The 108,601-nt window shown below is 44.7% G+C and overlaps 2 protein-coding genes across 3 annotated transcripts; one reads left to right on the top strand and one right to left on the bottom strand.

Moving 5' to 3' along the window:
* Nucleotides 1–5,163: 5,163 nt before the first annotated feature.
* On the bottom strand, nt 5,164–9,876 carry ankrd66 (ankyrin repeat domain 66). The gene is made up of 3 exons (XM_078213742.1): nt 9,723–9,876; nt 6,321–6,549; nt 5,164–6,009 (listed from the first exon to the last, which is right to left on the bottom strand). The coding sequence occupies exons 1-3, from the start codon at nt 9,859–9,861 to the stop codon at nt 5,751–5,753; spliced, it is 627 nt and encodes a 208-aa protein (XP_078069868.1). The 5' UTR covers nt 9,862–9,876; the 3' UTR covers nt 5,164–5,750.
* Nucleotides 9,877–25,375: 15,499 nt separating this feature from the next.
* On the top strand, nt 25,376–101,672 carry pla2g7 (phospholipase A2, group VII (platelet-activating factor acetylhydrolase, plasma)). 2 transcript variants are annotated; one of them, XM_078213745.1, is made up of 11 exons: nt 25,376–25,539; nt 40,195–40,309; nt 43,802–43,952; nt 46,478–46,571; nt 64,158–64,226; nt 81,601–81,778; nt 82,963–83,076; nt 84,718–84,809; nt 89,307–89,477; nt 100,750–100,898; nt 101,463–101,672. In XM_078213745.1, exons 2-11 carry the CDS (start codon nt 40,214–40,216, stop codon nt 101,573–101,575), a joined length of 1,227 nt encoding a protein of 408 aa, XP_078069871.1. In that variant the 5' UTR covers nt 25,376–25,539; nt 40,195–40,213; the 3' UTR covers nt 101,576–101,672. The 2 variants fall into 2 exon arrangements, with proteins under 2 accessions (XP_078069871.1, XP_078069870.1); XM_078213744.1 differs by having other exon boundaries at nt 25,489–25,679.
* Nucleotides 101,673–108,601: the final 6,929 nt, after the last annotated feature.

Below are 108,601 nucleotides of genomic sequence, written 5' to 3'. Positions count from 1 at the left end.
GACCCTAGTACCAGGGGGATTAGCAGTGTAAATATGAGGGGTTACATGAGGGTTTACAGGAATATGGCCTGGGTGGGATTGTGGTCGGTGCAAACTCGATGGGCTGAACGGTCTCCTTCTGCACTGCAGGGATTCTATGATTCTTTGATAAGAGCCGTACTACAGATAACAGTATTCATTGAAGACTTGGTTCAAAAACTGATCACGTCAAAGATGGATGGAAATTCTGTATATTGTGTAACTGAATAAGAAAAGCTGATAAAATGCAGACCTTTAGTCTGTTTTCCATTTTGCATGGTTTGTAATGCCGGATGATACAGCTTGAGGTCAGTGACTGCACAATTATAGGTTCACTCTGCAGGTTTACTGAGCAGGCTGCAACTTCTTTGCATTTCAAAGTCACTAGCTGATTGATGAGGCTGTAAACTGGCTTATCAAGGAAAATGCATAACTTGCATATTTCAAATTAATGTAAATTAGGAGCGAGTGTAATTTAAATTGCATAAATCGGAATAAAATTAACTATTTGCGATGAAATTTTCATTTCAGAAACTTCTGTTATTTTTGGTGGCCTTTTAACATTTGAAGCATTTGATGTTGGTACTTCTGTTTTGATTTTAAGTATTGCCAAAGAAAAACAACATAAAATTCCTAATCATGTGGGAAGTTAGAAATGTCCATTTAAAATCTATTCAAGCTGGGATGTTGATTTCCAAAAGATATAGTTCACTCACCTATAAAAGGCCACTAGGTGAAAGCAATTAATGCATGAGTTAATGTGTGAACAAGTAGTGGAAAGATTGAATCATGCACAGTTCGGCAAATAGTTAGGGAAAAGGTGACAAGGTAGGGCACAATGTAGGGTGAAACAATTTGCACGGATAGCACCCTTTAAGGTAGAACAACAGAATATTTTGAGGACATATGAAAGATATTTTATACTGCAAATTCTTTAGCTTTTTATTGTACACTAAATATATACATTTTCAAATTTCAAGTTTTATTGATAGAAGTGCTGTTAGATTCTAAGACCACTCTGAACCTACAACCTATTCAATTGCACAGTAAATTGCTCATATTAGAGTAGTCCCATCCTCTTGTACTCAGCTATGTCCTGGCCCTATTCCTTGCTTTTTGGATTATTTTGTATTCCCATTCCTATTCTCGGCCTATTTTCAACCACTCACACCTCTCCCTAACCTATTTGTTCCTGGATCATACAGTAAATTGCTGGTCACAACATATGTGCAACCAAAAAAAGTTTCATAGATCATAGAAACCCTACAGTACAGAAAGAGGCCATTTGGCCCATCGAGTCTGCACCGACCACAATCCCACCCAGGCCCTACCCCCATATCCCTAAATCTTTTACCCGCTAATCCCTCTAATCTACGCATCCCAGGACACTAAGGGGCAATTTTAGCATGGCCAAGCAACCTAACCCACACATCTTTGGACTGTGAGAGGAAACCGGAGCACCCAGAGGAAACCCACACAGACACGAGGAGAATGTGCAAACTCCACACAGACAGTGACCCAAGCCAGGAATCGAACCCAGGTCCCTGGAGCTATGAAGCAGCAGTGCTAACCACTGTGCTACCATGCCACCCAGTGGTACCTGAAACCCTGAAGGTTTCTTTTGAAACAGCTGCATAGTGGATGTTGGTACCAGCCTTAGTGCACAAAGTGTGAGGCTGAAACCTTAGCAGAGTGAGGGCAGATGGTGGGGCGGGGGGATGGGGGGAATTGTGGAGAATCCAACGGGAGTCCCGAAATGGCTTTATGTCAGTAAAACTTTCTGTTAACATTGTCCCCTGCTCTGCCATGAAAGTCATGATGTGGAGATGCCGGCGTTGGACTGGGGTAAACACAGTAAAAAGTTTAAAAACACCAGGTTAAAGTCCAACAGGTTTATTTGGTAGCAAAAGCCACACAAGCTTTCGGAGCTCCAAGCCCCTTCTTCAGGTGAGTTCACCTGAAGTTCACCTGAAGAAGGGGCTTGGAGCACCGAAAGCTTGTGTGGCTTTTGCTACCAAATAAACCTGTTGGACTTTAACCTGGTGTTGTTAAACTTCTTACTGCCATGAAAGATCAGGAACCCCATTACCATATACTTAAATATCATTAGCAGTCTTCCCTACTATATTATCTCCCCACATTACGATTTCACCATCCCCAACAACGGAAATCTCCATTGACCTCAGGAGGGAATTCACGGTCTCGCCCAAGTGAGGCCATAAAATCCCATGTTTTCAAATGTACACAAATGTGACTTTTTTGCAGCTAATGCAAATTTGCAGAAGGTATAAAATAGTGAAGGCAGAGACAGTAAACTGCTGTAGGATATCTTCCACAAGTTTGCTATACATTTGGCCAATTGTAGTCAGACAACAAAATCATGAACTTATAATTGTTCATTAACTTTACAGCCATTAACCATTAAGCATGTAAATAATTGGTAGATTGTGTTGATTGATGAAATAGGTAACAGAAGTTAAAAATGTAATTCTGTTATACTACAGTGACATTCAAGTTAAAGTTGAGGTAGGTATTTCCGATTGATACAAATTGGTGAGGTTATTTTAGATCCCTTAGATATTGAACAAGTTAATAGAATAAATTAACCTGTCTACTGATACAGATTAAATATACTTTCATAGCTAGCATCGTTTCTAGAAGTTACATGGCCTTGTGAATTGTTATAGATTAATTGGTTGCTTTGTTTTCCTCTGATGTGGAGATGCTGGCGTTGGACTGGGGTAAACACAGTAAGAAGTCTCACAACACCAGGTTAAAGTCCAACAGATTTATTTGGTAGCACAAGCCACTAGCTTTCAGAGCACTGCCCCTTCATCAGGTGAGTGGCAGTTCTGTTCACAAACAAGGCATATAAAGACACAAATTCAATTTACAAAATAATGATTGGAATGCGAATCTTTACAGGTAATCAAGGCTTCAAGGTACAGACAATGTGAGTGGAGAGAGGGTTAAGAACAGGTTAAAGAGATGTGTATTGTCTCCAGCTAGGACAGTTAGTGAGATTTTGCAAGCACAGGCAAGTCGTGGGGTTTACAGATAGTGTGACACTAGCCACCAGGTCCTATCCACAAATAACATCTGAGCACGGAAACCACTATCAAAACACAGGAAGAGATATTTTTTCAGTTCTGGCTGCAAATATTAAAATTGAGTTTGTAATAAAAAATTGAAATTCTCATCACTAAATTCTTTGAATCCATAATTGCTTTGAGTTTTAATCTTTCAATTATTCCACTAGTAAGGATGCACAGCAGGGCTGAACAGTCATATATATATATTTCATTCAGAGTTATTTCGCATATTTACATGCAACGGTTAAAATTTAAGTTGCATCAGGGGCATGATGACATAACAGAGTACAGAAAATATCGAATGCAGAAGTACCAACCAACATTGCGACAATGAGAGCAAGTATATCTGAGGTTCCATGCTACTAAGTCGTCAATATAAGTTCAGAAAATGCTAACTGGGAGAATTTGTATTCCTCTTTTGTGGACTTTCATAGAATCCCTTAAGTACAGGAGGAGGCCATTCAGCCCATCGAGCTTGCACTGACAACAATCCCACCCAGGCCCTAGCCCCGTAACCCCATGTATTTACCCTGCTAATCCCCTGACACTAATGGACAATTTAGCATAGCCAATCAACCTAATGCGCGCATCTTTGGACTGAGAGGGGAAATCATTGCACCCAGAAGAAACCCACGCAAAGGGAGAATGCGCAGACTCCACACAGTTACCTGAGGCTGGAATTGAATCTGGGTCCCTAGCACTGTGAGGCAACGGTGCTAAACACTGTGCCACCATGCCGCCACTTTGTTCTGTTAAAGATGGAAATTAGTATCCATAGGGTGTGAAAGACAATATGATGGTGTGCAGCAATAGCTTGCAGGTTGTATTGTTTGATGGTTGGCTAAAAATCAACAAGACTTGCAAAATGAAGGGAAGTTCATGTGAACCTCAATTAAATCTGGGTTTGGACTTTCAGAGCTGGATTTTGTGAGGCCGATGAGGGTCTCACCCACCAGGGGGAGAACTGATGGCTGGTGTGTGGAGTGACATCAGCTACTGATAACCTCCCCTCTGTGAGTGACCCAGTGGCAGAAGGCCCACCTACGGAGAACTGCCAGCTAATCAGAGCCAATGGGAGCAGTGGCCGCTAGTGTCACTCCACACACAGAGACCCAGAAAGGTTGGCGGATTTCCCCAACCTTTGAGGGTGGGATTGGGTCGCAGGATATAGTTACAGCCACAGAGGAGACTGGAGAACGATCCGAGGCAAGGGTCGGGGGGGAAGGGGTTTCAGCAGTCGTCCCTTTCCCGATGCCAGATCCCAAGTGAGGACCCCTGTTTCCCCACCCCACCACCACCACCACCTCCTCTGGAAGGCCGCTGGTAAACCCAACATGATTTGCTGTGTGTCTTTACAAGGGCTCAGGGAAACCATGACTCCATCAAATCTCTGCGGCATGACTAAATTACAATGACCTCATGGACAGTGGATGTCAAGTGGCTTATTAATGAGGCTAATAGACATCCACCACCAACGGCCGGGAATCCTGCATCAGCCCCTTCCGCTTAATTGGGACTGGCACAAATAATCAAAGAGAGAAGTTTATTTATTAGTGTCACAAGTAGGCTCACATTAACACTGCAATGAAGTTACTGTGAAAATCCCCTAGTCGCCACACTCCGGCACTTGTTCAGGTACACTGAGGGAGAATTTAGCATGGCCAATGCACCTAACCAGCACATCTTTCGGACTGTGGGAGGAAACCGGAGCACCCGGAGGAAACCCATGCAGACATGGGGAGAGCATGTAGACTCCGCACAGAGAGTGACCCAAGCCGGGAATCGAACTCGGGTCCCTGGTGCTGTGAGGCAGCTGTGCTAACCATTGTGCCACCGTGCCACCCAGAATCAATGAAGTACTGAAGTTTCAATGTAAATCCATTACATGTGAATTTTCTCAAAAATACCAGGACAACATTGTTCTTCCCACAGTTACACAGATACTGCCAAGAGATGCCAAGCAATTAAAAGCTGACTTATAAGACAGCCATGATGTGGAGATGCCGGCGTTGGACTGGGGTAAATACAGTAAGAAGTCTAACAACACCAGGTTAAAGTCCAACAGGTTTATTTGGTAGCAAAAGCCACTAGCTTTCGGAGCGCTGCTCCTTCGTAGCAAAATCCACTAGCTTTCGGAGCGCTGCTCCTTCCGCACACATGAGGACGGCCTCAACCGGGATCCTGGGTTCATATCACACTATCTGTAACCCCCACGACTTGCCTGGGCTTGCAAAATCTCACTAACTGTCCTGGCTGGGGACAATACACATCTCTTTAACCTGTGCTTAACCCTCTCTCCACTCACATTGTCTGTACCTTTAAGACTTGATTACCTGTAAAGACTCGCATTCCAACCATTATTTTGTAAATTGAGTTTGTGTCTTTATATGCCATGTTTGTGAACTGAAATCCCACTCACCTGACGAAGGAGCAGCGTTATAAGACAGCAACAGATACACAGTTATAGTATTGATAGTGCATAACAATATAGTGTTTTACCGGTGTATAAAATTACTCTGATGAATTTGTTTGCTGGTTGTTCTTGATTCACACTAGATGAAACTATCAGCTTAAGCCACTTCAGGTAGTGTAGTTACATAGTAAACTAGATTCTGGCTGTATTTGACCTGGAGCTGGATTTCATCTTTCCTTTTTTTTACAAGCCTTCTTAGTATTTGATAATTTTCCTTTCTGAGTCGCTGTCTTAGGTCTCTCTGTGCGCGGATAGATCTTGTGGCTTTGATGAACACTACGAGCATTGTTAGTCTCGGTCTTGGCAGTTGCCCTCCTTTCAGCCATTTCCTCCTCCTTCTGGTTTTCCCACTCTTCATCTGTGTCATCCAATAAATTCCCTTTCATTTCAGCGACCCTCCTGTAATTGGAACACTCTTGCTCAGCTCTGAAAATTAAAGCAAAATAATTTCATTATATGTATGAGAATAATTTGTGCTGAATGCTCTCATCCTTTTAAGAATTCTACAATTTATTTTTAAAAAGAATTATTCTAAAACATCATTATATTTACCATATAAATTCAGTTGTTTGGTCAATTTACTCTGCCATATGTAATTTATTAAAACTGCACAACTAATACTAGATTTTTGTCAAATTCGAGACCCTCCCCTTCACTTCCAACATATAAATTCATATGTCCACACTATCACAAATATAGCAAGATCTGTTTATAAATATTTATATCCCACCACTTACATTTCAAGAAATTTAACACAGTCTTTCTGCCCATATATTTCTGCAATTCTTTTGGGGGTGTCCCCATAAAGGTCTGCTTTGTCAATAGGAGCATGTAGCGAATGCAGCATTCGAAGGACGGATAATTTTCCAGATTCTGCAGCAAAATGTGCTGGAGTCCACCCAGTCTCCGTTCTCAAGCAAGATCGAGCACCATTTAAGATGAGGAGTTTAATCATGTCTGCTTTTCCTGTCAGTAAAACAAAATAAGGTAATGAAATTAAAGGTTAATTTTAAATTAAGCACTTTGATCTGCATAAAACCTGGTTTAAATTCTCCAGATATTCATACTCATAGACCTGTTCAAAATTTTACAATTGAAAATTAATTCAGCATAATTTAATTGGGTCTGGCAACGAAAAGTTTTTAATATCCTTACAAGTTCCTGGCAAAATAATTTTTGGAATAAAACCGTATATAGAAAAGGTAACCCTCAGTTTAAGAAGTGTTTTGTCTTATTTTTCATTAACAGGGACATTGTGGGTTGTGGTGTTTTATTACATTGAAGCTGCTATACAAATAAACGTTGAAGTTGTTGGCGAGAAGAATCAAAAGACCATATTTTGGTGTGACTCTAAAAAAACATTTACAGTGAAGCACTGCACTATATGAACAATCACATGTGCAAAGACAGTGGACGGCGTTATCTGGCTGCACTCGCCCCAAGACCGGAAAATCCTGCCCGAGATCAACGGACCTTTGCATGGTCTGCCCCCCTGCCCACTGTGATTTCCATGGCGGACGGCACGGGAAAATTCTGCCCTGTGAGTCTTACACTGTATGCAAATTAGTTTGTGTGCAAAAGAGAAAGAGGATTAAAACCAGAACTACAGAAACAAGAAAGCCAGTTTAAAAAAGTTGGATCATATCCTAAAACCTCCAAAGCAACTAGAAAAGGACATGAAAAAGGGGCACCCTAGTTTTTCACATTCCTGCTACATCATGTGGATTATTCTTGAATTCCCCACATGATGAATTTGTAACTTTAGCTGAAAGCCAGATAAAGACTTCAGCAAGGCACCTGACTCCAAAAAGAATTGAAGTGTTCCATGCCATCACATTGAAACTTTGTTCCAGCTGTACCTTTATTAATAGCCCAGATTTTGGCCTATATAGCAAGGGGGATAGAATATAAAAGTAGGGAAGTAGTCTTACTACAACTGTAAACAGCATTAGTGAGATCACACCTAGAGTACTATGTACTGTTTTGGTCTCCTTACGTAAGGAGGGATATACTTGCATTGGAAGCAGTTCAGAGAGGGTTCACTGGGATGAAGGGGTTGTCCTATGAGGAACGGATGAGCAGATTGGGCCTATACTCACTCGAGTTTAGAAGGATGAGAGCTGACCTTACAGAAACATGTAAGTATCTAAGGGGACTTGACAGGGTAAATGCTGAAAAGATGTTTCCCCTTTGTGGTGGAATCTGGAACTACGGGAAACAGTTTAAACATAAGGAGTCTCCTACTTAAGATGGAGATGAAGATTGATAGTCTTTGGGGTTCTCTTCCACAGTGAGAAATGGAGGATGGCTCATTAAATATGTTCAAAGTTTAGAGATGTTTATCTACAGGGGAGTCAAGGGTTATGGGGGGAACAGCAGGAAAGTGTAGTTAAGACCACAATCAGATCAGACATGAGATTATTGGATAGCAGAACAGGCTTGAGGGGTCAAATGATTTGCTCCTATTTCTTATGATCTTATAAACTGTCAGTATTTTCCATCATTTCCCCGCTGAAACGGACTGCAACTTCAGGGTATTGGGCATGCACAAATTAGCATGGAAATCCTGATATTGTGGTCCATCACAGAGTGAGCTGTGGACCCATCCCCATTGGCAGTAATCACAAAATCAGCAAGAACATCAATTTTCTCACTCCCATATCACTGTCAGAATCCCAACAAAAAAGACACCTTGTTCAATCAAGTGTCTTGGGTTTTTAACAACAATGTGATTAATAGGTTTGATGAATCGACCTTGCCCTTAAAGAATAATTTTATATTTGTGGAGCATCTTTAAGTGATTACCTCGTAATAGGCTACATTTTAACTTTTAATAACATTTTTCATAATACTTTGCCTTCACCTCATGTCTGTGTCCCAATCTTTAATTTGTTTGATCTAAAAAAGTAGTTTTTAGTACTTTGAATTTCCTACGTGCCTGTGAAAATCTTTTAATGCAGTTGGTTGCTTGGATAACTTGATGACCAATGTCAAGCTCCCTACTGGGAATGCCCAGTAAAATATCCCAGGGTAAATACATGGGATTACTGGAATAGGGCCTGGGTGGGATTGTGGTTGGTGCAGACTCGATGGGCCAATGGCCTCCTTCTGCACTGTAGGGGATTCTATGATAAGGTCTATGAATTTGATTAAATCTAAGCTTCATTCTGACAGTGATATGGGACACGGTGGGTAGCATCCCTTCCATGATGCTTCCGTGATGGGGGGTCGGTTTAGGACAGAGTTGAGGAGGAACTTCATCTCTCAGAGGGTGGTGAATCTCTGGAATTCTCTGCCCACTGAAGTGGTGGAGGCTACCTCGTTGAATATGTTTAAATCATGGATAGATGGATTCCTGATCGGTAAGGGAATTAAGGGTTATAGGGATCAGGCGGGTAAGTGGAACTGATCCACTTCAGATCAGCCATGATCTTATTGAATGGCGGGGCAGGCTCGAGGGGCTAGATGGCCTACTCCTGCTCCTATTTCTTATGTTCTTATCCCTTATCTTGGAGCCAGGAGCTCCAGGTGCCGGTCCCATCCTAGGACTTGAAGGGTCAAGGAGGCTGATTATTAAACTGCAAATCTTTCCAACACACTCCAATGCCAGGGGATGAAAGTGGGAGGGGGGACGGGGTGAATTTCTGGTCAGCCATCTGATGGAAAATACAGAAATGCAAAATACTGGAAATCTGAAACAAAATCAGAAAATGAGGGGGGGGGGGACTCAGGAGGTCTGGCAGCATCTGTGCAGAGAGAAACAGAGTTAACATTTCGAGTCAACATGACTAGTCTTCGGAGTGTGATGGAAAAGAAAGTTGGAGCTTGGACTATTAGTATCCACAGCTCCAGACTGCACCATGCATACAAAAGAGCGTCCGTTACCACAGCAACTAGGACTCTCTGCGTGATCAGTAAACACACCATCGAGATCAACTCAGTTGATCAACTAAAGGGAGAGAAAGCAATAGACTGGATGGTGGTGAGGGGGAGAGAGAGAGAGAGCTGGGAGGGAGGAAGGGGGTTTTGGGGGGAGAGGGTTTGGATAGTCTGTAAGGGAGGAATGCCTGTAACGGTACAGAGAGGGACTGCAAGGCAAGGCTAGGGGAGGGGAGTGCCTGCGCCCCGCTGCCCCTGACCTTGCACCGCCGCCCAGTGCAGCGCTGTGCGCAGACTCCAGTGGGGGTCCTTGGCGTTGGGGTCGCACGAGCCGCTGCGCAAAATCTCCTCCACCAGCTCCGTGTCACCGGCCGCCGCCGCCCCGTGCAGCTCCGTCATCCCCGGCGCTACCGCGGCAACCCGGCCAGCCCGGGCCTGGCCCCGCCCCTCGACGTGGCCCCGCCCCTCGATCCCGAGCCCTCCTGCTGTACTCGCACCGCGTATAGAAAAAGGTGACGCAAAAAATGCAGAGTTGGGAGGGCTTTGGGGCAGCTTTTGGATGATTTAGGAAGGATTTGTGGATCTGTAAAACTGCTGGTGTGACTTAAATCTAAGTTGTCCCTGGGGAAGGTGCAAGGGGTGTGAATTGCGCAGGAAGGAAAACTGAACTCTGCAAGCCTTTTGAAGTAAGGGTGAGTTCAAACAGACCCATTTGAGCTGCGTAAAGGATCTTAACCTACAGGAAATCACAAATTGATGGAATGTCTAATACAGATAGGAAATATACAGTAAATGGCAGAACCCTTAAGAGTATCGATAGGCAGAGGGATCTGGGTGTACAGGTACACAGGTCACTGAAAGTGGCAATGCCGGTGGAGAAGGTAGTCAAGAAGGCATGTGGCATGCTTTCCTTCATCGGCCAGGGGTGTTGAGTTTATAAGTTTGCATGTCATGTTGCAGCTGTATAGAACCATAGTTAGGGTGCACTTGGAATATAGTGTTCTGTTATGGTTGCCACACTACCAGAAGGATGTGGAGGCTTTGGAGAGGGTACAGAAAAGATTTACCAGGATGTTGCCTGGTATGGAGGGCATTAGCTATGAGAGGTTAGAGAAACTTGGTTTGTTCTCACTGGAGCGACGGAGGTTGAGGGGAGACCTGATAGAAGTCTACAAGATTATGAGAGGCACGGACAGAGTGGATAGTCAGAAGCTTTTTCCCAGGGAGGAAGAGTCAATTACTAGGGGGCATAGGTTTAAGGTGTGAGGGGGCAAGGTTTAAAGGAGATATACGAGGCAGATTTTTTACACAGAGAGTAGTGGGTGCCTGGAACTTGTTGCCAGGGGAGGTAGTGGAAGCAGATACGGTAGTGACTTTTAAGGGGCATCTTGACAAATACATGAATAGGAAGGGAATAGAGGGATATGGTCCCCGGAAGGGCAGGGGATTTTAGTTAAGTCCGGCAGCATGGTCGGTGCAGGCTTGGAGGGCCGAAGGGCCTGTTCCTGTGCTATAGTTTTCTTTGTTCTTTGTTCTCTTTAAACAATTTTGAAGGGTAGATAAGGTCTGTATAACTGTCATGATCTGAGGTTTTTAAAAGCCCTGTTCTTTAAATTTTAAAAACATTGAGGTTGCTGCTGTTGGTGAGAGTTAAAAATAACTCTCAGCTGAACTTTGATTGATAGGCTTAGGAAAAAAATCACATCTGGTTGTGCAGTTCCAATAGAACTCTGTTAACATTTCCCCAAGGACTACGATTATGTCATTATAAATTCTTGGCTGAATTGCAAAATGTGGTTATTTCAGCAAGGGAGTTGTGTGTTCACAGTTTGATTGACAGCTTAAAGAGGCTAATAAAGGATTAGCTTTCCTTGATGGGGTGTCTAAATAGAAGTTTTATAAGAAATTAACCATTTGAGATTTAAAGCTTTGAATGGAATTTTATGATAGGGAGTTTTTTACTATCAAGTATGTTGGGGTGAGAGCCGTATTAGATTGTTATTCCTTCTCCACACAACTCCTGAGGTCTGTGCATGGTGGCTACTGCATAGAGGGCATGAGGGAACATGGATTGTGAGTGAGGAGCATGAGTTGACATTGAGTTAGTATGGAGGGTATGAAGGGCCATGAAGGTTGGTGGGGACTGAGGGAGTGTGAAGGTTGAGGGACAGAGGGCCTAACAACTTCTGAAACAACTGGAATAAAGTCCCAGAGAACCGAGATGTGAAGCAACCTGCACCACACATGCCCACTTCTCTCCTCCTTACCGCCATCCCTTGGACGCTTATGTCTTGCTTCCAGGGTCAGCAGGCATGACTTTATCCTGCGCCCACCACCATCTGCACCCCTCCCTTGACCTCAAATGAAAGTCACATGTTTCAGGATACTTTTTCACCAAGGCAGGAATTAGGAAATTTCCCACCTAGAGTTACTACCTCTGTAGCCAAAGGTTCATTGTTTCAGAATTTCAAAAGGCAAATTTAAGACAGGCTATCAATGAAGTGAGATAACTGAATTGATTTAATATTTGTTGATAGTAAAACATTAAGTAACCTTTAGAGTAGACAGCATTGCTAGCCCTTTCTGAGCATGATGGGATATTACTGTTGGAACCTAGAAGAGAATGCAAGTCATAAAATGTAACAGCCTCACAGCCAGTGCCAAGTAGAGAAAAAAAACACAGAAGTTTAACAACACCAGGTTAAAGTCCAACAGGTTTATTTGGTAGCAAAAGCCACACAAGCTTTTGGAGTCCCAAGCCCCTTGGTGAGGTGCTCCACAGCATGAGCTGCCTCATGGCGGAAATGTCCTCCGTGCCTTTTTCTACCGCGCGGAGGCGTTTCCTGTGCGGGCTGCTGCTGCACACCTTCCACTACTGCGTCCTCGCCCGTCGCCCGGATACACCTTGGCGGGCCTTGTTGCCGCCGGGCGGCGGGGGTCCCCGGTGGAGGTCCCTCTACGGAGGGATCTCCCCCAGTTATATCGGGGACCTGGGGTGGAGGGTGATGCATGCAGCAGTTCGGCACAACCGTAGGATTCACTGGTTCACGGGCTCCAAAGAGTGCCTCTTCTGTGGCCTTGTGGAGACTGTGGACCATGTCTATGTTTTGTGCCTTAGGCTGCACTCCCTTTTTGTTTTCCTAAAGAACTTTTTACTGATGTTCTGTTTGCACTTCAGTCCCACGCTCCTGATCTACGGACACCTGGTGCGGACAGGGGAGGGTCGGGATGGCGACCTCCTCGTGAACCTGCTCCTGGGCCTGGCGAAATGCGCCATTTACAGGTCCAGGCAGCGGGCGATTGAGGGGGCCGTCCATCCTGACTGTCTGCCCCTCTACCGCGGCTATGTTCGTGGCCAGGTGTCCCTGGAGAGAGAGCATGCGGTGTCCACGGGCGCGGTTGACGCCTTCCGTGCCCGTTGGGCACCGCAGGGGTTGGGGTGCGTTATCGACCCTGATAATCACATTTTAAGTTGATGTTTTCAAGTTTCCTTTGTACTTTGATTTCTGTTCGGGCTGTTCCCCCTCCTTTTGGGGAGCTGCCCCTTTTACTTTGTCCTGACTTAATTTGAGTTTGTTTATTTGGTTTGATCTAAAAAGAGGTCAGGTGAGTGGGAATTCTGTTCACAAACCGGGCATATAAAGACACAGACTCAATTTACATGAATAATGGTTGGAATGCGAATACTTACAACTAATCGAGTCTTTAAGATACAAACAATGTGAGTGGAGAGAGCATCAAGACAGGCTAAAGAGATGTGTATTGTCTCCAGACAGGACAGCCAGTGAAACTCCGCAGGTCCAGGCAGGCTGTGGGGATTACAAATAGTGTGACATGAACCCAATATCCTGGTTGAGGCCGTCCTCATGTGTGCGGAACTTGGCTATCAGTTTCTGCTCAGCGACTCTGCGCCGTCATGTGTCGTGAAGGCCGCCTTGGAGAATGCTTACCCGAATATCAGAGGCCGAATGCCCGTGTCCGCTGAAGTGTTCCCCAACAGGAAGAGAACAGTCTTGCCTGGTGATTGTTGAACGGTGTTCATTCATCCGTTGTCGCAGCGTCTGCATGGTTTCCCCAATGTACCATGCCTCGAGACATCCTTTCCTGCAGCGTACCAGGTAGACAACATTGGCCGAGTTGCAAGAGTATGTACCGTGTACCTGGTGGATGGTGTTCTCACGTGAGATGATGGCATCTGTGTCGATGATCCAGCACGTCTTGCAGCGGTTGCTGTGGCAGAGTTGTGTGGTGTCGTGGTCACTGTTCTCCTGAAGGCTGGGTAATTTGCTGCGGACAATAGCCTGTTTGAGGTTTCCTCAGAAGACAAACACGGGACACGGTGGACAGAGTACCCTTCGTCGTCCAGTACGTCCCCGGAGCGGAGAAGCTACGGCATCTCCTCCGGAGCCTTCAACATGTCATTGATGAAGTCGAACATCTCGCCAAGGCCATCCCCACACCCCCACTTCTTGCCTTCAAACAACCACGCAACCTCAAACAGACCATTGTCTGCAGCAAACTACCCAGCCTTCAGGAGAACAGTGACCACGACACCACACAACCCTGCCACAGCAACCTCTGCAAGACATGCCGGATCATCGACACAGATGCCATCATCTCATGTGAGAACACCAGCCACCAGGTACACAGTACATACTCTTGCAACTCGGCCAACGTTGTCTACCTGATACGCTGCAGGAAAGGATGTCCCGAGGCATGGTACATTGGGGAAACCATGCAGACGCTGCGACAACGGGTGAATGAACACCGCTCGACAATCACCAGGCAAGACTGTTCTCTTCCTGTTGGGGAGCACTTCAGCGGTCACGGGCATTTGGCCTCTGATATTCGGGTAAGCGTTCTCCAAGGCGGCCTTCACAACACACGACAGCGCAGAGTCGCTGAGCAGAAACTGATAGCTAAGTTCCGCACACATGAGGACGGCCTCAACCAGGATATTGGGTTCATGTCACACTATCTGTAATCCCCACAGCCTGCCTGGACCTGCAGAGTTTCACTGGCTGTCCTGTCTGGAGACAATACACATCTCTTTAGCCTGTCTTGATGCTCTCTCCACTCACATTGTTTGTATCTTAAAGACTTGATTAGCTGTAAGTATTCACATTCCAACCATTATTCATGTAAATTGAGTTTGTGTCTTTATATGCCCTGTTTGTGAACAGAATTCCCACTCACCTGAAGAGGGGCTTGGGGCTCCGAAAGCCTATGTGGCTTTTGCTACCAAATAAACCTGTTGGACTTTAACCTGGTGTTGTTAAACTTCTTCCTGTGTTTACCCCAGTCCAACGCCGGCATCTCCACATCGAGAAAAAAACAGACAGGGGACTATTGGACACGATTCGCTAACAGATATCCTGAGGCCAAAAGGGTGAGATAACAGAGAACAACTGTAAAATTACAATTGTCATGCTCATTAATTAGGTTTTGTGATGTAAATGTTAAATGATTAAAGGTCGTACCAAGCTGTGAAATGTGATAACTAAAAGCTATAAATTTGTTTCACAGACTCTGTACCAAGAGAGCAAGAGACACTGGAAGTCAATCAGGATGCATCTCTCCCAGCATATGCTTGAATTAAAATCTTCACTTTTTTAAAGCGCATAGACTTATTGTTTTGTTTATTGTTTTTACCACAACAATTGCATTGCCGGCAAGATCCTCGCAATACCAGTCACTAGCACCAGATTGAACATTAGAGGACAGGTGGGTACATTCCTTTTACCACCAATTAGAAAGGAAGGTCGGCGTTCAAAATCCCACTGGCATTAAATTCAGTCTATAGTATTATTGCGAAGGGAGTTCCAAGGTTTTGACCCAGCAATACTGAAGGAATATTTGATGTACTTCCAAGTTAGCATAGTGTCTGGCATGGAGGAGAACTTGCAGGTGGTGGTTTTCCCATGCATCTGCTCTTATCCTTCAAGGTTGTCAAGATGGTGGGTTTGAAAGATGCTGTCAAAGAAGCCTTGACATATTGGACAGTACAGAAATAGATAAAGGAGTTGTTAAATAGATGAACATCATTCAAAGTTAACAAGTTACCAGATGGGTGCATTCTTTGCTGCAGAGGGGAAACTAGGGCTTGGATTTTCTGGCTGTTCAGTCCGACGGGATCTTCTTGTACCTCTGACGGTAAAGCTCCGCCATGGGTTTCCCAGCGGCATGGGATGCAGTCAGTGGGGAATCCCATTGGCAGTGGCTGGACCAAAAGATCCCGCTGCCTGCAAATGGCTCTCCGCTTCCTGTCATAAGAAACACAATGTGGAGATGCCGGTGTTGGACTGGGGTAAGTCTCACAACATAGGGTTAAAGTCCAACAGGTGTATTTGGTAGCACAAGCCACAAGCTTTCGCAGCACTGCCCCTTCATCAGGTGAGTGGGAGTTGTGTTCACAAACAGGGCATATATAGACACAAACTTTATAGACAAATATATAAACACAAACACAAAGTTTGTGACTATATATGCCCTGCTTGTGAACACAACTCCCGCTCACCTGATGAAGGGGCAATGCTCTGAAAGCTTGTGGCTTGTGCTACCAAATAAACCTGTTGGACTTTAACCTGGTGTTGTGAGACTCCTTACCATAAGAAACACAATGCAGGGAGGCCAGAGAATCCACTCCCCCTCACCCCCCCTGCCTCCCCCATTAGGATGGAGATAGCAGAAACTCTGAGTTCAATTTTGTAATCCTTTTCGGAAATGGGAGTGAACATAGGAACAGAAGTAGATCAGTCCATCGAGCCTGTTCTGCCATTCAATGAGATCATGGCTGATCTGTGGTCTAACTCCAGACACCTGCTTTTTCAGACATGGGGGTGGGGAGGAATTAGAGGTTAGGGCTGTGGGGGAGTGGTTGGTCGGACATTGGTACGGGGGTGGGGGAGTCAGACATTAGTGGGGGATATTTGACATTGGGGGATGAGTGGATCAGACATCGTGGGTATGGTCGGGAGTGGATATAGGGAGATGGAGTTATTGGACATCGGGGTAAAATCGGACATCAGGGGGTTAGGTGGATTGGACACTGGGGGGGTATGGTGGGGATTGGATGTCTGGGAGTGAAATTGAACATCAGGAGGATGGGAGGGTTGGACATTGAGAGGGGGTGGGGGGTTTGAACATCATGGGGGGTCATGGGTGAGCCTGGAAGTTATGGTCCATAATGGAGGAGAAAATGATACTGGAGTATTGAAGGATTGCAATATTTTAACCTCTGTGAAAGTGGAGAGCAATAAATCTGGAAATTGCAGGCCAATTTGACTAATTTGAATGATGGGGAAATTACTCATGACCATTATCAAAGAAGCAATGAAAAAGAAGGACTTGTATTTATCCAACATTTTATCCAACATCATTTTATTTTATTGAACATCAACTGCAGTGCAGTGAAGTTGATGTAGTCTACATGGACTTTAGCAAGGCCTTTGACAAGGTACCGCATGGTAGGTTGTTGCATAAGGTTAAATCTCACGGGATCCAGGGTGAGGTATCTAAATGGATACAAAATTGGCTTCTTGGCAGAATGTGGAGATGCCGGCATTGGACTGGGGTGAACACAGTAAGAAGTCTCACAACACCAGGTTAAAGTCCAACAGATTTATTTGGTAGCAAATACCATAAGCTTTCGGAGCGCTGCTCCTTCGTCAGATGGAGTGGAAATGTGACAGAAGCCAGAGGGTGGTTGTAGAGAGTTGTTTTTCAAACTGGAGGCCTGTGACCAGCAGTGTGCTTCAGGGATCAGTGCTGGGTCCAGTGTTATTTGTCATTTATATTAATGATTTGGATGAGAATATAGGAGGCATAGTTAGTAAGTTTGCAGATGACACTAAGATTGGTGTCATAGTGGACAGTGAAGAAAGTTATCTCCAATTGCAACAGGATCTTGATCAATTCGGCCAGTGGGCTGACAAATGGCAGATGGAGTTTAATTTAGACAAATGTGAGGTGATGCATTTTGGTAGATTGAACCAGGGCAGGACTTACTCAGTTAATGGTAGGGTGTTGGGGAGAGTTACAGAACAAAGAGATCTAGGGGTACATGTTCATAGCTCCTTGAAAGGGGAGTCACAGGTGGACAGAGTGGTGAAGAAGGCATTTGGCATGCTTGGTTTTATCGGTCAGAACATTGAATACAGGAGTTGGAATATCTTGTTGAAGTTGGACAAGACATTGGTAAGGCCACACTTGGAATACTGTGTGCAATTCTGGTCACCCTATTATAGAAAGGATATTATTAAACTAGAAAAAGTGCAGAAAAGATTTACTAGGATGCTACCGGGACTTGACGGATTGAGTTATAAGGAGAGACTGGATAGACTGGGACTTTTTTCTCTGGAGCGTAGGAGGCTAAGGGGTGATCTTATAGAGGTCTATAAAATAATGAGGGGCATAGACAAGGTGGATAGTCAATATATTTTCCCAAAGGTAGGGGAGTCTAAAACTAGAGGGCATAGGTTTGAGGTGAGAGGGGAGAGATACAAAAGTGTCCAGCGGGACAATGTTTTCACACAGAGGGTGGTGAGTGTCTGGAACAAGCTGCCAGAGGTAGTAGTAGAGGCGGGTACAATTTTGTCTTTTAAAAAGCATTTAGAAAGTTACATGGGTACGATGGGTTTAGAGGGATATGGGCCAAATGTGGGCAATTGGGATTAGCTGAGGGGTTTTAAAAAAAAGGGCGGCATGGAAAAGTTGGGCTGAAGGGCCTGTTTCCATGCTGTAAACCTCTATGACTCTATTTTGCATGGCCTTGGCATTTCCCAAAGCGCTCTACAACCAATTAATACTTTTGAAGTATAGTGAAAGTTGTAACATAGGAAATGTGGCAAACAACCTTTTGTGTACAGCAAATTCCCATAAATGGCAGCATGCTAACAACCAGATAATGTTACTAAAGGGAAAAATATTGGCCAGGATACCAGATAGAGCAACCCTACACTTCTTCACAATAGTGTCTTGGGATCTTTTGTGTCTGCCAGAGGATCAGTCAGGCTTTGGCACCTCCAACAGTGCAGCACATTTTCAGTACATCACTGGAGTGTCAACCTTGACTCTTACACACAAATTTCTGGAACAGACTTTGAATCCACAATCTTTTGAACCAGAGATAAGAGTCACTCCTGACATGGGTATAGGTAAATAAGAGAGAGCCAGCACACATTTGTTAACCATAAATCAAGTTTGCCTAACCTGACTGAATCCAATGGGGAGGATTGATGAAAGTGCAGATGTTGTACGATTGTACCTTTGTAAAGCAATTGATAAAGTACCATATAATAGACTTGAAAAATAGAAGTACTTTGTTTCGAGAGGATGGTGATAATTTGATGTACTTGGATAAGGAGAGTAGTGGTGAACTGATGCTTTTCTAGTTGGAGAAAGTATGCAGTGGAGTTCTCGGGGATTGATACCAAGGCCATTGTTTTCTTGCCATACATAACTTGAGTAGAGGGAGCACAATTTTAAAATTCATAACGCTTGCAACATAGTAAATAACGAGCAAGTTAGTAACAGAATTCAGGAGGTTAAACAGACTGGTGAAATGGGCAGACGCATGACAGATGATATACTTTGGAATGAACAATATAAATGAGTAGTCTAATATAAATGGTACTTTTTTGGGGTGTGGGGGGAGTTACAAGAGGATAAGAACCTGGCATATTCATCAATCTTTGCTGGACAAGTTGATAAGGTGATTAAGGAAGCATACAGGATCTTTGGCTTTGGGGCATTGAATACGAAAACAAGGAGTCAAACTTTATTTTTGCTAGGGCTCAGCTGAAGTATTGTGCAGAATTCTGCCCAGCACACTTTTAGAAAAGGTGTGAAGAGTGTACAAAGGAGGCCTGCCAAAATGATACTGGGTTGAGACATTTATATGGAGGGATTGGAGAAATTGGGATTCCCCTTGGATTAGTGAAAGGAGACCTTCTAGACGTATTAAAAATTCATATGGGGTTTTGGGAGAGCAAATAGGAAGAAACTGTTTTCTCAGGCAAGGGCTGGGAACTAGAGGTCATAGATTTAAAATAATAGGCAAAAGAACTGGAGGGGAAATTATAAGAAATTGTTGAACATGTGGCTATTAAGATCTGGGATACACAACCTGAAAGAATGGTGCAAGCAGATTACATGGTATCCTTCAAAATGCAATTGCCATGGGCTGGGAGAAGACCAATCTGCAGGGTTATGAGGAAGGTGGGATGGGGGCGGGGGGGGGGGGGGGGGGGAGGGGGGGGGGGGGGTGGTGGGAGAGGGGAGGGAGTGTTGGGGGGCTTGGATGTGAGATGAAATCAAACAGCGCTTTTAAAGATCTGCATCAGGTTGTGATTCTATGATTATATCATTTGACATGCATTAAATTAAAAGCAAATACTTATTTTATTCCTAAATGATTAATAATTAATAATATACCATTTTGGAGTGGCCTGAATTCATGTATCACAAACAGTAATGTAACTGACAGAAATGTTTAATATCCAACAAGTGGAATCCCTCTCCCAGACACCTGGTCTCCTTTTGTGCCATTATGGTTTTTTCACTACTTGGAAAGGAGACCATTCAGGCCATCGAGTCTATGCTGGCTCTCAATAGAAAAATCCAGTCAGTCCCATTCCTCCACTCTATCCGCATATCCCTGTAAATATCTATCCAATGATTTCCAGTGAAACCATTGATTCACTAACCACGTAGTCAGTGAATTCTGGGTCATTGCTACTTGGTCATGTAAAAACGTTCTTCCTCATATCCCTGAATCTCTTGCCCAAATACTTAAATCTGTGTCCCCTATTCCTTTTATGATCAGCTAATGGGAACAATTTTTATTGTATATTTTATCTAAACTTGTCAAAACCTTGTGCACTACGATCAAATTTTCCTCAACCTCCTTTGCTTCAAGAAGAACAAGCCCAGCTTCTCTAACTAATCACGAAATGTTCTTGGCAGACAGGATTAAGGAGAATCCCAAGGCATTTTATTCATACGTTAGGAACAAAAGGGTTGTTAGGGAAAAAATCGGACCTCTCAGGGACAATAGTGGGGACTTATGCTTGGAGCCCAAAGAAGTAGGGGAGATCCTAAATGAATACTTTGCGTCGGTATTCACAAAGGAGAGGGATGTGTTGACTGGGAGTGTCTCTGAGGGGAGTGTTGAACCGTTGGAAAAAATCTCCATTACAAAGGAGGAAGTGTTAGGTTTGTTAGAGAATATAAAGACTGACAAATCCCCAGGGCCTGATGGAATCTATCCAAGGCTGCTCAGGGAGACGAGAGGTGAAATTGTTGGGCCTCTGACGCAAATCTTTGTCTCGTCACTGGACGCAGGTGAGGTCCCAGAGGATTGGAGGATAGCCAATGTGGTCCCGTTATTTAAGAAGGGTAGGAAGGATAACCCGGGTAATTATAGGTCGGTGAGCTTGACGTCCGTGGTGGGGAAGTTGTTGGAGAAGATTCTTAGAGATAGGATGTATGCGCATTTAGAAAGGAATAAACTCATTAACGATAGTCAGCATGGTTTTGTGAGAGGGAGGTCATGCCTCACTAACCTGGTGGTGTTTTTTGAAGAAGTGACCAAAATGGTTGACGAAGGAAGGGCCGTGGATGTTGTCTATATGGACTTTAGTAAAGCGTTTGACAAAGTCCCTCATGGTAGGCTAGTGAAAAAGGTTGGATCTCATGGGATAAAGGGGGAGGTGGCTAGATGGGTGGAGAACTGGCTTGGTCATAGAAGACAGAGGGTGGTAGTGGAAGGGTCTTTTTCCGGCTGGAGGCCTGTGACTAGTGGTGTACCGCAGGGCTCTGTATTGGGACCTCTGCTTTTTGTGATTTATATAAATGATCTGGAAGAAGGAGTAACTGGGGTGATCAGTAAGTTTGCGGACGACACAAAACTGGCAGGACTTGCAGATAGTGAGGAACATTGTCAGAGGCTACAGAAGGATATAGATAGGCTGGAAATTTGGGCAAAGAAATGGCAGATGGAGTTCAATCCTGATAAATGCGAAGTGATGCATTTTGGTGGGAATAATGTAGGGAGGAGCTACACGATAAATGGAAGAACCATAAAGGGTGTAGAGACGCAGAGGGACCTGGGTGTGCAAGTCCACAGATCTTTGAAGGTGACGTCACAGGTGGAGAAGGTGGTGAAGAAGGCATATGGCATGCTTGCCTTTATAGGACGGGGCATAGAGTATAAAAGTTGGGGTCTGATGTTGCAGATGTATAGAACGTTGGTTCGGCCGCATTTGGAATACTGCGTCCAGTTCAGGTCGCCACACTACCAGAAGGACGTGGAGGCTTTGGAGAGAGTACAGAGGAGGTTTACCAGGATGTTGCCTGGTATGGAGGGGCTTGGTTATGAGGAGAGATTGGGGAAACTGGGGTTGTTCTCCTTGGAAAGACGGAGGATGAGGGGAGACTTAATAGAGGTATATAAAATTATGAAAGGCATAGATAGGGTGAACGTTGGGAAGCTTTTCCCCGGGTCGGTGGTGACGTTCACGAGGGGTCATAGGTTCAAGGTGAAGGGGGGGAGGTTTAACACAGATATCAGAAGGACATATTTTACACAGAGGTCATGGGGGCCTGGAATGGGTTGCCGGGCAAGGTGGTGGAGGCGGACACACTGGGAACGTTTAAGACTTATCTAGACAGCTATATGAACGGAGTGGGAATGGAGGGATACAAAAGAGTGGTCTAGTTTGGACCAGGGAGCGGCGCGGGCTAATTGTTCTTTGTTTCTCGTTTCAAGGCTTCATTCTATGATCATCTTGCTGGTGCCAGTACAGAGCGAGACTGCGGATAGTTGGGAACCTGTCTCGGGGGCAGGGAATTCATATGGTGTTCGTGGAAGTGGAAATGAATAGGGTTGGGAAGCATTTTCCGATCAGGGCCAGTGTGATCTCCTGGACTCGTTTCGATCGCCTCAGGGGGTCGGAGAGGAATTTCCCAGATTTTTTTTCCCCATATTGGCCCTGGGGTTTTTCACTCTGGGTTTTCGCCTCTCCCTGGAGATCACATGGTCTGGAATGGGGGGGTAGGGGTGAGTTAATAGGTTGTGATTAACAAAGCATCATAGCTGTGAGGGACAGCTCGGTGGATAGGATATTAGGATGTAGATAGGCTGGAAAATTGGGCGGGGATCCTGGATTCAGGATTCAATCCTGGACCGGGGAGCGGCGCGGGCTTGGAGGGCCGAAGGGCCTGTTCCTGTGCTGTATTGTTCTTTGTTCTTTGTTGTTCTAATCTTATAGCTAAAATGCATCACCCCTGGATCCATGATAAATCCCCCTGCACCCTCTCAAGGACTTTATTTACACCAACTATTGACTCATATTGCCCGAGTTCTGGTGAATCCAGTTCTCTTGGGGCCTAATCCTTTGCTTAGATGCTTAGATTTTTTGCATCTTTCTCCAATGACATCAAAGGCCCAATGTATTAAGCTTATGTGTTATATATAACATTTGTCCAAATAGTTCTCCTTCAAGATTGAACTCCTCGGTATCCAAGTACCATGGATCTTTTACACCCATGTGAGAAGACAGATGGGCAATGGGTTTAATATTGCATCTAAAAAGTGGCATCTCTGACAATTCAGCACTCTCTCAGCACTGCAATTGCAGACTAGATTATTGTACTCAAGTCTCTGGAGTGGGACTTGAAAACCACAACTTCTGACTCTGAGGTGAGAGTATTACTTAGTGAGCTACAACTGGACATAGAGAGCAATGATACAAGAAGGCAGTTGAACGCTACCTTCTCAAAGGCGTTCAGAGACTGACAACAAATGCTACCGTTGCCAGTGATGCCCACATTCTGAGAATTATTTTTGTAGGTGATTAAAGTAATAGATCTGATGGATCTTTCAATTAGGTAGTACAAGTTACGAGACTTGTAATACCTTGTATTTGTAAACAAAAACTACATAAATATAGATTTTAAAAATACAAGTTGGAAAAACAATTTGTTAAAGTAATACTTCAACTTGATTGTTGCCGGGGGACCCAAGTACCATGTCCATATCAAAAAATGAAGTTTTGGGAGCATTAATATGGATGGTAATATCGGAGTTGTTGAAGAGAATAGTCAGTACCTAGACTCTGAATTCACCTTAAGATAATTCTCCAATGTGATTGACAGCACCATGAATGTGCTACCTGTGTGCTGGGACTTGATTTTCATGGCAAGAAGCAAGGGAGAATTACATTTTTTTTTACAAAGATCAGGAGAATCAATTTTACCAATCCACTTATCTGGGAAAATGTGCAAATTTATCATGGAAATTAGTGAAAACGATTTTAATGATCTTTAAGCTTTTGGTCACCAAGTTAAGTCTGCAATCCAACAGCAATCACTTCCTCCTAAACCTTATGCAATGTTTATGAAATTCTGCTTTTCATAACTTTGAACTGAACTAGTGTTTGTGACATGTCCATATAACTGTATCATTGTCCACATCATTACACACATACCTTTGTTCCAAAATCTAAATGTGACAAAGGAGAATGGCTCTTTAACAATCACAATGCTTACAACGAACATTGTATAATACAGAGCTGTTCTGCACACAAACCAATGACCTGAATGTGAAATAAGTAATGTGTATACGTGCATGTGGAAGATAGCACATTGGTCCCACAGGGGATTAGCTGCTTTTTGTATTTGCCACTGGGAAAGATCACTCGTTCAAATCCCAATTACATAGAGAATTACATAGAATGTAGAACACAGGCACAGGTTACTCTGCCCAATAGTTCTGTGTCCACAGCTTGTCAAATGTGGGAGCAAGTTCCAGATTCTAACCACACTCTAGGTAAAGGAGGTTCTCACAAATTTCTTCTTATATTTATCAGTGATTATTTTATCATAATGACTCTACTTTGGACTTCTGACCACCATGGCGCAAACCATCATCTTATTGGACAGGAAGCTTCCACAGGGTTCTGGACCACCCTTCAAATGAAAACACTTTCTCAACATGTATCCTATCAAAACCCTTGCATAACCTTAAAAGAATGCTTTATAAGTTCAAATACCAATGGCCTATGTAAAAAACTACATAAGGTTGTGGACAAAGCCCCGTCCATCACACAAACCAGCCTCCCATCCACTGACTCTGTCTACACTTCCCACTGTGTTGGAAAAACAGCCAGCATAATCAAAGACCCCACGCACCCCAGACATTCTCTCTTCCACCTTCTTCTGTCAGGAAAAGGGTACAAAAGTTTGAGGTCATGTACCAACCGGCTCAAGAACAGTTTCTTCTTTGCTGCCATCAGACTTTTGTACCTTGTAATAAGCTGATCTTTCTCTACACCCTAGCTATGGTTGTAACACTAATAGGATGGGAATAGAGGGATATGATCCCCGGAAAGGGTTTTAGTTCACACGTGGCAGGATGGTTGGTGCAGGCTTGGAGGGCCGAAGGGCCTATTCCTGTACTGTAATTTTCTTTGTTCTTTGTACTACATTCTGCACCCTCTCCTTTCCTTCTCCCCTATGTACTCTATGAACAGCATGCTTTGTCTGGATAGCATAACAATACTTTTCACTGTAGACCAAAACATGTGACAATAAATCAAATCCAATCAAATAAGAATTGGAGTGTGCACTGTTCAGGAACAATTGTTATAAGGCGTTGTAAGTCTTCATTCGAAGGGGTTAGTTCTTTCTGAGTCGTGCCCCTTTAAGAGAAAGGCACTTTGGTTCGACTTTTTGTTCGAGGGCAAACAAGCGTCTGAGTTTTGGATTCATTGTTAAAGGGCGCGCGGTTTTTAGTTTCAGCCGTAAGGCATTAAAGTCAAAAAGTGTGCAAGTCACAGCACTGCGCCTTGGCACTGGGCAGGGAGGCACCCTGAGTGGGAAGGGCAGGGTGTGCCCCCACCCCACCCCCACTGAGTTGCCAGCAGTGTGTGTAATTTAAAGGTCCACACAGATTGACTGAGCCCGAGAGAAGGCAGAGAGCCAGACAGAGAGGGAGGGAGCTTTTCTGTCTGAGCATTGGACTTCACTGGGAAGCTGTTCACGCCAGCTGTGGAGCGGAGCGCCCTGCTTAAAGCGGTAAGAGCTGTTACTCACTCACCCTATCACCAACATAGGGGGGGGACGGAAGACCACAAGAAAACGCCGGCAACGTTAAAGATTTTTCGGTTCTCCAAAGCAATGTGAAGCGAAGGGATGGTGTTCGCGCAGTGTTTAAGGTGATTACGGATTACAATAGTTCTGGGCTGCGGGACAGTCAGGCTAAAGGTGGGGAATTACCTCCAACAAAGCCTGCAAACACAGCCGGCTTCAGGGGCAGAATGTTGCTCTCCCCGCCGGCGCTGGGTTTTCCGGCGGCGGCGGCGGCGGCGGGGGGGGGAGGAGTGAATCAAACTGAAGGGACGGGATTCCCGACCACGCAGCGATTTTAAACCTGGGACGGGCAAGGCCTCGGACGGGAAGCCCGCCCTTAAATGGGCAATTAACTGGCCAACATTGGCCACTTTAGGGCAATTTTCTGCCCAGCCTCGGTTTTTAGCATTGAACTTGGTGTGGGGAAAGCCCGAAAAATCAACAGAGTTCAATTGGTTGGGGGGAGTGGGCATATCTAACCCCCCTATATCAGAAGCCCCCTCTTAAGGCTGCCACTCTGTTGCCCTTTGCCCCTCCTCCTCCCCCCATTCTCTGACACCCCAACAAGCCCCTTCATACCCCCCTCGTACCTACACCCCCAACCACCCTCCCACCCAGCCTTTCCTATCCCCCCAGCCTTTCCTATCCTCCCCCCCCCCACCTCCCAAGCCTTTCCTACCCCCTCCCCCCGCAGCCTTTCCTACCCCCTCCCCCCGCAGCCTTTCCTACCCCCTCCCCCCCAGCCTTTCCTACCCCCTCCCCCCCCAAGCCTTTCCTACCCCCTCCCCCCCCCAAGCCTTTCCTACCCCCTCCCCCCCCAAGCCTTTCCTACCCCCTCCCCCCCCAAGCCTTTCCTACCCCCTCCCCCCCCCAAGCCTTTCCTACCCCCTCCCCCCCCCAAGCCTTTCCTACCCCCTCCCCCCCCCCCCAAGCCTTTCCTACCCCCTCCCCCCCCCAAGCCTTTCCTACCCCCTCCCAAGCCTTTCCTACCCCCTCCCCCCCCCAAGCCTTTCCTACCCCCTCCCCCCCCCAAGCCTTTCCTACCCCCTCCCCCCCCCAAGCCTTTCCTACCCCCTCCCCCCCCCCCCAAGCCTTTCCTACCCCCTCCCCCCCCCAAGCCTTTCCTACCCCCTCCCCCCCCCCCCAAGCCTTTCCTATCCCCTCCCCCCCCCCCAAGCCTTTCCTATCCCCTCCCCCCCCCCCCAAGCCTTTCCTATCCCCTCCCCCCCCCCCCCCCCAAGCCTTTCCTATCCCCTCCCCCCCCCAAGCCTTTCCTATCCCCTCCCCCCCCCAAGCCTTTCCTATCCCCTCCCCCCCCAAGCCTTTCCTACCCCCTCCCCCCCCCCAAGCCTTTCCTACCCCCTCCCCCCCCAAGCCTTTCCTACCCCCTCCCCCCCAAGCCTTTCCTACCCCCTCCCCCCCAAGCCTTTCCTACCCCCTCCCCCCCAAGCCTTTCCTACCCCCTCCCCCCCCCAAGCCTTTCCTACCCCCTCCCCCCCCAAGCCTTTCCTACCCCCTCCCCCCCCAAGCCTTTCCTACCCCCTCCCCCCCCAAGCCTTTCCTACCCCCTCCCCCCCCAAGCCTTTCCTACCCCCTCCCCTCCCAAGCCTTTCCTACCCCCTCCCCTCCCAAGCCTTTCCTACCCCCTCCCCTCCCAAGCCTTTCCTACCCCCTCCCCTCCCAAGCCTTTCCTACCCCCTCCCCTCCCAAGCCTTTCCTACCCCCTCCCCTCCCAAGCCTTTCCTACCCCCTCCCCTCCCAAGCCTTTCCTACCCCCTCCCCTCCCAAGCCTTTCCTACCCCCTCCCCTCCCAAGCCTTTCCTACCCCCTCCCCTCCCAAGCCTTTCCTACCCCCTCCCCTCCCAAGCCTTTCCTACCCCCTCCCCTCCCAAGCCTTTCCTACCCCCCCCCCCCCCCCCCAAGCCTTTCCTACCCTCCCTGCCCTGGGACCCCATGAACTGTCCTGGGCCTCCAGTGCCAGGACCCATGCTGTCCTCCTGCATTTCTTCTTCTGCTCGCTGCAGGGACTGGAGAGTTGCCACCCAATCAGGCTGGCTGGCAGCTCACTAAGGCAGGGCTCTCTCCTGGGTAAGGGGCAGAAGTCCCGTAAGCAACCACTTGATGTTCATTTGAGTGTGAAATGGCTGCAGGGCAATCAGAGCTGGTGGGTATGTGTTCCCTGCCAACTCTTCGGGTAAGCACAGTAAGAAGTCTCACAACACCAGGTTAAAGTCCAATGGGTTTATTTGGTAGTCATGATGTGGAGATGCCGGTGTTGTACTGGGGTGAACACAGTAAGAGTTCTAACAACACCAGGTTAAAGTCCAACAGGTTTATTTGGTAGCCAATACCATTAGCTTTCGGAGCGTTGCTCCTTCGTCAGATGGAGTGGAAATGTGCTCTCAAACAGGGCACAGAGACACAAAATCAAGTTACAGAATACTGATTAGAATGTGAATCCCTACAGCCAACCAGATCTTAAAGATACAGACAATGTGGGTGGAGGGAGCATTAAACACAGGTTAAAGAGATGTGTATTGTCTCCAGACAGAATAGCCAGCAAGTCCAGGAGGCAAGCTGTGGAGGTTACTGGGATGTTGGATTTATGTCACATTATCAGTAACCCCCACAGCTTGCCTCCTGGACTTGTTGGCTATCCTGTCTGGAGACAATACACATCTCTTTAACCTGTGCTTAATGCTCCCTCCACCCACATTGTCTGTATCTTTAAGATCTGGTTGGTTGTAGGGATTCGCATTCTAATCAGTATTCTGTAACTTGATTTTGTGTCTCTGTGCCTTGTTTGAGAGCAGATATCCACTCCATCTGACGAAGGAGCAGCGCTCCGAAAGCTAATGGTATTTGCTACCAAATAAACCTGTTGGACTTTAACCTGGTGTTGTTAAAACTCTTACTTTATTTGGTAGCACAAGCTTTCGGAGCGTTGCTCCTTCTTCAGGTGAGTGACACTCTTCGGGTGTCAGGAAGCGAGACCCCCACCATCCAAAAAATTCAGGTTCTGGATTTTGTGTGGTGGTCTATTGTGGCTGGCTGGAGAGCAGCTTCTGATGTGGAGATGCCGGCGTTGGACTGGGGTAAACACAGTAAGAAGTTTAACAACACCAGGTTAAAGTCCAACAGGTTTATTTGGTAGCAAAAGCCACACAAGCTTTCGGAGCTCTAAGCCCCTTCTCCAGGTGAGTGGGAATTCTGTTCACAAACAGAGCTTATAAAGTCACAGACTCAATTTACATGAATAATGGTTGGAATGCGAATACTTACAACTAATCAAGTCTTTAAGAAACTAAACAATGTGAGTGGAGAGAGCATCAAGACAGGCTAAAAAGATGTGTATTGTCTCCAGACAAGACAGCCAGTGAAACTCTGCAGGTCCACGCAACTGTGGGAGTTACAAATAGTGTGACATGAACCCAATATCCCGGTTGAGGCCGTCCTCGTGTGTGCGGAACTTGGCTATCAGTTTTTGCTGTGCAGGGAAATGCATTTGGCAGCAGAGTGCTTCAAACTGAAATGTGTAAATATTCCCCTCCAGTTGGGAATGCCTAGTGACACAAGGGCAGTGTTGGATTAGAAAAGGAAAATGCTTAAGAGAATTGAAGATTAAAAGCCGAGGAAATGGATAACTATCTGTGCTGAAGGATAGGTAGATAGTTGATACTTATTGCCAAAGAGTGGTAGCAAGGATTTAAAGGGAATGAGTTTTCTGGAAGGAACTGAGGGGTGGGCTCCCTGTGTCTGGGTTTAATTTTTTTTGCGCTTTAACAACCTGGTTTTAAATGTTCAATGGAAATTTGTCCAGTTTGTGTACATTCCAAAGTAGGCAAGAGAGGAGGAGGAGGCAGTTGAACCTTCAGCCTTTACAAAAGGAACTAGATAAAATTGGTATGGACAGACTGATGTTCAACTGAATTCAATATAGATTTGTATAATCAACAGTAAATGGGAAAACATGATGGATGCTTTGAATGTTGTTAAAATATGAGAAGGGGAAGTTGAAATAAATCTAGAGATGTTAGTAAACTCAACATTTAACATTGTTCAAACAGGGCAATAGTCAGCAAAACACAACACAAAAACAGAACATGCTGGAAAATCTTAGCAGATCTGACAGCATATGTGGGGAAAGAACTGAGTTCTGCTCTGTCTCCACAGATGCTGTAAGAAGTCTCACAACACCAGGTTAAAGTCCAACAGGTTTATTTGGTAGCAAAAGCCACTAGCTTTTGGAGTGCTGCCCCTTCGTCAGGTAAGTGGGAGTTCTGTTCACAAACAGGGCATATAAAGACACAAATTCAATTTACAAAATAATGGTTGGAATGCGAGTCTTTACAGGTAATCTGTAATCTTTACAGGTTTACCTGTAAAGACTCGCATTCCAACCATTATTTTGTAAATTGAGTTTGTCTTTATATGCCCTGTTTATGAAGAGAACGCCCATTTACCTGACGAAGGGGCAGCGCTCCGAAAACTAGTGGCTTTTGCTACCAAATAAATCTGTTGGACTTTAACCTGGTGTTGTGAGACTTCTTACTGTGTTTACCCCAGTCCAATGCCGACATCTCCACATGTCCACAGATGCTGCCAGACACACTGAGGTTTTCCAGCATTTTCTGTTTTTGTCTCGGATTCAAGTACTTTTTTATTCATTCATAGGACATGGACATGGATATAGGCCAGCATTTATTGCCCATCCCTAGTTGCCCTTGAACTGAGTGGCTTGCTAGTCCATTTCAGAGGGCATTTAAGTGTCAACCACATTATCCCCAGTGATTTTCTTTTGTTAATAAAACCCACTTGGCTATCACGCCAAATCAGTGTACAGTGCAAGACTTGCACTATTGTAGCCTTATTTGATTGCACCTCCAAGTTTCACTGAAGTTTTGAGTTGTACATTAGGGACCACTTAATTTTCTGATGTTAGCCATGAGAAAAGATGAGGGATTTTCAGCCTTGAAAGAAGGTAACAAAAAGGCAACTTAGAACATGTAGAAGTGAGTAAAGAGAATAGAAAGGATGAATCTGAAACTGTAAAATTTAAACATGACATTAAAACCATTGGAACAACTGGTGTCAGGAAATTGACAGTCTTGGCTCAGTTGCTAATACTCGCAGTGCTGAGTCAAAGAATTGTGGGTTCAAGTCACACGCTGAACACCAACCATCTAGCTGGCACTTCAGTGCAATACTAAGGGAGTATGACAGAAGTACTGTCTTTTGGAAGGGGCATTAAACCAGAGCTCCATCTGCCCTGTCAGGTGGATGCAAAAAATTCCATGGCAGCTTTTTTTTTGTAGAAGAGCAGGTGAGTTGTCCCTGGTTCCTAGCCAAAATTTATTCAAAAAAACAAATCGGGTTATTATCCCAACATAGGAACTGTTCCTTTTTCTATTTAGATTCTGTGGGTGTAACTCAAATATCAATAATTGTTACTAATAATATCTACTCTAGATAACAATCAACTCTGTAAATATTGTCCAATGCTGAGAAGGAAACTAATGTTATACGTTTTGATTTGATGTGTTTTTAAAAATTGTGTGCAGCAATGAAAAGGACAGACAATAGTTCCTGCAGTGACTAAATGAAGCTCTCTGAAGCCTCCGATGAAGTTTTTCAGGGGACAGTCTTCACTGATGTGAAACATTGATTGGGGTGCACCACAACGGCAGTCTGGGTTTGCTACAAGGCCCCACCTGTGCTGATTTGCTGCACAAAGGCCTTGGCCAGTGTGGAAATAGTTGAGGAGTGCCCAATGTTGGCATGGCAAGCTGTGATGAGGAAGTGGTTTTTAATGCTGGCGTGTTGGTTCCATTCTTGCTATCATATTGCCTTTGCTGTTGTTCCTTGGCATGGTGGCCTTAGTCATACAGGCTGGCAAGATGGGAGGCAAGCAGCAGATGGATTAGTAAGGTCCTTGTGTAGCATCAGGCTCGGGTTGATAATCTTCTCCAAGAACTGTCTTGCTATAATCTCCCTCCTTATAGAGGGGGCAGTATGTTGCTCAGGACTGGGACCAGAAGAGTTGAGTTGACCGGAGGGCACCAAAGATGATATACATTGTTGTGTTGAGCTGGGTATCTACAAGACTGGCATATGATGAGCTGTAGATGAGGGCAAAAGCTGAGGTCCTTGAGATTTGAGCATCTACTGCTTCCCCATCCCCATGAAGAGCCAGCACGTTTGCTGAAGGAGATTGTTCAATTATTTAAGCAAACACCTCGAATACAGTTGCTTCAACTATTTTTTTAATATTCATTAGTGGGACATGGCTGTTTCTGGCTGGCTAGCATTTATTGCCAATCCCTACTTGTCCTTGGCCAGGCTATTCAAGAGGGCGGTTGAAAGTCGACCACATTGCTGTGGCTCTGGAGTCACATGTAGGTCAGACCAGGTAAGGATGGCAGAGTTCCTTCCCTAAAAGACATTAGTGAACCAGATCAGTAATTTCTTAACTCTGGATATTTTTTATTGAATTCAAATTCCACCATCTGCTGTGGCAGGTTTCGAACTCGGGTCCCCAGGACATTAGCTGAGTTTCTGGCTTAATAGTCTAACGATAATACCACTAGGCCACCACCTCCCCAGATATTGATGTGGATAAATTTTTCATTGACTATGATAGAATTCTCCCCATTCATTTGCAACCTGATCAAATTTCCTGAGCAATGCATCATACAGCATACGATAACAGTATCCACATTTTGCCTATTGTCTTTGGTTGACTGGATGATTAGAAAGATGGATGGAGTTGGAATCAACTGGAGGAGTATCCTTATCCTTAATTTAAAGTCTTTGAAATAAAACTTATTCATTTGAAGAATGAGGGTGCATTAGATTTACAATTAAATTATATATGGCTCATTTTAATGCTGCTTCTTCCTACCTCATTAATATAATCAATGGGATTGATTAAATAAAATAAAACAGCAGGTCTGGCAGTATCTCTGGAGAGAGAAACAGAGTTAATGTTTCAAGTCCATATAACTCCTCTTCTGGGTGGCACACTGGTTAGCACTGCTGCCTCTCAGCGTCAGGGTCTCAGCTTCAATTCCAATTTTGGGTGACTGTCTTTGTGGAGTTTGCATGTTCTCCCCGGGTCTGTGTGGGTTTCCTCCAGGTGCTCTGGTTTCCTCCCACAGTCCAAAGATGTGCAGGTTAGGTTAACTGGCCATGCTAAATTGCCCCTTAGTGTCAGGGGGATTGGCAGGATAAATACATGGGGTTATGGGGATAGGGCCTGGGTGGGATTGTTGTTGGCGCATACTTGATGGGCTGAACGGCCTCCGTCTGCACTGCAGGGATGCTATGATAAGAGCTGCCATATGGACTGGAAACATTAACTCTGTTTCTCTCCGATGCTCATGATGTGGAGATGCCGGCGTTGGACTGGGGTGAACACAGTAAGAAGTCTCACAACACCAGGTTAAAGTCCAACAGGTTTATTTGGTAGCAAATACCATAAGCTTTCGGAGCACTGCTCCTTCGTCAGACTCCATCTGACGAAAGAGCAGTGCTCCGAAAGCTTATGGTATTTGCTACCAAATAAACCTGTTGGACTTTAACCTGGTGTTGTGAGACTTCTCTCCGATGCTCCCAGACCTGCTGAGTGTTTCCAGCATTTTTATTTCTGATTTCCAACATCTGCAGTATTTTGCTTTTATTTTAGGATTGGTTACAATGTGTTTATTTTTTTCAAAGCTCTTTTCGGGGATAAATCTTCACTTGTTACTTGATAACTGTGCTGAGTATTTATGTGCTGAGTATTATATCATAGAATCCTTACAGTGCAGAAGGAGGCCATTCAGCCCATCGAGTCTGCACCGACCACAATCCCACCCAGGCCCTATCCCCATAACCCCATGTATTTTCCCTAGCTAGTCCCCCTGATACTAAGGGGCAATTTAGTATGGCCGATGCACCTAACCCGCACATCTTTGGACTGTGGGAGGAAACCGGAGCACCCAGAGGAAACCCACCCAGACACGGGGAGAATGTGCAAACTCCACACAGACAGTGACTCAACCCGGGTTCCTGGCACTGTGAGGCAGCAGTGCTAACCACTGCCCGCCGTGCCGTGCTTTGTATCAATTCATTGATCTACAATGTTCACTAACTGAGGAAATGTTGAACAGGAAGCGGTTTTGCAAGCATAGCATAGTTGCAGTTAAGAGGTTAATACTGTATTTAAATTCTGTGGCTAGAATGGTACTTTGTTACGTTGTATTGACACTTAAGAATATAATTGTGCTGTGTTGCATTGCATATTGGAATGATTATTGCAACAGAGATATAGTGATTTCTCAATAGGTGATGTACATACCAAACATTTGGCACACTTAAGATATTTTTAGGGAGTGCAGGTAAAAATGGGAGTGGTTGTGCCAGGATGTGCTGCGGATTCCAAATTATTCCGGGTTTGTTCCTTGGAGTGGTGAGGGGAGTTCACTGATGTATGGAAAAATCTGGTTTCAAATGTGATTTATCAAACTGGAACCATGGTAATTGAACACAATGGACCCGGAACATACCTCTGCAGATACTCTGAAATTTACACAATATCTGCGCTTATCTGGCTAACAGGAGCTTATGCCAAAATTTCATGTGGAGTTCATTTGCCTCCACTGAAACATAGTATAGTTGTCATCGAAACAAGACCAATGGAGTTTTCCACTAGGGGTAGTAGCAAAAGGGCTGCTATTTTGTGACATGTCTTACTCCGAGCCGCTTGCCTCTGCTGGTTTTCATAGAAATCATAGAAACCCCTACAGTACAGAGAGAGGCCATTCGGCCCATCGAGTCTGCACCGACAACAATCCCACCCAGGCCCTACCCCCATATCCCTACATATTTAACCCGCTAATCCCTCTAATCTACGCATCCCAGGACACTAAGGGACAATTTTAGCATGGCCAATCAACCTAACCCGCACATCTTTGGACTGTGGGAGGAAACCGGAGCACCTGGAGGAAACCCACGCAGACACGAGGAGAATGTGCAAACTCCACACAGACAGTGACCCAAGCCGAAAATCGAACCCAGGTCCCTGGAGCTGTGAAGCAGCAGTGCTAACCACTGTGCTACCGTGCCGCCCAATGAATTTTCATTCATCTTAATTATACTATGGAACCGAGGAGGCAATAGAGGTATTGCCATTGGGAAGGCTATGTATGCCTAGGTGTTGCCAGTCTAAAAAAAACTTCAGATACAGTGAGATTGAAAGCAATTTGGTTAAGGTTAGTGTGGGCCTTGGTAGGAATTTAAGAGAAAATTGCTATTAACCTCAAATCTCACTTGTACAGTTTGCAGTTATCAGTTGCACATATTTTAAGTGTCAATCTACGTCTGTTCAATTATTCCAGTAAATCTAGGAAACTTGTGCAAGCTTATTGTTTGCACGTGGAAGGTCCAGATATGTAAATAAGCAGCAAAGGGTTTTGGTAGATGTGTCGTAGAAACAGTCAGACAAAGAATGGTAGGAACAGTAGTTAGCCAATGAGCTACTCAAGACTGACATTAAATTAAATCATGTTGAATCTGTACCTGAACTCCACTGACTTCCCTTACCACTGCCTAACAAAATTCTATCAACCTCTCTCCTGAACATTTCAATTGGCCCAGTATCCCACAGACCTTATGGTGGGTGAGTTCCAAATTTCCACTTTTCTTTGTATGAAAAAGAGCTATGAAGTCAATATCCTGATTTCACTCCCATATGACCATTCTACTGCATTAATCCCCAAGATCTAGACCGAGGACGAATCCTCTTGAATAAAAGGGGACAGGAACTTGATCAGAGATCATGATACTGTCTGTGGAGCAGGAGACCACTGAATGTAATATTGTTTATGGCATGAAAAAAGAATCAATTCTAGTATTACATTGTTGGGGAGAAGAGAAAGTGAACTCTTTGGGGTGAATTTTCCTGACCCGCCTGCCAGGGAAATCGTAGAGGGCAGGGACGGACCATGCAAAGGTCTGTTGACTCGGGTGGGATTTTCTAGTTTGAGGACCAGCACAGCTGAACTGACGTTCAGAGACTATTTCCTCGGGTGGATGTAGCTGTTACTAGGGGGCATAACTATAAGGTTCATGATGGAAGATATAGGAGGGATGTACGAGGTAGGTTCTTTACTCAGAGAGTGGTTGGGGTGTGGAATGGACTGCCTGCTGCGATTAGTGGAGTCGGACGCTTTAGGAAATTTCAAGCGGTTATTGGATAGGCACATGGAGCACACTAGAATGATAGGGAGTGGGATAGCTTGATCTTGGTTTGGAAAAGGTTCGGCACAACATTGTGGGCCGAAGAGCCTGTACTGTGCTGTACTGTTCTATGAAAATCCCGCACTTTATCTTTAGGATAAACAACAATCCAAGTACCCCACCCACTTCCTTGCATACTGATGCTAATGCTTTTGCCTGTTGAGTGAGATGAATCCTAGTTATGGAAGTTTATCCATCAAAGGATTAAGGTAACAGTCGAAGTCCCCACCTATGAAGTTACCTGTTGTTAATTTTGCAAGTTCCTTGAAATTTTTAGTAACAAATCAGGTGAATAATGTGGGGTGGAGGGCGGTCGTAGACATTGATTATCAAAATGCTTTTCCCTCGCAGCCCCTTAACAATCACGTACCTCCACCCCCCTATTGTGTATATGGTGTCTGTCTCTTTAAGACAGAACAGCAATGGAAGGTCACCTGACTTGAGGGATTACGGGAAACTGAGAGTGAGTGTTCACACCAGAGCAGAAACTCCTGGAAGCATGTAGTAAGCATGTAGAACTGAGGCTCAGCCCCAGGACAGCCTTTGTGCTGCATAAACCTCGTGTAGCTAAGTTTCTCTTATCAATAAATACCTTTTGTCCTAACAAAATCTGAAATCTCTTGACGGTGCCATAACAGTCACAATGTAACAACTCCCCCCAACCTCTCCCCCTCCCCTTATCCATCACACAGTTTTCCAGTCTAGAAAGCACATTCTTATTAACTAAAACCGCAACCCTTCAGCTACTGGTCAGTAATGAGGCAAGAATTACTAGCCCTTTCCAGTTCACTTCAATTTCAAGAGCTCCTTGTCACCTGGATGAGTTTTTTTTAATATACTTTTCCAATTCAATCAAATCAAGTCCAATTCAGAGTCTCAACAAGTTGAGACATTTCCGATCCAGGCTGACAAGACAGGGCATGCAATCCTCAACCCTGTCTTGGGCCTGATCTGCATGAGCCAAGCTGATTGGAGTAGGCGGAGAATTCCTCCTCCAAGGCTTGATCTCACCCGCATCCCAGCCAAAAGGCCGAGACACCGCTTTTAAAAATTGCTACATATGAAGCCCAAATGCAACCCAATGACCTCAACCAAGTGCAGCATCCGCATAACTACACTTGATCTTAGCCAAAAGGCCGAGAAGCAATTTCCTATGTCAACTTTCTCCTCTGTAAGGAAAGACAGAATTTTTTTCTTTTAATAATAGGATGCATCTCCCCCCTCCCCACCCCGTGCACTCCAGGAGAAAGTTTCAAAATAGCCTCTGCCATTTTTATTCAGCCAAAGAGAGTAACCAATATTGATGCAAAGATAATATTTACACGCCAAAGATTTTTTCACCCCACTTGGGCATCCACCAAAACATATTTCTCCTGCCCCACCCGCCCCCATCTCCAGCTTTACTGGAAGCATCAGTGACACATTATACAGTCTTTTTCTAAAACGTGAGACTTGTCTGAACCCTTGCAGGAACCAATTAATGATTCTTTAACCCCAGAATAAAAATAAAAAGCACAACACCATTAGCTCTAAGGGGGTTATCATCAACAAATGTGAGGCCCTGTAAGACTATACCTACAAATCTTCCATAATTACACCATCAAAAAAGAGGTTTGCCCCAAAAATGCCCTTTTTGCATTCTAACCCCTCCTATTGAGACTTAAACCACTCGTCCATCTCTCAGCAATGGCACTACTAATGTCTATCATGATCAGAGGAAGGGAGACCATAAAACATATACCACCACTATAAGGGTACAGATGAAAAGAAAGGCAGAAGGATATTTTTACATGTCCCTAGTGCTGAACAATCTGCACACTGTACAGATTGATTAGAAGCACACTGTGGAATGTTTTCCATTAAGGACAAATGGAAGTCCCTGCCATCTTAAGGATAAAACCTACTGTATTGCTCAATTACTAGATTACCCCAATACAGAAAGATAAATACTAACATAAAATCAGGAAGGTGTTATAATGGATTTTAGTGATCTGCAGTCTGCTACTCCAAATTATTGCCTTGCACCGAGTTCACAAAAGCCATGGCTTTTTCCAAATTGTTTATTTATTTATTAGTGTCACAAGTAGACTTATATTAACACCGCAATGAAGTTACTGTGAAAATCCCCCAGTCGCCACACTCCAGCACCTGTTCGGGTGCACTGAGAATTTAGCATGGCCAACGCACCTAACCTGCATGTCTTTCGAACCGTGGGAGGAAACCGGAGCACTCGGAGGAAACCCATGCAGACACGGGGAGAACATGCAAACTCTACACAGATTGTGACCCAAGCCGGGAATCGACCCCTGGTTGCTGGAGCTGTCAGGTAGCAGTGCTAACCACTGTGCCACCATGTCTTTATTAGAGTTGACAATGTCACCCTCAGTGTAGCAGGATACAGTTGGGTAAATTGTATTCCAATGGCCTTTAGCCATCTTCTAACTTCATCGAAGCCCTTGCGCCTTTGTTATATCACTGCTGAGAAATCTTGGAAGAAAGAGACTTCCACAAAGTAAAGCCCCATTACGTCTAGCTGCCTCCAATATGCTTTGATCCTAGAAGTTATGAAAATAAATAATTTCAAGCTGAGGTCATTGATTGTCCCTAGGCCTCAGAGACAGGATGTGCCCTTTCTAACTTAATGCACCCAGCTTTCATTTCTAAATGTTCTCAAGGCATTTCACTGGGGAGCTCCTTCTGACAAACTGACAATCTGGACATTTTTCCACTGGCCTCAGTTCTTCAGATTGTCAAGTAATTCTGACATAGCATGCAGCTGCTTTTCCAAAGATTGTAAGTGGGCCTCAACCAAAGAAGTTATATTTTGGAATAGAATTCCTACAGTGCAGAAGAAGCCCATCAAGTCCAAACCGAGTCTCTGACAGAGCATCTTACCCAGGCTCTTTCCCCTGCCCTATCCCTGTAACGCCACATGTTTACCATTGTTACTCCATCGAACATAGACGTTTTTTAGACAGTAAGGGGCAATTTAACATGACTAATTCACCCAACCTGCACATCTTTGGATTGTGGGAGGAAACCGAAGCACCCCAGAAGAAACCCACGCAGACACGGGGAGAATGTGCAAATTCCACACAGACGGTGACCCGAGGCAGGAATCGAACCCGAGTCCCTGGACTCGTGAGGCAGCAGTGCTAACCACTGTGCCGCCCTGACAGTAACAATTCTCTCCTCCGCTTCATCATGCCTTTTACTAGTATTCTGTAGTTCTATAGTCGGAGAACTGATATTGTGTGTTAATAGACAGTTTCTCATCAATTACATTAATAATATTAGCGATCATCAGTTGTATTGCCTTTGAAAGTGCCAGATTGAGAGCCTATTCATTCAGTAAGTCGCCATGTTGAGGAGTCAGCTCCGCCCCAATTACTTCTGCCTGCTCTCTTTTGTTGACGATTTTCTGAATATTTCTTGGCATTTTATCACCAAAGTTCAATCAGAAATCTTCCAGGGACATAATATGAAGTTCTCATTCCCAGTTTAGGAAAGTATGAGCTATGTAAATTGATGCGCGATAAATCACACGGGAGGCAGGATGTACCCGGGAAATAAAGGCTTTTATTGCCAACAATAACGGAGCTACTATATACAATATACAATCCCAGACTAAAGGGTCACCAGGCAGAGCAGTGACCTTTATACCTCTCCCAGGAGGCGGAGCCAACTGGGGTGTACCATAGGACTATATTAACAGGTAGAACAGCCCAACCCTAACCCCAACAGTAACATATCTGCAGACTCATAGTACTGGCCAGACCATGGCTCAGTACTACCTGGTGGGAACCAACAATGGTTCACCACATAAATGTCATAATTTAAATGATTATGAGCTCATGAAGGGAATTTTTTAATCAAACATTTCCTGTGATCGTTGGGCTTTCGCAACTGTACAGTTATTGTTGAGCTTTCTTTCCCTGAGATTGTGATTGTTATCGTGTGCTGGGTATTCCAAGAATGTTTTGCTTTTGTTTGATTGCTGGCATGTCTCTTTTAACCTTTTTTTAAAAAAAACAAATTTCTCAAATCAACAGCAATTGTTTTAAACTTTTTAAATATGACATTGGAACCCTTAATATCATACGTAATTAGAGAATTGGCCTTCTAAGTGAGATATAAGCAACTGTGGGGAGAATTGCCTTTTAATAATTATGCTTAGTAATGATAAAATTGAATCTCAGCAAACTAATTCCAACATACAATTTTGCAGAAGTGGTAGGTCAGAACACATATTGCTTCACAATGTTGGCAGGGCATTGATGGAAAACAGTAGATTCAATTAAAAAAACTTTTTTTGTTTTACAGGTATATAGTCAAGCAGAATATGGGGAACAGTGGCAGTCATTGTCTTGGGATTCCTGGTGGAAAGGGACCAAATCTTGTTGGATGTATTGATTTGATGGATGATCACACAATTCAGGTGAGCAACATGCAAAACGTAAATCAGCTGGCAACAGTTGTGAGAATTATGATTACCGGCAGTCAGGAATGTGCCCATCCCTAATTGGATTGAGAAGATGTTGAGCCACACTTTTGAATAGCTGCAGTCCGCCTGGTGTAGTTACATCTGCTGTTAGGAAGGGGGTTCCAGTGACAGTGAAGGAATAGTTACCGTGCACGTTAAGGTGAGAATGAGTTAAAATCTCTACAGTGCAGAAGGAAGCCATTTGGCCCATTAAGTCTGCACTGACTCTCCGAAAGAACATTTTACTCAGGCTCTTAACCCTGCTCATTTACCATGGCTAATCCACCTAACCTACTTATCTTTGGACATTAAGGGACAATTTTAACATGGCTAATCCACTTAACCTGCACATCTTTGGACTGTGGAAGAAAACCGGAAGACTGGAAGAAACCCACGCAGACACAGGGAGAATGTGCAAACTCCACACAGACAGGCTGGAACCAAACCTGGGTCCCTGGCACTGAGGCAGCAGTGCTAACCACTGTGCCACCGTGCTGTCCCCCACTAGTTCACTAGTGAGGCATTAAACTTGAGCAAAGAGAGATGAGGAGAACATGGAGTTGAGGCTTTTGGTGCAGTTTGCCTGAAATTATACTTAAAAGATTAAAGCTCCCAAATGAAAATACTTTTGTATGGGGAGAGTAGCTAAATGCAGTGGTGTATGCTACCTGCATGATGTGGAAACTCCTAAATGTTTTGGAGTAAAGGAATACTTGCAGTCATCTTTTAGGTTAGGAAAAAGAGATGGAGACAGTACAGGGGCTGGATTTTCATGGGGTGGAATCTTACGAGAATTTAGCGAAGGGTCAGTTCCGGTGAGAAAGCTGGCGTGGAATTCTCCAGCTCCACTGGCCTGTTTTCTCTCCAACCTGGTAGTTTTGCTGGATCTTGAGCCCCCACCGATGATCCCGCACATGGAAAGCGTGGGCTCAAGATCCCTCCCATCGAGTCTGGCCTAGTCAGGAGGTTTTTAAAAACGGAGGCAGAACCTGATTCTGGGATTCTTGTCCGCATTCCTGTTTCTGGAAATTTTTGCCAGTGTGGGATAAGGGTAAAGGTGGCGATCCCATACACAAGATTCCTGTCTTTGCTGGCTCTAGTATGGGAGAGTGGGCATTTCAAACTCGCTGAAATTTTTGATGAAGTTGGGCTCGTTCTGTTAGCAAATGTAGTTCACAGTATCCCAGAGTTGTGAACCATGGGGGGAACCAAATATAAATGCCATTCAAGTTGACTCCCCTCATCTGAATTTAAACAAAAGCTTTTGGGGGGATAATTGTTCTTTGGTGCATTCTCCACAGCAACACTTGTCCCAATCAGAGTCAACCATTTATTGAGACTGAGCAATCAGTTGTATCTTAAAATCATGGTGGAGTGGTTAGCACTGCTGCCTCACAGCGCCAGGGACCTGGGTTTGATTCCCAGTTTGGGTCACCGTCTGTGCAGAGTCTGCATGTTCCCCCTGTGTCTGCGTGGGTTTCCTCCAGGTTCTCCGACTTCCTCCCACAGTCTGAAAGACATGCTAATTAGGTGCATTAGCCATTCTCCCTCAGTGTACCCGAACAGGCGCCAGGGTGTGGCGACTAGGGGATTTTCACAGTAACTTCCTTGCAGTGTGAATGTAAGCCTAATTGTGACAAAAGATTAAGTTAATTACTTCAGTCTACAATTGCTCAAAAGGCCTTGCATATTAAAATCACTGACTAAGTTACAGCCAGAAGTTTAACAACACCAGGTTAAAGTCCAACAGGTTTATTTGGTAGCAAAAGCCACACAAGCTTTCGAAGCTCTAAGCCCCTTCTTCAGGTGAGTGGGAATTCTGTTCACAAACAGAGTTTATAAAGACACAGACTCAATTTACATGAATAATGGTTGGAATGCGAATACTTACAACTAATCAAGTCTTTAAGAAACAAAACAATGGGAGTGGAGAGAGCATCAAGACAGGCTAAAAAGATGTGTATTGTCTCCAGACAAGACAGCCAGTGAAACTCTGCAGGTCCACGCAACTGTGGGCGTTACAAATAGTGTGACATGAACCCAATATCCCGGTTGAGGCCGTCCTCGTGTGTGCGGAACTTGGCTATCAGTTTCTGCTCAGCGACTCTGCGCAGTCGTGTGTCGCGAAGGCCGCCTTGGAGAACGCTTACCCGAATATCAGAGGCCGAATGCCCGTGACCGCTGAAGTGCTCCCCAACGTTGTCTACCTGATACGTTGCAAGAAAGGATGTCCCGAGGCATGGTACATTGGGGAAACTATGCAGACGCTGCGACAACGGATGAATGAACACCGCTCGACAGTCACCAGGCAAGACTGTTCTCTTCCTGTTGGGGAGCACTTCAGCGGTCACGGGCATTCGGCCTCTGATATTCGGGTAAGCGTTCTCCAAGGCGGCCTTCGCAACACACGACAGCGCAGAGTCGCTGAGCAGAAACTGATAGCCAAGTTCCGCACACACGAGGACGGCCTCAACCGGGATATTGGGTTCATGTCACACTATTTGTAACGCCCACAGTTGCGTGGACCTGCAGAGTTTCACTGGCTGTCTTGTCTGGAGACAATACACATCTTTTTAGCCTGTCTTGATGCTCTCTCCACTCCCATTGTTTTGTTTCTTAAAGACTTGATTAGTTGTAAGTATTCGCATTCCAACCATTATTCATGTAAATTGAGTCTGTGTCTTTATAAACTCTGTTTGTGAACAGAATTCCCACTGACCTGAAGAAGGGGCTTAGAGCTTCGAAAGCTTGTGTGGCTTTTGCTACCAAATAAACCTGTTGGACTTTAACCTGGTGTTGTTAAACTTCTTACTGTGTTTACCCCAGTCCAACGCTGGCATCTCCACATCATAAGTTACAGCCCACATCTATCAAAACACCTTCACACACCTCGCTGAATTCTTCTTTGTCTCTGCCTAAGCATTCTGAATTATTATTTTTGAAGTCATAGAGTATTCAGATAAGTGGTCAGTCAAGATTTATGGAATGCTATACAACTGGAAATACTGCATTAAAAGTGGAAAACGGTAGCCTATAACGTGCTTTATTTTTTAATGTAATGTTTTGTAATGGGATATGATGATATCTATATAACCATTTATGAATGGAGTGCTTTATTTGCACCTTTTCCTCAACATTACCTAATGTTAACCTTAAAGCTCAGGATAACATTAAATATATAATAGGCAGACAGGGCAATAGGAAAACAGATGAATTAATAATTCCTAAGTCAATTTAATAGAGGTGGTGAACCTTCCATACTTTGAAAAGGGAAAAAAAAAGATACTATTCTTTCAAATAAAAGTCAGCTGGATCTGCATGAATAGACCTGTTAATTTGTTTTTTTTTACCTGTTGCTGAAAATATTTAATTGATGTTTAAATATTTAGTTTACTTTTAGAATCCCGAGTTAGTATTTTTTTAATGATATGTGTATTTTTTCAACAGGGAAGTTTTTTACGCTTGTATTACCCTTGTGAGCAAGGTGGGAAGCAACAGCAGCCACTATGGATTCCCAGACATGAATATTACTACGGGCTTGCTGATTTTCTGAAATATAACAGAAAACTTGTTGATCATGCTTTAAGCCATTTGTACGGTAAGAAATGTTCCTTTTTCTCCTTGTTTTGACATTGCATATCAAACCTTAGAATTAATTGGCATTTCTTAACTTAACATGAAGTAGGTGAACAATGGACATCAATTTAGGATGAATCTGTTTGGTGACTTTGGTCTGAATTAGCTGAAAACAACTATTGTCTTTTTTTAAAACTACTTTTAGTTCAGTTTACAACATTTAATTTCTTATCACATTGCATTAGAAACATTGTATCTGAAAAATAATTGGTTTGAGACTTGGGCCAGAAATTTTCATGGTAGTAGCAGATACATATCCAAGCTGGAGGAGTATAAAATCTCACGAGAACACATCAGATGTGTGTCTCGACAACATCACGTACTCTTGTGATACTACAGGCAGCACCAAAGTCAGAAACATGCCTACTGCCAATTAATCAGTCACTTCAGGAAATTAAAGGGCAATTGTAGGCAATTTTATGTTGCCCTTGTGATTTAGCAGTCATCGCACAGGCATCATGGGCAGGCAGCCATTCTGTTTTTCACCCTTTTCATCTCAGTGTGGGATCAAAAGAGGCTGGAGAATTGGCTGTATGTGTTATTAGGGGTTAAGGTGGGAGTATGCTGCTGCTTTATTGCTGAGATTTCATACCTTTTCCTGTTGTTTCTTTTGAAGTATTTGCTTTGTTACCTTTGTATAGAGTTCTGTCAACTCTCATTTCTGTCAAACACAGCCTTCCGTGCATGGGACAGTGCCACCTGCAGTGCAGCAGATAGAGATGGCATACTCCGCTGGGGAAAACCTCATCTGAGGCAGAAGGGAGGGGGAACAGTTGTCCGCAGGCAACGTCACAGGGAGAGATCTGTGGGAGGAGGGGAAGGAACACTGGGTGCACGGTCAGCAAGGCAGATTGGACCACAGAAGACGCCACTATCCTGCAGCTAGAGTGTACAGGCAGTGACCCAGCCACCTCAACATGTCTGAGGTCCAGTGCCACAGGAGGCTCTGCCTCTCTAGGGGCACTGTGGCATCATCATGCCACATTGGGCCGGAGAACTCTAACTACGTGGGTGGGCTCCCAATGCCACTGGCTCTGAAGGTCACATTAGCCTTCAATCGTTTTGCATCCACATCTTTCTGGGGGTTAGAGGGGGATCTATGTGGAGTGTTTCAAGCTGCTGTCCACAGTTGCGTCAAGCTCGTCACATTCAGACGAGTCAGGACAGTTCATCATTATCAGATGGACAAATCCAGCCAGGTTAAATGAACCAGAGGCTTTGCAACTATTGCAGGGTTCCTCCACATTCAGGGTGCTGTAAACTGCACCCATCTTTTCATCAGTGTGCCAGCAGGTCAGCCGGGCATCTTTGTGAATAGAGAGGGTTATCGCTCCATGAATGCGCAGATAATATGTGACCACGAGACCCAGATTCTGCATGGAACACAGGCAGCTCTCATGATACATAAATCCTGCAGCACTGCTAGGTGCCAAGGCTATTCGTGGCTCTAGCTCAGCTGGATGGTTGGCTGCTGGGTGACAAATGCCCCGTTCAGCACCCAAACAGCAGAGAGGTACAATCGGACTCGTGCCTCCTCAAGGGCATGGCTGAGAGGACCATTGGACTGGCTGAAGGTTAGGTTCTGTGCCTGGACCAAACAGGGGAGCACTGCAAAATTTTCCAGAATGCATGCCACTTATCGTTGTGCAGAGTGCAGCAGACAACAATCTGGCACTGGCAAGGGGGGATAGCAAGGAGCTTGTCAGGCCTTGGAGGACGTCTCTACTGATGGATCTGATGAGCAGACCGGGCAGACGCAGAGTTGAGGAATTGGAGGTAGACTTGAGGAACCTTCAGGGAGGCCTTGATTCAGCACCCCTTCAGCTAGGCTGGTAAGGCTTGACTTCAGTCGCATTGCAAGGGCACCGCCTCCGTCAGATTTGAGGAAGCAATCCCGTGACCCCAATGTCACCTCACAACATTTTATATTAAAGTTTGCTGCCCCTGCTATCTATCAGGAGGCATTGATGAGACCTGCACCTATGGAAAACATGAAGGACACTCCGGACGTTGGAACAAAATCTCGATTTATATGTTTACCAGAGTTGTAAACAAGGAACATAACATAATGTGGTTGCCTCTGTCACTCAAAACAATACATAACACTAATGAACTGAATGAATGTAACCTGTGATAATTCTATCCCCTGCTCACAATGCCTTAACCTTACGCTATATCTTAGTGCCCTCCCCCTACCCCATGTTGAAGTTATTTGGAAAGTGGATTATGAAAGGACACGTTTCACTCTACATCCATCACCAAATTACCAACATTCTTTTTCTTTTTTGTAAGCTTCATTAATCAAGCCACTTTAGTTTATTCATGTAGAAAATAAGAATATAGAAGATTTCAATATGCTGAGTTAGAGAACCATAAAACAAAATTGAATGGTTGGTATTGCTTTCCATTACATTAAACATAACAAGGAAAGTTGACCAAATATTCCAGCCACCAGCAGTGGAGTTGAACCATTTGTTTTCTTGGTAGGGTCGTACAGAGTTCCTGCTGAGTGGGATGCCCCATTTAAAAGTGCTGGAAAATATCCTCTTGTTATTTTCTCTCATGGCCTTGGAGCTTTCAGGTAAATCTTTTGCATTATAAGATCGTTTCTTCTTAAATAAAACTTTGTCTGTTGATCAGTTGGGAAAAAATAATCTTGACGCACAGCAGTTGCAACCAGGAATTTCACAATAATCCTTAATTGCTATCCCAACCTGCATGTAAGAGTTTGAAAATCTTTACTCACTGGTACACTTTCATCAATATCATGAAAGAGAAGTTGCCCTGTTTTGCTTTATTGAAACTATTTTGTGTGATTTTAAAATGCTCATGATTAATCTTTATAACCTTTTCAACTAATAATCCTTGCTAATTTTGTGTGCTTTGCCTTTAACTTTACATCTTTTAAGTCTTTCAAGATATAAGTTTTCTACAGAACTATATTTTGTAATTCATAGCAAGCAAAGCTGAACAAAAATCACTAGTGTATATGCAACTTTGTACATACTCTGAAGGGAGTGGGAAAATTGTTCTCACAGCATCCTCCTAATACATACAATTTTGAGACAACTGACACAAATTTTTGTTCAAACCTAATTTATCAAAAAGATTAAAGTTTTGTATTTAGAATTTTTTTCCAAATTTATTTTGTAGCCATCGAGTTAAATTTCTAGCATAGACTTAGAAGCCTTCCTGAATCTAGAGGTGTCTGAAGCAGGCGAAGAACATACTCGTGCCTGTTTTCTGTAGCTAGTTTTGCCTGGAATAGATAACTAGCCTGAAGCCAGACACTGTAGCCTGAGGGGCAGCAATCCACATCAAGCATGGCTGACCAGGAGTCTCTCGCTCTCTTGCCACCTACCATCGGCGTGTTGGAAGAATTTGTAGGTTGATAATCAACCTGTTTGTCCACATTATGAATGCAGCTCCCATGGCCATCATGCCCCCCGACAGTGGGACTTAAAACCTGAGCTTCTGGCTCAAAAGATGGGGTCACGGGTCACTGCCCACTGTGCCACAGCACATCCAAATTTATAATGTAACTGAGAAAATAAATTGAGCACCTGTGAAAACATTGTACACTCTTGGTACGATACGTTTTCACATATTTCAACATTGCATCATGTTGTACTCACACCACCTAACCTTTGGGTTTGTATTAATTCCCCACCTTCCAATTCCAGCTCTGCGCAGACTGCCTTCAAATGCTTAAAAAGAAAGCTTGAGGCATTGAAATTTTGCTGAATGATTTAACTATCATGAGTTGGGTTTACCGAGTGATCAAAACAGGAAGCTGTGGAGTATTGACTGAACTTTGTCTTCACTTCTCCACGTTCAACCTGAATGAATCTGCAGTTGCTACTTTCCAACCCACCAATTTAATTGAGGCTGTAGCTCTCTGTTGTTGCACCCTGGCCAACAACTTTGCAGTATCTGGGGAACATGAGCAACTCCTTGCTCTGCTTTTACACTCCGGTTTGTCAGGATGTTGCCCAGTTGCTGCCAGACTCAAAGCCCAGCCGGTGCTCCATGCCATGCTTTACTTTATACTGCAGCAACTTCAGATATAGAGAGCCAGGAGGAAAATTTGCAAGAAAATTCCTATATTAAAGTGAGAAAATTACAAATATCACAAAGCAATTTTGAGAAGCACCATGAATAAATTTAGCTATAATGTACAGTGAATGTTTGTGATCCTGATTTCTAATTGCTGCACTGCTATAAAGTATTTTGTATAATTAGTTTTCATCCTTTTTCATCAATTCTCCTGAGAGAAGAAAGGTAATAAAATAATTTGTAGACTGTAAACACTTTTTAAAAAATATATGTAAAATACCTCTGTCATAAAGTAGTTTGTCCCTTCATATACTGTGGACAATAGGGGAGGCGATGGCTTAGTGATATTATTGTTAGACTATTAATTCAGAAACTCGTCTTATGTTCTGGGGACGGGGTTCGAATCCGACGACTGCAGATGGTGGAATTTGAATTCAATAAAAATATCTGGAATTAAGAATCTATTGATGACCATGAAACCATTGTCGATTGTTGGAAAAACCCATCTGGGAAAATTTCCTTCCCTAAACCTTTAGGGAAGGAAATCTGCTGTCCTTACCTGGTCTGACTCGAGATCCACAACAATGTGGTTGACTCTCAAATGCCCTCGGACAACTAGGGATGGGCAATAAATGCTGGCTAGCCGACGACACCCATGTCCCACGAATGAATATATACAAAAAAGGAAACAGAAGGCCCACATAATTTAGCCATTCTTTGCCTAGGAATACATTGGACCCTCTAGAGGTTTGATTGATTGTTGTCAATAAAAGATTTCTATAGTTGTCAATGTACTTAATTTCATTCCTCATATGCCAGTATCCCAGCTAATAGCCCCTTCAGTTGAAATAATAGCTGGCAATGGTAAAGCCAGGAGTTGTACAATATGCAAACTTAAGTCTAGCTGCAAATAAACATTTTGTTTATTTTAGTCTCCTACTCTTGAGATTTTGTTGGACTTCTTGCTTCAGAGCCTAGGCATGTTGTAATTATTCCCATATCAGAACAGAAAATGGGAGATGAGGAAATGAATGGACTGGGGTGGCACAGTGGTTAGCACTGCTGCCTGACAGCTCCAGGGACCCGGGTTCAATTCCGGCCTCGGGTCACTGTCTGTGCGGAGTTTGCACATTCTCCCCATGTCTGCGAGGGTTTCCTCCAAGTGCTCTGGTTTCCTCCCACAGTCCAAAGTGCGGGTTAGGTGGATTGGCCATGCTTGTGTCCCAGGTATGTAGGTTAGCGGGATCAGTGGGGTAAATATGTGGGGTTATGGGAGTAGGGCCTGGGTGAGATTGTTGTTGGTGTAGACTCGATGGGCTGAATGGCCTTCTTCTGCACTGTAGGGATCCTATGATTCTAAAGATATTTCAATGTCAACAGTAGCATCTTGCCATCTGCTGAACAGGCATGTTCACATTTTTTACCACTGCAATTGGCTCATATATGGATGGCAGTTGAGTCAAATTGTGCTGTACAGAAAATTTAATTTCTATCTCCAGCAGTTTGTTCTATCTGCAGAAACACCACGGCACCCCTCTTCCACAACTGCTCCCCCCTTGCTGCCAACAGGTTGGAGCTTTGGTAAAGCTCTGTGTGATAGTCTAGTGAGGGAATGGCCATACTGTAAAATGAATTTCACACTGAAAACAATGATCATGCAAATGAGCCAAGTGCAATGTTTTTCTGTGCTACAGCAGTGAGTTTTAAATTGACTGATCAGAGCAAGTCAAAATCAATTATTTTTACAAACATTAACAAGTTTCCATTTATTTACGAGCATGTTTTTCAAAAAAAATCGCCATTTATCAAAAGGAGACGAGCTCAAGCTGTCACTATGAATAAGTGTTGCAGGAATTCCGGGAAAAGGCCAAAATAAGCTACTTCAGGAAATACATTTAGGAATAATAACAATATAAGAGGCTTTAAAAAACCCTTGACAAATATAGGTTGCATAATTAAATGATTTTACCTGAAGACTAGAAATATTTTATTTATTAAGCACAATTGGGTTTACATTAACATTGCAATGAAGTTACTGTGAAAATCCCCTACTTGCCACACTCCGGCGCCTGTTCGGGTACACTGGAGCATAATAAAATAATTCTTCAAGCATTTTCAACCAGAGGTGTTGGGTGGATGATCTATCTTGACCTCCTGCATCACAGAAGCAAGCCTTCAGCCCATTTGATTCACTCCATGTGGTATCAAAAAATGGCCGAAGGCACTGGATACTGCAAAGGTTATGGGCCTTGACAACATTCCAGCAACAGTACTGAAGGCTAGGCAGATGTCATGGTGGGAACGAGAGCTAAATGGCCCAAAGCTGATTTTACAACAATAGAAAACAAGGAAGTGATCGTGCACTTCAGCCATCAGTGGTGGCCCATCTTTACTGCCACTAAATGTCATGAATATAATTAGCATAAATCAGCATCTAATTACGATGCCCGCTGGCTGGAATCATCCCTCCATGCTGGATTAAGAACCCACATTGGCATACAGTTTGAATGGCATATTTCACAACAGGATTTAACCACAGTGTGTAGTTGGTGAGCTGCATTTTTCTTGGGACTCCAAAGTTAGTTTGCATAACTTGTATCACGTCGTGATCACGGGAATCAGCACCAGACTTCGCAGGCTGCACCACCTTGGTTTCAAGGGGGTTTCTTGGGCAAGTCTCCACAGAAACTGTACCAGGGTTAAGACAGGGATGGCTTTTACTGTGCTGCATGGCAAAGACTCCATCACAGGTGGGGCCAGACAGCACTGCAGGAAGGGGCTGCAGGCCAAGGGCTCCAGAGCCAAAGTTGAGGTAGGTCAGCCAACTGCTCTATTGACATGCAGGCAAGTGAAGCAATTATGTCCATTCATGCAACAATGATCCCTCAAAGTGGCAATGATTGTTCCCACCGTTAATTTGCAGTCTGCATATTCAGCAGAGCATTATGGAACTGCAAAACTATTGGGCAACTGGACAAGCTTGAGGATCCCCTTGGAAATGTGGCCATGGACCATTCACAAAGGAGAATGTTAAATTAATCTCGTATAGACACTGAATGTTCACCTTCGTGCTTAGTCCAAAATCAGCAGTCTTGGGGTGCAACTAACGATGAACCAAGTGCCTTGGCTGAAAGCAGAACTTTCAGTCGCTTACCAACCACCTTGAATATATGCACCCCTGGTAATTGACAAGTCTTTCCTGTCTCCCCTATCTAGGCCCCTCATTATTTTGTATTCCTCAATTAGGGTCACCCCTTAGCCTCCTCTGTTCCAAGAAAAACAAACCTAGCCTGTCCAATATCTTCTCATAGCTGCAATTTCCATACCATAGCAACATTCTTGTAAATCTCCCTGCACTCTCTTCAGAGTAATTATGTCCTTCCTGCAATGTGTTGACAAGAACTGTACACAAAATTCCAGCTGTGGCCTAACCAGCATTTTATACAGTTACATCATTACATGCCTGCTTTTGTATTCAATACCTCACCCAATAAAGGACAGTAATTTGATATGCTTTCTTGACCACCCTGTCCAACTGTCTTGCCACCTTCATGGACCTGTCGACATGCTCTCCAAGGTCTCTCACTTCCTCAGCCCCTCTCAATATCTTCCTGTTTATTCAGTTTTCTCTTACTTTGTTTGCCCTCCCCAAATGCATTACCTCACTCTTTTTACTGGATCGAATTCCATTTTCTACTTCCCTGCACACTCAACCACACATTATTTAAGACAACAGCTAAATGTCAGCATCAAGCTTAATTTGCCAAATGCAAATTATTGCATATTGGAAGAAAGAATGCTGTCCCTGTCTCTACCATCTCTTCTTGCTCACTTGCAATATGCAAATCATCAGGTGAAAACCAAAGAATACGAGCAACTGGATAGTGCATCTGAGTCCTGTGACATTGTAGCCTCACCCTGAGGGACCTCCTCTGAGGACTCTTCATTCTCCTCCTGTAAGGCCCAGTGGAATATTAAAATATGTAAATTTGAGCTGACAAGGTGATATTATTTTAAGTGATTATACAAAATTATATTTCACTGGCTGCTGACATTGTCCGCTTTAGTGAATGTGGTATGCCATGTGGCTGTGTGATATTTAATTCTGTCACCAGTGATGCACTATCAATTACGACACGAAGACTTCTGAGAGTGAGGGAAAACTAATAGGCTTTTATTCACAGAGAACAGGAGCATACCCTTGTCGCTGGCCTGGTCTGGACTGAGGCAAGGAGGAGGGACCATCACCTTTATACCCCACTCTGGGTGGAAAGGGTGGGGTCTCAGGTGGAAAGGGAGGAGTCTCGGGCCAGGTGCAGTATGGGTGTGTCCAGGCACATACATGTGGTAACAGTGGTTCACCACATTCACCCCTCCTTTAAAAAAGAGTCCGGCGGGGTGGGTGGAACCATATGTACAGGAGTATATATACATAGAAAAGTCACAAGTTGAGGTGAGGCATCGTCCCTTCACAGGTTCAGCCTGTCGGGCGGCTTGACTAGTCGTTGTGACCGCCGCAGTACCGGTTGGGGGGTTGCTGCCGGTGGCAGGGCGGAGCCGCTCGAATCCGCCGTCGTCCCTTCTGGTCTGATCCTGCGTGGTGACTCCGGGGGTTCAGGCGAGCTGCGTACAATAGGCAAAGATGTAAGCGGACCTGGTGCTACCTGAACAGAGGGGTTTAGGGATGTGGGGTGAGGGGTCGTAGTGGGCTCTGGGGCACCTGGAGGCGCCAGGTCCCGGATAGAGACCGTGTCCTCCTGCCCATCGTGGTATGCCACATAGGCATATTGGGGGTTGGCGTGGAGGAGCTGGACTTTTTCAACTAGGGGATCCGACTTATGGGGTCGTACATGCCTCCGGAGCAGAACTGGGCCTGGGTACGCCAGTCATGACGGTAATGCGATTCCCGAGGAGGACTTCCTCGGGAAAGCAAACATCCGCTCGTGGGGGGTGGCGTTGGTGGCTGTACACAGGAGGGACCGAATTGAATGTAGTGCATTGGGGAGGACTTCCTGCCAGCGGGAGACTGGAAGGCCTTTAGACCGTAGCGCTAGTAGAACGGCCTTCCAGACTGTTGCGTTCTCCCTCTCCACCTGTCTGTTACCCCTGGGGTTGTAGCTGGTAGTCCTACTTGAGGCTATGCCCTTGGAGAGCAGGTACTGACGCAGCTCATCGCTCATGAATGAGGATCCCCGGTCGCTGTGGATATAGTTGGGGTACCCGAACAGGGTGAAGAGGCCGTGCAGGGCCTTGACGACCGTGGTTGAGGTCATGTCCGAGCAGGGGATGGCAAAGGGGAATCGGGAGTACCCATCTATCACGTTGAGGAAATAGATGTTGCAGTCAGAAGAAGGCAGGGGCCCTTTGCAATCGACGCTGAGGCGTTCAAAGGGGCGGGTGGCTTTTATGAGATGTGCCCGGTCCGGCCGATAGAAGTGCGGCTTACATTCTGCGCAGACCGGACAGTGTCTGGTTATAGACCGGACGTCCTCAACAGAATAGGGCAGATTACGGGCTTTAATAAAATGGTAGAGCCTGGTGACCCCCGGGTGACAGAGGTCATTGTGGAGAGTCTGTAGTTGGTTCACCTGTACGCTAGGACATGTTCCGCGAGACAGGGCATCTGGAGGCTCATTGAGCTTCCCGGGCCGGTATAAGATATCGTAATTGTAGGTGGAGAGCTCAATCCTCCACCTCAGTATCTTATCATTCTTAATCTTGCCCCTCTGCGCGTTGTTGAACATGAAAGTCACTGAACGTTGGTCCGTGAGCAAGGTGAACCGTCGGCCAGCTAGGTAGTGGCACCAGTGTCGCACTGTTTCGACGATGGCCTGAGCCTCCTTCTCGACTGAGGAGTGTCGGTTTTCCGAGCCCTGAAGGGTTCGTGAGAAGAAGGCTACGGGTCTGCCTGCCTGGTTGAGGGTGGCGGCCAGGGCGAAGTCAGACGCATCACTCTCCACCTGAAAGGGGATTGACTCGTCCACAGCGTGCATCGTGGCCTTTTCGATGTCCGCCTTGATGCGGTTGAAGGCTGAGCGGGCCTCTTCCGACAGGGGAAAAAGGGTGGATTTGATAAGCGGACGGGCCTTATCCGCGTAATTAGGGACCCACTGGGCGTAGTATGAGAAGAAGCCCAGGCATCTCCTCAGTGCTTTAAGCGTGGTCGGGAGGGGAAGTTCCATAAGGGGGCGCATGCGGTCGGGATCGGGGCCGATGACCCCATTTTCCACCACATATCCCAGGATGGCGAGGCAGTGAGTGCGGAAGACACACTTCTCCTTATTATAGGTCAGATTTAGGAGAGCGGCCGTGCGGAGGAATTTGTTAAGGTTGGCGTCGTGGTCCTGCTGATCACGGCTGCAGATGGTGACGTTATCCAGGTATGGAAAGGTAGCCCATAGCGGTCCACCATTCGGTCCATTTCGCGCTGGAAGACCGAGACCCCATTTGTGACGCTGAAGGGAACCCTAAGAAAGTGGTAGAGGCGGCCATCCGCCTCGAAAGCTGTATATTTGCGGTCCTCCGGGTGGATCGGGAGCTGGTGGTAGGTCGATTTGAGGTCGATCGTGGAGAACACCCGGTATTGCGCAATCCGATTGACCATGTCAGATGTGCGCGGAAGGGGATACGCATCCAGCTGCGTGTACTGGTTGATGGTCTGACTATAATCGATGACCATCCGGTGTTTCTCCCCAGTTTTGACCACTACCACCTGCGCTCTCCAAGGGCTGGTGCTCGCCTCGATGATCTCTTCCTTCAGAAGCCGCTGGACCTCGGACCTAATGAAGGTCCTGTCCCCCGCACTGCACCGTCTGCTCTTAGTGGCAATGGGCTTACACTCGGGGGTGAAGTGTTCGAATAGCGGTGGGGGGGTGACTTGGAGGGGCGAAAGGCCGCAGGTAGTGTGCGGTGGGTAGTCCAGGAACTGAGGGTTGCAGACCGAGATCGGGGAAAGGGGCCCATTGTACTGTAGCGTGACACTCTTAAGATGTGTCATGAAATCGAGGCCTAAGAGTACGGGAGCGCAGAGGTGTGGGAGCACCAGGAGCTTAAAATTTGCGTAATCGGTCCCCCGAACCGCAAGAGTCGCCACACAGTACCCCATGACATCCACGGAGCGGGACTTTGAGGCCAAGGAAATGGTTTGTTTGACTGGCCGTACCAAAAGGGCATAGCGACGCACAGTATCGGGGTGGATAAAGCTCTCCGTACTCCCGCTGTCAAACAAACAATTTCCCGCATGGCCGTTTACCTGTATGTCCATCATAGACCTGGCGAACTGATGTGGACGAGACTGGTCCAGTTGGATCGCTGCCATCGTAGATCCCGAAGAGTCATCAGCCGGCGTCCAAGATGGCGGCTCCCCTGTCTCGCATGCGGTCGGCTGCGTCCAAGATGGCGGCCCCCGGAAGTCCCCAACTCCAACAGTAAAGACCACCTGAGACCCTTTGGATGTTTAGTACTTCCTCCTGTGCAGTTGACTCATCTGAGCTCCAAAGTAAAACAGCAAGTTCAGTAACCAGGCTTATTTGAGCAATCACAGCCCCAAAGTGGGGATCAGAGGTTGTAAGAGAAATCTCACGTTGCAAGTGCTACAAGCAAACACTTTGAACACAATTGGCTAAGAAAAATACATATTGACATATTTCCCTGACTTGTCTTCAGCCCCCTCAATGGCTGTGTTTTTTGCCTTAATGAAGTCTGGGAAACCGCTGCAGTTAAATTCATGTTAATATTTTTCTACTTGACCAATTAACATATTGAAATTGACCAAGTGCGTCTCCTGAAGGGATTTGGCCTGCTTCTCAACACATTGTCAATTTCTGTGTCTTTACCCTCCCCACTGCTTCCAAACCAACTTGGTCCTGCAGGTTTAAAAGAAGTCACCTCTTCAGTGTCAAGACTTGTGGAGAAGTAATTAGATGAACAAATAGATTGAGGTGTGTAGCAATAACAAAAGTTATGCTGAGGCTTTCAAAGAACTGGTCAGGCTTCTCTTGGAATGCCATATGTAAATTTGACTGCCACATTTCAAACCAGGAACACATTAATTGAAAAGGATAAAAAGAAAAGCATCACAAATGATTCCAAAGATAATAAGTTTTGAATCCTGTGTAGGATTGTAGAAGTTTAAATTCCATGCATGGAATATAGTCATGTTGTGGTGGAAGCGGGATCAGAAAATGTGGCGAGTCGTTTAAAATTCCATTGATTTCAGCAGGACTGGAAAACCCCACCAATGAGTGGGACTGTAAAATTCCCTTTCATGTCTGAAGCTAAAAAGCGGTGATGTTATTGAAGTGAAACATGTACTGAATATTATTTTAGAGTCAGCTAGGCTGGTGGAACAAAAAGAAATAAATACAAATTTGTAAAAAATAAACTTTAGACAAATTGGAAATGTTTGTCATTTAAGAGCATTCCAATCAGTTGAATACTTTGCGGAGTGAGCTGTACTGCTAGAGGAACATGCTTTCATTGGATAAATAGCTTTTCTCACTGTTCATTTGTTTTCTTATGATCCTGTCTCTGTTCCTGGGATGTGAGAGCCTCTAAGTCTAGATGTTAAAAAATAAAACAATTGAATTCTACTTGTTTAACTATTTTCTTAAAAATGTGCTTTTTTTACTCATCCCTTCCTTCCTTTTGAAGATCTCATTTTAAAGATATATCACAATTCCACGATGTTGGGATAGTACTTCAGTACTTTGCCAAGTGGCATAAGTTCTAGGTACTATTTGAACTTCAATTGTGTTCATAACTATATAGACACCAGGAGACAGTTGGGTGAAATAACTCAGGAAGTTTTTAAAGTTGTAAATTAATGCTAAACAAAAACAGGGCAGGACTTACTAGTATACTATGGCCCTTGGGTGCAAGTTGATACTTGTTTTCTGTACTCTCCCATTAACTTCTGCTTCCCTGTGGACAACACCCTCTTGCTGCACAAGGTGTGAATACATTCATAAGATATAGGAGCAGAATTAGGCCATTCAGCCCATCGAGTCTGCTCCGCCATTCAATCATGGCTGATATGCTCCTCATCCCCATTTTCCTGCCTTGCCCCCCATAACCCTTCAACCCATTACCAATTAAAAATCTATCTAACTCCTCCTTTAAATTTACTCACTGTCCCAGCATCCATCGCACTTCGGGGTAGCAAATTCCACAGATTCACAACCCTTTGGGAGAAGTAGTTTCTTCTTAATTCTGTTTTAAATTTGCTGCTACTTATTCTCTCATCCTAGAATGCCCCACAAGAGGAAGCATCTGCGCCACGTCTACTTTATCCATATCTTTTATCACCTTGTGTACCTCAATTTGACCTCCCCTCATTCTTCTAAATTCAAGAGAGTATAGGCCTAAACTGTTCAACCTCTCTTCATACGACAAACCCCTCATCTCTGGAATCAATCTATTGAACCTCCTCTGAACTGCCTCCAATACCACGACATCTTTCCTCAAATAAGGGGAACAAAACTGTGCCCAATACTCCATGTGCGGTCTCACCAATGCCTTGTATAGTTGCAACAACCTTTATATTATCTCACCTTTATATTCTATTCCTTTAGCCATAAATGCCAACATTCCATTCACTTTCTTTATTGTCTGTTGTACCTGCATGCTAGTTTTCCGTGACTCATGAATGAGGATACCAAGATCCCACTGCACTGGAATACCCCGCAAGTCTCTCCCCATTTAGATAATAAGTCGCCTTCCCATTTTTCTGATCAAAATTCATGACCTCACGCTAAACTCCATCTGCCACATTTTGGCCCACTCTCCTAACCTATCCATATCCATTTGTAAGGTTCTTATTTCCTCATTGCAACTTATTGTACCGCCTATTTTTGTGTCATTTGCAAATTTGGCTATAGAGCCTTCTAACCTGTTGTACCTGTTCATTCTCAGATACTTTCGACCAGTTTGCTTACTCTAAGGTTTTACCCCGGTGTCCTTATTTGCAAGATGGACAAACTCAAGTAAAGGTTCAACAAGTTTATTAATAATAACACTATTAACCCTCAAATTACCCACATAAAACAAGAGAATACCCCAGATTCAAATATACTACCCGTAAAGATGGTTTGGTTGAACTGCAGGCTTGATTCTCTGAGTCCCTCTGGTCCGTCTTCACGAAGGTGAGTCTCAATGGCAGCTTCTTCCTTCTCTGGTCAGTCTTCCAAATGGTCACTGCCGTCTCCCCTCTCGAGTCTTCGCTCCTGTGTGACTCGAAGTGTGTCCCTTTATCCCCCAGCCTGCTTGCCTTTCCAGAAACTTCTCTGGCTTCCGGCCAATGAGGTTCCAGCAGGGGGGTTCCAATACCCAGTGGGTTTCTTGATGTCTGCCTGACAGGACACCAGGGTCCGCCCCCAGGTGTCCAGCTCCATGTTGTTGAACTTGTTATCAGTTAAGGTATCAACAGGAACTCTTGGTGACAGAAAGTCTGGCCCGATCTGGGCTTCTAACAATAGGCCAGTGCATTTCAATGAGGTGTAATGATCTCCTGCTAAGTCTCGATAGATTGTAATGACCTTTTGATGGGTGGTTGATGGGTCAGTCACAGACACGTTTGTGTATTGTACAATTGGCCTGCCTGAGGTTTGACTGTGTTTGATTTTAATATGCCCAATTCTTTAATTTAGGATATCCAATTTTATCAGCTTTAAAACTAGGCCCTGTTTATATCACCACAAACCCTATATCCACGTCATTAATATAGATTGTAAATAGCTGGGGCCCAAGGACCGAACCCTGTTGCACCCCACTAGTTACTTCCTGCCATCAAGAAAATTTTTTAAAATCCTGACTGTCTGTCATCTGTCCATCAGCCAGTCATCTATCCAAGCTAATAAATTACCCTAATCCTATGTGATCTAACCTTGTGAATTAACCTTTCAGATGCCATCCAGAAGTCCAGATATACTACATCTACAGGACCCCCATTATCCATTTTGCTTTTTACATCTTCAAAGAACTCTAGCAAATTAGTCAGACATGATTTGTCTTTCATAAAATCATGCGGACTCTGATGGAGCGTTTTGACTTTTCAAATGTCCTGATATTGCTTCCTTGATAATTGATTCTAGCACTTTCCCAACAACAGATGTTAAACTAACTGGCCTGCAATTTCCCACATTTTGTCTCCCTTTTTGAATAAGGGTATTACATTAGCATTTTTCCAATCCACTGGAACCTTTCTAATTGGTTTCTTGAGAATGATGGTCATCAAATGATGTCATTTCCCATTGAGCCCTAATTGGTCCTCTTAAGATGTCAATTACTTGTGGGACCTCCCTCATCATTAAAGTTAGTTTGTTACTTTACGTACTTGTTAAGATGTTTCATGATATCATCTTTGCCCATGTGTTTCAGATAGCGGAAATATGCTGTAATTCCCTCATGATTGATATCTTGAGCTCATTGTCTCAGACTTCATTTAATTGGTATTACATCAGGCTTATCAGTGACTTTCTAGAGGTCATTTTGGGTGATGTTATCTATCTCTGTGGTTATTTGGAATGAGTAACTTTCCTTTTAAAACAAAGGATAGAGTGGTAAGGTTGCTTATAACCTTAAAACTAATAAAGAAGATGACAAAGATAGTGCATATAGTGTTATGTATAGAATATAGGAGGGAATGGTTTGAATGTCTGCTTTTATTTGAGATAAGACAGCATATGATGTTTGGGAACAAGGATTCATCTGTCCAGATATCTAATTGATTTATTATCAGTATGTCCTGCAGGGCTTCATTAAAACAGCTGCTTATCAATGTGTTTTTGCTGAGAGAACTGCTTTGCCATAGTGTGTTCTCAGTCTTTTGGCTAAGATTAAGGGGGGCAATTCTTCCAAAAAAAAAACTTTGTGTAAAAACTGGAGTAAATCCCGTTGGTTGTTTCGGTGGGAGTTTCAAAAAAAGTTCCCACACTCTGTGCACTGCAGAGTGCACATACGTGAATCACGCAAAAAAGCAGGGGGTGGGGCCTATTCTGCTGGTGAGCCTGGCAGCATAGCGCTGAGCAGGCCACTGCGCATGCGCCAATCTGTCAGTGCCAAGACCAGTGCATGTGCAATAACCCTGCACTGTTGGCCTATCGATTGCTGGTGAGCCCTCTGACCCAACCCCCCATGGCCTGATAACTGGCCTCCCGGATGTGTCCAGGCCACCCTCCCAGTAGGCCCCAACCCATGGCATTGCCCGGTGCCTGGTGGGCAGTGCCAAGGTGGCCCCTGCAATTGCCACTTTGCCCCTTCAGCTGTGCCAGTGGACCCAAGCTGGCATTACCAAGGTGACAATACCCAGAGGGCACCCACCTGGCTCTTGACCCTCTAGGGGGCCTTAATGGCCCGCCCTCCTTCACTCCAGTAGGGTTGGACCACCAGCTCCCTGCAAGTGGGGAGCTATAGTAAACTCTGCTGGAGTAAACACCCCTGGCAAGCGGTGGTGGGGGGGGGAGGGGGGGAGTACATTTCCGGCGCAGAGCTGACTGTGACGCAAATCCGGCTGCCAGAGACTCACGGCGCAACCCGCAAAATGGCCTCCGCTTGAGTCTTCCAGCTCCACCTCATCACCCATTCCCCCATCCCTCAAAGTGTCTGACTAAGCCCAAGATAGGGTTCAAAGCCTTATTTGTCAGCTTCGATTTTGTTTATCTTTCTTGTGGGGGACCTTGAATTGGATTCAATTGGTTTTTGAATTTGGTTTTTAGAGCAAGCAAGGAATGGATTTGCGTTTGCCTGGTCCACCCCAAGCATTTGTCTTGTAACTTTAATAGAGTGTGCTTTTTGTTGTATCTGTCATATAAGTCAATTGAAAATACTAAGCTTGCAAAGTTACAGAAATTACATATGAAATCAATGCTTGAAAGTAATTGGTGTGCTAAATATAACACAACACATTCCACTAATCCATATTAAAATTTAAAAGAACTATAGTGTTACAGAATTCTAAACTTACAAAATCAAAGGTTGTTACATATTGTGAAATAAAGTGACTGCTTTTAAACATCACAAGTTAAATTGCACTAATTTAATGCACAAGGCTGAATGTTTAAGCACTTGTTTTTCTTTGCACAATAGTCCTTGCAACTGATCATTTCAATTGCTAGGGAGATGTATGATTCCACGCCAGTAATTGTTCAACTTTGATGTCTTGTATCATTGGCTTATGGGCCATATGTTTTTCTCCCTTGTCAAGTTTGAGTGTGATGAGCTAGTGTCTCAGAATTCAGCATAAAATCATAGTGGGTTGACATAGTTTGATCACTTGACTAATGCCAATAACTAAACTATAAACTAATTCTAAATAATTATCAAAATTAAACTTTCCTATCGTGGTTTTCATTGATATAAAAACAGTCATATGTTTTTATGACTTTCAACTGTTTAACCTGGAAATCCAATCTAGTTTAGCCATTATGGAGATTCATACAGAAGGATTTGAGTATGTGTCATTGAATAGCAGTTAGGTGAGAGAGCTCTGACTGATTTTTCTACACCTAGGGCTTGACAATCTATACCCCAAGGGTACTAAAGGAGGTTAAAATAGTGGATGCGTTGGTTGTCAACTCACTCCTAAAATTCTGTATATCTGGAACAGTTCCTGCCCATTAAAGGATGGCAAATGCAATCTCACTTTTTAAAAAAGAATGAGGGAGGGAGAAAAGGGGGAATTACTGACCAGTTAGCCTAACATCAGTATGTAGGGAAGTAGTAGGGAAAATGCTTGTCTATTATAAAGGACGTGATAGCAGAACACTTAGAAAATATCAACTAGATTAGACTCAAAGTCAACATGGCTTTATGAAAGGGAAACCATGTTTGACAAACCATGTGGAGATTTTTGTGGATGTCACTAGCAGAATAAATATGGAAGAACCAATGGGTGTGGTACATTTGGATTTTCAGCAAGCTTTTGATGATGTCCCACCTAAGAGGTTAGTGTGCAAAATTAAAGCACATAGGATTGGGGTAATATATTGACATGGACTGAGAATTAGTTTGCTGACAAGAAACAGACTAGGAATAAATAGATAATTTTTACACTGGCAGGTAGTGACTAGTGGGGTCCCGGCAGGGATCAGTGCTTAGGGCCCAGTTATTCACAATATACGTCAATAATTTGGATGAGGGAACCAAATGCAATATTTTCAAATTTGCTGATGATACAAAACTTGGTTGGAATGTGAGTGGTGAAGAGGCTGTTAAGAGTTTTAAGGTGATTTAGAGAAGTTGAATGAGTGGGCGAATATATGGCAGCTGCAGTATAACATGGATAAGTGTTAAGTTATCCACTCTGGATGGAAAAACAGAATGACGGTACTACCTAAATGGTGATAGATTGCAAAATATTGACATACAAAGGGACCTGGGGGTGTCCTAGTACACCAGTCACAGAAAGTAAGCATGCAGGTGCAGCAAGCAGTTAAGAAGGCAAATGCTTTGTTAGCCTTCATTGCAAGAGGGCTTGAGTACAGGAGCAAGGATGTCTTCCTGCAGTTTTACAGGGCCTTGACGAGACCACACCTGGAGTATTGCGTGTGGTTTTGCTCTCCTTATCTAAGAAAGCATATACTTGCCATAGAATGCAGTGAAGGTATGCCAGACTGATTCTTGGGATGGCAGGATTGTCATTTGATGAGGGATTGGCTTGACTAGGCCTGTATTCACTGAAGTTCAGAAGAATAAGAGGCGATCTTATTGAAACATATGAAATTCTGTCAGGGCTGGATAGAATGGATCAGTGGTGATGTTTCCTCTAGCCTGGGGAGTTTAGAATGAGGTGTCAGTTTCAGGATGTGGGATAGACCGTTTCGGACTAAGATGAGGAGAAACAATTTCATTCAGAGGGTGGTGAACCTGTGAAATTCTCTACCACAGAAAGCTGTGGAGGCCATGTCACTGAATATATTTAAGAAGGAAATAGATTTCTAGACTCTCAAGGCATTAAGGACTGTGGGGAGAGAGAGCGGGAATATGTTACTGAGATAGAGGATCAGCTATGATGATACCGAATGGTGGAGCAGGCTTGAAGGGCCGAATGGCCTACTCCTATTTTTTATGATACATGAGCATATTGTACTGTGGTAAGTTGTCACACCTTCTACTGCTACCTTAGGTGAGTTCAGCTGATGTGACAGAGTTTAGCAAATCTAGCAGATACTGCTGTATCTGTTGGGTGCAAAATTCAAGGTCAAAATAAAGAATTCTGCAAGAAGGCAGAAGGATGATTTGTCAGCTTTTGGAGAAACTCTTCATATTTCCCCCGTCCCTGTCTTTTACCAGTCTTTTTCAAATTACCTTGCCACTTGTATTCTGCAGCTAAAATTATAAATTAGAGACTTGCTACTAGAACTTTGGTAATGTCACTATATAACTGGCTAATAGAAGTGTGTACGTGCAGACCAGAGTGACTAGACCATTTCATTTTACGGTTTATCCTTTCTACTGATGTGCCTCTCCATATTTACTTGACTGAGATTATCGCTGTGTGTGAGCAGATGTTTGTCTTGTATTCAGCATTAGAGGGTAATATCTGATCACACTATTCCATCTTCAAGGATGGTGAGCCATTATAGATTGGTGGATAATATCAGGAGACTTATTTTAGCAGCCAGTCATCTGATCATGCACATTCCAGCAGAAGGAAGTATATGTAACCCGATTGTGGAAAATTCTGAATTTTGCAAAAGAAAACCTGCTTTTGTAAACTGGGAGGAATATGGAAGTGACCAAGAATTGTAACTTGATTTTGTAACCATGGGGTGGATGAATTGATGATGTTGAATGAACAAGAATGACACTACTTCAAAATAATTCATTAAAAAGTGAAGTATTTTGTGGTGCTCCTTGAAGCATGACAAGGTGCTATATACCCTTTTGGTTGCCTATTTTGTGCCACACATTACTGTCAAAAGCAGGCCTCCCATTGTTAATAATGCTGAAGTCCAATTGCCTCCCAGTTGGTCAGACCTCACAGCATTGGACCCAGTGTTTACACAGAGATTGTAGAGCGGAAACTCTCAGAAGAACAGGTATACCAATTAGTGAGATGTTAAATTCTTCATGCTTCACCCAGAAATTAAGCTGCATTTCTTTCCTTTTGTAGGACCTTGTATTCGGCGATATGCATTGAAGTGGCTTCACAGGGATTTGTCGTCGCTGCTGTAGAACACAGGTGAGAAATCAAACTTGAAATCCCACTCAACAAAATCCTTTGAGCAAATTGCATCTGAATTATGCATCTTAACTGCAGACTTAGAAATATTGTTAGGGAAAGCATAGAATGTTCAGCCAGAGGATGTTCAGTTCACTAGGTAACTTGGCACGAATGAATTCAAATCCCAGCAGTAATTAATGGTCCAGCTTGCTTACCAGCATATGTAAGGGGTTTGCCAGGGTTTGGAGCTGGAACACCACTTAATAATATAAAACAAGGTAGGTGCTGTCAGATGGTACAGTCAGATGGTACACACTGTTGCCATTGTGCACCAGTGGTGGAGGGAGTCAGTGTTCAATGTTGTGGATGGGGTGCCAATCAAACAGGCTGCTTTGTCCTGCATGACATCGAACTTTTTGAGTGTTGTTGAAGCTGCACTCTGCCAGGAAAGTGGAGAGTATCCTTTCCGCTTCCTCTTGCATTTCCATCTGGTCTCTCACCTCTCCAGTCATTCGCTCCCTGTTGTAGAGCAAATTGTGCTTCATCCCTTTATTTGTGTGTTGATCCCACCTTTCCACTCTCATTGGCATCTCTTTTCTTCTTCCCCAGTTCTATGGGGATCTGTTAGCTAATGCACAGCCAGACTCTACTCGGCTTGGAGGAAAAACTCTTGTTCCAGGTGACCCTCCTGCAGTGCAACAAAGGCACTTGCCTCATGGCTCCAGCCTTTATTGTTCCTTTTATCTATCAGGATTCAAAAGGTTTGGTTCTTATTTTCTTACTCAAGCATATGGGGCAAAGAAAGAATAGTAAACCTCTGTTGAAGTAACATGGGAGTCACGTGCTTGGATGATCAGAGATTAAAGTGTGGTAGAGTCATGAAGGGGTTTGAATGTAAGGAGGGACATATTTAACTCCATTCACTGGGACAAGTACAGGAATCATTTTAGTACAATAGTTTGCATTTATACAGCATCTGCCAGAGGTACAATCAGACAAAGTGTATGTTGAGATGCTTTGAAGGATCACCAAAAGGTTCATCAGAGAGGTGTATTAAAGGGGAAGAGAGAGGTGGGTGGGTTCAGAGAAGGTCTCCCAGATTGTATAGCCTAGATATATGAAGATATGGTAATCAAATGTAGGGCAAAGGGAGAGGGTATTCACAAGACGTTAGTCAGAAGAATGGGTATTTTGTTGAGCTGGGCTGAGGCTGAAGGAAGTTAAAGTGATAGGGAAGGGTGAGACTATGACAGGATTTATACTTGTGGATGATCATTTTAAATTTGAAGGGTTGGGAAACCGGCGATTGGTTTCAGTCAACAAGGAGATCATTGAGTAGAGCTTGGTCTGCGATGGAGACCAGGGAATTTGATAGTCAAAACCAGAGGCACATGGGTGCTGATGGGAGCCAAATAAAATGCCATCAGTTTTTCTAAGATTGAGCTAAGGGAAATGCCATCTCACCAGTGTTTATTGTCTGGTTGACGCAAAACTGAAGCCCTGTGAAATGAAGGAGGTGATCAAACAGACACAGGAGGAGAAGCCATTTAAGAAGATGTAATGTCTGTGATGCAGTTACGAGTGGAAATAGGAGAAGTAACATGGAGGTGGATTGTAAGGAGCAGGGTGGATTGAATGATTACATGTAGTGATCAAGTATGTTGAGAAATAGTTTGCCACAATCACCCAGGGTGTCACTATTTTGACCAGTGCAATATGGTCAGACGGAAAGTCAGAGATGAGGCTTAGTTTCAAAGAGAAAGCTATGCAAAAGAGTTTTTCAGTAAATATCTGAGAATATTACAAAATAACATTGTTCTATATATATGGATAGGTGAAGGAATGTTGTGTGTCTATATGCAGATATGGGTTTGTGTTTACTGTATGAAGGAGAAATTTGGAGTCTAAATTATGAATATTTACCAAAGGAGACAGCTGCATTCAAAAACCCACTAATAACCAATTTTCCTCATTTATTCAATCTTCGTAAATAGTCAAATATTTCCTCAATCCCATTGGGGACAAATTATTTACCAGTGATATTTCAATTACTATGTTGAGGTGGTTTTGTTTTGAGGTGGATTCTGTTTTTCCAGTGTCACAAGTGTCATGCCACAGAAATTTTCCATTTCTGAAAAAAATGCGCTATATATTATTAGATTCTCCTTCGGGCAGCATTCATTTTTAATCCTATAGATATTGGGATAACTTATTAATTTTCATACAGACATTTGACAGATGCTGGCCAATGAATTATGTCAGACTGATTTACATTCATTTGGTCTCTGCAGCCACTGAGCAATGCTGTCACCCAGCTCCACAGTTTATGTGGCATGTCAGAGATTCTTCCTAGAATAGATATCCACGACCTTCCAACATCAGCGACCTTTCAACATAGCACTAATCCTCCAGGGTTTGGAGGAACTACTTCAATTGTTGGAAAGGAATTTCTGTTCAAATGTAATTGTGACACTTGTACATGAAGTAATCAAGACTAAATGACACTGCTCTGTCTCTTCCTCACCAAACAAAGTTTCCTGAAAGCTTCTTCACAGAAACTGAACCATTTTCAACAAGGACACCTGTTTGTAGTTAGCAATTTTCTTGTAAAATAATAAGTTGCCAATTATGGAAGAGTACCATAAAAATCCCAAATAATAGTTTGTGATCTTCATTTCATAGACCAGAGGCTGAGATTTCCCCACAAATTGGCAAAGGCCAATGGCAGGCGAGAAAAGCAGTGTTGAGTCCACCAATACTGATGGTAGCTTCCACCCACCACCCTCACCCCCCATATAGTGCGGCATTTAGTGCCAAAAACGTTTAGCCATGGGTTGCACACCGTATTGCTGGTGGGGCGGCCTCTGATTTGCCTGCCCCATCATCACCTCAGCGCTGCAATCATCGGGGTGCCACGTTTAAAGGCCACCGCAGCACACAGTAGGTTGCCAGAAAGTGATGGTCTGCCAAGAAATCTGCCTCCCGCATTTTTGGTTGCCTCCCTGGAGAGATTGCTCAATGGAGTTGGGGCCTTTTTACTCATGCTCGGGAAGAAAACCAGCCAGCAAGGTCACTAGCCCAGCATGGGAGGCAGTCGCAGTGATTGTGAGTGTGAATGGCCTGCAGAAGAGGACAGCCATCCAGTGCCGCAATCGGACGAATGATCTTCATTCTGCGACGGTTGGTCACTCTTCAACTCACACACCCATTTCACATCCACATTGATCTCACTCATTGCCAGCTACACACTTGCTGCCTCACGCACACACATTCACCTCCCTTGCTAGTTTTGTCCTCATCACCTTGCCAGTCACACTCACCATCGACACTTGCCAGACATCCTTATCATCTGCCCTAGCACGTGTCCTACCTACATTCTCTCCATCTGTTCTCAGGAGAAACTGGCTCACAATACAAGGGAGAGATCCAAAATGGATGGAGGGATGCCAGATCTCAAGGTCCTCATGAACTTTGAGGACAGAGCCATTCAGTAAGCCAGGGTGGATGTCGACTGTTCCTGTGGTAATAAACCAAGTGAGACCCAGCACTGCATCATTCATCAATCAATGCACTTGAGTTCTGTCTCCTGTTTCGCAGGGCCCTGCCATGCCATACATCAGCATCAGCAAAATATTCCCGCTGCGACTTTAGCCTTTTCACGATATTTTCTGTTCCCATCACTGATACCATCCACACTAGTGGGAGCCGAAAATCCCGGCCTAGCCCTGACCAGCCATCACTGTTGTAAAAAGTGAATTCCAAGCGTGTAAATGAATAACTTCAGTAGTTTATTGGCAAAGTGGGTTCAAGATTCTTACTTTTTAAACTTGTTCGCATTTTGTCAAAAATAAGTAATTCCGAGATTCATCCTCTCAGCCGGAATATTTTGCTGATGCTGATGTGTTCTATTGTTAAGGGGACAGACCAAAGGACAGGTCAAATTTCACGGGTCACTGCTAAGCTAATTAGAAAAGGGCATTAAATCTCCACAGTGTCTAAGCTAGTTGTCTTGTATACACTGTCAGTACTGGAATAATGAATGGCAAGTTTGGGCGGCACGGTAACACAGTGGTTAGCACTGCTGCTTCACAGCTCCAGGGACCTGGGTTCGATTCCCGGCTTGGGTCACTGTCTGTGTGGAGTTTGCACATTCTCTTCGTGTCTGCGTGGGTTTCCTCCGGGTGCTCCGGTTTCCTCCCACAGTCCAAAGATGTGCGGGTTAGGTTGATTGGCCATGGTAAAATTGCCCCTTAGTATCCTGGGATGCGTAGATTAGAGGGAGTAGCGGGTAAAATATGTAGGGATATGGGGGTAGGGCCTGGGTGGGATTGTGGTCGGTGCAGACTCGATGGGCTCAATGGCCTCTTTCTGTACTGTAGGGTTTCTATGATATAGGCAACAGGAGAATTGCAAAGTCATCAATTTGAAACTGGTGAGTTTGAACACTATAGTTAAAACTGTGTCTATCCTCTGGCTGGAATGTGTAGCACTTTGCAGTAACTGCCTATTTTCTATGTCTGTTTCTTGGAAGTTCCAATTTTAACCCTTCGGACCTATCAGACAGATACGTTCTGTGCCTTCGGACCTAGAAAACTTCCAAGAAACCTTTTCCTCTTCTCAATCTACCTTATACACATTCTTGGGGGGGGGAGGGGGTGGCTGCCCATTTAATTTTATTTTGATTTCAGGTCAGCTTTAAAAATGCCAGTTCTATCAGGCTCCACCCCCTGCTTTTTTTGACCGTGTCAGAAGATCTGGATTGAAAACCTGTCTGTGTTTATGGGAGAAACACGCTGGCTTTCAGTTGGAACTGGGACTTTGCCATTTCTTTGGTAAATTCTGCCCTGAATCTTTGCTCCCTTTTCCTTATTTTTGTTTCAAATGCTGTGCACTTTGCTGTACAGGACCTTTTAATTAATTGCATCCCTTGCTTTATTTTCAATGGTAATTTTATTCTTATGTTCCATAACCGTATCTATTCCCTGACTGTTTTCCCTTTTCTCTCATCTCCTAATTCTTTTATCATTGGGTCTATGTTATTTTCACTAGATCTTGCCACCTGCTTCCCAACCCCACCCTGGACTTGCTAATTTATAAAGTCCTAGCTACAACCCCATCTACATTGCTGCTAGGCCAGAGGTTACTTTTTGGTTCAGGTGGACCCTTTCCCACTAATGCATTTCATTGCTGACCCATTACTGGTGCCATTGTCTCATGAAATGAAATCCCTCCTTAGCACACCAATCTATCAGCAATGCATTCAGCTTTCTGGCCTTATTTGTCCCATGTCATTAGCATATGGCTCAGTTAGCAACCCCAAGATTGCCATCCACAGGGTCCTATTTTTAAAAAAAATTAATTCCCAACTTCCAATATTTCTTTATCAAGCCATCTTCCCTTTTCTCTCCTATGTCATTGGTTCTGACATGGGTCTTGACAAATGGATCTTTCCCAGACCCTCTCCACTTGCTGCAAGATATATTGGGCAGAATGGTGACACAGTGGTTAGCACTGCTATCTCATGGTGCGAGGGACCTGGGTTTGATTCCCAGCTGGGGTCACTGTCTATGCAGAATCTGCACGTTCTCCCCGTGTCTGCGTGGATTTCCTCCGGGTACTCTGGTTTCCTTCCACAGTCTGAAAGATATGCTGGTTAGGTGCGTTGGCCATGCTAAATTATCCCTCAGTGCATCCGGAGTGTGACGACTAGGGGATTTTCACAGTAACTTCATTGCAGTGCTAATGTAAGCCCACTTGTGGCACTAATAAATGAACTTAAAAATATCCTTTGCCCTTGCAACAAATAGAAAACAAACTCTCCTAGACTCTTGGTCACATCTGCAGAAAATAATATCTATCACTCCAATTGTCAAATTCCCAATGATTGCGACCATTATTTTCTGCATCATCCTCCTTTGGACCGGCTCCTGCTCTGGTGCCAGCTGCAACCTGTATCCTTCCTTATCCTACACTGTACTTGTCAGATGGGACCCACACGTGCAGGACCTCCTTAGCTATCCCCCTTGGCTTCCCCCTTACCCTGTTGACTGACAGACACACTCTCTCTCCCTGCACCAGTGCTTTCCTCCTAAAGGGTGAAATTCTTTCACTCTTAATAAGTTGGAGTTTCTCTAACTCTCACTCCAGTTTCCAAGCTGGAGTCATTCAAGGCAAACATTGCCTTTGCTGTCACTTCTAATCTATCTTTTATTTATTTATTAGCAATGATTAATGACTACAACTGAGAATCATATGAGGTGATTTTTCTGCCCCGTTTGACGCAGGCATAAATCCCTTTGTGGCTGGAAACTTTTGCAAGAGGGACATGATGGGATTTACGCTGAGCAGATCTCAGAATGAGATCTTCCCCACCCCAAGCCGGCGACATAATTCATTCACGCCCTCACTGGGCGTAAACCTGATTACCATTCATTTAAATATAATTAAATATTTAAAACCGTCTTAACGCCATTTCTTCTGGGAACATCATACATCACACCAGCATGTGGAAACCTAACGCCAGCAGGAATCACTACTGGTCTTCAAAAATGGAGACCAAGAGTGATGGCAATGAAGGGGACTCGGAGGCCAGTGTAACCCCCGGGTGGTCAGGGACATGACAGTGGCACCCTGGCAGTGCCAACCTGGTTGATACTGCCAGGGGTGGGGCCTGTAGGTGATCCGGGGCTCACTTCATGTGTGAGGGGGCGGCGATGGAGCATCTGATGAATGGGGAGTAGGAGGCCCAATGCTGGTGATTAGAGACACTGGGGTCTTTAACGTTGATTTTAAAGAAAGAGCACTCTGATCTCTCTGGAGTTGGATTTGCCAGTGTCTTTAGGCCCAGCTCCTAACAATGACAGTGCAAAACATACCTCTGGCTTTAAAATGGCAAAGTGTGGGAAGATCTGGACAGAAAACCTGCCTGTTCCTCTGGGGAGAAACACGTGGTTTTCATTCTGAACCTGACACTTTGCCACTTTTTGAGGAAAGTTCCACTCCTTGTATTAATCAGCTGATGCAATAGTTTGATTTGAAATCAATTACTGATTTATGTATTCTCGCAGGCAGAATTTGTGTCTCATTTAACTGACCATGATTAGTACATTTGTGGAATGGGGGTGGATATTCTTCCCTCAGTGAGAATTCCAATTAAATAGTTTGGGCAGCAAGTTTTCTCATTTTAAAAATAGAGGGGGTTATTTTTTATTCCACACTTGGGTTTTATTCCACACTTGGATTTTAAAATATGATACCTCACTCAACTGTCTCACAGTCAGGAAGGTCACATGCAAATGATAGTAAAACAATATGGTTGCAAGTTTTATAATCATCTCAGTCTCTTTCATGACAGGCCTGTAGTTTCTTAGATGGAGCTGATGCTTTAATGTTGTCTGTCTGGTAAAACAAAGGATTCTCAGTAAGTTGCAAAGCTTCCTATCGTCTAATATCCAACAGGTTGTTTCTTAGGTAAACTCAAAGTTGGCACAGATTTGGAGAAGTCTTTTTCCTACTCTCGAGGTATTGCTGTTTATTGATTTGGTTGCCTGGATGGGTTGCAGCTCGTTCGATGGCTTTCATTGGCATCCTCTCTGTCTGAAAGCAGCTTCTTCTGGTTTAAAAATAGACAAACAAAATGGTTTTCTCATCATGTGACCTCCATAAGTTCAAAGTACTTTTTGTTTCAAACAAAGGCTAATGTGTCTGTTTATCCCAATCATCCTGTGTTGTTGTTCAACACCTTTAGAGTTCGAGACAGCCATTGTCTTTTGTGTTTGAATGACCCATTCAATTTTGAAATTACCCTTTTGAATTAGTTTCAACATCAATCTGGAATGTCTCTTTTGTTCTCTCTTGAGACAGGGGAGCAGTTTGTATTCACAGAAGTCACCAACTTTTGCAGCTTTTTGCTCAGTTTTAAAAATATAAAGTATTGACAAAGTCCAAAATATCCCAAAACATGACTGTATGTGTAGCAGATACTTGTGTAAATTAACTTTGTTTAAAGACAGACAGTTTCATCCACTTAGACAAATTTGATCCCTCAGATCTATTTTAGTATACTTGGCTTCCTATGCCTGTTTGTTCCTAAAGAATATAACGCTTTTGATTAATGAGATAGATAATAAATTAATCACTTGGCTGTGATTTCTCAGTTTCTCTGCTCCTTGCTGTGTGCTGATGATACCACGTTTTTCCTTCTGTTTGGTGTCAGCTGCTGCTCACTTCCATCGCTTCTATAAATATTAATTTTTAATAGTTATGTTGCAGACATGAATTCCATTGTTAGGGATTTTCCATGGCCTTTCTGCTGATGTCACTGTCACTGTGGGCAAATGGGAGAATCTCCAGGACGTTGGCTCTGTTGTTTAGCAGGGAGGGACAAAGAGGACTAGAGCAATAGTTATAGGGGACTCTATAGTTAGGGCTGCAGATAGGCGTTTCTGTGGATGTGAAAGAGACTCCAGGATGATATGTTGCCTCCCTGGTGCTAGGGTCCAGGACATCTCTGAACGGACAGAAAGCATTCTGAAGGGAGAGGGTGAACAGCCAGTGGTCGTGGTACATATTGGTACTAACGACATAGGCAGGAAGAGTGATGAGGTCCTGCAGCAGCACTTTAGGGAGTTAGGTAGAAAGTTAAAAAGCAGGAGCCCTTCAATGCAAGGAGCGTAGCAGGTAAAACAGACGAACTTGGGGCCTTAATGCGCACGAGGAATTTGGATGTGGTTGCGGTGACAGAGACTTGGTTGAAAGAGGGACAGGACTGGCAGCTGAATATTCCAGGGTACAAGTGTTTTAGGCGAGACAGAGGAGGGGCCAAAAGAGGTGGGGGAGTAGCGGTATTGGTTGGAGAGCATATTACAGCGGTGCAGAGGGAGGACAATTCGGAGGAGTCGTGTAGCGAGTCACTCTGGGTGGAGCTTAGAAACAGGAAAGGCGCAGTCACTATGTTGGGGGTGTACTACAGGCCCCCCAACAGCCCAAGGGAAGTGGAAGAATGGATATGTCAGGAGATACTGGATAGGTGCAGGAAATATAGGGTTGTTGTAGTGGGAGACTTCAATTTCCCTGGTATAGACTGGAAATCGCTGAGGGCAGGGACTCTGGATGGTGAGGCATTTGTAAAATGTGTACAGGAGGGTTCGTTGGAACAATATGTGGACAGCCCAACTAGAGAGGGGGCTATACTGGACCTGGTGCTGGGGAATGAGCCCGGTCAGGTCTTCAAAGTTTTGGTTGGGGAACATGTGGCAAATAGTGACCACAATTCTGTTAGCTTTAGGATAGTGATGGAAAAGGATGAGTGGTGTCCCAAGGGTAAGGTGTTGGATTGGGGGAAGGCTAACTTTATGGGATCAGGCAGAAATTGGCAGCTCTTGATTGGGAGAGGCTGTTTGAGGGTAAATCCACATCTGGTATGTGGCAGTCTTTTAAGGAACGGTTGTTAGGGCTACAGGACAAGCATGTGCCTGTAAAAAAGAAGGATAGGAAGGGTAGGATTAGAGAACCGTGGATAACCAGGGAAATTGAGGGACTGGTCAAAAGGAAAAGAGAGGCGTATGTTAGGTCCAAGCAGCTAAAAACGGAGGGAGCTCTGGATGAGTATAATGAAAGTAGGAAAATACTCAAACGGGGAATTAGAAGAGCAAATAGGGGTCACGAAATGTTCTTGGCAGACAGGATTAAGGAGAATCCCAAGGCATTTTATTCATACGTTAGGAACAAAAGGGTTGTTAGGGAAAAAATCGGACCTCTCAGGGACAAAAGTGGGGACTTATGCTTGGAGCCCAAAGAGGTAGGGGAGATCCTAAATGAATACTTTGCGTCGGTATTCACTAAGGAGAGGGATGTGTTGACTGGGAGTGTCTCGGAGGGGAGTGTTGAACCGTTGGAGAAAATCTCCATTACAAAGGAGGAAGTGTTAGGTTTGTTAGAGAATATAAAGACTGACAAATCCCCAGGGCCTGATGGAATCTATCCAAGGCTGCTCAGGGAGACGAGAGGTGAAATCGTTGGGCCTCTGACGCAAATCTTTGTCTCGTCACTGGACACAGGTGAGGTCCCAGAGGATTGGAGGATAGCCAATGTGGTCCCGTTAGTTAAGAAGGGTAGGAAGGATAACCCGGGTAATTATAGGCCGGTGAGCTTGACGTCCGTGGTGGGGAAGTTGTTGGAGAAGATTCTTAAAGATAGGATGTATGCGCATTTAGAAAGGAATAAACTCATTAACGATAGTCAACATGGTTTTGTGAGAGGGAGGTCATGCCTCACGAACCTGGTGGTGTTTTTTGAAGAAGTGACCAAAATGGTTGACGAAGGAAGGGCTGTGGATGTTGTCTATATGGACTTTAGTAAAGCATTTGACAAAGTCCCTCATGGTAGGCTAGTGAAAAAGGTTGGATCCCATGGGATAAAGGGGGAGGTGGCTAGATGGGTGGAGAACTGGCTTGGTCATAGAAGACAGAGGGTGGTAGTGGAAGGGTCTTTTTCCGGCTGGAGGCCTGTGACTAGTGGTGTACCGCAGGGCTCTGTATTGGGACCTCTGCTGTTTGTGATTTATATAAATGATCTGGAAGAAGGAGTAACTGGGGTGATCAGTAAGTTTGCGGACGACACAAAACTGGCAGGACTTGCAGATAGTGAGGAACATTGTCAGAGGCTACAGAAGGATATAGATAGGCTGGAAATTTGGGCAAGGAAATGGCAGATGGAGTTCAATCCTGATAAATGCGAAGTGATGCATTTTGGTGGGAATAATGTAGGGAGGAGCTACACGATAAATGGAAGAACCATAAAGGGTGTAGAGACGCAGAGGGACCTGGGTGTGCAAGTCCACAGATCTTTGAAGGTGACGTCACAGGTGGAGAAGGTGGTGAAGAAGGCATATGGCATGCTTGCCTTTATAGGACGGGGCATAGAGTATAAAAGTTGGGGTCTGATGTTGCAGATGTATAGAACGTTGGTTCGGCCGCATTTGGAATACTGCGTCCAGTTCTGGTCGCCACACTACCAGAAGGACGTGGAGGCTTTGGAGAGAGTACAGAGGAGGTTTACCAGGATGTTGCCTGGTATGGAGGGGCTTGGTTATGAGGAGAGATTGGGGAAACTGGGGTTGTTCTCCTTGGAAAGACGGAGGATGAGGGGAGACTTAATAGAGGTGTATAAAATTATGAAAGGCATAGATAGGGTGAACGGTGGGAAGCTTTTCCCCGGGTCGGTGGTGACGTTCACGAGGGGTCATAGGTTCAAGGTGAAGGGGGGGAGGTTTAACACAGATATCAGAAGGACATATTTTACACAGAGGGTCGTGGGGGCCTGGAATGGGTTGCCGGGCAAGGTGGTGGAGGCGGACACACTGGGAACGTTTAAGACTTATCTAGACAGCTATATGAACGGAGTGGGAAAGGAGGGATACAAAAGAGTGGTCTAGTTTGGACCAGGGAGCGGCGCGGGCTAATTGTTCCTGGTTTCTCGTTTCAAGGCTTCATTCTATGATCATCTTGCTGGTGCCAGTACAGAGTGAGACTGCGGATAGTTGGGAACCTGTCTCGGGGGCAGGGAATTCAGATGGTGTTCGTGGAAGTGGAAATGACTAGGGTTGGGAAGCATTTTGTGATCAGGGCCATTGTGATCTCCTGGACTCGTTTCGATCGCCTCAGGGGGTCGGAGAGGAATTTCCCAGATTTTTTTTCCCCATATTGGCCCTGGGGTTTTTCACTCTGGGTTTTCGCCTCTCCCTGGAGATCACATGGTCTGGAATGGGGGGGTGGGGGTAAGTTAATAGGTTGTAATGAACAAAGCATCGTAGCTGTGAGGGACAGCTCGGTGGATAGGATATTGGTATGTAGATAGGCTGGAAAATTGGGCGGGGATCCTGGATTCAGGATTCAATCCTGGACCGGGGAGCGGCGCGGGCTTGGAGGGCCGAAGGGCCTGTTCCTGTGCTGTATTGTTCTTTGTTCTTTGTTCTTTGTTGTAATCTCAGGATTACTCCCTGTGCCACGTGCTAGTGAGGCTAGGAGTAGGAAGATAGTGCAGCTCAACGCGTGGCTAAACAACTGGTATACAAGGGAGGGTTTCAGATATCTGGACCATTGGAGTCTCTTCCGGGGCAGATGGGACCTGTACAAGAAGGATGGGTTGCATCTAAACTGGAAGGGCACAAATATTCTGGCCGGGAGGTTTGCTAATGTCACACGGGAGGATTTAAACTAGTTTGGCAGGGGGGTGGGAACCAAAGCAAACGTGAATTAGCTGAAGGAGAACGAGAGAGTAGGGCCAGTAAGACTCAGCGAAACAGCAGGCAGGGTGGGATTGCTAATCAGAGAGGTTCTGGTGGACTGAAGTGCATTTGTTTCAATGTGAGAAGTGTAACAGGTAAGGCAGATGAACTTAGAGCTTGGATTAGTATTAGGAACTACGATGTTGTTGCCATTACAGAGACTTAGTTAAGGGAAGGACAGGATTGGCAGCTTAGCATTCCAGGATACAGATGTTTCAGGCAGGATAGAGGGGGATGTAAAAGGGGTGGGGGAGTTGCACTACTGGTTAAGGAGAATATCACAGCTGTACTCCAGGAGGACACCTCGGAGGGCTCATACAGCGAGGCAATATGGGTAGAGCTCAGGAATAGGAAAGGTGTAGTCACAATGTTGGGGGTTTACTATAGGCCACCCAACTGCCAGTGGGAGATTGAGGAACAGAGATGTAGGCAGATTTTTGGCAAGGTGTAAAAGTAACAGGATTGTTGTGGTGGGAGATTTTAATTTCCCCTATATTGACTGGGACTCACTTAGTGCTAGGGGCGTGGATGGGGCAGAATTTGTAAGGAGCATCCAGGAGGGCTTCCTGAAACAGTATGTAGATAGTCCAACTAGGGAAGGGGCCATACTGGACCTGGTATTGGGGAATGAGCTCGGCCAGGTGGTCGATGTTTCAGTAGGGGAGCAGTTTGGGAACAGTGACCACAATTCAGTAAGCTTGAAGATACTGATGGATAAAGATAAGTGTAGTCCTCAAGTTAAGGTGCTAAACTGGGGGAAGACTAATTACAACAATTTTAGGCAGGAACTGAAGAATGTAAATTGGGGGCAGATGTTTGAGGGCAAATCAACATCTGGCATTTGGGAAGCTTTCAAATGTAAGTTGATAGGAATTCAAGACCAGCACATTCCTGTAAGGATGAAGGATAAGTATGGCAAGTTTTGGGAACCTTGGATAACAAGAGATGTTGTGAGCCTAGTCAAAGAGAAAAAGGAAGCATTTGCCAAGGCTTGAAGGCTGGGAACACACAAAGCAAGTGTAGAATACAAGGAAAGTAGAAAGAAACTTTAGCAAGGAGTAAGAATGGCTAAAAGGAGTCATGAAAAAGCATTGACCAGCAGGATTAAGGAAAATCCCAAGGCTATATATATAAGAGCAACAGGGTAACCAGGGAGAGGGTTGGCCCACTCAAGGACAAGGGAGGGAATCTATGTGTGGAGCCAGAGGAAATGGGCAAGGTATTAAATGAGTACTTTGCGTCAGTATTCACCAAAGAGAAGGACTTGGTGGATGATGAGTCTGGGAAAGGATGTGTAGATAGTTTGAGTCATGTTCAGATTCAAAAAGGAAGAGGTATTGGGGTTCTTGAGAAACATTAAGGTAGACAAGTCCCCAGGGCCTGATGGGATATACCTCAGAATACTGAGAGAGGCAAGGGAGAAAATTGCTGGGGCCTTGAGAGAAATCTTTGTATCCTCACTGGCTACAGGGGAGGTCACAGTAAGAAGTTTAACAACACCAGGTAAACTTCTTACTGTGTTTAGCCCAGTCCAACGCCGGCATCTCCACATCATGACTACAGGGGAGGTCCCAGAGGATTGGAGAATAGCCAGTGTTGTTCCTTTGTTTAAGAAGGTTAGCAAGAATAATCCAGGTAATTACAGGTCGGTGAGCCTTACATCAGTGGTAGGGAAATTATTGGAGAGGATTCTTCGAGACAGGATTTATTCCCACTTGGAAATAAGTGGACGTATTAGTGAGAGGCAACATGGTTTTGTGAAGGGGAGGTCGTATCTCACGAACTTGATTGAGTTTTTCGAGGAAGTGACGAAGATGATTGATGAGGGTAGGGCAGTGGATGTTGTCTACATGGACTTCAGTAAGGCCTTTGACAAGGTCCCTCATGGCAGACTGGTGCAGAAGGTGAAGTCGCATGGGATCAGAGGTGAGCTAGCAAGGTGGATACAAAACTGGCTCAGTCAAAGAAGTCATGATGTGGAGGTGCCGGCGTTGGACTGGGGTAAACATAGTAAGAGCTTTAACAACACCAGGTTAAAATCCAACAGGTTTATTTGGTAGCAAATGCCATTAGCTTTCGGAGCCCTGCTGACGAAGAAGCAGGGCTCCGAAAGCAAATGGCATTTGCTGCCAAGCAAACCTGTTGGACTTTAACCTGGTGTTGTTAAAACTCTTATTCGGTCAAAGAAGACAGAGGGTAGCAGTGGAAGGGCGTGTTTCTGAATGGAGGGCTGTGACAAGTGGTATTCTTCAGAGATCAGTGCTGGGACCTTTGCTGTTTGTAATATATATAAATGATTTGGAGGAAAATGTAACTGGATTGATTAGTAAGTTTGCGGATAACACAAAGGTTGGTGGATTTGTGGATAGCGGTGAGGACCATCAGAGGATACAGCAGGATAGAGATCAGTTGGAGACTTGGGCGGAAAGATGGCAGATGGAGTTTAATCTGGAGAAATGTGAGGTAATGCATTTTGGAAGGTCTAATACAGATAGGAAATGTACAGTAAATGGCAGAACCCTTAAGAGTATTGATAGGCAAAGGAATCTGGGTGTACAGGTACACAGGTCACTGAAAGTGACAGTGCAGGTAGAGAAGGTAGTCAAGAAGGCATACGGCATGCTTGCCTTCATCGGCCAGGGTATTGAGTTTAAAAATTGGCAAGTCATGTTACAGCTTTATAGAACCTTAGTTAGGCCGCACTCGGAATATAGTGTTCAATTCTGGTCACCACACTACCAGAAGGATGTGGAGGTTTTGGAGAGGGTACAGAAAAGATTTACCAGGATGTTGCCTGGTATGGAGGGCATTAGCTATGAGGAGAAATTGGAGAAACTTGATTTGTTCTCACTGGAACGACAGAGGTTGAGGGGAGACCTAATAGAAGTCTACAAGATTATGAGGGGCATGGACAGAGTGGATAGTCAGAAGCTTTTTCCCAGGGTGGAAGAGTCAATTACTAGGGGGCATAGGTTTAAGGTGCGAGGGGCAAGGTTTAAAGGAGATGTATGAGGCACATTTTTTACACAGAGAGTAGTGGGTGCCTGGAACTCATTGCCGGGGGAGGTAGTGGAAGCGGATACAGTAGTGACTTTTAAGGGGCGTCTTGACAAGTACATGAATAGGATGGGAATAGAGGGATATGGTCCCCGGAAGGGTAGGGGGTTTTAGTTAAGTCGGGCAGCATGGTCGGTGCAGGCTTGGGGGGCCACTGCCTGTTCTTGTGCTGTCATTTTCTTTGTTCTTTGACGTTGCAGTCAGCATTTTTATGCTACAGTAGCTGGGTTGAGCCAGATAGACCACAGTGGTGTTTTGTGGACCTGTGCTACTATGTTTCTATGTCTATGTTCCCTAAGAGATCTGATATTATAACTGTTTTTATTAGCTTCGATGATGGCCCAAAAATTGCTGGAGTGGCACATCTTTCACAAACAATTTGATCTTGACTTTTTAACCTCACCCTTCAGATAACATATTTCCGTCACAAATTGTGAACTGATAATGGCACAGAAATGTCAACATCACATCTGAAATCTAATGAACATTGTAGACAGTGGCTTATCGCCTGAACCAATTTTAAAGATAAAGAAACAGAGCAAACATTGGAGAAAAAAAAGGGCAAATTAGAGTATAATTGGATATAGAAAGAGAAATTGCTGTTTTTTGAATTAAAAAAGACAAAAACAGTCCTCACACCTCATTGCCCCATCCACTCTCTCGATGGCCCCTCATAGTCCTGATACCAACCTATGCCCTCATGTCCCCACCCACTACCCTTTGTTCTTGCCCCTTCTATGCCAGCTCACTTAGTACTCTTTGACAGTTTTGACATTTCCAAAACATTTGTGCACTTTTTACACAAAATGTTTACCTTTAACACTTCCAAAGAATGCCTTACCTCTCCCATAAGATGTCTGGGAACCATATCCAAAGGTTACTTTGCCTATCCAAAGGAGTATTCTGGATATTCAAAAGAATCTATCAAGTTCAAACCTGTTGTTACCTGCACATTTTGGGGTTCACACGCCTGGCCTACCAAAATCACATTTCATTGGAGGCAGCTGCTTCTATAAATCAATCGGGTGTGAACCCCAGTCTTACTCCAGGTCCCCCCCATGTGAAAACAGGAAATGCCATGATTGGATGCAGGACTTAGAATTTCCGAATTTCCAACCATTTCTGGGATTTTTGACACAACCGAGAACCTCTTCATCAGAGTGAAAATTTGGGCCATTCTCGTTTGTCTACTGTATCCCAAAATTATTTTCTGAATGAAATCAAAGAGTCAAAATATTAACATCCTGAAAATATTGCCTTCCAACATTAACAGGAATATGGATGACAAGATTAACACAAAAATACTGCCAAGGCAGATAAAAAATTTAGAAAACCGCCAGGAATTACTTCAGAGAGTGAGCCTCCAGTTACATTGTTCCCTTCTCGTGCTGTAAAGTTGTGTTTCGTGTCAGGGCGATAAATCATTCACAAGGTACTTATGACATGAGTTATGTACCCTTAATGGCTGCAGGGAGATTAATTTGGATTTGTGGGGCAAATCCAGCAATTTGATAAAATGCATTTGATTTCAGTGGAAAGGCTTATGGGAAAAAAAAACACTTCAAATTGGAATAGTATTTCTTTACTTGCCAGTATTACAGGAGCAAGCTGTCTGCAGACAGCTATCTGACTGTTTCAAATTGTTCCTGTAAAACATTATTTTACATTTCTAATATCTATCAGTCCATCAACTATAAACATTAATGTGCAACTTTTCCCCTTTCAATCCTGAACTCTAATAGAAAAGTGTCAACAAATGCTAATATTCACCATGAGATTGGAATCTTCTTATGGGGTACAATAGTCTATGTGAAAGTGGCTGTGGAAAGCTGAGACATCATTCCATTAAGTTTCTGACACACTAGGATTACTTGTGCTGACATAAGAATTGGAAGCAGGATTAGGTCATGTAACCCTTCAAGCCTGCTCCACCATTCAATAAGATAATGGCTGAACTTTTCATCGACTGAATCAAAAATTCAATTTGAGTATATGAATTCTGATTTTTAATAAAATTTCTGAAACAAAAATTACCTTGTTCACTTTCAGGGATGGATCAGCTTCTGCAACTTACTACTTTGAAGAGAAATCTAAAACAGTCAATGAAGTGGGAGAATCTACTTCATTCACCATCCCAGCACTTCCTTTTGATCAGTTACAGCAGAAATGGCTTTATTACAAACCACTTAAAGCAGGAGAAGTAGAATTCCCATTACGGAATGTCCAGGTAAGGCAGTATGAAATTGTTCCCACTCACTGGGTAAATTACTTCTGTTGTGATTGCCTCTCATTAATAGTTTTAACCAATTCCATTTAACTCTTTAATTATTCAGTGACAAAGTACTAAATTTCTCTTAACGGCTGGGATTCTCCCCAAAAAATTCTAAGTGTTGAATTTGTGTGAAAACTGGAGTAAATCACGCTGTTTTTTTCAGCGGGAGTTTCAAAAAGAATCTCCCACACTCTGTGCACTGCTGAGTGCCCTAGCGTGAATCATGCTGAAATTCAGTGAGCGGGGCCTATCCCCACTGGAGAGACCGGCAGCATAGTGCTGAGGGGGCCACTGCGCATGTGCTGATCTGTCAGCGCCAAGATCGGCGCATGCGGAATGGCCCATGTCTGCCAGCCTCCAGATTGCTGGCCAGCTCAATCGCTGGCCAGCCCGTGACCCCCGCATCACCAGTCTTGTGCACCCTCCCCCCCCCCCCCCCCCCCCAATGCATGCTCAGTCCCAGCCTCGATTCCCCCACCCTGACAATGTGCACCTCCCCAGCCCCAATTGCTGGCCTTTCTCCCTCTGTCGCTCAGCCTGATTGCAGTGGGGCTTTGCCCCCTTGGCACAGCCCAATGGGCAGTGCCAGGGGGCACAGGCTGGCACTGCCAAGATACCAATGCCCAGGAGACATGCTGGGGGGCCCCCGATTGACCCCCTTCACTCAAGCAGGGTCAGGCTGCTGGCTCCCTGAAAGTGGAGAGCTACTGTAAACCCCGCTGGAGTAAAATATTCCTGGTGGGGTGGGGGGGCGGTGGAGGCCCGATAATCATATTTAAATTAACATTTTAAATAGTTTACGCAGCTCCCCGCCAATTTCCGGCACAGATGTGAGCCGCCAGAAATCCGGTGCTGGAAGATGCTATCGGGGCGGGATGCCCAGCGCAGATCCCGCGCATTGGGTACCGCTTGAATCTCTCGGCCCGATCTGCTAAAAGATTAGCGCAGCGGGATGGGGAATCACCCTCAATATCTTTAATTATTTCAGTACCTAAAACTATTCAGGTAGGTTAATCACTGCACCGAGACTTGGCAGGGTTTTCTATATGTTGAAAAGTATTACTTGATAATGTTTATTTTTCTGAAACCATTTTGAAGTAGCCATTGTTCTCAATTAGTTTGTTGTTTGTAATTTGCAGGTACATCAGAGAGCAGAAGAGTGCATCAGGGCTTTGAAACTACTCACTCATATAAACATGGGGAAGCCAGTCCACAATGTATTTCCACTAACATTTGATTTCACTAAAATGAAGGTATGAACATATTTTAGCATGGATTATTAACAGGGAGAACACATGGTCAAATCCTGCTGTGGCAATTTGAATATTTAAATTTTTTTCAACTGTAAATGAAAAAGACAAATCTTCCTACAGACTTTCTTGGTTTACTGTCCTCTTAGGAAAGGAAACTTGCTGTCCTCTGCCAGTCAGCACTATAGGTGTCCGGTCCTGTATAGTAACAAGTTGCACATTCTTACCGCTCCGAGTAAAGGTTTTTCCTGAATTCCTTCATGGATTTATTGGTGACTATCTTATTTACAGTTCCTAGTTTTATTCTCCCACATAAGTGGAAACATCTTCTCTGCATCTATCTTATCAAACACCTTCATAATTTTAAGGACTTCTATCAGGTCCTAACTCAATTTGCTGTTTTCTGGAGAAAGATGCAGTTGTCCAGCCTTTCCTGATAGCTGTTTTCTTTAGTGCTTCTATATCCTTTTTTGTAATGTCTCAGGGCAACCAGGAATAAAAAATAACATCCGGCCTTGCCAGCAATACCCACATCTGATGATTTTTATAGGTGCTGCTTCTGGTCATTATATGCATGAGGGAGCAAACACATTTATAGTGTTCTGGCCAAGAGAAAATGTGTGTTCCGTGATTGGAGTTTTTGAAAATACTTGGCACGGGCAGATTTAAAACTGTTCTGCTCAAAATTTTCTGTGTTTTTCTTTTAAACTTGCCAATAACATCCTATAAATTGTAATACCAAACAATTGTACTTGCTAAGAACCTCGCTGATGTTAGATGTGAGGGTATCCCAAAACCCAGAAGGATAACTTGGAGCACCAGTTCGTAATTCTTTATTGCATTTTGGTATAATGTGAGAAAAGATATGCAAACCAGTGAAGAAAGTATTGAAAGTTTTTCATAGAAGACATACAATGAGTATCAGTAGACCACTGAATAATGTGTTTTCATATTCATCAGGCCTAGCAATGGTTTAGTTTGCAGCCAAAGTTTCACAGCTTGTATCTTTAATTAATAATAAATTGAAGTTCACGTAAACCATCTGTTCTGGCAAGCAGCACTCTTGTAAGTTTTCAAAACAATCAAGCCCTGAGTCATATTGGCAATAAACCAACATCAGAAATTGCACATGCTTTTTAAATAGCTGTATTTGTAGTGAATGTAGGCTAGTACTATAAACACCAACTACATGTTCAGACATTAGCTGAATAGTAACTGTGAATGGGAAGTAATATAAAGAAGGTACTTTTTTTCAGAGTACTCCCCTGCATTACGAACAGCAAATGATGCAAAAACCTTGATTGAATTTTAAGGGCTGCACAAAGACTCATCGGGTCCCAGACACTCCTCTCGACTAGGGCGTTCCTGTGATGGCACTGAGGGAGGGTGATTTCACTGTTCCATTGAAACAATTAAGGCCATGACCTTGAGCTGGCTGGAAAAACAGTTTTAGTTAGATGTTGTGTAACTCCAGTAGCTCAAGTGTTTTTCACCTAGAAAACAGTAAACACCTTAAAGGAAATGCACTAATCATTGATTATATGCAAGAGATTCAAAATAAGATACCTCAAAGACAATGCTATTGCATATTTTAAAATCGTAACATAGTATTTTTTGAGCTTTAATAAACCACTTTTTTTGTAGGATTCTCTCAATCTGCATAAAGTAGCTATTATGGGCCACTCATTTGGTGGAGCTACAGTTATTGATTCACTCAGTAAAGAGCTTCAGTTTGGGTAAGTTATATTAAATCTGGTACAACATAAAGTGAAATTTATTGGTAGAAAAGGTCTTAAGTATTCTAAGGTGACAAGGATATCCTACAATATTCTATTTACTAATAGATCATTTAGACTTCAATAAATGTGTTTTAAGCTATATTTCATTATCTCATTGTCTCAATAACATTGCTAAATGTCAAGTATATAACTTCATTATAAAATATTTAAAAATTGGTTGAAATATGTAATTGGTTGAAGTGTGTAGATGGAGATTATCAGTTGTGTGATATAAATATCTCAGGGAAAACTGACCACAACTCAGGAGTCAAAAGCAAAATACTGCACGTGGTGGAAATCTGAACTGAAAACAGAAACAGAAAATGCGAGAAATACTCAGTGGGTCAGGCAGTAACTGTAGAGAGAGTAACTGAGCTCAAGTTGATAATCTGTCATCAAAACTTTTCCAGCATTTTCTGATTTTTATTTTAAATAACTCATGAGCTCGTGCGTATAGGACGTAATGGCTGAAATTCTCTGGCTGTTCATGCCAGTGGCATTCTCTGGTCCCGCTGCGGTGAATGGAGATTTGGCTGAGCACCAAATGCTCTGTTCTCACTTGCAGCTGAGGCAGGGCATGAACGGCCAGAGGATTCCAGCTAATCTATTCAAACTGCACGAATGCTTAAAAATTACAGACTTTTCAAGCCTGATTTTCCACAAGTGGCAATGTTTATCCTATGAATTTACTTGCATGATATATTTATACCACTCCAAAAGTATAATTTGTAAGTTTTTGTGGCCAAACCATATTCACAATATAGGATAAACCTTTCTCAAGTTATTTCATTATTTAAGAAAAAAATAAAAGTTCGACCTTTTGCTTTATGGAGCTGAATTTTACAGGCTCCCATGGGGCATGTTTTCAGTGGTTGCGGTGGGGGGGGGAGGTTGGCATTTAAATACAAGGAGTGGCGAGCCCATGATCTTCTTGCCCACCCTGACGTACTCCATAATACTGTTGGAAGCTGAAATTGGCAATGCACCCACCATATGTAAACAAATTATGAAAGGTCAATTGAGCTTATTAACCTGGCAATTGACCTCAGTATTAAACTGCTCATGTCATGATATGGTTGGCACAGGCAGGCAGCAGTGGGAAGCCCATTCTTTCAAAAAAGTTTTTGAAAGTTGGGAAACGGGTCAACCCCTAAAGACAGTAACCCCCTTTCTTCCTTCTTGCCTGCATTGCAAAACACACCTCCACTCCCCATTCCTTCTCTAAGGTGCCTGATCCCTCCCCACCCAATACATTGGGCCCGATTTTACCAAAACTTTGTGCCCGAAATCATGGTAAAGTTGGGCGTTGGGTCTAAAACGCAGTCCAGACCCGACCCAAGGCCAATCGCGCCTTTATCAACGGCCGATCTGGTGCGCGTCCAAATCGGCCAGCGGTCCGATTTAAATGCATTTGCATGCATTTAAATCGGCATAATGAAGCCTGCGCCCAACGTACCCAAGGATTCCCACTTTACGAGGCTCCGATCCGATCGGCGCCCGCGCATTTACCGTGTTGCTGAATTCAAGTCTGATAGGGCTTCAACTCAGCAACTGAACCACCGAATCGCCCCCGACCACCCTTTGGACCACCCCGGCAGCCCACCTCCCCCGGATTGGACCAACCTGGGATGCAGGCCCCGCCAGCAGCCCCCCCCCCCCCTCCATCCCCCCGGGATTGGACTCCCCGGGCCCCCGAACTAGCTTGCATGCTGGTGTCCGTCGAAAGCATCTTGCGATCCTGGATCCTGGCCTTGCTCCGGGGGTCCTGATGGGTAGGGTGACGTCTCTTCACTGAAGGGGGGGTGGGGGGGGAGGAGGAATGTGACATCTCATCCCTGAGAGAAGGGGGGATGTGACTTCTCTTCCCTGAGGGTGGGGGTAGGGGGGGATGTGACGTCTCTGCCCCTGGGGGCCCACCCCCCCCCTCAGGGAAGAGACATCACATCCCCCCCCCCCGCCCTCAGGGAGGAGATGTCAGATCCCCCCCCTAACCCACCCCCCCCCTCCCTCAGGGAAGAGACGTCACGTTCACCCCCCCCCAGGGAAGAGACATCACATCCCCCCCCCCACCCCCCGCCTCAGGGAAGAGACGTCAGATCCCCCCCCCCCCCCCCCTCAGGGAAGAGACGCCACATCCCCCCCTCCCCCTCCTCAGGGAAGAGATGTCATCGCCCCCCCCGTCCTCCCCAAGGGAAGAGACATCACATCCACCCCCCCCCCCCCTCAGGGAAGAGACGTCACATCCCCTCCCCTCCCCCCCCCCCCCCCCCCCTCAGGGAAGAGATGTCACACCCCCCCCCCCCCCCGCCCCCCCCCGTGCCCCCCCAGGGAAGGGACATCACATACCCCCCCCCACTCAGGGAAGAGACGTCAGATCCCCCCCCCCTCAGGGAAGCGATGTCAGATCCCGCCCCCCCCCCCCCCCCCTCTCAGGGAAGAGATGTCAGATCCCACCCCCCCCCCCCCCCACCAGTGAAAGTCAAAGGCAGCACAGACAGCAGTGCTGTCAGCACTGCCTTTGACTTTCGCGCTCGGGCGCGCTGAGTGCTATCGGCTTCGAACTGCGCATGTGCAGTTCGGTGCTCCGACAGATGCAAATGCGCTAGGCCCCGCCCACTGGACGCGCGCTGAAAAAAGGCGTATGGGGGCGCTGGAGCGCGGCTGCTGGGCGCGGGTCTGATTTACGACCTCACCCAGCACTTAGAGCCGATTTGGTAAAATCGGCCCCATTGACTTGCCTGAATCTGGTATGGATTGGGGCCTTCATCCTGAGCCTTGCAGTCCCAGCAGTGGCCATTCCTGAACTGTGGGACTGCAAGAGCTCCTGGCCAATCAGATTAGCTGGCAGCACCTGAGAGTCAGACTTCCTTGCAGCGATAGGTGCAAGTCCAACACTTACTAAAAAACTTGACTTCATTCTCAAAGTTACAGTGCGCAGAGAGGTCGGCGTAAACCCGAATCCATCTCCTTGCTTCCTTCAAAAACCAAAATCAAATTGAACCCAATTCACGGTCCCCATAAGAGAGACAAACAAGGTCCAAGCTGACCAGAAAAGACATTGCACCCTATCTTGGGCTTGATCTGACATTTGATCTTAGCTGTTACACACTTACCTAGTTCCTAGTTGCTGACACTTCCTGTCTATTATCGCTGCCGGACAGAGCTTTTCTACGTTGGTTGGTTTCCAACCGACTTTTAAGTCAGAGCGGGCTCAGCAGTTCCTCCTCTCCACGCCCCCACTCCCCTCCTCAAACAATCTGTAAATAATGTATGAGTCAGAAGCTTACAAAAATCAAAATATTGCAAATGCTGGATATCTTAAATAAAACACAAAATGCAGGAAAATCTTAGCAGGTCCGGTAACATCTGTGATGAGAAGCAAGTAGGGAGAGGGATTTTTCTCCCTCTCCGTGGTGTGTTTCACAGCAGCGGGAGGCGGTGCGCCGCTCAGTGGGAGCTTACAGCCCTGTTGTTGTCAACAGGGTTTCCCGTTGAACGCACCCCTTTTCCACTGGAAAATCCATGGCTGGGGCGCACCGTCGATGGGACCTTAAGATCCCGCCAATGTGAACAGCAGCAAGATTTTGGAAAGGGTAACCCTTTCAAGCCAATGATATTCACCAAATGTTCAGGTCACATGGAAATGGTTCCACAGTGGACAATGCAGGATGGTCAACTGTGGTATAAAGTTCCATTCCTGAAACCATCTGTGAGAAGGAGATGACTCTGGTGAAATTAAATGAGAACTACCGTCACAAGTTACTTTCAAAAGGGCTTATTCTTAGTTATCGATAAATTGTCGTCAATGAAAGGTCTTATTAAATGTCATGTTTTAATATATTTGTAACTGGAAGGAGTAATTTGGTTCAGCCTGTTTTGCTGGAGAGATTCTCGCTCTTTCTAATTTGATCAAAACATTTCACATCAGTGGTGGGGGGGGGGAGATTGGGATGGTGGGAGGGAAATTTGGACGGAGGGATGGGAGGGAGATTGGGACTGGCAGTGGGGGGAGGGAGGGGAAATTGGGACTGCCGGGGTTGTGGGGGGGGGGGGGGCGGTGGTTTGCTGTGCTGGCCAGCAATCAGGAAGCCGGCAATACGGGGCTACTGCGCATGTGCCGATCTCTGCTCTGACAGATCGGCGCATGCACAGTGGCCCACTCAGCTCTGCTGCCGGCCTCTTCAGTGGGAATAGGCTCCACCCCCTGATTTTTTCATGATATTCATGCTAGTGTGTGGGAGATTAATTTTGAAAGTCGCACTGAAAAAACAAGCGGGATTTACTCCAGTTTTTATGCGAATGAGACACTTAGAATTTTTTGGGCAGAATCCCACCCCAAGTGTCAAACAGATCTATTAATTTGCCTGTGGCTGGGCAAGCATCTGCTGAATATGTTAATAATACTATTTGTAAGGATCATTAACTATTGTGCACTACATTTGTTCTTATACATAGATGTGGAGTGGTACTAGATGCATGGATGTTCCCACTGGAGGATGACATATATACAAAGGTACAGAAGCCAATACTCTTCATCAACTCAGAAAAATTCCAATGGGCTACAAATATCCTGAAAATGAAAAAGTTGGATTCAAACACAATATCACGAAAGATGATTACAATCATGTGAGTAAAAGTGTAAGTAAAGGTCAACCTAACACAAATCAGTGAATCAAATTATCCAGTTCAATAGCATCTGCTAAATCAAGAACAATGCTCATAATTGTTTTTGGAAGATTTTGGATGATTAAACAAAGTCCCAAAATTTCCTAGTCTTTATAAGACTAAAAGCAATTTTTGCTAACTAGCTGGAATCCTGAACATGTTGGCAAAATATTGGCGAGAATGGACTTGATTGAACTGTGATGCAGATTACTATAACCCAATTTAACAATGTTGTAATATTCTAATTTAACTCCCTTCATTATTGTGATTTTAAAAAACTTGAGCAGCAATTGTGGCCTCTTTATGAATTCTACATCTTTGCTGTGCAAATGATCCAGATAAGACATTGAATAAAGAGAATTAATCCCAAACAGATAACAAGAATTCCCAGTCCCCTGTTACCTAGAAGAGTGTTTATTTCTCCCCCTTCTCATCACATCACAAATCATGGATTCTGGGTTCAAGAATAGAGGGTTTAGACTGGCTTTTAATGTCATCTCTGAGTCAGAAGATCATGGGTACAAGTCCCACTCCAAGAACGTGAACTTCAGGTTTTTAGGTTTCCAGATCACCAACAACCTGTCCTGGTCCGCCCCATGCCTACACTATAGTTAAGAAAGCCCACCAACGCCTCTACTTTCTCAGAAGACTAAGGAAATTTGGCATGTCAGCTACGACACTCACCAACTTTTACAGATGCACCATAGAAAGCATTTTTTCTGGTTGTATCACAGCTTGGTATGGCTCCTGCTTTGCCCAAGACCGCAAGAAACTACAAAAGGTCATAAATGTAGCGCAGTCCATCACGCACACCAGCCTCCCACCCATTCTACACTTCCCACTGCCTCGGAAAAGCAGCCAGCATAATTAAAGATCCCACGTACCCTGGACATTCTCTCTCTTCCACCTTCTTCTGTCGGGAAAAAGATACAAAAGTCTGAGGTCACGTACCAACCGACTCAAGAACAGCTTCTTCCCTGCTGCCATCAGACTTTTGAATGGACCTACCTCGCACTAAGTTGATCTTTCTCTGCACCCCAGCTATGACTGTAACACTACATTCTGCACTCTCTCCTTTCCTTCTCTATGAACGGTATGCTTTGTATAGCATGCAAGAAACAATATGTTTCAGTGTACTCTAATACATGTGACAATAATAAATCAAAGTGAATGCACAGGCCCCTTTGTGGTCAATGGCAAATAAATGATGCTCACCGTTCATTAGATTTACACCTGCCCAATTACTTTTTGTGGATGTTTGAGCCAGTAGCTTACGGTCATCAGGCAGCTGAAATAGTGTGTCCTGTACAGGGAGTCAGACAAGTAACCGTGTGACTCCCCAACCCATCAAATTAAAGAATCCTCAGTGAGAAGTGCAGAATCTAAACCAGGAAATGTAAATTATAATATTTAATTTATAAAATTGCATACAGAAAGCAAAATAGAGAAAGAAGAATGGAATTGAGAGCAAATAGACAAAGTTGTAAAACAAAATCTAAAATTTGATGCAATGAGATTCCACGCCTGTAAAAGTCAACTTGCAGTGCCAGTGAGGTTGTCAGTCATCAAGACTTACTAGATTAAAAGATCACTTACACTTTAATGGACAAGTTCTAACTTGGGCATGTTTATCCAAATTCATATCTTTCATGTTTTTGAATGCCGAGTCTGATCAGCATGAGTATAGCAAAGCTATGTGAAGGACTGGGGCAACTAGAACAAAAACTTCCAGATTTCTATTTTAAACTGTGCATGTATGAATATCAGAAGCTGTTATCTGATTTTTTTCTACAAAGATGTTGAATGCTGATTGCTGTACCCTTAATCATAATGTAAAGATCATGACACAATTGGAGATGAACCTTTTAGGATAGAACTTAAGCAATGGGTGCTGTCTTTTTCAACGAAATGTTGAAACCTATTACTGATAAAAACAGCTTCTGTCTATAATGTACTTTAATGCAATAAAACATCTCAAGGTACTTCATAGAAACATAGAAACCCTACAGTGCAGAAGGAGGCCATTCGGCCCATCGAGTCTGCACCGACCACAATCCCACCCAGGCCCTCCCCCCACATATTTTACCCGCTAATCCCTCTAACCTACGCATCCCAGGACTCTAAGGGACAATTTTTAACCTGGCCAATCAACCTAACCCGCACATCTTTGGACTGTGGGAGGAAACCGGAGCACCCGGAGGAAACCCACGCAGACAGGAGGAGAATGTGCAAACTCCACGCAGACAGTGACCCGAGCCGGGAATCGAACCCGGGATCCTGGAGCTGTGAAGCAGCAGTGCTAACCACTGTGCTACCGTGCCGCCCCATTCACTGAAGCATTATAAAACAAAATTGGAGTCATATCTACCACAAAGTAAGATGGTTGTGGTTAGTCATCTCCAATTGTGTCATGATCTTTACATTATGATTTAGGGTACAGCAATCAGCGTTCAACATTTTTATAGAAAAAATCAGATAGCAGCGTCTGATATTCATACATGCACAGTTTTAAATTAGAAATCTGGAAGTTTTTGTTCTAGTTGCCCCAGTCCTTCACACTTCTCACTGAGGATTCTTTAGTTTGATGGGTTGAGGAGTCACACTGTTACTTGTCTGAATCCCTGTACAGGACACACTATTTCAGCTGCCTGATGACTGGGGTGCAGAGAAAGATCAACTTAGTGCGAGGTAGGTCCATTCAAAAGTCTGATGGCAGCAGGAAAGAAGCTGTTCTTGAGTCGGTTGGTACGTGACCTCAGACGTTTGTATCTTTTTCCCGACAGAAGGAGGTGGAAGAGAGAATGTCCAGGGTGCGTGGGATCTTTAATTATGCTAGCTGCTTTTCCAGGTCATCAGTGCAGGAGTTCCTCTGGATAGTGTCCGAGGCCCAACCGTCTTCAGCTGCTTCATCATTGACCTTCCTTCCATCATATGGTCAGAAGTGGGGATGTTCGCTGATGATTGCACAATGTTCTGCACCATTCACGACTCCTCAGATACTGAAGCAATCCATGTCCAAATGCAGCAAGACCTGGGGGGGAGTTTTACCATTTTGAGTCTAAGTGCCGGATCTGGGCGTCAAATAGATCCACGCCTGGAATCCTCTTTGCAGCACGCCCATACAGGTTTTGCCGGCTCCGGCCCGATCCGTGCTCTGGGTGGGGCTTAGCGCTGGTGGACTGATCGGAGCTCTGAACTGCGCATGTGCAGTTCAAAAAAATCTGACCGCGCCCGGGTGCAAAAAAAAAGCAGAAAGCGAAGAGAGCGGCTCTCTGACGGTCATCCTCTGGTCGGGGGGTGGGGGAGGGGATGACCAATCATCCCCTGTGGGGGGAGGAGGAGAGGGGGTGTGACGTCTCATCCCCTGGTCGGGGGGGGTTCCGCTGCCTGTCTGCGGCCGATCCCTCCTGGCACCATCACTGGTTCACTACCAGCCACAGCCATCTCTCCCGCTCTCTCACACCTGCAGGGAAGAGTAATCTGTGGCTGGTAGTGAACCAGTGATGGTGCCAGGAGGGATCGGCCGTAGACAGGCAGCGGAACCCCCCCCCGACCAAAAGATGAGACGTCACACCCCCTCTCCTCCCCCCCCCCCCCCCCAGGGGATGATTGGTCACACCCCCTCTCTTCCTCCTCCCCCCCTCTCTCTCCCCCCCCCCCCCCCCTCTCTCCCTCCCCTCCCCCCCCCCCCCCCCCCCCAGGGGATGAGACGTCACACACCTTCCCCTCCTCCCCCCCCCCCCCCCCCCTCCCCCAGGGGATGAGATGTCACATCCCCTCTCCTCCCACCCCCCTCCCGCCCCGACCAGAGGATGACCTGGGTCAGGGAGCCATTGCAGGCTCTGACCCCGCTCTTCGGAGGCTGCAGCAGCGACTTCAGACTTTTATTTTGCAGGTCGGTAACAGCGCGGACGCGGATTGGGCCTGAAGACAGTAAAGTGGGATTTGGCGGTAGAGTTGGGCGTGCGGTTCATTAAGTCGATTTAAATGTATGCAAATGCATTTAAATCGTCGGGCCGCCCGATTCGGGCGTGCGCCGGACCCGCGCCCAAATCGGGTGTCGGTAAAACCGCGATCTGTTCGGATTTGGGTGCGGATCGCGTTAAAGGCCCGACGCCCAACTTTACCGCGAAGTTTTGGTAAAATCAGGCCCCTGGACAATATCCAGGTTTGGACTGACAAGTAATATTTATGGCACACAAGTGCCAGACAATAAATGTTTCCAACAAGAGAGAATCTAACTATCACCCCTTGACATTTAATGGCACTATCATTGCTGAATTCCTCACTGTCAACATTCTCGAGGTTGCCCTTGACTAGAAACTGAACTGAACTAACCAAATAAATACTGTGGTTACAAGAGCACGTCAGAGGCTATGAATCCTGCGGTAAGTAACCCACCTCCTGACTCCCACAAGCCTGTCCACAATCTACAATGCAGAAGTCATGTGTGATGGAATACTCTGCTCTTGCCTGGATGGGTGTAGCTCAGCTTGACACCATCCAGGACAAAGCCCACTTAATTGTACCCCTTCCACTAATATTCACTCCCTGCATGACCAATGCACACTAGCAGCATTGTTCGCTTTCTAGAAGACGCACTGCAGGAAATAACAAGGCTCCTTGGACAGCACCTTCCAAACCCACGTCACCACAATCTAGAAGGACAAGGGCAGCAGAAACATGGAAACACCAACATCTGGAAGTTCCCCTCTAAGCCACTCATCAGCCTGACTTTGAAATTCATCAAAATCCTAGTACTCCCGCCCTAACAGCACTGTGGATCTATCTACACAGTAAGAGTTTTAACAACACCAGGTTAAAGTCCAACAGGTTTATTTGGTTGCAAATGCCATTGGCTTTCGGAGTGCTGCTCCTTCGTCAGATGGAGTGGATATCTGCTCTCAAACAGGGTATACAGAGACACAAAATCAAGTTACAGAATACTGATTAGAATGCGAATCCCTACAGCCAACCAGGTCTTAAAGATGCAGACAATGTGAATGGAGGGAGCATTAAGCACAGGTTAAAGAGATGTGTATTGTCTCCAGACAGGACAGCCAGTGAGATTCTGCAAGCCTAGGAGGCAAGCTGTGAGGGTTACTGATAGTGTGACATAAACCCAAGATCCCGGTTTAGGCCGTCCTCATGTGTGCGGAACTTGGCTATCAGTTTCTGCTCAGCGACTCTGCGCTGTCGTGTGTCGTGAAGGCTGCCTTGGAGAACGCTTACCCGAAGATCAGAGGCTGAATGCCCGTGACCACTGAAGTGCTCCCCCACAGGAAGAGAACAGTCTTGCCTGGTGATTGTCGAGCGGTGTTCATTCATCCGTTGTCGTAGCGTCTGCATTGTTTCCTCCTCCGGAAGGCCGCTGCCCTCCACTTGACATGTATGCCCAAGCCATCAGGAGGTGCGTCAACACCAAATTCATCAGCTGCACTCACAAGACAACCGCGAACATCACCCAAGCACAATGCAACGCCATCCATGCTCTCAAGACCAACCGCAACATTGTCATCAAACCAGCAGACAAAGGAGGGGCCATCGTCACACTGAGCAGAACGGATTACTGCAAAGAAGTGTACCGACAACTGAACAACGAGGAACACTACAGACAGTTACCCACAGATCCGACCAAAGAACACACCCGTCAACTCAACACTCTGATCAAGACCTTTGATCCGGAGCTTCAAAGCACCCTCCGTGCTCTCATCCCACGTACTCCCCGCGTTAGAGATCTCTACTGCCTCCCGAAGATACAGAAGGCAAACACGCCCGGCCGTCCCATCGTATCGGGCAATGGGACCCTGTGCGAGAACCTCTCCGGCTATGTCGAGGGCATCCTGAAACCTATTGTACAAAGAACCCCCAGCTTTTGTCGTGACACGACGGACTTCCTACAGAAACTCAACACATATGGAGCAGTTGAACCAGGAGCACTCCTCGTCTCAATGGATGTCTCGGCACTCTACACCAGCATCCCCCACGATGATGGCATTGCTGCAACAGCCTCAGTACTCAACGCCGACAACTGCCAGTTTCCAGATGCAATTTTACAACTCATCCGCTTCATCCTGGACTACAATGTCTTCACCTTCAACAACCAGTTCTTCATCCAGACACACGAAACAGCCATGGGGACCAAATTCGCACCTCAATATGCCAACATCTTCATGCACAGGTTCGAACAAGACTTCTTCACCGCACAGGACCTTCAACCGATGCTATACACTAGATACATCGATGACATTTTCTTCCTTTGGAGTCATGGTGAACAATTACTGAAACAACTATATGATGACATCAACAAGTTCCATCCCACCATCAGACTCACCATGGACTACTCTCCGGAATCGGTTGCATTCTTGGACACACGCATCTCCATTAAGAACGGTCACCTCAGCACCTCACTGTCCCGCAAGCCCACGGATAACCTCACAATGCTCCACTTCTCCAGCTTCCAACCTAACACGTTAAAGAAGCCATCCCCTACGGACAAGCCCTCCGTATACACAGGATCTGCTCGGATGAGGAGGATTGCAACAGCCACCTCCAGACGCTGAAAGATGCCCTCATAAGAACAGGATATGGCGCTCCACTCATCGATCAACAGTTCCGACCCGCCACAGCGAAAAACCGCACCGACCTCCTCAGAAGACAAACACGGGACACAGTGGACAGAGTACCCTTCGTCGTCCAGTACTTCCCCGGAGCGGAGAAGCTACGACATCTCCTCCGGAGCCTTCAACATGTCATTGATGAAGGCGAACATCTCGCCAAGGCCATCCCCACACCCCCAATTCTTGCCTTCAAACAACCGCACAACCTCAAACAGACCATTGTCCACAGCAAACTACCCAGCCTTCAGGAGAACAGTGACCACGACACCACACAACCCTGCCACAGCAACCTCTGCAAGATATGCCGGATCGTCGACACGAATGCCATCATCTCACGTGAGAACACCATGTACCAGGTACACGGTACCTACTCTTGCAACTCGGCCAACGTTGTCTACCTGATACGCTGCAGGAAAGGATGTCCCGAGGCATGGTACATTGGGGAAACCATGCAGACGCCACGACAACGGATGAATGATCACCGCTCGACAATCACCAGGCAAGATTGTTCTCTTCCTGTGGGGGAGCACTTCAGCGGTCACGGGCATTCAGCCTCTGATCTTCGGGTAAGCGTTCTCCAAGGCAGCCTTCACGACACACGACAGTGCAGAGTCGCTGAGCAGAAACTGATAGCCAAGTTCCGCACACATGAGGACGGCCTAAACCGGGATCTTGGGTTTATGTCACACTATCAGTAACCCCCACAGTTTGCCTCCTGGACTTGCAGAATCTCACTGGCTGTCCTGTCTGGAGACAATACACATCTCTTTAACCCGTGCTTAATGCTCCCTCCATTCACATTGTCTGTATCTTTAAGACCTGGTTGGCTGTAGGGATTCGCATTCTAATCAGTATTCTGTAACTTGATTTTGTGTCTCTGTATGCCCTGTTTGAGAGCAGATATCTACTCCATCTGACGAAGGAGCAGCGCTCCGAAAGCTAATGGCATTTGCTACCAAATAAACCTGTTGGACTTTAACCTGGTGTTGTTAAAACTCTTACTGTGTTTACCTCAGTCCAACGCCGGCATCTCCACATCAGATCTATCTTCACCACAGGAACTGCAGCGATTTAAGAAGGCAGCTCACTACCACCTTATCAACGCAATTAGGGATGGTAATAAATGCTGGCCTAGACTGTGAAGTCTACATTCCTTGAATGAATAAAAAATAATTTGGCATCAAACCACAAAAAACAATGTTAGGGCTGATGGCGAAAAACTTGGTCAAATAGATGAATCTTAAGGAATGACTTAAAGGAGAAAAGAGAAGTAGAGAGATTTAGGGAGAAAAATTCCAAGCTTTGATAGAGGTGTATAAAATGATGAAGGGGATAGATAGAGTGAACGTTCAAAGACTATTTCCTCGGGTGGATGGAGCTATTACAAGGGGGCATAACTATAGGGTTCGTGGTGGGAGATACAGGACGGACATCAGAGGTAGGTTCTTTACGCAGAGAGTGGTTGGGGTGTGGAATGGACTGCCTGCAGTGATAGTGGAGTCAGACACTTTAGAAACATTTAAGCGGTTATTGGATAGGCACATGGAGCACACCAGGATGATAGGGAGTGGGATAGCTTGATCTTGGTTTCAGATAAAGCTCGGCACAACATCGTGGGCCGAAGGGCCTGTTCTGTGCTGTACTGTTCTATGTTCTATGTTCTTATGGCCGAGACAGCAGACCACATAGTTATTAATGATGAAACAATCATATCAGGTAGCAAGAAGCCAAAATTCAAGGAGCACAGATATCTTGGAGGATTTGGTGCTGGAGGAAATTATCGAGATAGGGAGAGGGCAAAACCATAGAGGGACTTGAAAACAGGATAAGGATTTGAAAATTGAGCGGCTGCATGATCAGAAGTCTGTATAAGTCAGTGAGCACAAGTGGTGGGTAAACATGACTTGGTACAAAGTAAGGATACAGGCAGCAGAGTTTTGGAATGACCTCAAGTTTATGGAGAGTAGAATGTGGGAGGCCAGCCAAGAGTTGGAATCAAGAGGAAACAAAGCCATGGAGGGGGGGGGGTTGGAAGTAAATGAGCTGAAACAGGCACATTTACCGAGGTTGAAATAGGCAGTGATGCTGTGGAAATGTGATCAGAAACTCATTGAGGCCAAATAGGACACCCAAAGTTGCAAATTGTCTAGTTCAGCCTCAGACAGTTGGTGGGGTGAGGGGTGGAGTCAGTATCTAGGGAGCATAGTTTGCAGCAGCAACCAAGACAATAGCTTCTGATAATGTAGTAACAGTGGAAGAGTCACAAGAGATGGTGGTGAAGTAGAGCTGGGCATCATCAGCATCCATGTATAAAAAGCTGTGTTTTTAGATGATGACGCCAAGAGGCCCAAGGTGCTGCATGTTGATGATATGAGATGAGGAGAAATAGGAGGGCAGCAAGTGAGGTCATTGCAAGCGATACTCTGACTATGATTAGATAGATCAGAATGGACCCAGGTTAGTGCAGTTCCATGAGACAAATCTGGCATTCAATCATCAACTCTAAAATTAGGTGAACCTGCCTAACTGGTCATTAAACTCTTTTCTTTGTGTAAACTGGTTATCATAGTTTTTTTATTCATCCCTGGCTCCGCAAACTCAACTCTGGAGAAAGTGTCTTAGGTGGTTGGATTTTCAGTGAGGGGGCAGAGTGTTAACCAGAATCATGCCTGCCATCCATAGAAAGATTTGGGATATTAAGCCTTACAGTATAAATCTCATCCTAGTTTCTTTGTCTTCAGTTCTAACGAAGGGTCATCTGGACTCGAAACGTTGGCTCTATTCTCTCCTCACAGATGCTATCAGACCTGCTGAGATTTTCCAGCATTTTCTGTTTTTGTTTCAGGTTCTAGCATCCACAGTATTTTGTTTTTATTCATCAGCCATTTGTCTGTCATTCTGCAAGTCTATTTATGTCTATTGATTTGATATCATCCTCACTGTTTGCAATACCTCCCAAGTTTGGTATTATCTGAAAGTTTTGAAGATTTGCTCTATATTCCAATATCCAAGTCAACAACTATTTATCATTCTCCAATCTGGAAAAACAACCATTTACCATTTGTTTGTTCAATCTACAAGCATGACACCAACTTTTCTATCACTTGCCATTTCAATTCACCATCTTGCTCTCATGCCCACATGTCCTTCCTTAGCCTGCTGCATTGTTCCAGTGAAGCCCAGTGCAAACTGCTGGAACAGCATCTCACTTATTCTTTAGTTTTACTTTCACAGAGTGCTGACCTTTGTTCTGCTATTAACAGTTTCTGCTCTCTTACCTTTATGCCACTATCAGTACTTTCTTTAGTCCTGAACAGTACCATTAACTTGTCTTGTCTCATGCCCAAAACATTTTGTCCAATCTCTCGTAGCTCCCACCTATCCCTGACCTTGTACTTTGCTCTGGCTGCTCCACCCCCTCTTAAACAGTATAAAATCCATCACATTTCTCCCTCTCTTTCGGTCTGAAGAAGAGTCATAAGGACTTGAAATGTTAACAGGGGGATTCTCTGGCCTCCCTGCACTGTGTTTCTCGTGGTTGGAGGTGGCACACCGTTTGGTGACAGCGGGATCTTCTGGTCCCATTGCTGTCAATGGGATTTCCCATTAACTGAACTCCCACACCGGGAAATCCATGGCAGGGGTGCACCTTCGGCAGGACCAGAAGATCCCGTTGGCGTTAACAGCTGGAGCATTCTGCCCTTTGTTTCTCTCTCTCCACAGATGCTGCCAGACCTGCTGACTTTTTCCTGCATTTTCTGTTTTTATTTCATTTACCATGGCTCACTGTTATCTCTCCTTAAACCAGCTTTTTTTATTCTAAGTTGACATTGACCCTCCTATTCCATTAGCCTCAATTTTGTGAACCAATCTTTAATGGCTGGGGAATGGGATGCATGAGAAAAATATGTGTACTGTTATTTTTACTGTTGCATGACCCATAAAATGGGTGCAGCAAAAAAAACACATTGATTTGCAGTCACTATATTAACACAGTTACCTAAAATGCCATTTCCAAACTTTACAGCAAAGATAGCATTCTCTGTGGCTTTACAAAACACGACCTAGTATTTTTGAAGTGACAGAAAATCACATCAACATCTCCAGGTCGTCCATTTTAGAATGATAATTTGCTCTGCAAATGCACTATTTGTAGTCTGGTTTCCCCATAATATCTTCCAAATGCAATTATGAGTTTCATATTTGTGCCTCAATTTCTTTATCAAAGTTTGAAGAAATAACTTGATTTTTTTAACCAATAATGTTCCTTGTTTATTTCAATCTGAATTTATTTGTAGTTTGCAATATGTTGTAGAATATTCGTAAAGGTTAATGTTCATTAATGGCTGTATTTATGTTCAACTCACACCATCTCAAGTCACTGGCATGACCGTATTTGATTATTAAATACAATTTTAGACAATAGTTTGCCCAGATATTATGTTTATATTTGTACATTTTGAACTCAAACTCAGTAACCATAATCAAGTGATTTGCAAACGTAGCTATTTTCTTAAAGGTACCTTAGTTTGTATGTGAATTGCAGAGGAATTGAAGTTCAAAATTAATTCCCTGCCTTGAGGTTTTTCCCTTCATACTTCTGTTCTTTATAGGGGAACAGTTCATCAGAGCTTCCCTGATTTCACATTTTTGACTGGCACTTTCCTTGGACGGCTATTTCAATTGAAAGGAACAATAGATCCACATATAGCTATTGATATTAGCAACAAAGCTTCTTTAGCATTCATGCAAAAACACTTGGGTAAGTAAAATATATGAATTATCAGTTACATATTTCAATTATAAACAGTTTTCTAATTTCAGATACTAGAAATATAAGGTAGTCATTTTATATAGTGGGGAACAATACAACAGTGATGGTCAGATTGATACGATTGATGCTATGCTAGAACACTGTGGACATACAGGTTGAGTTTCAGATGAGTAGTCATTGTAGATTGGTCTTGCGTGAAATTGAACTTTAGTCGTTTTAAAAGTATTAAACACACTGGTTTGTCTATCAGAAATAGTTTTCTTAAAGATGCAAAATGTTTAATGATGATTCATCTTTTAATTCTGCACCATGAAGTTCTATTATATTTTTGTGTGTGCATGAAATGAGTATGTATCTAAGAAATTAGGAGAAACACCTCCGGAAAAGGAGGTTTCCCATGCTGTCCATGGTAAAACAGCACTCCAGAAGTGAACCTCCAGCTGCAAGCTGCACAGACATTTCCCACTGTGACAGGAAGGAAGATTCACTATTTTACTTGAAATTATTTCAACTGTTTTAGGATTAATTTGGATATCAAATTTTATTTTCCAGGTCTTGAGAAAGACTTTGATCAATGGGACCCTCTTATTGACGGAAAAGGAGAACACATTATACCAGGCACAAATATTCATTTGCCATTATCAAATTCTGAACCTAATCAATGACTGTCAGCATTGAGTGTACTGCAGTAAAATAAATATTAAGTTAGTATGAACAGATTTATCTGCAGTGAACACTCGCCACTGTGCAGAACATTTGCTTTCTGAGCCTATTACAAATTGAATTTTTTAAAAATAGTGTCATCAGCCATATAACACAATTTACCTCCATAACTATTTCTGTTGCTTGTATGGAGATCCGTGAATCTTTTGGATAAATACTATAACATTCAAGTTAGGGGTCTCATAATCTTCTGAAACTATAAAACAGTGGGCTCCAAGTTGGAGTAACCTGAATAGTTGTATCTTTTTAAAAGTCTACTGTATTATCCTGAGCTTTTAAGGGTATGAAATAATACATTCAGCATTTGGACATTATACTCAACTGTTTAAAGCTATAATGCAGCATAGATCAGTCTTGCATGTTTCTTTAATAGTCCTACTGTTATAGTGAAACTTAAAGTTCACCTTTGGTTGAAACTTAAACCAAAGTATATAAGTTACGTTTTTGAAAATATCAGTGATTATTTTGCGCAAGTTTTCCTGAATTCCTTCAACGTCAAAATTATCTGCTTCTGAGTACTGCAAAAGGTGTCCCCAGACAGATTGGCGCATGCGCAGTGGCCCGCTCTGTGCGATGCGGCCGGCCTCTCCAGCGGGAATCCTGTTCCTGAAGTGCCATACAAGTTGTACATTTTCCTTGCCTGCTACAACAGTTTAATAGGGACAAAGATGATACCTAAAAAGACTTCAAATTATTTTTCAAACTTCAGTCTAATTTTTCTGAACTCATCTCGCCTCCTCCAGGTATGTACAATACTGAAGTGAATATTTAAGTGGAAGGGCAGGTTCATCAGCATTTTAAGTCTGTCCAAAATTAGAGTAACGTGTGTGTAACTCATTTGTTCTTGCTGCACTCGCAGCAATTCCATTCATGTTATCTGTCTTTCACCCACAGAGTAAAAATAATGACCAGGATTCTCCCAAAAAAATTCTAAGTCCCCAATTCACATGAAAACAGGAATAACTCCTGTTGTCTTTTTTTTTAAAGCGGGATTTTCAGAATGAATCCCCCAAAGCCTAAGCATTGCAGAGTGCCCTAGCGGGATTCACAATGAAAAGCTGCAGGCGGGGCTTATTCCCGCTGGAGAAGCCGGCCGCATCGCACAGAGCGGGCCACTGCGCATGCGCCAATCTGTCAGCGCTGAGATCAGCACTTGTGCAGTGGCCCCGATCGCTGGCCAGCCCCGCAACCCTCCATCACTGGCCTCCCGGACATCTCCGGGCCAGCAGCCCGAGGCTTCTCCCACTGGCGAGATGTGATCAACCTGACTCCCCTGGCAGCACCTCCCCCCCCCCCCTCACTCCCAAAAAACCTGAGGCCAGCCCCTATCGCTGACCACCGATCCTTGGGCATTCGGCCTCTGATATTCGGGTAAGCGTTCTCCAAGGCGGCCTTCGCAACACACGACAGCGCAGAGTCGCTGAGCAGAAACTGATAGCCAAGTTCCGCACACACGAGGACGGCCTCAACCGGGATATTGGGTTCATGTCACACTATTTGTAACTCCCACAGTTGCGTGGACCTGCAGAGTTTCACTGGCTGTCTTGTCTGGAGACAATACACATCTTTTTAGCCTGTCTTGATGCTCTCTCCACTCACGTGGTTTTGTTTCTTAAAGACTTGATTAGTTGTAAGTATTCGCATTCCAACCATTATTCATGTAAATTGAGTCTGTGTCTTTATAAGCTCTGTTTGTGAACAGAATTCCCACTCACCTGAAGAAGGGGCTTAGAGCTCCGAAAGCTTGTGTGGCTTTTGCTACCAAATAAACCTGTTGGACTTTAACCTGGTGTTGTTAAACTTCTCACCGATCCTTGTGCAGAGTGGCAGTGGGACCCTCCGACTCCCGCCGATTGCTCCTATAGACCCCACCCCATTGGCACTGCCTGATGCCCAGTGGGCAGGGCCAAGGTGCCCCTTTGGCATTGCCAGTTTTCCCCTTGGGCGGTGGCAGGGGGCCAGGCTGGTTCTGCTCAGTGGCATCCTCCCCCTTACCCCCAACCTCCTGGGGGGCCTCCATGGCACCTGTTCTCTCCAGTGGGTGTCAGCCACCTGTTCTCCGTTCATGGGGAACAGTAGTGAACCCCGCTGGAGTGAACCCTTCCTGGCCGGGGGGGCGGGGGGGGGGGGGGGAGACGCTAGTGGGCCCAGAGACTTCAGTCTCGATTTTAAATATTGAAATCATCTCTGTGCCGATTTCCAGCGCGGAGCTACTGACATTCGATATCATGGGCTCGGAGACTTGCAGAGGCTGTGGCGCTCACCACGAAACGGCTTCCACTGATGTCTCCCGGCCTGCTGCGCTACTAGAGCAGTGCAGCAGGCAGGGAGAATTTCCCCCAATGCATTGGCTGCAGACGGCGTACAGGACCTAAAATAGTGTAAAAGTATGCTCACTTCCTTGTATGAAAGGAAGCAAAACAGGAGTTTCTATTCCAAAATAGAGCAAAAAAATCTCACTTGGTCTCATTTTCACCAGCACTGCCTATTCGAGCCAATTACCCACCAATTCTCTGAACAGAATCAGATGTGCACCATAACAGTCACTCAGTCCATTCCACCAGATTAACAACCCAGGCAATATGAAATTGTCATGAGTTCACTTTGAAATTGTGGGGCAGAATTTTTTCACTTTTGTTTGTGTCAACTCAGGTGGAGATTGGCGTGTAACCAACTCGCTGTGTTGCTGGTTTTCTGTGCAAAATGTTCAAACGCTCCGGGGAAAAAGTCCTGGAGGCAGGTCCCATGATCTCATGATGGCGGGGCAGGCTCCCTTAGCCCCTGAGCGCCCCCGATATAAAAATTTAAAAAGGAACCCACCACCCCGCCCACGGACGTGAAAACACCATGGAAACTTCCAAACCTCCCCGACAGAAGTTGCCTGCCCCGACAGTGCCAGAGTGCATGACCCTCTCCCATCCAGAGCACTGTACTTATCTGTGCACCCCAAAGCGGGTTCTGTTTGTCAGTTCCCCGAATGTAAAAAACTTGTCAGGAACCCTGGCAGGCCTTTCGAATGTGAAGGCGTTTTCCAGTTCCGCTAATTATATTTAAATTAATTCAAATAGAGTTCCCATCATTGCGTGGCGGGAACCTTGATATGTCGCTGAAAGGAGTGGGGACAATCGAGTGGGTAAGTCTCTCCAATTTTTTTTTAGTGAGGTGTGGTGTTACAGTTCTTCTATCAAACTCCCCAACATAGAAAACACGTTACTCTAGTTTTGGACAGACGTAAAATGCTGATGAACCTGCCCTTCACTTAAATATTCACTTCAGTATTGTACATACCTGGAGGAGGCGAGATGAGTTCAGAAAAATTAGACTGAAGTTTGAAAAATAATTTGAAGTCTTTTTAGGTATCATCTTTGTCTCTATTAAACTGTTGTAGCAGGCAAGGAAAATGTACAACTTGTATGGCACTTCAGAAACAGGACTGCAATCTGTCTGGGGACACCTTTTAATCTTTTCAAAAATACTCGGCAACCGCTCTGTCCATTTCACTTGCCAGTCTTCCTGCCCTGCTGCTTTGCTAGTTGCTAATTTTGCCAATCTCATCTTGTCTAATTTGCCCTTTTCAGTTTTGTCCTTGAAGATTCTGCCAGCAAATCAACTATCACTGTTTGTCACCACATCACCCTCTAGAATGTAGGTACATTTATGAACAAGGCCCTTGCCACTCATGAGCTTATTACAGATGAAATATTAGGGCATCAACAGAAACCTGGCTGAGTGCTAATGACACCTTCCCTGTAAATGAAGCCTGCTCATCTGGCCCTATGTAGACTAACAAGGTCCACCTCCCATCACCAGATCACACCTTGGGGTTGTTTCCCTGGTCCTTTGGCACTTTACTCTTTTTTACGCATCTCACGGTCCTTGTCTCATTTAAAATCCTCATTCTCTATTGGCTATTGAAATACTGTAGAAATGTTTTTAGTAATATATCTTCATTGTTTTCCTCTCAGCACTGAGTGACTTCTCATCCTCAATTTCAAACTCTATCTCTATTCATTTTACTCTATCCTGAGTTCACTGACCAACTATTTTTCCCTTAATTTCTCTCTACATGTAAACTCTCCAACCCATATTCACAGTCACTCTCTTGCTATTGTCAACTCCTATGGCGTTGCTTTTTGCACTGTGGAGAAGGCACTCTCCACCCATTTCCCTTGATATTATGTCTTCCCCAGAAAATAATCTCATTCAGTTACAACTGCACTTTCAAAATCCCAACACTCTAGCCTTTGGCTGTCCATTCACCGTGAAATTTCTGCAGCTACTGATTTGCTCAACCATACCCTCATCTCAACTTTTGTTCTAATCCTCATTAAAACCATTAAGTTCTCATAAGGGCCATGCCCATTGCCCTAAGACTACATGCATCTCAACCCCCTTCAGTCTAAGAAGGTCGGTATGCAAGTGCAGCATGTAATAAAAAAGGCAAATGGAATGTTAGCATTTATTGAAAAAGGATTGGAGTCTAAAAGTAGAGAAGTGTTGTTGCAATTGTATAGGGGGTGAATTTGTGGAATGCGAGTCTGAATCATTCAATGGTTTCAAGACCAAGAAAGATATATTTCTGATTTTAAAAAAAAGGGTTAAAAGGATATGGGTAACAGGTGGGGAGGTGGGTTTGAGACCAGGGGGAGATCAGCCATGATCTGATTAAGCCTGCTCCGCCATTCAAAGGGCTGAATTTCCCAACTTCTGCTCCAAATTCCAATGTTCCTATGTAAGGGATGCAAAATAAACATAAAAGTGACAGAAAACTGATTTAGCTGTTAATGGGCAGTTATGGTTGGACCACACAAAGCACTATCAGGTCCTGCTCTTGTCTGCCAATGCAAAGATAAATATGGCTTCTTTATTCTACTAGTCTCCCCTCCTCTCCTTACCTCCAACAAATGTGAAGAGCTCATGGACTTTTATCATTAAGATTGCTCAGCTGCTTTGGCAGCTACCCTCCTTTTGCCTATTCCACCAACCCCTAAGGTTATCTTGCCCTATCCCTGAACTTGTATCATTCTCTAGTTTCTCTTTCTCCATGCCCTTTGAGCTCATTTTGACCATGGAACCCACCTCTTGCTCTCTCTCTCTCTCCCTATTAAACTGCTGACCACTCGACTTCTCTCTGGGCTCCCAGGGTAGCTAATATTTTAACAGTTCCCTCAAGGGCAGCATGGTGATTAGTGGTTAGCACTGCTGCCTCACAGCACCAGGGACCAGGGTTCAATTCTGGCTTTGGGTGACTGTGTGTGGAGTTTGCACATTCTCCCTACGTCTGCATGGGTTTTCTCCGGGTGTTCCAGTTTCCTCCCACAGTCCAAAGATGTGCAGGTTCAGTGGATTGGCTATGCTAAATTGCTCTTTAGTGCTCAAAGATGTATCGGTTAGGTGGATTAGCTATGATAAATGAGTGGGGTTATGGGGAAAGGGCAGAGGGGAGGGACTAAGTGGGATGCTGTTTCCCAAAGTAGATGCAGACTCAGTGGGCTAGATGCAGACTCGATGGGCCAGATGGCCTCTTTCTGCACTGTAGGGGTTCTATGGTTCTAAGTACCCTCTCCTTCAAAGCTTCTGTTATCCCCTTTTCCTCAAACACGCCCTTAACCCTTAAACTACTGCCCTTTTCTCCAATCTCTCATTTTCTTTCTTGAATTGTTGTTGTCTCCCAAATCTATTACCATCTTTCCCGGACATCCACGTTTAAATCCCTACAATCAGATGGTTTCTGTCCCTGTCACAATACTGAAACAGCTCTTAAAGTCATGTATGACTGTGAAAGATAAATTATCCCTCGTTGTCTTGTCTTCAGCCTTTGACACAGTTGGCCACCTCTCCGCCATTGTCCAGCTGGGTAGGATGCACTCAGCTGCTTTTATTATTTATCCAATTGTAGCCCAATAATCACTGAAGTACAGTACAGGAAAAGGCTCTTTGGCCCAGTAAGTCTATGCTGACACAAATGCTTCTCTAATATATTTTCTTGCCTCTACATGGTCTACGTGGTTCATGTATCTATTCAGATGCCTCTTGAACATTGGTATAGAATCTGCTTCCACCACCTCCTCTGGCAGTACATTCCACCACCCTCTGTGGAAAACTTGCCCCCAACATCTCTTTTAAAACTTTCCCCCTATGCCCTGAGCAATTGACTCTTTGATTGTGGGAAAAAGACTGACTGTCCACTCTATCCAAGCCTGTCATAATCTTGTAAACTTTTATCAGGCCCCCCTCATCCTCCTATGCTCCAATGAAAACAATCCAATTTTGTACAACCTTTCTTCATAGTCCATATCCTCGAACCAGGCAACATTCTGGTAAATCTCTTCTGCACCCTTTCCAATGCAAAAAAATTCTTCCGGTAGTGGGGTGACCAGAAACGTACACAATATTCCAAATGCAGCCTAACCAAAGCTGCAACATGATTTTCTAATTCCTATACTCAACGCCCCAACCGATGAAGGCCAGCATGCCATACTCCTTGACCACCTTGTCCACCTGAGTTGCCACCTTCAGGGAACTGTGGATCTGCATGCCTAGATCCCTCTGTATGCTAATATTTCTAAGGGCTCTACCATTTACACTATACTTTCCTTCTGCAGTGGACCTTCCAAGTCGCATCACCTCACACTTGTCCAGGTTAAATTCCATCTGCCATCTTTCAGCCCAGGTCTCCAGCCGATTTATATCCTGCTGTATCCTCTGACAACCCTCCTCACTATCCGCTATTCCCCCAATTTTTGTATCATCTACTAATTAGACCACCTACATTTTCCTCTAAATCATACAAACAGAGGCCCCAGCACTGATTCTTGTGGAACACCACTTATCACAGACCTCCAGTTAGAAAAGTAGCTTTTCACTGCTACTCTCTGCTTTCTATGCCCAAATGATGTGGAGATGCCAGCGTTGGACTGGGGTAAACACAGTAAGAGTTTTAACAACACCAGGTTAAAGTCCAACAG

Source organism: Mustelus asterias, chromosome 5 (assembly GCF_964213995.1).
Source record: "Mustelus asterias chromosome 5, sMusAst1.hap1.1, whole genome shotgun sequence".
Lineage (NCBI taxonomy): Eukaryota > Metazoa > Chordata > Chondrichthyes > Carcharhiniformes > Triakidae > Mustelus > Mustelus asterias.
This window is presented reverse-complemented; position numbering and strand designations above follow the sequence as displayed.

Coding starts and splice junctions, on each gene's coding strand:
- ankrd66 (XM_078213742.1), bottom strand. CDS start 9,861: ATGACGGAGCTGCACGGGGCGGCGGCGGCCGGTGACACGGAGCTGGTG. Junction 6,550..9,722: donor GCACTGGGCGGCGGTGCAAG/GTCAGGGGCAGC, acceptor TTTTACTGACAG/GAAAAGCAGACATGATTAAA. Junction 6,010..6,320: donor TGTGTTAAATTTCTTGAAAT/GTAAGTGGTGGG, acceptor TTTAATTTTCAG/AGCTGAGCAAGAGTGTTCCA.
- pla2g7 (XM_078213744.1), top strand. CDS start 25,657: ATGGTGTTCGCGCAGTGTTTAAG. Junction 81,779..82,962: donor TCCCATTACGGAATGTCCAG/GTAAGGCAGTAT, acceptor TGTAATTTGCAG/GTACATCAGAGAGCAGAAGA. Junction 100,899..101,462: donor ATTCATGCAAAAACACTTGG/GTAAGTAAAATA, acceptor TTTATTTTCCAG/GTCTTGAGAAAGACTTTGAT.